The sequence below is a fragment of the Polyodon spathula genome, chromosome 3, assembly GCF_017654505.1.
Source record: "Polyodon spathula isolate WHYD16114869_AA chromosome 3, ASM1765450v1, whole genome shotgun sequence".
Lineage (NCBI taxonomy): Eukaryota > Metazoa > Chordata > Actinopteri > Acipenseriformes > Polyodontidae > Polyodon > Polyodon spathula.
Genome location: NC_054536.1, coordinates 27,847,226 through 27,991,404, shown reverse-complemented (window position 1 = coordinate 27,991,404; position 144,179 = coordinate 27,847,226). Strand labels below are relative to the sequence as shown.

The 144,179-nt window shown below is 37.0% G+C and overlaps 1 protein-coding gene across 5 annotated transcripts; it reads right to left on the bottom strand.

The window, feature by feature from the left end:
- Nucleotides 1–23,859: 23,859 nt before the first annotated feature.
- On the bottom strand, nucleotides 23,860–143,021 carry LOC121312939 (cAMP-regulated phosphoprotein 21-like). Of its 5 annotated transcripts, none has more exons than XM_041244915.1 (22): nucleotides 143,004–143,021; nucleotides 141,549–141,597; nucleotides 73,386–73,559; nucleotides 68,683–68,911; nucleotides 67,543–67,584; nucleotides 66,291–66,380; nucleotides 64,705–64,855; nucleotides 62,272–62,350; nucleotides 61,376–61,435; nucleotides 59,782–59,922; nucleotides 57,450–57,558; nucleotides 55,355–55,456; nucleotides 51,322–51,359; nucleotides 50,509–50,562; nucleotides 49,069–49,292; nucleotides 48,026–48,259; nucleotides 47,167–47,351; nucleotides 45,512–45,616; nucleotides 44,426–44,677; nucleotides 42,449–42,575; nucleotides 25,163–25,311; nucleotides 23,860–24,654 (listed from the first exon to the last, which is right to left on the bottom strand). In XM_041244915.1, exons 4-22 carry the CDS (start codon nucleotides 68,869–68,871, stop codon nucleotides 24,397–24,399), a joined length of 2,589 nt encoding a protein of 862 aa, XP_041100849.1. In that variant the 5' UTR covers nucleotides 68,872–68,911; nucleotides 73,386–73,559; nucleotides 141,549–141,597; nucleotides 143,004–143,021; the 3' UTR covers nucleotides 23,860–24,396. The 5 variants fall into 5 exon arrangements, with proteins under 5 accessions (XP_041100849.1, XP_041100850.1, XP_041100848.1 ...); XM_041244916.1 differs by lacking the exon at nucleotides 143,004–143,021 and adding an exon at nucleotides 142,786–142,837; XM_041244914.1 differs by lacking the exons at nucleotides 141,549–141,597; nucleotides 143,004–143,021 and adding an exon at nucleotides 89,207–89,368.
- Nucleotides 143,022–144,179: the final 1,158 nt, after the last annotated feature.

Sequence of the window (144,179 nt, the reverse complement as noted above, 5' to 3'; positions counted from 1 at the left end):
AGCGTCTCTGTGCACGCGGTGCTCGGTGCACACGCTGCCCGGTGCTTGGTGCGCACTCTGCTTCGGTGCCTCGGCGCACATAGCACCTCAGCGCTCTCGTCCATGGCGGCTTCAACATGTGTGTCTCCCCAGGGGCATGCTGCTATGTACTAGGTGGCTGACTACCTAAGGTAGACATCGCTGCATTAGCTGCCCCCTGGCACTTCTGTGACTTGTTGAGCATAGCACCTCGGTGCTCGGTGTATGCGGTACGGGGCATGTGCCCTTGGTACCATAATGCCCTCTGCCTGTAGATGGTGCTCCACTCCACTGTAGGCTACGAGCTGCCCCGGTTGTGTGACTGTACGCAGTCCAGGCTAGACACCCTTGTCTAGTTATCAAAAACCAAATCAGTTACCCGCATTGCTGTGGTAACTGTTCTTTTTGCCCTCACAGCTTGCTGTTGTGAGTGTGTTTTTCTTTACTGCCTTGCAGTTTAAAAAATAAAAAGAGAAAATAAGCATGATTCGTCCACCAGGATCCAACTCTGCACCCCGCTGTTGAGTTGAATCCACTGGCTTGTTTCAGCCCGCCTACTCGGCATGCTTGGTAATAACAATAATAATACAATTTTACAGACTGTTGTTCTCGCATAGCTCAACTGGTGTGTGTGTGTGTGTGTGTGTGTGAGCCTCTATTTCTTTTTCTATTACAGCTTTTGCAGTTAAATTAAAAAAAAACAGTACACATTTCTTCACAGCATGTCAATAACACCTGCACTTGGTGCCCCGATTCTTCTGTGCACCAGTACTGTATTCTACCTCACTCAGTGTCCTTGGTGCTCCTGTTCCCTTGGTACCTGAGTGCTTCAATACACAGGTCTGCACCCTCCGGTGCTTAAACAATACCCTTAGGGCCATACAGACATCAAGCATGGCTAAATTCCACACTTGCACATCCTGCACAATATCCACTGCTAGCATGGCTGAGCCGTGCACAGCATTGGGAGCCCCTGGCCTGACAGCAGGTTCAATCCCTTGCTTTGGCCCCAGCTCAGCCAATAATGCTGGCCCCAGAGCTGACCCCGCCTGTACCAGTGGTCACCCTGGAAGTTACAGAACCGGATGTCAGCATTACTGAGGAGGACCATGACGCCATTTCGATCGCAGCCTCATGAGAAGTTGGTTCCTTCCTTCAGAAGCAGCCCCTACCTCCCCTGACCATACCTTTGGACCAGCGGTAGAGGAATTGCTGCAGCGCTCTCACTGAGAATGCAAGGCATCTCGGCAGGTAGCCTCAATGCTCCCCTCATGTACTCTGGTGTGGAAAAGAATGAGACGCTGGCCGAATGGTGACTCCGACGGTTCCGATCCCCACTGCCCCGCGTGATGAGGCTTCCGAGGCAGCTAACAGCCGGGCCAACCCACAACGGTGGGAGGAAGTCGGACATGGGATTCCAACACAGCAGCGATCTCAAAGGTAGTCCCAACGCCACCCCAGGCAGCCCCACTCTGGCGCTTGCTACCTTACACAAGAGTCATGCACACCGTCACATTCTCCAGTCTGTCCGGCTAGGTGACTGGTTTACAGCAGTGGACCGAAAGGATGCATATTTTCATGTGCCTATTTGTCAGTCACACAGGAAGTATCTCCGCTTCGTAAAATATTCTGCATTTGTGTTGCTAAAGACATAACAAGAAAAAACCTGCTGTCATATAGTAACCTCTTTTCATTTAAGTGAATTTCACAGTTCATACAGTCTGTTGGTACATTTTTATGCAATCTGGGCAATAGTAATGGGCTTCTGCTTTATAATTTTGTTCTTGGAACACATCCAGGAGTAGCAACATTTAGCAACTCTAACAAGTCTTTTACAGCAGGACCAGATAGGCCGTGTTTCAGGGAATGAGCTATAAGCATAGCCAGCAGTTGCCCTTTGGTGGTGTTTGCTACATTGAACACTGGACTGTCTGCATCAAAGCTGGTTTCATCTAACAGCCTTCCCCCAAGACAGTAAGAAATAAACTCCAGTTGTTACATGTATTTTTAACTAAGATACAATAGCAGAATTATAGGGTTTCAACAGGCTACATAATTTGGGGACACTTTGATACAGGACTGGTTTTTAAAGTTGCCCCTAAACTAAACTAACATGTAAACTAATTTATAAACCTTTGTTAAATTGATATTTCTGCTTAAATACCTATGAGGCAGTGTAACAATACAATATTATTTTATGAAATAATAATTTACAAAAATTGTATCTTGAATATTTCTTAAATTCATTATTTATTTTTATTATCTTGTTGTTTTTTGCAGTTACCCATATTTGCTATAGTCTTCTCTTTATTAATTTAACAGATCTGTAATTTGCACTCTCTCCAGTCAAATCAGTAGCAATATTAGCTGTTCACTCATTCTAATGGAATACTGACCAGCTGATCAGTGTTACTTTTTTGATCAGGGAGAGTCGGTGCTTGTAAGATGCTATTAATAACAGATGACCAATATCAAATTAAATGTATGGGTAGCTGCAAAAAACAAAGAAACAATAAAAAAAGTTTGAATATATGAATATGAATATACAATTTAAAAAGTATGATACTTTTGAATTTCATAAAGGACCACTGCTTTGTCACGATGCCTTGCAGAAATGAAGTAACAATATTAATTTAGCAAATGTTTAACACTCAATTTACTCTTTCAGTTTAGAACCAACTTTAAAACCCTGTCCTGTCTCAGAAAATCCCAGAATTATGAAGCCTGTTGGCAACCATACATAATTATCATTCCATAGTAAGTAACAAAGAATGTCACAAAGTTTTATAATGTCCTAAAAATTACTCGTACTTAAGGTTTTGAGACATAGTGAATAATATTACTACATTAGATGGAAATGACACAATAGCTCACAAATGAGTTTCCTTTGATATGGGACTAATTCCCATATTTTGCAGTTACAGACCTTAATATTCAAAGCAGATCTCCAAGTGCCTTTTTGTACTAAGACTCAGTTGAACCCATGAGTTGTCAAGTCTATTTTACTACATCAATATGAAAACTATTGCTCAGGGATGTATTTAAGATCTGAAATAGCAGGCAACTGAAATAATATAAGGAAGAAATATAGCTACATCTGTTTCCTAAATATAATTTATATAGTCAAAATGACATCCCTCAAGTAGTTTATTGCACCCTGTCAATTCTGTGTGTGTAATGTCTGTTCAATTGAACACTGCTATTCCCAGACTGTACTTCTCCAAATGAGTCCTGATTGAAGATCCTGAGAGATTCACCTAAAGGAGATGGTGACTCAGCCTTGGTTGGAATGAGCACAATCAAAATCACAGCCTGCCATCGCTAGTTCTTCAATAGTCCTAACAACATATACACTGTTCTTTTCCTAGGATCATATTTATAGTTAAATGTATTTATAGTTTAATTTAGTTCAGTTTTATTGCATGCTTGTGTTCATTTGTACTGTTGTGTAATTCCTTTTTATGAATAACTTGTTTAACCTTTTGGACTCAGCAGTGATATTTCAAGACAGAAATACATTAATTTACCAGTTGGGCAAAGCTGTCAACTTGATAGCTCAATTTGATTATACTTTAAAAGACCACTACTGCTGCCTCTGTGCAAAATATACATAGACTTAAAGAATAAGGATTGTTTTAAATATGAAGGCACAATAGAAACTATTAAAAATAAGAGCAATCCAATTAATCTTTTATACAACAATAACCATTTCTCAGTTATTGTATTTAAAGATAATTAAACTGGAAGAAAATCTGAATACTGTGGCATAATAAAGAAAAATAATCTAAATAAATCTAAAACAGTAAAAATAAACCATTTTAAAGTAAATAATAAAATAGAGAATTAAACATGAATAGGACAGAGAATTCAAAACAGAAAGATAGGAGACCCAAAAATTAAAATAATACCAAAGACACTAAAGAAAAGACGGAAAGCATATTTAATTTATGAAGTAAAAAACAGTATTGAGTTAAGGACTTAAGTTTATCTGATTAAAATATACATTGATAAAGATAAACTGGCCATCGAATTAAAGGAGTGGGAGAGACATAGAGCCGTACCTAAGTGTAGGCGAGCGTGGCAACCGCCCAGGCCACAAAGTCGTGGGGGGAAGAAAAATTACTTAAATGCATTGCCACTCGAGTAATAATTTAGTTTTGCGGTTCTCAATGTTTTCACTTGTCAGCTGTCAGCACCCCCCTAACATAGTCTGAAGATCTCATACACCTCTAACTAGAAAAGGGAATGCGTCACTTCCTTAGCAACAGTCTTAACGACCACGGTTAACAAACCTGGTTCTACACAAACCAACAGCATAGCGTCTCCAGTTTGTTGTTATTATGGCATATCTGTGCCGTTTGCTTCCCCAGCGGTGTGCATTATTTATTTATTCGCTCCTGCAGCCTTCAGGAGGAGCACTACTATAAATGTAATGATATTTAAAGGAGGCACGTTTCATAACACATACACAAAAATATAAATGCAGCATGCAACAATTTCAAAGATTTTTGCTGAGTTACAGTTCATATAAGGAAATCAGTCAATTGAAATAAATTCATTAGGCCCTAATCTATGGATTTCACCTGACTGGGAATATAGATATGCATCTGTTGGTCACAGATACCTTAAAAAAAAAAAGGTAGGGTCGTGGATCAGAAAACCAGTCAATATCTGGTGTGACCACCATTTGCCTCATGCAGCGTGACACATCTTCTTCGCATGGAGTTGATCAGGCTGTTGATTGTGGCCTGTGGAATTTTGTCCCACTCCTCTTTAATGGCTGTGCGAACTTGCTGGATATTGGCGGGAACTGGAACACGTCATTCCAGAGCATACCAAACGTGCTCAATGGGTAACATGTCTAGTGAGTATGGAGGTCATGGAAGAACTGGGACATTTTCAGCTTCCAGGAATTGTGTACAGATCCTTGCGACATGGGGCCGTGCATTATCATGCTGAAACATGAGGTGATGGCGGCGGATGAATGACATGACAATGGGCCTCAGGATCTCGTCACGGTATCTCTGTGCATTCAAATTGCCATCGATAAAATGCAATTGTGTTCGTTGTCCGTAGCTTATGCCTGCCCATACCATAACCCCACCGCCACCATGGGGCACTCTGTTCACAACGTTGACATCAGCAAACCGCTCGCCCACATGATGCCATACACGCTGTCTGCCATCTGCCCGGTACAGTTGAAACCAGGATTCATCCGTGAAGAGCACATTTCTAGTTCGATAGCCAGTGGCCATCGTAGGCGAGCATTTGCCCACTGAAGTTGGTTACGATGCCAAACTGCAGTCAGGTCAAGACCCTGGTGAGGACGACGAGCACGCAGTTGAGCTTCCCTGAGACAGTTTCTGACAGTTTGTGCAGAAATTCTTCAGTTGTGCAAACCCACAGTTTCATCAGCTGTCCAAGTGGCTGGTCTCAGACGATCCCGTAGGTGAAGAAGCCAGATGTCGAGGTCCTGGCCTGGAGTGGTTACACGTGGTCTGCGGTTGTGAGGCCGGTTGGACGTACTGCCAAATTTTCTAAAATGACATTGGAGGCAGCTTATGGTAGAGAAATGAACATTCAATTCTCTGGCAACAGCTCTGGTGGACATTCCTGCAGTCAGCATGCCAATTGCACGCTCCTTCAAAACTTGAGACATCTGTGGCATTGTGTTGTGTGACAAAACTGCACATTTTAGAGTGGCCTTTTATTGTCCCCAGCACAAGGTGCACCTGTGTAATGATCATGCTGTTTAATCGGCTTCTTGATATACCACACCTGTCAGGTGGATGGATTATCTTGACAAAGGACATATGCTCACTAACAGGGATGTAAACAAATTTGTGCACAAAATTTGAGAGAAATAAGCTTTTTGTGCGTATGGAAAATTTCTGGGATCTTTTATTTCAGCTCATGAAACATGGGACCAACACTTTACATGTTGCGTTATTTTTGTTCAGTGTAATAAGCACCTTCATAATAAAAACATTACGATAGGATAGACAACAAGTAAAAAATTAATTTATAAGAAAATGCAGATAGATAAACAGTATTTATTGGAATAAAATTAAGAACAAATGACACCCCCCCCCCCTTTTTTTTAAGCACCATTGTAAAACAAGTTTTTTTGATAACTACACAGCTCTTACAAGGCATTAAAATATGTATGTATAAAGAAACACAAAATCTAGTTATTATTTTTAATTACCTTATTTTTTTGTTTAAAATAGCATACAATCCTGCATGACTCTTGCTAAATTCTAAATTGTTTTGGATCTTTAGGGAAACGGAAGAATTCTTTCTGCTAACTATATAGATGGAAATGCAAGTTTATGTCTTTCTGAATATGTTTCAAGCCATTAAGTCATTGCATCCACGTTTGTTCTGATTATTTTCAATCCATGCTTTTTTACAGTACCAATCAATGATTATGAGAAAGCGTCACACAAGAACTTCATTAAAAATTATACAGTGCACTCCATTTATAAGAATCACATCTGTCCCGGATGATTTGATTCTTATAAGCTGTTGATTCTTAAAAGCGGACTGATATGATTACTGTGGTGAATAATCAATGTTAGTATGAGAATGGTAAGAGCTTGTTCCATGTAGTGTAATTGGTTGACCACTAGATGTCACAAGCTCCCACATGTATTCACCCACAAAAAAGCCACAGCTGCTTTTCCTTAACAAATTAATGATAATGGTCAACTGGTTAATTGTTTGTTTGTTAAAGTTAATGGCACCTCGATAAAAAGGACCGACAGCTTTGTGATGGGGGTATAGAAAAGAAAGAAAGAAAGAAAGAAAGAAAGAAAGAAAGAAAGAAAGAAAGAAAGAAAGAAAGAATAAAAAGAAACCTTTGGTTTTACATTCTACTTGATCATAACAAATGAATCGAGGTCGACTCTAGATCCAAATAAAACAAACAACTAGCTGTTCGACACAAAAACGGTAGCTAGTGTAAAAAAAAAACAAAAAAAAAAAAAACAACACCGGTTTAAAACTGTAAATCAAGACTCCAGCCTGATCACGATTACGTTAACTCAAGGCTGCAGAATCCTATTTTACTACAGTATACTTGAGAAGCGATCGTCTTGTGAGGGTGCCTAGTTTAACTGCTGTGCAGTGTTACTTGCAATGGCCTTAAAATTAATTAAAGGAATTAAAATGACATTACAGTACAAATGACATTACCGTGACGTAGATTTTTATTGTCACAACTAACAGTAATTATATGCATCTAACCATGCATGTGAAAATACTTGTTTGTCTGGTAGACCCGAATGAACAACAGACAAAATCTCAGATTTTTCAGTAATTCGCCTCGTTTCGTTTCGAGACGTTCCACCCCCTGTTGATGGGGGGGGGGGGGGGGGGGGGGCAGGGGGGGCAGGGGGGGGTAGGGGAGGAGGATCCTCCTATCAACAGTATTCAAATCTTTTATTTTCTGTGGGAGAGCATTCCAGAGCTTGGTTGCATAGCAACTGAAGACCCTCTCTCCCATAGACCGAAGCCTGGATTTTGACACTGTTAAGAGTCCAGCATCTGCAGATCTCGGGTTTCGCACAGGAGAATATACAGTTAACAAATCAAAGATATAGCTAGGAGCCAAACCATTCAAGGCCTTGTACATTAACAATAGTAATTTAAACTCAATCCTGAACTTAAAAGGAAGCCAATGCAGAGATTACATATAACAATACAACAAATAAAAAAGGTTTTCTTAAAACATTTGGAAGACAAGGCTATGCCTCAGTGTGCACCATTCAGTAGCAGCATCCTGCTCTGCAAATTACCAAGCTATTCTAAGGACACAACACAATTTTTAAAAACACTTGCATCACTAAAGCACAACCTTCCAGAGAATACAATTTTATTTTGCATGGATGTAAAATCCTTGTACCCAAGTGTCTCTCATAAAAAAAAAAAAAATAAATAAATAAATTTAGAAGCTAGAGTACAAGATGAATAGATACATCAATAACAGCAGCAGAAGTGCTGAACATGATCAACTTAGTTTTAGGAAACAGTTATTTTACATTTGTTGATAAGAATTACAAACATAAAGGTGGTACAGCAATACAATCTAAATTAGGAAGGCATTTTGCCATACATGGGGAAATGGGAAGAACAATTACTCAGAAAATTGGAAAGAGAACTTTTAGAATACATTCGGTTTGTAGATTATATTTTTGTGGTTTGGACACATGGAGAAAAATCTAATTTCCAGTTTCAGAAAATGGCAAATTAAAAACACAGTAATATTAAGGTGGACCTTCGATGGACAAGATCCCAAGAGGACCGTAAAATCAGGGAATGGTGGGAAGGGCTGCGCTGTGGGAGCCACTGCCTGCGTCTGAAACAAAGACTAGCGGGGCTCTGCCGGTGTCGCCCAGGGGATCTGCAAAAAGTTTGTAGCACGCCCCATTAATGCCGGCATGGAGCTGGGCAATGGTGGTAAACTAGTCTCTGAGGCAATCTTAGAACTAGGTTCCTCCACAGTTGAGTGCACTGAGTACCATGTGCACCAAATGCACCAAGACGATATGCACTGAGCACCATGCGCACAAAGCACAGAGCACCGTGTGCACCGAATACAACAAGACGATATGCACTGAGCACCATGCGCACAAAGCATAGAGCACCGTGTGCACCGAATACAACAAGGCGATATGCACTGAGCACCATGCGCACAAAGCACAGAGCACCGTGTGCACCGAATACAACAAGATGATATGCACTGAGCATCGTGCGCAGCGAGCACCGTGTGCACTGAATGCACCAAATACACGAGACAATATGCACTGAGCACCGTGCGCACCAAGCGCACTAAGCACCGAGCGCTGTGTGCACTGAATGCACCAAATACACCGAGATGATATGCACTGAGCACCATGCTCACTGAGCACCTTATACACCGAATGCACCGAGATGATATGCACTGAGCACCGTGCACACCGAGTGCACTAAGCACCGAGCACCATGTGCACCAAATGCACCGAATACACCGAGATGATATGCACTGAGCACAGAATGCGCTAAGCACCGAGCACCATGTGCACCGAATGCACTGAATACACCAAGACGATATGCACAAGCACTGTGCGCACCAAGTGCACTAAGCACCGAGCACCATGTGCACTGAATGCACTGAATGCACCAAGACGATATGCACTGAGCACTGTGCGCACCAAATGCACTAAGCATCGAGCACACCAGGTGCATCGAATGCACTGGGGCGCTATGCAGCGAATGCACCGAGCACTTTACGACACCGAGTGCACTAAGCACCGAGCCCACCGGGTGCTTCGGTACTAAAAAATGGCTGAGTTGCTGTTTCTGTCAAGTTTAATTTTTGGAAACAGGCTTCACACTACTATTTTACTGGACTTTCCCATCCTGTACACTTCCAGTTTTCATTGCTACTGAACTAAAGATACTTTCATAATTTAGATTTTACCCCAGCAAAGCCGAATTTTTCATTCATGCCACGCCCCTGCTCTCTCAGCAGCACCAGTAATGCCTTGTCAGCAATAAACACTCATTTAGATGGCATTGCTCCAGCACCATTGCAGTTCCTCCTTCAACCACTCATGTGCCAATCTCCACCCCCTCTTTCATTACATCTTCTGTTTCAGTGGCTCCATTGCTCACCCCAGCCCAGGCAGCTCTGGCTCTGCCCCCATCTATCAGCATTATAAAGTTCAACCTGGTTACAGCATCTGCTTCAGGCTCCCAGTCAGCAGCCACCATCTGATATCATGCCCTCTCCCTGTTGATCCAAAGGCAAGTAATAGAAGAAAGTTCCACACATGAGACACACATACGTTCTGCACCGCCCCGCAGTCACAGAATCACATACGCTCTGCACCGCCCCGCAGTCACAGAATCACATACGTTCTGCACCGCCCCGCAGTCACAGAATCACATACGCTCTGCACCGCCCCGCAGTCACAGAATCACATACGCTCTGCACCGCCCTGCAGTCACAGAATCACATACGCTCTGCACCGCCCTGCAGTCACAGAATCACATACGTTCTGCACCGCCCCGCAGTCACAGAATCACATACGCTCTGCACCGCCCTGCAGTCACAGAATCACATACGCTCTGCACCGCCCTGCAGTCACAGAAACACATACGCTCTGCACCGCCCTGCGGTCACAGATACACATATAGCTCTGCACCGCCCTGCAGTCACAGAATCACATACGCTCTGCACCGCCCTGCGGTCACAGAATCACATACGCTCTGCACCGCCCTGCGGTCATAGACAGACATACGCTCCACACTGCACCTCACTGCCCCGCGGTCACAGACACAATATGCTCTGCACCACCCTGAGATCAAGAAACACATACGTTCTGCACTGCCCTGAGGTCACAGACAGACATACGCTCTGCACCGCACCTCACCGCCCGGCGGTCACAAACACAATATGCTCTGCACTGCCCCGCAGTCACAGAAACACATACGGTCTGCACCGTCGAGAAGGACAAAGAATTATTGGCCGGCTCCTTCCCAGCTCCATTCCCCATCTTCAAGATTAGCCCCATTTGGAATAGTGACCCACAAAATATCAGGGAAAGTGTATAAATCATCGATCTTTCTGCCCCGAGAGGCAATTCCACTCTAGTCTCAATACCCTAATTCCCCATGATCAATTCTCTGTTTGTTACATTACACCTTCCATCGCTATTAAAACCATCAAAGCAGCAGGCCACACTGCATGGCTCGCAAAAGCAGATGATTTAGATGCTTTTAAATCATGCCCATTCATCCCTCCCTCCATCACCAGAGAAGACAACTTTCTCCTTATATCCCCACCTTCGGATCTCCTCGCTCAAGCAATCTTCAATCTGTGATCCCTGTTTTCTTCAGTAGGCATGCCACTTTCAAGATAAACCATTGGTCCAACTAGAATATCTCAGAATCACCTGAGACACTGTCAAATCTGGAGCCAGCCTCCCACTCCACAATCCTAGACCGCATTCATCAGCTCATTAACAACTTCTAAGTATCTCCCTTCGGCTAATTCAATTTCGCAATTCACATTATTTCCAAGGCAGAATATTCACATCATGTCTTCTCACTCTTGCCTCAACTGCAGAAACCTGGATTTTCATGTAAAAATATCTTTCAGAAGCAAGAAACCCTCCTCCAGAGCTTCCAGTACTCAGACCTTGGCAGCCATTTCCGCAATCAAGGCTAACGCTAATCCCCATCTAGTATGTCCGCTCATCCTCTTAAATACTACAAGCATTAATACATGGTGAGAGACCTGGTACAAGACTGGAAATCTGTCTTGATTGTGAGTTAACCCTTTGTGGTCCGGCATTACAATTTTCCCTTTCCAGTCTGATGTCTCTAGTTGTTTTTTCTCTGGAAAAAGCCTAGAAAACCTTTCAATGGCTGAGTGAGACCGATATGAGCTGAATGAAAGTGAAAAAAGGGCGTTTCTCATAGCCCCATGCATTACAGAGATAACACAGACATTACAAAATATGTAGGTAGCTGCTTCTGCATCCAGGGCTCAAAGAATATCATGGACATTTGCAGAGCTTTTTGAGATGTTATAGTAATAAAATAATGACTTGGATAGCATTATTGAGGAGTTTGGTAATAAAACGAGTGATCAGGAGAGGATTTATCAGTATGCATGTCCATAAAGAGGTATGTGAAAAATACAGCGAACAAGGGGTGGGGCTTGAATGCAGCGTGTAGTTAGCACATTCAGTTACTGAACGCCTCGTCTTGAATAGGTAACAACTTTGGGTGTATTGTATCTAAACGGGTACAAGTGTATCAGGTAATGTCTCAACTAGTCCAGTATTTGCAGGTATGCTTGTCTAGTACCCTCAACAGTGTACACGTTCTACGAACGCAAATGGAACTTTAGTTTTTGTTAACCCCAGACTCACAAAGCAACTGATTTACCTTCGAAGTGGCGTCCGGCTGAGCCACTTTTGTGTAACGCTTGGTGACGGGCCTCTGTCATGATAAATGGACGCCTGAAACCGAATCTGACTGTTTGAAATACTAATAACCCTTTGGAATTACTCCAATCACGCACACTAGAGTTAATCGTGGAAACTGTACCTGTACAGTGTGTGATACCTTCCAACTCCTATACTTATTCTATAACAGCAAGTTTGTGTGAAAATTCCAAGATCACTACACCCAAGTGAGTCGGTTATTGGTTCGTACTGGTGTAACTTCAGGACCTGAATTGGTTCTCACATGGCTATCAGTTCGGAGAGTTAGTTTTACTCGGTTGAGTATGTTTCGTCTCCGGAGGTACGAGCATCGTTGGGACTGAGCCGCCTTAGTCAGTGAAGTGTCAAAAGGTTCCTTCTCTGAATAATGTAGATCAGAACTAGATAGCCCGGAGTTGAGTCTTTTCTCCTTAAGCAGAATTAACCTGTAAACAAGTCTACAAACAAGTGGGGCGTACCAAGTCATGAGTGTCCTTACAAGTTCTTAAAAAGTCCGTGCCAGTTTAACGACCTAAGTTACAGTCATTAGGTGTGTTAGCACTTAACCACGTCGGAAAAATTGTTTGAATTCTCAGGGCAGTCACGGATTTTTAGTACAGAATTCCACACCCGGCTCTTCTCTAGTGAAGTGCAGACACGTCGTAGTTGATGGACTAAAATTACGAACTTCCCGCCTTCACAGTCGTAATCTTTGCGCAAGAGCCTCTGAAAAGGATAAGGATAAAACAGTTAGGCTCTAATTACTGAGTGTTTCTGTGTGATTCAATGCCTTCTGAACCCGTTTTACTCTGAAAAAAATATTTTAAACAGCGCGTGTAAAATAAACAGCGTGCATGAAAATAAACTGGACCTGATGTGCCTGACGAGTGCTGAATAAATGGACCGCTATTCCACATCACACACTCCTTTAGAATTGGTGCAGTTCCACTATCAGGAGAATGACTGGAGTTGTGAAACCCAAATCACTAAATGTGAGTTCACCTTTTCCATTCCAGGCATGAGACATGATAGTTCAAACTTACCACCTTCCAAGCATCTACAATAATGCAGCCATCCCAGCAATACATCTGACTGAGGAAATACCAAGAACCCCCTGGATCTCCTTCCAGGCTTCCTATAATTGCTCCAAAAGAATCATTACCAGACATTGGTTCTCTTCTCACCTCACAGCTGTTCTCATCAGAGCAGGTCTTTCTCTTCAATTCCACATCACACACTCCTTTAGAATTGGTGCAGCCTTTTCAGCAGCCTGAGCCCACATCAGCCATCACCTGATCAAGACCATTGGGCATCGGTCCACTTCAGCAGTCAACTCCTACATCCAAGTGGGCGTCCTCTCCACCAGGACCACCAGAGGTTTTCCTCCTAACAGAGGGTTTTTTTTCCTCTCTGGCAAGCTGATGTCCCTTAATCATCTAACTGTTAACCATTTAATTGTTTATTTATTTTGTTTGTCAATGTTTGTCTCGTCTTGCTTTTATGTTATACATTGGCACAGGGTCTTTGTTGGTCTTCTCAGGTGCAGGTTCAGTGAGGAGCCTAGAGTTCCAATAACTCCACAAGTTTTTCGTGCAGTCAGAAGGGACCACTGCCCATATTATTCTTTCACAGCTCATGTGCTTTATCTTGCCTCATGAAATAAGTCTCTGTCTTACTTCCTCCTTTATACTCCTGGGATGTGTCCTTCATGCTCTTAGTGCTTGAGTCCCGGAACTAACAATTATTTCTGTTCTTTCAGATTCTCTTTTCTTCCTTACGTCAAGGCTTTGTATGAGCCATTCTGTCCTCTGAGGGTCAAACTTGGTTGCTAACTGGGACCCAGTCATGAAGCTGAGCCTATAATGACTCTCTGAAAAGTCAGAGGACTCTGTTTTCAGGGGCACTGAAGCCAATAGGGTCAGCCTCAACTCCATAGGGAAGGCTCTCTCGATTGTAGTCCAGTCCGTCCTTTTCTTTCTCTTTATTTCTTTCTCGAGAGGTCTCGAGATCTCCGACTCGGAGCTTAGAATTCAACGTTTTGTGAGGGAAGGAGAGCGTTGGGACCAAGGGCCCTTGAAATAATATATATATATTATATATATATATATATATATATATATATATAAGCGCAAGTTATGTTTAATGACAACTGTCTGTGGAAAACGTTGTCCCATCTATTAAAGGCCTAGTTTATCAATGGTCTGTTGGCCTAATAGCCTATCATGATACATAAAGTACATTTAATTTTAATCTAAATATTGAAAAATATTAATTTGACAGTGTGGGACTGATTTTATGAAGTGTGTATATACATGTGCTTCTGATTTTGAAGTAGTTTTTTTGTTTTATTTAGTTAAACAAACTTATGTGATTTTAATGTTTAGCGATGCTAACTTTTGCAGCGAGAGGCAAAAAAAAAAGGTTGTGAAGAGCTCATCTGACCCTCAAGCCATTTTACAGAAGCTGAAAGAAATAAAGTACAAATAGTACTCATATTAGATTTTTGTCTTTATGCAGATATTTTACAATAAACTAATATTATTCAATATACATGATCAGTTAAAATAGCACGCTAGGATATTGCATGTTTTATTTCCAGTATAGATTCAATATAGCCTTTAAGCCATGCTGCTATATGTTTCTCTCTATGATATGACCCTGTGGGCAGAAAAACCTCCACACTGAGGTCTGGATGCTGCCCTGTTCAGTGGGACACTTTGTGGTCCATGACATTATTTATATATATATATATATATATATATATATACACACACACACACACACACACACACACACACACACACACACACATATATATATATATATATATATATATATATATATAATATATATATATATATATATATATATATATCTATATAAGACGAATGAGCTTACTGCTTAAGCTATTTATTACTTTGCATACAAGGTACATGCTGGTGACAGATGTGAAGACAGTGAGTATAGAGGGTGTCCAGATTGAAAATGGAAAATGAATCTCTACGACAAGCTCTACAAGTTATAAAAGTTACAAATTACAGTAGAGTAGCAAGATATCTGGTCAGTGCAAATCGAAGGCTTATTAGTTTCATTTACAATTTAGCATTCTGTATGCTTGTTTTTGCTAAATCACAGAGGCAATAAATATTTTAAAAGATACAATTTTGAAGATATTTTCATATCCCGTCAGGTATTTCATCATGCCAACAAAAATAGTTTTAATTAATTCTTAGTCAGTTCTTAATTCATTCAGGTTTGTGATGCTGAAATGTATAACTCTGTGTGCTATATACAGCTGTATTCATTGTATAGTTTATGGTTCAATTCCAGTTCTTCCTGAAACTGTGGAATGCATTAAAGAGCTTATTAAGGAGGTCAGGATGTTGCAGAAAACCTGCACATCCCAGCAGTCATCCCCTCCAGCATGTGAAACACCTGTCCAGGGAGTCCAAAGGTCACCTGGCTCATGTTTGGCTCCCCCATCTCCAGCCCATCCACCTACCCAATCTACCAGCACTGCAATTTCATCGGTAGAGACTGAAGATGAAACTAAGAAATTAAGTGTAAGAGTTTTGTCTTTTGTCGAATATTTAAGTCTCATCTGTAAATTTTACCTATTTAAAGTTTATATTACGAGTAATTATTATTTAGTTACTTGGCTGATGCCTTTATCCAAGGCATCTTGCATGTTTTTTCAAACATTAAATTACAGTGTACTATATTCACAACATTAAGCAGTGTAACAACATCACTACAACAAATTCAGCCACACATTACAATGAATCTGCATGGTTATACTTGGCATAAGTAAGATTGTGTCAAGCAAGCAGTGATTTCCATTGCATGAGAATAGAAGTTAAAACTTCATGCGATTACAAACACATTTGGAGAATTGGACTCAGCTCTCGTCAAGATAAGCAACAACAAAGACAGCTTCTTTTACCGTAAACAATGTGATCCATCTGCATTTCCTTCCATCTGATGATGTAGATATCCTAATGCCTGGTGTTGATGGATGAAGTGTAATGCTGGCTCCAGGGATCAGCCTATTGTGCGGTCTCCCTAGCTCATCAGCATGACAACCGTCTTCATTGAGCTAGGTAGGGTACATCTCTGGGGTCTTCAAGTGGGCACATTCTGTCCTCGGTGTTTCATCGACTAACCCAGGACCCCTCAAGAGGGCTTGACAATGATTAAGAACATAAGAAGAACATAAGAAAGTTTACAAACGAGAGGAGGCCATTCGGCCCATCTTGCTCGTTTGGTTGTTAGTAGCTTATTGACCCCAGAATCTCATCAAGCAGCTTCTTGAAGGATCCCAGGGTGTCAGCTTCAACAACATTACTGTGGAGTTGATTCCAGATCCTCACAATTGTTCTGTTCTGAATGCCCCTTTGTCTAATCTCCATTTGTGACCCCTGGTCCTTGTTTCTTTTTTCAGGTGGAAAAAGTCCCTTGGGTCGACACTGTCAATACCTTTTAGAATTTTGAATGCTTGAATTAGGTCGCCACGTAGTCTTCTTTGTTCAAGACTGAACAGATTCAATTCTTTTAGCCTGTCTGCATATGACATGCCTTTTAAGCCCGGAATAATTCTGGTCGCTCTTCTTTGCACTCTTTCTAGAGCAGCAATATCTTTTTTATAGCGAGGTGACCAGAACTGCACACAATATTCAAGATGAGGTCTTACTAGTGCATTGTACAGTTTTAACATTACTTCCCTCGATTTAAATTCAACACTTTTCACAATGTATCCGAGCATCTTGTTAGCCTTTTTTATAGCTCCCCCACATTGTCTAGATGAAGACATTTCTGAGTCAACAAAAACTCCTAGGTCTTTTTCATAGATTCCTTCTCCAATTTCAGTATCTCCCATATGATATTTATAATGTACATTTTTATTTCCTGCGTGCAGTACCTTACACTTTTCTCTATTAAATGTCATTTGCCATGTGTTTGCCCAGTTCTGAATCTTGTCTAGATCATTTTGAATGACCTTTGCTGCTGCGACAGTGTTTGCCACTCCTCCTATTTTTGTGTCGTCTGCAAATTTAACAAGTTTGCTTACTATACCAGAATCTAAATCATTAATGTAGATTAGGAATAGCAGAGGACCTAATACTGATCCCTGTGGTACACCACTGGTTACCACACTCCATTCTGAGGTTTTTCCTCTAATCAGTACTTTCTGTTTTCTACGTGTTAACCACTCCCTAATCCATGTACACGTGTTTCCTTGAATCCCAACTGCGTTCAGTTTGAGAATTAATCTTTTGTGCGGGACTTTGTCAAAAGCTTTCTGGAAATCTAAATAAACCATGTCATATGCTTTGCAATTAACCATTATCGATGTTGCATCCCAAAAAAATCAAGCAAGTTAGTTAGACACAATCTCCCTTTCCTAAAACCATGTTGACTGTCTCCCAGCATCCCAGCATCACCCCCCTCCACCCCCCACTCAACTCAGCCCAGCTTACTTAGCTTCCTTTACATCAACATTGCTTTCTTTCTGTGATGCTCCTGTTGGTCTCACTCGGCCATTAAAAGGTGTTCTCAGCTTTTTCCGGAGAAGAAACAATTAGAGATCCGTGCTTGAAGTCTTTTTGATGATGTCGGACTGAGTCTGACATCGAAACGGAAAGGGAAAATTGTAATGTCGGACCGGGTCCGACATAGGACTGCGAAGGGTTAATACATTTTCTTGGTGGTTGCTCCCCTGGATGGAGGAATGTTGTTCTTCGTGTGTCATATATCGCTGGAATTGGAGGCAACCTGTTGATCATACTGTGCTTGTCTTCCAATGCTAAGGCCAAACATCGCAGCACCTGGTCATGACGCCAAGTAAAGCGTCTGGCTAAGACCCACCTTACATCCCGTCAAAATGTGTCTTAATATAGCTGCCGATGAACACAAAGGACACCACGGCTCCTCTCTTACCGATAGGTCATTGTTCTACTGGTCTAAAAATATTAAGTAGGATCTGTGGCCATTGGCCCAGCTCTGATTTAAGAAACCTAAAAGGCCCATTGGCCTTCTCATTAAAATTAATATAAACAATTTATACAAGTAACATGGAATTATGGTAAATTATTTCAATTTCAGTGTTTCCTGACCAATCTGCTGCCAAAATAAAGGTATTTATGTGGCAGAAACTCAGCAATGCAATGCAAAAATATTGATGCCAGCAAGGGCTGCAGCAACAAACGGCACCAACAGCGAGGCATCCAATGAAGTACTGTAATAAGTGCAATTAAATTACTGTAACAAATGCAATTAAATGCAAATTTAAATGACTTCCTATGCTCATTGCTTCCACTACCAAAACTAAATACAAATTCAAATACTTGATCATGCACTTCCAAATGCATTTCAAATAGTTGTATGTAACCCCTATTCATCAAGTTGAGACCAGCTAATCACACTTCTACCAATTGCAATCCATTCAAGTCAATCAAACTCACCTGTTCATGTCTTCTCAACATCTGAAGGTGACAGTTTTAAAGTACAAAATAATTCAGTGAACAGAGGTCATTTCAATTAAGCAATTGCCATTTATCAGTTGCTTAGTTCTTCTGAGCAAATCACCAGTTGTAACAGTTTACAAGCTTTAGGTAAGTGTTCCTATTAAGACAACCAAATCTGTTTTTCTTATTGTCTTTTTTTGGGGGGGATTTTTTAAAATATTAAACCTATTGTTTTAGTTAGATTTAGATTTTCAAACTAAAATACAGAACAACTTAATAGGTACACATACCATATATAACAAACTGTCTACACTTTCCTTAACTTATACAAGGTGTGAGCACCTTTTTTGAGTGAAAGGTGTATGCTGCAGAGATGGATGGCTCTTTAACAGAAACCGCTTAACGATGGGAGTGAGATGGGAGCCCAGCTAGCAAGATTCAAGTTTTTGCAGGTATCAGGCTTTTAAAGGCTGTCACCCACACCTGTGAGCAGAAACTGACTCACTGAGAGCAGAAACTGACCCAAGACTGTCACAGCTATTGGAAGCATACCTATCTTTAGGATACAAATTGAACATTTGTGAAACTGCAACAAATACTATAATGACTGCAATGTATTTTAAAATAATATAGAGTCAGTAGAAATATGAAACAAATTGTTAAAACACACTATTTAGAATTGTTTTTTAATGTACTCTGTATTAGCCTATGAGAATATTATAGGATTCCATATTCTTGTTTATTGTAGTATAACAGGAGAAAAATATTATCAGTGAATGTGTAATGTCAGGCCGACCTGCTGAAAGTTCCAACTCTCCCTTATCAGGCAAAAGCATCTTCTATAATTAAACTCAGAGCCTTAAAACATTCTGAAACAGAGAGAATCAAACGCTATGGAGCACAGTTAATATGTCAGAAACAATTTAGCTTGTGGTTTTATTATATTACTGTACGATAGTACTATAATAAGTAAGTAAAGTTAAACTGTTATACAACTACAATAATTATTGTTGAAAGAAAATAGGCTTAGTCTTTGGCACATCAAAGCAGGATTCGGTGTTGGCTCTTAAAAGCTGGATTTGTCAACCTTGAATGATAACCAACGTAAGGTGCTTTAAGAAAGACAGGAGAACGTACTTCATTATATAAGAAACTAATGAGAGCTTAGCTATAAAAAAAAAAAAAAAAAAATAGGATGTAAGCTTTTTGCTTATCTGAAAAGATACCGGTTCGAGGTTGTCTTGAATCAGGCCAAAAAATGACTTCATGTAGTAAATTTGGAAAAGCGCTTACAGTAGAGTTTCATATTAATTAAAATGAAGACTATTCTTGGCAGGCAAACAGGGTGTCTGAAACATGCTTGCACACAAGATTTTTAGAAACAGAGAGGTCAGGCTTAGTCCAAGCATGGTACAGTTAATATGAGACTATTATATTTAACATGTTCATTATAGCCTGAATTTAAATGAAAATAACTGAACTGGCCACTTAAATGTAGTGGTTTTATTCAAAGGCTCAGTGATAAACCCCTACAGTCTTTGTCCAATATTTGTTAAAACACATCTATACATGAAGCGAATCTAACCTATTGAGGGAAATTTATTTTAAACCCAGGTTGGAATGATTAAACAGAGTGGGTGTTGTATATTGGAAAACATCTCTCTATATGTATTCTCTATATATTCATAAATATACTTGTATTGTATTTTGGTAGCAAGGACCCTGTGAACTCCAGTTCACCTATTTTTTTAGGGAAAGGAGGGGTGGAAGATAATGAACCATGAGCTCACATTCAATTAATTTTGAAAAGGGGTCAACCGTACTTTTTTAGATATATTATTCACACAAAGAGCTGTCAAAACAGAGCAAATAATTAGATTTAACAGGGTCTTCTGACATATTAAATGAAGAAAAAAGCTATAAAAGCTGAGGTTAAACCCCAGTCAAGTATCACTTAACTTGATCTTACAAGTTGTGTGGTCCATGCTCTGAAGATTGGTTGCTGTTTGGTCATATTCAGACGTCTGCCTTTGAAGACAGCACTGTTTTTATGCTGTATTCTACGACTACACTTCCATATAGTGGAAGGTAAGAACAATTTTGAATTTATATCTCATTTATGTTGATGCTTTGCTATAAGGTATAGGAATTATGTTATAGCTTTCGAGAGTGATATATTGAATGTTTTAGGATTTAGAGGTGGTCGCTTTAGCGGTTTGCATGTCTAGTCTAAGGGCTGGTTATGTGATAATCGTACCTGTATTATTGTGTTGAAGTATTAATGCTGTTAATACATTATCCATTTTTAACCATTTAATAAACAGAAGGAGCATCATTACTGCTCTGATTCGTTAAAACTTCAAATTAAATGAGTCTGTGTGATTTTCATGATTATTAAAAGTTGTCTGGATGCTTTGCAAGCCCTGTGCACGAACAATCCACTACAGGAGTCCAAAACATCTCTGTCCTCCTTAAACATCTCCCCTGAGTTTAAGAGTGTTCACAGAGCAATAAAAGAAGTATGTATGAAATCTGACAGTTGGTTATCTACTCAAAAGGACAAAACATCTAATGGCAATTGAATAACTCAAATGACTTAACTTTGTTAAGTTGTTTGCTGAACTGTCACTAGTTTTGCACTTCAAAGCTGTCACTTTATAGGTTGAGAAAATCATGATCAGGTGAGTTTGATTGAGTTTCATGGATGGCAATTGGTAGAGGTGTGATTAGCAGGTCTACCAAGGTGTGTATTTACAGTATTTAAAATCCATTTGAAATGTAATGAAAATGTAGGCAGTGTGGTCTAGTGGTTAAAGTCCAGGACTTGTAACCAGAAGGTCACCAGTTCTTCCAGTGACTAACTCGTTGTGTGACCCTGAGCAAGTCACTTAACCTCCTTGTACTCCATCCTGCGGATGTTAAAACGATGTCCTATTGTAAGTGACTGTGCATCTAATGCACCGTTCACAGCCTACCCTGTAAAGCACTTTGTGATAGTGGTCCACTATGAAAGAGGCTATATAAAAATAAAGATGTTAGCATTATTGAATATAAATGCAGATTCTTCTAATTTAGAATATTCAAATATCAAGTTGCAATGCAAGTGCAAATACAAATGTATTTGCATGTGACTCCAAGTATGACTGTAATGTAATAACTGCCTGAACTAAATGTTCTTCAATGCACACCAAGTTTGTACAAGAGCTGTTTAATGACGCACTACAATTGCTGATGTATTTTGTAAAGTGTATTTTGTATGTACTTTTATCTTGCAGGTTTTGTTCACCATCTGCTGCAGAACAGGGCATCTGTTAAACATGACTACGTTCTGTGTTTTATACGTGGACTGTTATACATCTATGTCCAAGATATTAAATATAAAAGCAGCTGCAAAAATGCTAACATGCCTTTCTACAAGAGATGCAATACTAGAAATCCACAGTACTAGGATAATACTCTGTTAAGGTACTATGGGTGTTTACCAAAATGTTTTACTTCCTGTCAATTTGTGTCCAGTAGGAAATGTAATGATTAGTAATTGTTGAAGCTGGAGACCGGTGTCCATTCTATATCCATGGAATCCTGTTTAGCAATTCCCGTCCAAGCCCCTCTATGGATTCTCCACTAATCCCCTTTCTTTTTTGTTTGATTAGCGGGTTAAAGGACCAGTAACGGTAATGTATAGTGCAGTACCATATTTTACTGTAGTATTGTATCATGGTAAACGTACTATGGTAGTAATATGGTTTGTTACCATTGCTGTCAAAATACCATGATATGATATGGTAATATGGTAGTAGTGCACTACCATGATAAAAGTATGGTAAAATACTATGGGAAAGCACTATAGTACAGTATGTCAAAAATACTATGGAAACACAGTACCATGGTAAAATACTATGGTAAAACTTATTATGGGAAAGCTCTGGATATGTTTTCAACAGCAAGTATTATTGTTTCCAGTGCCACTTGTGCCATGTGTAGCGTGAAAGATACTTATCAAAAGTATAGGTTCTATTCAGTTTGGCATATGTCATCTGGTGGGTAGCAGCCTTCATCGAAGGTCAAGGAGCGAACGAAAGTCAAGGCCCACTAACACACTGTAGAGCCTTCATCGAGAGGGCACTGTCGCTGTTAGAAAACAATGTATTTACCCTGATGATGATTCGTCGGGTACCCTTCTGCTGAGAAACATTTTCATAAAAAATAACAATATTTTCAATGCATTGTTGAAAAAAAAAAAAAAAAAAAAAAAAAACATTATTAAAAAAATTACCTTTTTCTTGCCAGAGCTGCTTACAGTTTACCTCTACAGTGCCCAATATATGAATGGAGCAATATCACTGAACTGTCCGTGTCTCGGTTTATTGTTGTTGAAAGATGCTGTGTCTGCGCTCCAGTCAAGCTGACAGGTTGTGGTTGGTTGAATCGACAGCATTGGTTGCTTTCGTTAATGCAAAGTATTGATTGGCTGGTTTTGGTGGCTGATAAAATCAATATGGACCAATTGTGTTTTTGTTTAGTATTTACTGTCCAATAGAAAAACTTAAAAATACAGCAAGGCAAAAAGAAAAAGCTTGCACAGATTGATTTTAAATTTGATTCACAGGTGATGCAGTGGTGTTCTAGCAGGCATCAGCTGTGTATTAATGCCCGCTATAGCTGGAAGCTGATTGGTTGATGACACTGAATCACTTTCTAATTAGTTATACTTTTTTGTTTATGAATATAACCTTTGTGAATTGCAATTATTTTATTGTTCATGCAAAACATTTTATAATAGCTATTCATCATAAAGAACTCTTAAAAAATGAGCTATTGCAAACTTTTAGGGTTTCACAACATATGTCAGACACATGCCTGTAAAGGTGTGTGCATTTGTGCAAATTACCTTTTTTTGTCACATAGCTAGTTTTGACATTATTTTCTTTCATTGTATTTCATTTTCTTATCATAATGTGACTCATAATACAAATACCTTGTCAAGTCGATACTTACAGAAATAACCTTTGAATAACCTTGAAAAAAATACACAGATAGATGTAAATGTTTTACACACTTATCATAAAATTACAATACATGAACAATATTATCGCAACATTACGATATACTGTTTTTTTTTTCTACAGCTGCTATCAGTATGCATTCAAAGTCTTATCATACTTAACGTAGTCTTATATCAGAATATATATATATATATATATTATATATATTATATATATATAATATCTATATATATATAGAAAATATATATATATATTATAATGAATTACTGTATTTCTTTTCACACATCTTTAGGGACATTATCAACTTTACCACTTTATCCCCTTATCAACTTGGCCCCACCTGAAGTAAATATAAAACATACAAATTACTAAAGAGAGAGACGACACAGGGGATTAGAAATGTGACCTTTCTCCATGAGGTCAAGTAGTTTATTGTCGTTGAACACTACAATACATCATATATCAATAAAAAAAAACTCTATAGTGTATATAAATTATTCCTTCCATACATCAATTCTTAAATCCATTACAGCTTTGGTACAATGTGATACTTTTATTATATATATTTTATTTTTGTTAAATACTTTTAGCTCCACAAACTCAACACAAAGTACAAAACTAATCAAATTCAGGTTTATTACAATCTACACAGTGGTGATCAGTGATAAGGAAGAAGTCTTAACTCAGTGAATGCATGTCACCTAGCTAAACTACAAAGGCATTCTTAGCAGACATGACTAAAATATGCACCATTTACCAAACATTATTTTATTGATTTATTCATTTATTTATACAGAATACCAACACTTAAGTTTAACACCTTAGTTTTTCAACTGATTTTTTTTTTATTCAGTTGTTTTAAAAGGCCATGATTTATATGTCCAACAATGCATTGAAAATATATTTTCTTCCAGTTTTATTCTGCCAGTGTCAGTATTTTACCTGCCAACCTGTGTTGTTAATACTCGTACAGTTTGTCCTGCAGTTAGCAGAGACGACGGGCACGTTGTTGGAGGGACAGTGAGGGGCGACCAGCCTTAGGTTGCTAGGTGGGGATGGAGGCACGACATTGCAGTAGACAGGAATTCCATTGGCTGGATGTGTCCCTTGACCTGACTGACTGGGCAACATCATTGTTTGTTGGTATGATTGTTGTGGCATTCCTTGAGAACCCTGGGTCATTGGCACCTTTAGGAAAACAAATATAATGTAAAGCACATTTCATAACTACAAATTCATCTTTTAAGTAGAATCAGATTACATTAGTAATATATATATATATATATTATTATAATATATATTATATATATAATATGATAGTATATATATGCTATATATCTGAGTGTGTCTTATTGCTATTTCTTAAATACTATATATATATGATAGCAAACATCATATTAAGGTAAGATATTGTTAATGATTTCTAAAATCTGGTACGAGATCAAAACAATTATTACATCTGTATTAATACTCAGTATGTCCAACAATCAAACTTGTAAAATAAGTAAGCACGATAAGTGGATGAGAACGTCAGAATTATGTCAACAGAATGAAAAACTATATTCACTTCAGCCACGTAAATCAAGCTGATACTTACTTTTAACAAAACAGCATTCTCGCAAAAATGTGTTAAGCTGCATTGACTTGTACTGACCCGTTTAGATTGCCTGCAGAGCGTTAGGTTTAGAGAACCCACCTGATAAGAAGACATGGCTGGGTATTGGACCAGCATGCCTTGCACCTGATTCCCCTGTTGACTGGAAATCACGCTCTGATTCTGTGGAGGTTGCTGCATTCCCATAAGGGCCTGGAATCCTTGCTGATTGGGTAGAACAGTCTGGTAACCTATGAAAGCATCATAAATATTAGTTTTCAATGCCATAAAATATTGTACTTCCATAGCGCATTAAACAATGTAAAAAAAGTGTTTTGAGCTATTCAAAGATAAAGAGGAAGTGAACCAACAGAAAGCCCTTCCACTAACTGCTTGGAGTTAAGGGATTACAAGCAGCCACTGCAATGTGTCCATATGGTGCAGATGCTACAACATTTGGGCAGGTAGGCAGGAACATTGTGATCTAGATTTGCATTTACATTTTCTGTTAATTACATTTTCTGTTAACATATATGACATTTAATGATTAAGAATTTACCCTCCCCATAAAGTAATTAGCATGACTCGTTTAAACCTGGCCTGCAATGGCCTACCGCTGGTCTAGACCATGCAGATATCAGTAAGTTACTAAAAAGACCATAAATGGAATATGATTTAACCTTGAGAATATAAAAATAGGTGAAATAGAAAAATAAAATCAGTTTGGAAGATGTACGAGATCAGGATAGTTAAGAACATAAATATTGTTAAGAACATGCTCCCATTACTTGGTTCAGCCAATCATATAATTGTGAGACAATGGTAATTACAGCATAACAATTTTTTGAAGTGTATGGCAAATATAAAAGCTCCTCAGTTAATTTATCCTTCTTTAATTGACACCAATAACAATTAAAAGAGAATGAATTATGATTCCCTGCCTTAATATTTTTTCCAGTTTGGAGGGATTTTATTAAATGGGTCAGTATAAGGTATTGCCAGTGATTTGTCCAAATTAAAAAAAAAAAGAAAGATAATTGTGAACTATCCTGAGTGAACTTATTCCTCATTCCTCATTGTTGTAGCTCTGAAGTGATTTATTAAGATTTTTCATTAGGGAATTACATCATAAAAATAAGCAGAGTTCAGTTAATCTAAATGAGCCAATCCTCTAAACGCTAAATATAGACAATAAGAATTATGTACAAATGAAAAGGTAAATCACATATCAAACACTGAAGGTATTTTCGCAGTACGTACGACCCAACCCCTTAATGCAGTGGTCTGCAATCCTGGTCAATCCTAAACCTTTAACCGATTAAGCGTACTTGAAGAGCAATCTACAACAGCTTTTCACTGTCCATAGAGAGTACGCATGTATACACAGGCTGGTTTTAGATTCCATCAGATCACTTGAAATATTACTGTGTGCTCCAGGGCCTCTGTCTCAATGTGTATAATTTATGCTCCACTCAATTACTATTTTTTTTTTTTTAAACAAGGCAAACTTGAAAGAAATATATACAGTATCCGTCTGAAGGAATAAGTGCGAGCAGAATATAATAAATGCTTTAGAAAAGTCTGGGTGGTATGGCTCTACTTTCACATTTTTCACGGCTTGGCTGCATAACACAGTACAGATTAAATATTTACAACCATCTCTTCATCTTGTTATTCAGCTTTCTTATATTCCGTTTTTGCATGCTAATTTCATTATTCATGTCACCAAAACAAAGCCGTTTAATAGATGCATTTGAATTTCATTTCAACATCTCAAATATGTAGCACTCCATAACAAGTGGTAATATCACATACGAACAGCAAAGCGATTACCAAAAGAACCCACATGAAGCAGAAATCTATTTTAATAGTTTCAAAAGTGAAGACCACGTGGAGAACAGGCTAAATGTACCATTCTGGAGAATATAACTATTTAAACATCAAGCTGAATAGGTGCAATCCTGGTGACCCCTGGTGGCTCTATATACCCAATGTTAACAGAAGTAGGGGGTTTTTTGTTTGTTTTTTTTGTACCAATTCCTGTACAGTGTACCTCTTCATTGATAGACATCATGGTATGAATTAATCCAATGACTTTTGTTCCTTTTTAAATTCTGGTACATACAATTATAGCGATTGTCATTTGTATATTAACTCAAATATAGTTGAGCTGTATATAGTATAGTTATATACTGTACAGTACATTACTCTCTAACAGCCATTACATAATATCTTTAAATCACAATAAAATACCAACATATGGTAAAGCGATACACACTTAATATAATGTAATGCTTTTCAACACCATTCATTGCTGGTCTACATCAAACCTTTATAGGCTCATCCTCTTCCCCCACAACCCAATTAGTATTTCATGCTGGAATATATACATATTTCATTGCCTTTTGAGTAAATGTATGAGATAGAAATCGATAGAAATTAATCAAGTCATTCTTAATGCTATTCTGGACCATGTGTGGTGTTTCATCAAAGTTCCTTACAAAGTAATGTCTCGCACATCTATAAATCTGCTCTCCCCCCATTTGACATCTTAGAATTGCATCCAAATTATAATTCAGAAACATAGTTCAGCAGTCAATCCAATCAGTTACTGCAGATATACAGCTAAAAGCCCACAGACTGCTCACTGTTCACTCTCATACACTATAGTCTTTGCTTTATGACATGAGTGATACAGACTTTGAGTTTGCTGTGGTCTACAAAGATTATTGCATCAAGGGATTTCTCCGTTAACAATTAAAAGTACAAATTTCCTGATCAATGGTACCAACTAATAAAAAGTACAGAATTTAAAATCATAACCAAAGCATTCAAATACATGTATTACTTTTCTTTCAAGAAATTGACCAGTTGATGAATTAAGTAGAGGCTACAGTGTTTGTTAAGCATGCTGTGACAACATCTAGCAATGAAAAAAAACAGCACTGTTTCCTCTAGCACATCACAAGCCCCCTTATGCAAGAGTATAGAGCAATTCATCTTTTCATGCATACTGCAAAAGGGGCAATTTTGGGATAAAGAATAAGCTAATTATTCCTCCTCGGAGCTCACACTGCATTTAGATGAAAGGCATCTCAATTAATCTTGCAGACAAAGTATCTTTGTGAAGCCCAATGCATGCTTTGCAGCAAAACCTAGACAACAATAACCACCAATTAACATTCGCGTGCTCCCATGAGTTGTGTCTGAATCGCATATTTTTAACCTTCATGCTCCTGGACGGCCAAAAAATAATAGGTGATGCCAGGAAACAATATCCGTACAATGCAAAAGGTGTCATTGTTGCTCTCTTAATATGATTTATCATGTAATTAAAGCAGCAGAGCTACACTTGAAAAGACACAGCACATTTTCCTCTCTATATAAATGATTGCCACTGCTTTTCCAAGTCAGCACACAATCATTTATAGATCCCACTATATCACAGAAAGGGGGGCAATAGTTTCACCGTCAGGCTTTACTTTAATATAGAACGCTGATGTCACACCTGACGCCCCTCCCCAAAAGCAAGGCATACCCTTGAAACATTTCTACCCTTCTAAGGATATACATCACACATTAGAGGTGTCAGTTTCAGAAACAAGTAGGTCACTACATTATGGCCTACATTCTCAGTTTGTACTGGACTAAGAAGTGAATATGGAAGCAGATCCCAGGATAGGTTTGCTGGATGCATTTCTTGATTGTTTCTTGAGCAGCAATCATTTGGTTTTGTTTCAATAACTCAGACCAGGGAGGACTTTGCAGGACTGAGGGTTGGTGTGGTGTCACCAGGAATGTAGGGTAGGAATTTAAACAATGTCTTTCTTTGGCTCGGGTTAAAACAAGGATTTGGGGTGCAAAGGTGGGATTATCACCTTTGCTGATGGCTTTTAAATCTTTTGCGGCGGTGCAATGTGGTAGAAATAAAAAAAGTATTTCTATTGCCTGTGGTTTTTAAAGCACTCTCTAAATCTGACACTATTGGTTAAAGAAGGCACATTATCTTTAAACGTGTTTGAAACAGCAGTTCCTGCTCTCTGCCTACTCAGCAAGTTACATTCAAAAAGTTCAGAACATCTGTAATTGAACACAGACAGCTTATAAAAAAAATAAAATCCCACACTTCAATTTCATACCAATAAACTGCTTGGAACAGCAGAATTTAGACAAATTTAGATGCATGAAGCAAAAGCACATCAGCCATTGCACCTTAGTGAGTGAAAACACCCAAACCTAACCAGAAAAGGTCATGTAATTTGAAAACTCCACGCTAACTGCAACACCTATTGGATCAGCCATTCCCAAATGTAGTTGTCCTTGTGTGTACAATACTGCAAGTAATCCAGTTGCCTGGAATTCTCTGAAGTTCTCCCAAGAACTTATGTAACTGAATTACCTACAAGAAGCATATATACACCTGTTGCCTCCAAGCCTCGACTTAAAAGTGTTATGGAGAAGGTGAAACAAGCTTGCAACATCCAGAAACCTCTAACTTACAGACAGTATTTATGTTGTAGTGTGCAGTGTCCATCTCCTTAGATTGGTGCCAGCAAACATCACAGGATAGTGCGAGCATTCAAAATCTACAGCTGGTATCATGTTATAGAATGACACTCTAGAATTACATCTGTTGCCAGTTCCCAGGTTATGCAATGATCTCAGCTGTTGTACTGATATTAAATGTTGTATATAATCAAATTAAGTTTCGCCTATTTTGCATGTTGCAGCCCCACATTTACACATCTTTATATAAGCTTGTGTGAACTGAAAACACTTTCAAATATTTTTATCTGGGTTTGCCTTTATTATATAATTATTGTACTATCCCTTTTTCTTGTATTAGTAAAATTAATGGATCGATGTGTTGGTCAACAGCCAGAAAAAAAAAAAAATTCTAAATTAAATTAATTAAATTAGTTTTGAATATAAAGCTCCCACTTATCTAATTAGGTATACAAAGGGTTCTGCACTTAACAAAAAGTTAAAAAAGAAAACTATGATGGAAATCTTGTGCATACATGCTAATTAGGTGCATCGCAAGCAACAATTAAAAGGGAATGGGGTAATAGAATTAGAGAAATTTTATGACAGATATTTCATATTTCACAATATTATAAAAGTTTATGAATGCTTCTAGCATAATAACTTACATATAACAAAGATGCAACATGAATATTTTTAAAATAGATGTTTTAAAAAGTAATCTACAAGCCACAAGACCACCTTTTCCTTTGAATTTAGGCATCCACCCCCTCACCCCCTAAATTAAAGAACATAAGAATATAAGAAAGTTTACAAATGAGAGGAGGCCATTCGGCCCGTCTTGCTTGTTTGGTTGTTAGTAGCTTATTGATCCCAGAATCTCATCAAGCAGCTTCTTGAAGGATCCCAGGGTGTCAGCTTCAATAACATTACTTGGGAGTTGATTCCAGACACTCACAATTCTCTGTGTAAAAAAGTGCCTCCTATTTTCTGTTCTGAATGCCCCTTTGTCTAATCTCCATTTGTGACCCCTGGTCCTTGTTTCTTTTTTCAGGTGGAAAAAGTCCCTTGGGTCGACATTGTCAATACCTTTTAGAATTTTGAATGCTTGAATTAGGTCGCCGAGTAGTCTTCTCTGTTCAAGACTTTGTTCAAGACTAAATAGATTCATGCCTTTTAAACCTGGAATAATTCTGGTCGCTCTTCTTTGCACTCTTTCTAGAGCAGCAATATCTTTTTTATAGCGAGGTGACCAGAACTGAACACACTATTCAAGATGAGGTCTTACTAGTGCATTGTACAGTTTTAACATTACTTCCCTTGATTTAAATTCAACACTTTTCACAATGTATCCGAGCATCTTGTTAGCCTTTTTTATAGCTTCCCCACATTGTCTAGATGAAGACATTTCTGAGTCAACAAAAACTCCTAGGTCTTTTTCATAGATTCCTTCTTCAATTTCAGTATCTCCCATATGATATTTATAATGTACATTTTTATTTCTTGCATGCAGTACTTAAATGACATTAAATGTCATTTGTCATGTGTCTGCCCAGTTCTGAATCTTGTCTAGATCATTTTGAATGACCTTTGCTGCTGCAACAGTGTTTGCCACTCCTCCTATTTTTGTGTCGTCTGCGAATTTAACAAGTTTGCTTATTATACCAGAATCTAAATCATTAATGTAGATTAGGAATAGGAGAGGACCTAATATTGACCCCTGTGGTACTATCCTGGTTACCTGGCTCCATTTTGAGGTTTCTCTTCTAATCAGTACTTTCTGTTTTCTACATGTTAACCACGCCCTAATCCATGTTCATGTGTTTCCTTGAATCCCGACTGCGTTCAGTTTGAGAATTAATCTTTTATGCGGGACTTAAGCTTTCTGGAAATCTAAATAAACCATGTCATATGCTTTGCAATTATCCATTATCGATGTTGCATCCTCAAAAAAATCAAGCAGGTTAGTTAGACACGATATTCATTTCCTAAAACCATGTTGACTGTCTCCTAGGTGGTTTCAGGCGATGATGTGCTAAAGCTGTTGATGTCGAAATAACGATCTGATGTCTTATGCAAATATGCTGATACTGAACTGAATAAACAGTAACACATTTCTGAACAACCAAATCGATTTTCCATCCTAAATATTAATCACCCCTCCCCCTGAAGTTACACAAAGCCCCTTTTCATCAGTTTAAAGGCTACTGCTATAAGCAATACAATTAGTTAAATCAGTTGACATACCATACAGAACAGCAGTAAATCACTTCATCGCTCAAGCACAGTAAATAGAAAAGAAATGAATATATACATAAAACTCAACCTTAGTGACAGCTGTGTCTAGTGACTTGTCAAAACAAGTTAATCAAAATATTATGAAGACCATCTCTTATGAATTGATTTTCCCTTTCACGGTGCTTTCTGAGACACAGGGACGGTTGTTGACTTATGATTACAAAACAATTTTGCACCCAATGGTGTTACATTACTGTACATGACTTCTGAAGAGGGCATTGTAGACAGGTACTTAATCAAGTCTGGGTATTGAGCCCTTGTCATTTCATAGTGTCTTCCAATGTACCAATGGCAAAAAAACTTGTGTTTGTCTAACAGCAAATCACACAAATACAATCAACAAACGATTATTCTCATAGATAATACTTTTCAGCGTTTTGTGAGAACTATATTTTATAACACTCTTGTACATTTTCAAATTAATCCAACAGGTAGTTCATAAAAACAAACAACTAGCCAAACAAGGATATGCAACTAGTATGGGGGCTGCAAGCTTGCACACATGATAAAGATTGCAGCAATCTGTTATCAACACAAAGGTCTAAGGCACATTTCAAGACTTCTGCCCTTTTCTGGTATAACCCTTTTAAATCTAAACTAATTTGTTAGCCATCAGAATTTTAAGAGCCTTGTTTCAGAAACTGAATATGCAACCCAAGGAAATGCTAAGAAAGCCATTACAGATGTTACTATTTCAGATATCTTGTGAGAAATCTCTAGTTATTCAAGTTTTTTTTTTATTATTTAAAGCATTTACTAGTCTTTAATGACCTCTTAATTACTATTTTCAAAGGCAAACAATTATACATTAATGTACCAAAATAAGAAACAAACAACTTGAGAGTGCTTAAGAGACCCTGAAATACATAACTCTACTGTTTGGTTCTACTTGTTCCTCCTTTTAAGAAAATAGATGTTAAAGCTTTGAAAATATGCCCCATGGCATGCTATTTACCAAAGCAAAAGGTTCCCTAGCAACACTCAGCACAGACATTTTACATGTCATTTTGTTATGGCTGCTCAGGGATTGTTCACAACTCACTTGTACCCAAGGTAGCCTGTATACAAGTTAGGTACTGTGTACATGGACGTGATGATGTCAGCACTACATCTCTGAGAAGCCACAGGAAAACACCAGTAAACACATAAGGTTTACACAGTTACTCCAGTATGAGCGTGTGTGTGAACCAACCACTGCTCTTACTGGAAAATCTCTGCTGATTTCATTTCAACATCCATTGTCTATTATATCCTCCCTGGGTGGGGAGAATGGCAAATTGGTTGGGACTGGTTATTTGTCTAATGCCGAATGGCAGACCACTTGGAAGCTTTCCACCCTTGTAAGCCACTGTATTCTTTCTCTTTTTTAAACAAGGTTTTTCAATTGAAAATAATAGTAAAGCAAAGTGCTATTTCTAGTCTTTTGGATATTTATATTTAATTAAAATAAATCAGTAATAACCCCATGAATAAAACACAAAGAGACAACTGTAAATGTTAAAATCACAGAAATATAATTTTGTTTGATTTGCATTATAATAGCATCTTTCAGATTATAAATCAATTCAGATTACATAGGTCTGGATTAGTGAGAGTCCTATACTATGAATGCAGTTTGTGTAATATTTATAAACAATGCTCGACGGCTTACATTTATACATTACTGTACATAAAAAAAGCTGTAAAAATCAGGAAGAAATACGATTATATATGTGCTGTGATGGATTCCAGTTAAATGTGGGAGGAAATACACATTTAGAAACATGCTGTGGGAGGCATTCTCTCCTATTTCAGGGTTATATGCCTAGTAATAGCATTTATCGCCCTCCTCTCTGTTCCATTCTAATTCTCCTTGACCTCTCCTCTGCCTTCTCTCTCTGACCTCGGGATCTCAGGCACTGTCTTGCCTGGTTTTCCTTCTCCCTAACCGTTCCTTCTAGGTTTCCTTGCATAGCTATCTCTCTTCCCCTCAACCGCTCTCTACAGGTGTACCTCAAGGATTTGGAAGACCCCTCCTCACTCTACACCCGCTTGCTTCCCCTACCACCTTTATGCTGATGATGATCAGATCTTCCTCTCCTTTCCCTCTTTTCTCCCATATCTCCTCCCACCTCAGAATGCCTCTTGGCTATCCCAGCTTGGATGCATTCTCACCATCTCAAACTCAACCTCTCTAAATCTGACCTCTCTGCGTCTTCTCCCTCCTCTGACCTCTACATTTCAGTATCCTTTGACTGTCACTCTCTCTCTCCATCTCCTACTGCTAAAAACCTAGGTGTTACTCTTGACCCATCCTTCTCCTTCTCTCAACACATCTCTTCCCCTGACACACACTTGCCACTTCTTTCTTAGCAACACCTACCGATTCCATCCTTTTCTCACTATTCATTCCACCCAACTCCTGGTCCAAGCGCTTGTACTCTCTAGATTAGACTTTGTAACTCTCTTCTTACTGGTCTCCCAGCTTCAGCTATCCGACCCACTTCAGCTCAATCCAAATGATGCTGCTTATCTTGTATTCTTCCAACCTCGCTACTGTCAGGCTACCACTCTGCTTCGCACCCTCCACTGGCTACCTATCACTGCTCGCATTCAATTCAACACCATACCTCCTCTTGCCCTCTAAGCTTCTTCTCTACGGTCAGACCGGCCATGCCTTCTCTCCACTCTCCATCCTGCCATGCTTACTCTTCTCTTTCCTAGACCCTCTGTGATGGAACCAGCTACTGGAAAACTTCAGGACTGCTCTGTCTCTCACTGCCTCCTCAAAACCCACCTGTTTAGACTGCACTTGTAGATCTTTTGATCTACCCGTCATACTATGCTCTGGACTTGACTGACCGTTACTGGATCCTCAGCTAATGCACTATCCTTTCGGTATTGCACTACTAAGATGTCATTGTAGATATAACTTGTTGTAGTCCTAACTTGTTGCATCCTATGTGTATTGTATTTTAGTAGTATTATTTCCACTTACTGTAAACTATATTATATTTAAATATGAATCTTGCATTGTAACTCTGTACTATCCTGTAGCACCTGTAAATCGCCTTGGATGAAGGCTTCTGCCAAATAAATAAATAAATACTACTGACATTAATTACATTTACAAAAGTTATTATTTCTGTAAACAACTGTATGTTTTTACTATAACATGCATACGCTTAAAATGAGGTTATTTTCAATTAAAAGAAGATATTGCACCTTTCAGTACTACATCTCACAGCATTATTGCGGCCACATCGTTCATCAACAATTAACAAGCTCCAAAGGCAGAAGGCTGCAATAAACTCAAAATAGCATCCCTGTTTTGAGAACAGACTTATTTACTGCCCTGTTTAGTTGTAATGACAGCTCGTGGTGCACCCTTCTCAGCGATGATAGATTGATTACGCACTATCTCAATCTGATATACGATTTAACAATTCTACATAAGCTGCTGAGACCAAACCTCAGACCCCACAAGAGCAGGGATTTCAGAAACAATTTCAGACTATGTTATTATTATTATTATTATATTATTATTATTATTATTATTATTATTATTATTGTTAATTTATTATATTAATAAGGGTTGAAACCTGTCTGTTTATATGAACAACTGTAAAATAATTAATCGTTATAGTAGAGAGAGATAGTGTTACATTATTTTCTCTCGGGGTCTTAAAATTCATTAGACTAAACACACTTTTTTTTTTTTTTTTTTTCCTTTTAGCACAAAATGTACAAATAATTCAGTGTATGTCTCCTGGGTATTATTTCTATATAAAGATGTGCTAATTAGTCTGAATTAACTTGAGTTTAATCAGGTTAAACTTGACACACATGATATTAAAACTACAACATCTACTTTGAAAAATAGGTTACTTCATCAAAATAACTTTTTTTTCTTTTAATAGATATAGGTCTGCCACTAAATGTATGTGAATGCCATCATGTAAGTGAGGATGCAATGGGCTACTTTGTTGGCAAGCCTTTAACTCTCCGGATATTCTTTTGGTTCATGGAGCAGAAGTCAGTTCTGATAAGTTGCATTGAGCAAAGATTACTGTGCATTAGATCACGTCAATCGGTTCACACAAGGTATATTTTATAAGAATGAACTTCTCATATATTTAGTGAGAGGTGTCATTAACTGTTCCGGAAACAGTTGGCGTTTTTGTAAAGTAACATCCAAAATTATAACCAGAAACTCATTCAGGAATAAACCCAGCCTACAACCATTATCTTTGCCTAAAATGGATGTTAAGCAATACCAGTTTTCATTGCTAGATGATGATAACTGGTACACTAATATAATGGCCTAGGGCAGTCAAACCTATACAAACATAAATATACTACATTGTAGAGGAAAATGATACAATTGCTTTAAGTGACAGCTGTGATTTATTGTTGCAATTCAAAGGCACTTTAAACAGACTCAGTATTAAGTTTGCCTGTACCGCCAGAAGGCAAACACATGCAAGGCATTTGATAGAAGACATGAGTCAAAGAAAGGCGATCATCAAAGAATAAAGACCTTGATTTATTCTTGTACATGTAGGATGCAGGTTTCAAACAGTATGCCTACTTTAAGTTACCCCAAACTAATACAAAGAAAACTGTGACCATTTTAATTTTAGTTGCAAGCAATAATATGGATTTTTTTTTTAATGATGAATGTTAGACAACTGCAATTTAAACTGGGCAAAAAAACAGATCAATATAATACTATCTGGGCTTGTTCTATTCTCCCAGTTGATATTGTACCTCTGAATATCTGTAAGTCTTTATCTAACAATAACATGTATTAAGTTTTCTCTCATCTGTCACTGTCTCCCTCCTCTCAATATTAAACAGCATTTAGCAAAGCTTTGACATCAGTGCATTCTAATTAATGGGACAGGATAATAAATCAAAGACAGAATTAATAAAATCATAGTAAAGCAGCCATATCACAATCAGAAATAATGCAGGTGGCAGAGGACACTATTTTCTTTTATAAGCAAACAAATGAATCATTAACAAATCAACAACACCTTAGTAAATATCACAGAAATCATATAGTCCTGTATAATTGAATATTATTGTGATTTTTCTTCAGTAGCTGGACAACTGTTAACCATTTCCATGTAAACCAAAGAGAGGCACATAGACTTCTCACAACTGTTTAGAACCACAAATGACCTACATAAACTATCTTAGTAGGCTGCCCCTTAGAACTGTCAGATGATTTTACTCGCGTGTTCCCAAATTTTCAAGGGGAATCTTGACAAATCGAGAAAAATTGCCGACGCCATTGAACGTGTTCATATTTTACCCTGCAGCAGCAGTGACGTGATTATCTGTTTGATGGATTGCATAGAGTGGGTGTGGATTATGGAGGCTCTTTGCTAAGCAAAGAGTTCTATTTTAGATTTTATATTCTGTTAGCGTAACAACAGAATGTCTCTGTACGCCAATGGCGTGCACCATAAAAAAAAAAAAAAAGGTTTTGATAACTCAGTCTGACGCAAAGATCGCAGACATAAATCAAACAGGAGGATGTACGTTCTTTTTTTGTGTATTGTATTATTGTGAAAGCCTCCAGCTGCTTTATTTCCAATAAGCTTCATATTGTATACTGCATTCTCAAAGGTAAGATATCCCCATCTTGGGAAATAATTTACAGACACACTTCAATATTATTAGATTCCCTTTAAAAGCCCTGAAGTTAAAATTATTAAGCTGCACATTTTTTTTGCTATGTTCTTGTTTTGCTTTTAACCAGGGTTTATCCTTCATGGCCCGTGCTACACAATCACAACATTTCTAATCAGATCAATCTTATTCCTCCATTGTAGTATATTATATATGAAGTAATTAAGTAGCAACACCTGGTTGCAGAGGGGTATCTTACAGTATCAATCATCCTTGAGTTTCCCTGCATAGAGCAAGGTACATACTGTAATATTTGGCTGGGTTGTGTTTGTGTAGTTGCTGAGTAATAAACAAATGGCGATCAGTGTTCTGATTGGCTGAAATGACATTAAGTATTGTATAAGACACCATGCACAATTTTTGAATTCAGTGCTTTATGAATGTACAAAAACTATGGAAATAACTTCAGGAAAGAGCAAGGTGACAAAACTAATTAGATTTACTGAAATATCCAAGAATGAAAAGCAAAAGGTCTTTCAAAAAAAAAGAAAAATTTACTTTTCTATTCTTTAAAGGAATAGACGATAAAAGCGATGATCTGTTTTTGTGTAGTGAACTCATGTTGTGAATAAATGACAAGGCTTATTAGAATTCAAAATGTTTATTATCTAGTAAAATTAACTATGGCTTAATTGAAATATTAATTATTAGTTTAATTTGATAACTTACAGTCCAAGGTAAAAAATAAACAGAATGTCATTATTGTCCCCATAATCCTTTACACTATGTGCTGTTCTTTTTTTTTTTTTTTTTTTTGCCAAGAAAACACACAGCAGTACAGGATGCTCTATTTTTTTTCATAAGGGAAATCAGTGATGTCACTAATGTGCTGGCCTGCTGCTCCAGCATGCCTTGCACCAGTAATGTATGCACGCATGCAAATGTCCAACCTACAGGTTAGCATTATTATTTATTTTTATTTATTTATTTTTTAGTGCCAGTCACCCACTCTGGGAATAATAGCAAAATCTTTTTTTGCAACATTAATACAGGTTAAAGAAGAATCCAAATCCCTGTGAAGCTGTCAGAATTAGGCTCAGGAGGTTTCACAGACGGTCAGATATTGTCATAATGTGCAACTACTGGACACAACCAAAGTGTCCAATGTTGAAGTTTTCTAGGAACAAAGTCTGCCACAATCATCATAATCAGAATTTACAACAGGGTTTGTTTTACTGCAAATATTGTTGCAATAAGATTATTTACACCAGAGTATCTTTCCAGCTCAAAATGGATCAAATTGCAAAGAAAGGTGTTTACTCCAGTGTACTGTACTTCTGGTACGCCAGGTCTTCTTGTTGGACTATATTACACAAGAACCCTAAAATGTCACTGATTTAAAAGGACCATTGACAAAACACAGCAACTAATGCATCCTCCTGAATTATATCTGAAACTAAAAAGTAGAATGAATTGGTGCATACAACGGCTTCTCAGACGACGAAAAGGAAGCAGCAAGCAGCTGAAAAACACCCTGAATAGTTTTTATCACCTTCAGTGCCAAAATGATTTATCTCTGCTGGGTTCTAATCTAATTTTAGCCAAGCTCATCTTTTTCAGCCCCGGAGCCATTTAACTTTATAAAGTGCATTTCTCCCAATTGTGTACAGATCTGAAGCACTCAAACCCATTAACAATTCCCACATTGACTTTTTTTTTCTTCAGATTTGTGCTGTCAGATTCATCAATGTGCTTTGTGTGTGAGAGAGACCTTCGCCTGCTAAAACAAATGTTGGCATTCCATCTAGCTGCCAGTCTCTGCAGGCATGAGGGTGAAGAACCTGCTATCTTAGACCACCAACAGCCCCTAAGTAATTAACTGTACATTAGGTTTGTCAACTTGGCTCGCTGCAGGGTAAACAATACATATAATCTACCTGGTTCAATTGAGTGATAAGGTAAGGTTGGGAAAAAAAATAATAAGCCGTGAAAAATCCATGCACACCTAGTCTCACTTACAATAATCGAAATAGCAAACATTAGAAGTGCTTTTCCTTTTATGTTGTGAAAAATTACATTGTTCTTGTTTTCAGATATTACATTCATGTTTCAAACAGAAGATATATTGATATATGTTACTGCATTTTTAACCCAATAATGCAGCATGCCAGACACAAAACATTTTTCATTTGGTAACGGATAATTTAGGTTGATCTAGCTTGTGTTACACATGGCAGGCAACAAGAACTGAAGTGAAGCTCCAAAACTCAGGTGAAAAGGCAAGGGGACAGTAATAAATACATAAATACAAATGAAAATTTTATTTTAAGCAATTTACATGCCGCTTTTCAAAGATTTGCTCCTCACTTGCAAAAATGGACTATTTTCAATTGATCCCTACCAGGTTTTGCTCCAGAGGATACAATCAAATATTCATATAGTCATTCCTATGGTAATAAGGACACAGCCTTTTAAATTCTCTTTGCTCAGCCAAACAGGCCCAGGTTTGTTAAGAGAAAACAAAATTTGGCTGTGACACACGTTATTTGCTTTACAAAAGACCACAAAAATGTACAAAATATGACATCGATATCTGTGACGTTTAAAAGTTTAGTGGCCTATTCTGAATGTCTGTATCCAATAATTTAGTTATTTAATTAGAAAATGTCACATGAAATCAGTGGCTGCTGTTGACCAAAATATTCACACCTCAGATGCAGGTGAGGGGGTGGGGTCCAGGGATCTGTTTCATGTTGGAAGCAATACAAAAGTTTGCTCTGTGATGAGTTATCGTGGCAAAGACCAAGAACAGGAAAAAATAAGACCTCAAATGGAATTCACAATTAAGGCCAAAGGAAAAAAAAAACTAGACTAATTAAGAGTGAAGTAGATTTTTTTTTTTTTTTCAGGAACCTGCAGATAATTTATAGAGACCTAATATAAGCTACAAACAAACAGTAAAAAAGTAGTAATTTAAAAACAACTGATGCGGTTATCAACAAGATTAATAAAAATAAAAACATTCTATAAAATTTTATATTTTATATAAATAATATTAAAATATGGCATATTTAAAAACTGATTACCCCATACAGGCAGTTGCCGAACACAGCAAGATATTACTGAGCTTAAGTTAAAGCGCTGCTGAAGTTGAACAAATAAGACAAATAACATTAATTTAAAGTTAGACGAACTTAGACAAAGATAATTAGACTTGTGAATTTTATTTTAATATTTAAACAGCTTAAACGTTTTTTGTCTTTCCACAAAGTAACAGACCATGCAGTACTAAGAAGAGACAAAGTCGTGCTGCTCATATTTGTAGCCTTTGTTGTCTTGGCACATGTGCGTTGATCGCCTGATCGCAACATTCGCTACCCAGCTGCGCTATCAGTATTGATTGTTTCTTATACTAACCGTTATTTGTATTCTTTTTAAAATATTTTTTGCATTGGTGGCGCAGATGCGGGGAGCCGAGGTCCTCTTTTGGGGGCAAGTGACGTCACTTCCCAACGTTAGGCCTAGCCAGCTGGCCATGACCTCCTAGAGGAAGGTTCTCAGAAGAAAATCTTTCTAGGTTGCCCCTGGGGGGTAGCATACATACTCCCCAGCCTTGAAGGCTGATCCGTTCGGTCTCACCTCTGAGATGGCAGTTCTTCCTGAGACAGCGGGAAACCCTGTATTCTTTACTAACAACTTGCTTTTAGCTCTGCCAATGTTCCCCTCTGGCCCCTTTGCATGTTCATGTCCTTCTCTTTCAGAATTCCTGTCACCCTGCGTGGCTCTGTCTCGGATGTCTGGCTGCGTTAGTCAGAATTCTAGTCTTCTCAAATGTATCCTCTATACTTCTATTCATTTTCCCCTTGGGGGAAAGTAACGCTTGCTTCCCAGCCTTGGAGGCCAATCTGTTCTGTTTCACCTTTGTGAGGGCGGCTCTCCATGAGCCAAGGGGAAACTTAAAGTCTCAAGCACGTAGTTCCTTTCAAGTCCCAGGGCTTATTCCTCACAACCCTTCCTCCTGTTCCGTGAACTGCTAATAATATGAAGTCAAGTTTTATCCATGAGGATCCTTTGAGAAAATATTGCTATTGTATAGCCAGCAATCAAATGTGACACTCAATATATCAGTTTGCTATAGTTGCAAAGAAACACACACCTGGAGAGACATATATACAATATTCTGTTTCTCTTCTCTTTTTTTATTTTCAAGAGACAGACTTTAGAAGATTACATGGGAGGGGGTAAAGACAACAAACATTCGTTGTCATATTCAAACACTCAAATCCTAAACAAAATCTAACAGTACCAACACATGAAAAATTGGTGAACCCTTCGATTAAAGGAAACTAACACACACAGCAATTATTGACACAGTTCAAAGCGAACTAATAAAAACACAAACTTACAGTTCCCAATCAAGCTTTTTAAAAAAAAAAAAAAAAAAATTATTAACCACTAAGACATAGAAATCAATTTAAAAGAAGACATGTTTATGACGAATCTCATTTCATACTGCTGTTGATCTTCTTTGGTCCTCCTGAAGAGCAGAAAACAGCAGGGAAAGAGACCGGTTCACTGTGAGACTTGCTAATCAATCTCTTACAGTGCAACGGCCCCCTTTCATGCTGCTAAAGCCAGTGACTGGAACAGGAGAGCTGTGTATGCACATTAAACTGTACCACACCATCCCACATTACATTCACATGTTAGTAAAATAAATTACTGGACTGCAGTTTGGAACTGTTAGTCAAGCTTGCATACTGGATTCCAATACTGAAACTAGACACTGGAGTTTATTTATCTTCTTATGTAAACTGTCAGGTACTCATTTTAGCCAGCTCACACCTTGCATGTTATATTTTAAAAACAATACATATATCAAACCATGTGAAAAACAAAATATATATGAACTTCGCTTTTGTTCCATTTGTTTAAAAAAAAAAAAAAAGGGATTTTGGGTACAATTGTAAGGTAAATTAGCCATACCTGTTTGCTGAGAAGCCTGTGGTATTTGCTGATTTCTCTGTGCATTGTACTGAACAGGGGCGACAGGTCTGTACTGCTGACTTGCTGAGGTAGGATACTGACCAGATGGATAATAATACACTGGCATCTGTGGATGGTAAAATGGGATTGCAAGTGTAACTTGTATTTCACATGAATTTAAATGCAGAATGGAGCCACAAAAGCTGACAATGGAAAATGTCAAAACAGTTAAGAATTTCAGGCAAGTAGGTAGCTGCCACTGCCACTGAAGGCAGGTGTCATCACTGTGAATTACCAATATATAAAAATGCTTCCAAAAATATTTTTGTACATCATTACCAGAAACTATCAATAAAGCCATATTGCACTAGCAGCAGCACTCTTTTCCTTACAAGTCATGAATAACTGAGACATGAGGATGCTTTTTAGCATTTTTTTTCAGCCTGTCCAGTTCAACTGAAAAAAATTCTGTACAGCAATTATAACGGCCTCCATTTTATGCGAGGCATCTCAAAAAACAAACCCTTTTAATGGTATGTGGCAGACTCCAGAGGCACCCTTAGTGCAACCCATCAAAATATAATACGAAAGTAAAACTGGTAGAACTATAATAAGCTTTCCATACCATAGTTCTGCAGCAAATAATGATACATTTAAACTCAATGAAGCCTTGTTTTTAAAAGGCTTTTTATCAGCACTGCACATTGTTACAAATATAGAATACACTTTTATAATTGGCTGTTACCTGCAAATAAAAAGCCTTTTTTTTTGTTTTTTTGTGAAAGCGAAAGCTAATGTCTAAATAAGGCATGCTTCCTATATGGTGACAGCAATCTCATTAAATATTCTGCTTATACGCCCCCCTGAGACTAGAAAGGGAGTTAGCGAGGAACTGGAAGACACAGACTGTGTTCAGAAAGACAGTGAATCACTGATCCGCCATGTCCTACATGTTCAAGTCAATTAAACATGATTAACAGTTACCTATGCAGAGACTACAGTGACTTTACTTTCATGCCCCGGAGAGCTTGTATGATTAGCAACTCGACTACTAACAGCATTTCAATAAATGTAAATTGTAAAGCATAAACAAAACCAAAATAAAAATATGCAGCTACGCAATAACAGAAATAAATACAAAAATAAACATAAAAAATACTGTAGGAATTTTCTGTTGCCCTGATTTAAAAGACAGATTCCAAAAACATGCAAGAGTCATTTCTTAATATTGTTGTTTCCCCAAAGGAATTGTCACAGTATACGTACAGAAAATAAACTACTTTAGGTTTCTTACACTCTGAAAATAACTTATTTTTGTATATGTGTGTAATATAATATATATATATATATATATATATATATATATATATATAGAGAGAGAGAGAGAGAGAGAGAGAGAGAGAGAGAGAGAGAGAGAGAGAGAGAGAGAGAGAGATAGATAGATGGATAGATAGATAGATGGATAGATAGATAGATAGATAGATAGATAGATAGATAGATAGATAGATAGATAGATAGATAGATAGATAGATAGATAGATAGGAGATTTTTGCTCAAAAGAGCCAATTTCTGAGCGTTCGATATGTTTAATATACTTTTGTCAAGGGAAAGTGTTTTTGAAAGCAAACAGTGGGGGTACTTATAGGCTTCTGATGCCACATATATAAGATGACTCTTTTAAACAATAGCACTACTATAGGCCTATATTTACCTATTTTGGTATTTTTGCTTTTAGGTTTCATTTATAATGTTATGCAATGTGACATGTAGTGTTACCTTTTCTGCTATTTCAGTTCTGTTTTGAATTAATGTTTTACATTGAAATGAAAAAAAAAAACAAAACAACTTGGCAATAAATACATTTAAAAAAAAAAACACCACATATCTATTTAACAATGTTACAAAACATTATACTATAAAATTAGCTCTTAGTTTTCATGTTTTGTGAAATGAGATACATGAGCCTCCTATCCGTACCTGGGCTGGTGGCTGCTGTACATATCCCTGTGGTGGCTGCAGCACTTGTTGAGACATGGTGGGACCAGAGCCAGCAAAGCCCCCAGGCGGGATCTGCTGACTGGGGGAGGCCATGATATAGCCTGGCTGCTGAGGGGGCTGGGGCAGGAGGGGAGAAGGGTAGACAGAACCAGAGGGAGGAGGCTCGGGAGCTTCTCCAGATGATTGCCGGCTCAGACTCATCTGGCCAAACTGAGAGGCCATGTCATCTCGCTGCAAAATAAACAGCGACAATAATTATTGGAGAAGAAAGCTGGAGATGGGGATAGATTGAGAAACAAAATCACCATCACTAGCAAAAAAAATACACTACAGTAATTCAGCATCTTCCACAATCACCTGGTGCTTTTGAGAACATCCAGCATAATCAAATCATTTTTTCAAATGTTTTGATCACTGTCTCATAGCAAAATGACAAAACCGTCTCACCCCGAGCAAAATGACATCGCTCATAAGCATAATCCTTTGGCAGAGTGGGGAGAGAGAGAGATAACAGCAACAGACAACGTCATTATTTACTTTTTCAGAGTTAGTAAATTAAATTGAAAAAGTAATAATTCCCATAAACTATATAATAATATAAATATATATATATATATATATATATATATATATATATATATATATATATACACACATACAGTGCTCTCTCAATGTTTCACCATTTTATCATTCACTAATTTGGTTAATTCACTGTTAGATCAAATTGACAGTAAATTGTCTCGTTTTCCTTTATAATAAGGGCCCTTCACTAATCCACTGTTTTCAATATTTCACATTTCTTTGATGTCTGAGTCAGACAGCAAAATAAAGCAGGAGCACTGTATATACATTAACGTATATTATGCATGCACAGCAGAGGTTGAAATATACAATGTCCAATTGAAAACAAAGAAAACATAACTGTATTTGGACTTCAACAGTAGGTCCTACTTTATACCACATATACGATGGTCAGAGAATACTGCTACAAGTATACATGTAAATCACTCAAGCAAGCAGTGCAGAAACAAAGGCTGAAGTTTAAAAGAATTAAAACAGATGTACCACAGGGAACTGCTGTGTTGGTGAGACTGGCAAGAGGTGCTGAGGTGGGTAAGAGATGGGTGGATACTGGACAGACTGGGAAGAAGGCTGCACTGCCTGCACAGACTGAGAAGAGAAGTCATTTGGCATTGTCAGTCACAGGAGGAAAAAGTCATGCATGCCCATGTTAGTAAATGTTGGTGCTGTTTATATAGGAAAAAGACCAGCAAAATAGTAGTAATTTAAATTAGTTTCTATTTACTGGAATTATTTAGTGAGCTACTGTAAATGTTCTTGTTTTGTCTCTTTCTTTGTGCATATGAAAGGAAGCGTAACATTTAGAATTCTGCATAACAATGGGCCCAGGCAAGAGCAGGATTCAACAGTTCAGTGGACACAGAACAGCGTGGAGTACTGCATCTCTGGCATCTAAGTTTCTAATAAGGCTCTATATACACAGCTAACACAGCAGTTCTAATTTCGAGAATGGATGGTGGAGTTGCTTTGCAAATTAAGCTTATAAAAGCAGGTCCCCCATTATCCACTTCACTGTCCAGATATTGTGACCAGGAAATTTTTATCTGCAACAAACAGCTGCAGCTAAAGTGGTTTAAGCAAAGGTTAAATCAGTTTAGTTTTATTTATTTGTTTGCTTGTAGACAGTGGATATAAGAATAGACAGTGGATATAAGAACGAGTCAGATTGACGAGTCACATTGATGCTCAGAGCAGTCTTTTCTCCATCATTATATTTTCTTCTGTTCTTAGGAAAGATCTAGGTGAGTTATACCTTTTGAATTGCTTTTTTAGATGAATAAATAAACGTACCTAGATTATTAAGGCTTTAAGGTGGGTATGCACATACATGTCAATTAAACAAACAAAAAAAAAAAACATTTAAAAAATGCACCAGCTCTGAAGTAAACTTCGTAAAGAAAATTCCTATTTACAAGTTTGAATAAAGACATCAGCTGTGTACAAAATGAGTTATTAATGAATGTTTAAAGACTTGTGCTTAATCTACATCTATTGAATTTGGTCTTAATACTTAAGCTGTGAAATTACAACTATAAACATTGGCTTGACAGCAGAATATAAAATATAAATGTATTATACGTCATTGGCAGGAATTATAATGATTTAGGACAATGTTCAACACAAGAACTACAGCAGGAGACAGGCACATACTGGAGCAAACCAATGTGTTAACTGCTACCCCATCGTCAGAACCTAATTATTGAGCTTTCTTTACTAAATATATGGCTACTTTAGACAGCACCTCTAACTAGGCATTTATGAACCTACCATATCAGAAAAAAACATCACAGTTCTACAGAAAAGCCTGCATCATCCTTAGCTACAATAAATACAAATAGTGTACTGGGGGATTGTTTTGTTATACCTTATAGTATACTATAGTATCCTTTCATATAGGCTACTTAGGAATATGCAGATATAACGAGGATGCCTTCAGGAACAGACAAGAACAGCCACGTGAGGCACATTGCATTAACTCATCAACTATTCAATAAATCTAAGTGGTGTCAAAGTTAAATACAACCACCATTTAAATATTCAGTTAGGAGAACCACACTTGGCATTTTACTTACTTTCAAATATAAAAATGATTCACACACAACAAGTCCCATTATTTTAATTATTTAAATAATGCTTACTTGTGGTACCATGTGACTTCCAATTTGCTGCTGTGATTGCTGTGGCTGCTGTTGCTGTGGTTGTTGCTGGGATGCAGGTGCATTTTGCTGTTGAGACTGTCCTAAAATCTGGCTTCTCATTGACTGATGGACACTGGGAGGGTTGTAGATAGCAGGTGTTCCATCAGGGTTAACAAATGGTTGACCTGCAACAAATCCACACATTCTTCTTTAAAAAAAAAAAAATATATATATATATATATATATATATATATATATATATATATATATAACATTAAAAAGTGTAATGTCTAAACTATATATATTAAGCCTAGTACATGGCTTGAAACTCACACTAGCCCTACCCCCAGTCCTAGCTGTCAGAACTACTTTCAGTTAAGTATATTATTTAAATGATCAGATGCCAGGAGAGGATGGTTAAATAAATTGTTCCTTCCTTGTATCTGCAAGAACAACTCATATTAGTTAACCTACAGTCTCAAGTGTAACTTATTAACATAAACACATAAACATTGGGAAAACATGGTAAACTACAAAATCACTGTGCACTTTTACGATGGTAATCTTTGACAGCTACCAATCACATTGCAATAACTGAGAAATTACCAAGGGTCCCTTAGCAGCATCAATTGCTCACTTCAGTGGGTATCATTAAAAGCACCACAAGATGTTTGATAGCTCCTATACTCTCAATTGTCAAACAACCTGAACCTGTTTTCACCCATGATGGATCAGTAGGACCAAATGGGCATTTGGCCACACACATATCTGTACATTTTACATTTTTAATCACACACAGTAACTTACACATACAGTTGTTTTGACTACACAGTCAGTGGAAATCAATCCAGATACTCACCTGTGTGAGGATTGAGGAGGATGCTACCCGGTGGGATGCCTGTAGCCTCCAAGGGGACCAGTATGTAGCTGGGGCTGTTGGGAGGCACCTGCCCACTGAGCCCAGACCCGTCAGGGTAGGACACACTGCCCGCGGAACTGACCGGAGCTGACATGAGGAGCGATGTGCTCTGCAGTGACTGGTGAACTCTGGACAATGAGCCTGAGGATCCACCACTGCTGGAAGACTCTGAGCCTGTGAAACAAGAGGGTGTTTCAATGAAAACTCTTCCATCCATGAAGCTTCAGACAGGGAACAAAGTATCTCTGTAACACATCACTCAAGCTATTCTCCCCAGCTCACTTAGCACAGAATCAGCATCATACAAAAATGTTCATCTGAATAGAGGGTGGTGTAAATAGTTTAGACTTTAAATTTAAATGTTATACATGTTAAAAGTTAAAACGTTGTCAGAAATGTGCATATGAAATACAGATGTTAACCTTACCTTTACACAATAGTAACTGTATAGTGATTTTTAATATTTAATGGCTTCTGCTAAATACTCTTAAGATTAGGGATGATAGATTCTGTTTAAACATTTAAATTTAAACATAGTTGAAATGTTAATAACCACTTATATAACCTATAACAAGAAGCACTCCGTTACAGATTAAAATACATAGCTACAATACAAATATGAATAAGACCACATGTTTACAACTCTAATACATATATCGAATAGACTATTAATGCTGAATATTGAAGAAATCAATGAGCAGAAAAATATCTCTTAATAGACCAACAAATGAGGTGCAATGCAATTCATCAAGCTGGTCTAACAGTGGTATCTTACTAAATCAATAATATCTGTTGCCAAAGGTTTTTAAATATTTTATGGCTTCGGTCCTTGAAGTGCATTGAAATACTACTTCCAGCCTCTTATTTTGAGATCACATGCTAGTTACCATGGATGAAGGAGCATTTTCATGACCTCTCCCTAGGCTTTAGGCCACTGGTATGAGAACCCAGAGGAGCTTGAGAAGTGATGCATTACTAGCTACCTGTTTTCGAGAGTTTGCCAGTACTCCGACTACTGGCCGAGCTGTCCCCTCTCGTTAGGACTGTTATCCCCCCTATGCTGGCGGTCTTCGTCACGGCGGGTTTCAAGTTGCGGTTGGAGCTGTCTGAGTCTGTACTGCTCCAGGGGCGCTGGTCATTCCACTTGACGTCTGTTTCGGTGCTGCTGTGACGACTGCCAGACTTTCCTGTGCCATCCCGATTGCCCCTGGAGAATTAAGACACAATTCCCACATTAACCCTGTTAGTTATTTCTGTACACAAATCTTTCAAAAACACCCTACATCTGTAAGGAGGCATCAATAAAAAAAAATAAAAAACCCGAACAAGACACGTTGGCTATTAGGCCAAATAACTGCCCTTTTGATTGATTTTCTTTATATCTTCTTTCTTGCTTCCTCCTCATAGCCACTATTCCGTATCTCTCTTTTGAGCCTCAATATACTCATTTTTTTAATGGAAACACATACCATGTTTATTATTCTTTGTAGTTCTCTCTGAATTTCGATTTATGTGTTCACCTGCTTTTGAACTCCTTAACTAACGTTAACCCGATTTCCACTTGGTCTCCTTGAAGTCTGCTCTTTACCAACAGGAATCAGGACATTTCCTTTCCTCATAGTGCAGCACCTTGAGCCAACTAAGTTGTTTTTTCTTCACAGCACCGTCTCAAAGGCAGTTAAAATATTCTCACGGCATGATGAATATCACTGGACACAATGCACTAGTTGAAGTCTAACCAGTGATTTCAATCATTAAAACTTTTAACCTTTGTCCTCTGGGTATTTTCTATTACTATACCTGTATACTTTTACTTGGTAGCCCATGTATTCTAGACAGTCTTTATATTCTACAGCTATGGCCAACAGTTTTGCATCACCTAGAATCTTAGGATTGAGACATAATAAAAAAAAAAAAAAAAAAACAAACAACAAAAACAAAAAACCTATATGCACATAATTTTGATCTTTTATTTAACATCATATAATCAAATAAACTAAAACATGATATTCCAAAAGTCTACCAGAAGCTATGATAGTAGTATAGTATATCATGTTAGATTTCAAAATGTCACATTTTTCAATTGTCAGGTTTTCATTATTTAGATGGAAAACTACAATGCGGTATGTAATTCAACATGTTAATTTAACATTATTCAGCAGGTAAATTAGTTAATTGTATAGGGTGATGCAAAACCTTTGGCCATAGCGGTACATCATAATTTATAGTTATCATGTTAACCTTTTTTTCTGATAAAATATTTATGCTGCAGAATTCTCAATGTAAAAATGATTATGAACAGCCAGTAAAAGAAGACTGCCTAGAAGGCGACTTCCTAAACCTGTGTTGTGGCTTACACATCTAAAAGCAGCACAGCTATGGAGTTTACATGGGGTATAACCTACCGGAAAGAAAATACCTACTTGAATAGCTGCCTTTTCTTCTGAGTATCATTAAATATACAGTCTTCCAAAATCCTGGTGAAACACAAACATTATAGGGCAACAGTTAACACTGTATAAGCCTTTGCATTTACATTAAACTATGTCCTGCAGAAAACGTTTTTTTCTCTTCTTTATTTTTATACAGAAGTAAAAACGTAACATTTGCAAAAAGAAAAGTGAAATTAGGTTTTAGCATATTTGTACCCTTATAGGTAGGCAGAACTCTCCAATCTACTGTACATTGGCTGTTTAATTTTACTCTGTGACATACTTACCATGTGACTGTCAGCTGTTTTTAACCTGTCTTGATTTATTTACCAGTAATAGCCTGCAAAGAATTAGCTGGCACTTACAAAAAGAGGAATATCTATGCCATTCCCTTTTTTAAAATTAAAATATGAGAGTTTAAAAAAGTCTGAAATATTTGTTGTACAATAGCAATAAATAGACAATGTATCTTGTGTACTTGGAGACAACCATCTCCCACGCTTGTATAAAATCCTTCTGGCCCAACGTGTGATGCACTGCCATAACAGGTTCTGATATACTTCTTGTTCAAACGAGCCTGGCTCTTCTGTTCAATGTTTAAGATGCTTGCTTGTGGAGTGCATGGTTGCTGGTGCATGCCCAGCCCACACTGTACCACAAGACAAGACAAATCTGTTTGCCAAGGGTCTAGCTGAAATCATTAATGTGCTCCACTAGATATGAATGAAGAGGAATCCACAAACACCACACACACACATACAGTTTCGGGGACGGAATGGTTAATACATAAAATGTCAAATTTACCTGGTTTCCACATAAAGGTTTTCCTGGGAACAAACTGACTGAAAAATAAAATAAAAACTTTTAACAAGGAGTTGCTTCTTCTTGCTTTATTTGAGAACAAGACTCAATATGAAGTTTGTGAGAATGGATCAGAATTTGTTTTTAAATAATAATTTCTGCCTAAGGCAACAATTTAACTTGTATTACTTAAAACAATTAAAAAAAACAACAGAGACACATTAAGTTAAACATTAAAATGGTTTTATTAATTTCATTAAAAGTGGGAGCAAATTTTAAACTAATTTTAAAACGAGGCCCAATATGTTTGTCTTTTTTTTTTACATTAAGGTCATAGAGCAATGAGCATGAAAATGACAAAGTGAACGGTCTGTGTACATTCCAGCCAATCATTTTTGCATTCTAAATCGTAAATTGGAAAACCAGAAAACGACTATGTTTTTCAATTTTGGTTTTTCATAAAAACAAAAATCAACCCGTTTTTCATTTTCCAATTTCTGATTTTAAAATAGAAAAACTGATTCAGGCTTGTTTTCCCTTTTCACATTGCTTTTTGCAACAAAGTATTCGAAATGGAATAATCTGTAATACAAAAATAAATAATAGACCATTAAAAAAAAAACATTACTGAGTCGTGCTCTACTCGTATCGAATGTGTCCCGGTGTTATGACGTTTTCTGCATCAATACATTGAGATCCATATCTATGTATGCACTCCCCCAAGCGAAACAAATTGGGCACCCTAAGTAAGCACATAAGGACAAATGTGCTATTATAATGTAATCCAGTTAAGTATATAAAGTTAATTTCTAAAGCCGGATATAAATATTAAGAACCCCCCCCCCCCCCCCCCCCCCCCCCCCCTTTGTGTGTGAAGGCTTATTATTTGTAGTACTATTATAATGCACTGTCTGTACCCGAGTGATACAAGGAGCTGCTTGTGTCTGACCTTTATTTATTTATTTATTTTTAAAAGGTCTTGAAGGTGCTAAATAATTTTTAAGATATTAAATATTGTGGAGTGTTTTCATGCTGCATTGGGGGTTCTTTTGTAACAGAATAAGTTTTGCATTGTATCGCAGTTCCTTCTTTTGTAAGAGCTGCAAACTGCAGGGAGAGAGGAAATGTTAGCATCTTACAGAGCTTGCCATAGGATCACTAAAGGCTGCTGGCACGCTTTTATTGGTTGAATAGGTCTGTCCCTCTTCCGATGCATTAGTATATCTATCATTGTATAAGTGTGTACCTTTTAGAGAAGCAGTAACATATTTCCTGTGCAGTGTCTCTCCAGATACCTGCTTCAATAAAGACTACCTTCTTTATCACCAACTCTTGGAGTACATTTTTCGTCCCTACAGTCTATTATTTATTTTTGTATTACAGATTATTCCACTTCGAATGGTTTGTTGCAAAAACCAATATAAAAAATGGGAAAACAAGCCTGAATCTCTTTTTGTATTTTAAACTCAGAAATTAGAAAATGAAAAACGAGTCCTTTTCTGGTTTTCCGATTCTGAATACAAAAACAATTGGCCGGAATGTACACAGACCATGAACATAGAATTACTGGTAATTTAATGTACTGGAATGTATTTTATTTTGATCACTGGGAATGATTTCAATATTGAATTGCTCTATTGGAACCATAAGAACATGCTATGGGCTACACCCTGGGTTAATCGGTAGGCAGTCATGTGGCAGGGGTGCAAAGGGATCTGGGAAAGAACAAGAATATCTGTAAAAGAATCCATGTTTAAAAATACAGGAAAAAAACAAAACATAAAACAGACTTGTAATTTTAAACATGACAAAAAGCCAATGAAGATGGTAAAAACAATGCAATATTCATGCTCCTTGCTCTTGAATACATTTGTTTTCTTCACTACATGTTCATGATTCCAATGTGGGACTCACTGCATCTTTCTTAAAATTACTTTTGATGAATGCAGAGCTTGGTTTCTTAAACCAGGCCAGGGCTTCATAAATGTTTTACAAGTGTTAAATGCCCTGAGGGGCACGCAGATGTATTCTGCATGTGCCATTCAGTATAGTGTACTGCATTGTAAAAACACAATAATTGTGTCATATAGTTAACTACAAATAAAAGCATGAAGCAAAAATTGTAACCAATAAACCTTTTTAAAAAAATTTTTAATATTGTAAAAAAAAAAAAATGTCCCTGTGTTACTGAATTTATTAATATGTGTATATTACATTATATTAAATGTAAGGCTTTAAAATGAATGACAAAACATTATTTGTGTGAAATGAATGCTGGATTTCTCACATGAAATCAACAGCTGTAGATAAAACCTAAAATCAGCAATTCAACAAGAAATAAAATACTGTTACACTGTGTCACTGCGTTAAGAAATACATGCATAATACAGCAAACATCCATGACTCTCACAAAGCCCCCATGCTAAACCTAGCCCTGCCCCCTTTCCCTTCCTCCTCTGTAGCCTATAAATGCATACAATGACAGTTGCAACCATGGATTGTAATTGATTTTTTAAATCTCCCCCTGACACAATGTTTGCAATTATTTTCTGATGCCTCAAGCAGATCTCCACATTGGAATTGAAGAGAAACTCTGCAATTAAGTGGTACCACGGTATGCAAGTATTCACCACAACTCTGCGGTACAAGAGGAAGTGCCCTGCTTTACTTACTCTGGTAATGAATTAGGTTCACAGTGCCAGGTGTTTAAAACATATTCATTTAATTGGTGATGTAGGTTGTCCTTATTCTTCAAAACTGCACTAAAATATGCACTACATCCATCGCCTGTCTGCAAATGTACAATGCAACCCTTTCTCATGTGCTTCTTCATTCCATGCTACTCTGGTGTTACTCCACTTGAATCAGCATTAGGGTTCTTTCTCATCATGGTATGTCACACTGTGTGCCTTGGGTATAAATACTTTTAGTACAAATTGTAAAACTAGTTATTTAGTGGTTATTTCTAGCATTAAGCAACATTAGACAAACACATCTAAAGCAATCAACATAAAGGAAGCTTGCCCACTCTCAACCCTTTCCCACTTTTCTGCTGCTGTTAAAGACTGTGGAAGGCCACTGTGTAACTTTTTACTGTTTAAATCAACTTACATTTGTTGCCACTGCAAAGCAGCCCTCAGCTTCTCATAGAAGCAGGTATCTTTTATAACAGCTGCGCCACTGGGGTGATGTGAAATATGTTATGGCTTTGGGCGGTCTTCGTGGTCATACAGTGGTCAAGAAAATTGATTATTTGGCTGTCTTATTGATTTTGTAAACCTACATTATAAAAATGGAAAGCCTTGTTTTGAAGCAAGTGCAGAAGTACATTTTCTGAGGAATGAATCGGTGGTAATGGTTTAACACTGTCAAGCCTGTGAGAATAGTACTGGGTTGGCAGCAGTGTAATGAAATGGACTGCCAGAGATTTCCCTGAATTTAATTTGGACAGCATAGTTACTTTAGCACCCGTCAGTTTGCAGATAATTTGCTACCCGCAGCTGCTACCATTTGCTTATTATATGCTGACCTGGGAATAGTAATTCATTTTGCAGCAGGAGCTGACCTGTGTTAAATGTCCAACAGGTGGAGCCTCTCCTGTACTAATTAGTCACTAGATGGTGGTATGACATGGGTATACTCAGAACGAACTATAAGTATATACACTAGCACCACCTGCTGTCCGTTCAATACACTGAAGCTCACTGAAACGAAAAGTGTGTCTATTCCAAATTAATGTCAGGTGATTTGTTATTGTTTTTTTGGAAGTCTGGATAGCCAGATACTTCATACTTATGTATTTTTAATGTAGATGATCATAATGCTGGAGATTTTTATAACTTTTCTAAAAACTCTTGGCGCTGTAAAAATCTTTTAATTGTATCTTTTTCTAAGGGAGAAAGGGTTAAGGTTTCCCTTATGGTGTTAGCCTCTAATTAATATCTTTGGGTTTTTTTTTTTTTTTTTTTTAAATCTGGTTAATTGTATTATTTTTTTAAACCCATTATTAGCACAAATAACGTATGTATCCACTTACATCTTGTGCAAAAATTCTCTCCCTCACTTTCTGATACTCCTCTTCCCTCTCTTCTATAGATTTACTCCTTCTGTCATCTCTAAATGGATGAATCCTATTTTGCTGCGTGATCAAAAATGCACATGGGTTATGTAACAATTGATTTAAGCAATAACTAAACAAAGACAAAAGAAAACAAAGCAAAAATACAACTAAAGGGGGTGGATTCAGTCAAAACACACATCACTAATTTACAATTTGTTTGTGTTCAACCAAACTTCCAGGCACGGGAGGACAAACATGATACAGCATAAAGATGTCAAAAACTGAAGTAATCTTTCCTTAAATGATCATTTATAAAACACACATTTACTGTGCTGCTTGAAAGTCTAATTGAGTGTCACCACAGGACAGGGAAATAGCAGGTGGTGTACTTTAGGATTGGATCCACCCCTACCTACCATAAAGCCCTAATGAACCACACAAAAGAAAAGTGGCTAGCAGATGTGACGGGGGCAGCAGCGGCATTGTGAGTAATAATATATTGCAGAGCAAATAAATGTATTCAGGCAAGAGTCTGTGGAGACTCAAGAATTGATTTGTTTCACTATCTCCAATCCCTCCCAACAATGAATAGTAATAGCAGCTTAAGCGGTCTTCTCTATTTGTGCATCTGTTAAAGATCCACTATTTGGCAACTATCAAAAACTCAACGTTTCTATTCTCCTGTGTTTTCAAGCAGGTGAATGTCAGATACTCACACACACAGTGACCTGACTGACCTATTAACCAAGCTTAAAAGCACTAAATTCACACGGCTACTTTAACATGTAAAATAAATCGTTTCCACAATATAGTTACCTTTTTTTATTTGGAATCGGCAATTGTATTTTACCTAATTTTCTCCCCAATTTGAAATGCTCAATTCGTAAGCCTACGTCACCACTAAAACCCTGTGATGACCCGGGAGAGATAAAGACGAACACCCGCGTCCTCCGAAACGAGTGCTGTCAGCCGTCTGCTTCTTTTCACTTTGCGACCCCGTCTTTCAGCAACCTCAGAGTTACAGTGTCGGGGGACAATGCAGCTTTGGGCCACTTGCAGGCAAGCATGCAGGCACCCGGCTGGTCTACAGGGGTCGCTGGTACAAGGTAAACCGAGAACACCCTGGCCGACCTAAGCCTTCCCCTTCCGGGTGGCGCTCGGCTGGGAACTCCCAATGGAATAGCCTGGAACCGGCGACCTCCAGGCGGAGTGCACTACTCGGGAGACCCTACAGTTACGTCTTTTAAGTGTACAAAATATATATTACCTTTAAAGTACTATGCAGTTAATTCAAGCACCTGGAGTATAATTTACTAGGTTATTCTATCATTAACTAATATTGGGCAAGATATTAGGATTAATAGGATTAACCCATCTACAGTAACTAACATACTTACAGGTCAGGTAACTCACAAAAAAGTTAAAAACATGTGTACTTTGGAGAACTATTATCAGTCTACCACAAAGCTAAATTATGTACACTTTTTTTTTTCTTTTGGAATATAATATTTAGCAGTCTAAATATCAGAAACCCTAATACACATTTGTGATTTATGCAGCGAAATACCTTTTTTTTATGGAAAATGGAAGAAAGGATGGCTGGTTTGTTTATTAGATATGATTTTCCTTCTGTTTTGGAAATTGATTCACAGACCATGCATTTTAGATTAATGCCAACAAACAGGTGGCCAAGCTTTAGCTTGCCACACAAGCTAGCTAACACAGAAGTGTCGACTTCAATAAAACACTGAACTGCATTCATCTTGATCGAATAATTTGATGCCCTGCAGCAGGAAAATGTGCTTGGAACTTTTTTGTTGAATATGAATATAACCCAATTTTTACTTTAATAAAAATCATAAATCAGTAGTTTGGTGCAACGCAGACAGCGACTGTTGACTGCAAATCAAACAGAAAAATGTGGCACAAAGTGAGTCAGAGCAGAAATCATGTCATGCATGTCTACAGAATCTTTAACCACATACATTTATAACATATTGGTAGCAAATGCATGTTTACTGGATAGCAGACCACACTTACTACTGGCTACATGCACTGTGAAAAGGAATACCTGATTATCTTCTTTATCAATACTGGAGTTGTCTCGTTTCAAGATAAACCTCTTCTGAGATTCTTCACTCTTATCATCCTTTATGTGCTCACAAAATCTTTCCTCAGGTCTGTTGGCACAGAAGGAGACTGTTACAAAAGCCATTCTGTCAAACTAAGAATATTTTAAAACATGTGTTATTCAAAAAAGAATAAATACATAAATAAATAAATAAATAAATAAATAAATATTCTAAGTTTACATAATAATGTAATATGTTTTAATGATTTAATGAAAATATCAGCATTTATTTTAGATGCCAAGTAATTGTAATAAGTAATTAGGAGCTTTGTTTAATGTGACACGACTGTTAATTTGTGGTTCCAGTGTACTGCATTCTTCTGCAGTTCCATCTTCTATTGTTGTTGTTGAATGTCCTATTTGATTATGTACGCTCTCAAAAGGTTTCCACTGCAGACTCATTCCCACCCATTTTAAAACAGCTTGTCAGTCAGTGAACCAAACAGACACACCCTTGCTACTCTGTCCCAGAGAATTAATTATAGAATTAATTGCCATTGTATTTTTTTTTCATACTGACAAAAAGCAAATAGTTAAATCAGTGCGATAAAAAAATTAAATAAAATAAAAAACAGTGACCTACATTTGGACCAATGTTATTTTTATTCTCTGGAGGACATGCATGGTGACTTGAAACTCAATTGATTGTCTTTTAACATAAAATGGTATTCAGAAGCTTAGTCTATTTTCATATTTATTTTAGGACAAACTGATGTTTCTGCTCAAGCGCGAAACGCGATAAGGCTAGAACTTACCAGATATGCTGGATAAACTTTAGAACTAAAGTACAACATTAAGTTATTTCAATTTTGTAGAATATACAGTACATATGTCTATATGAAAAAAATGAAAGACTGTAAATGTTAAGTAATCCGCTGCTTAAAAAAGGTGCACTGATAAACATAGCAGTCATTACTTAAATGTGTATCTTTCTGCAGGGAGACTATTTTGTTAAGTGGGTGCATCCTTCATTAAACAACCCCATCTCCATAAACCACATGTGCTCTAATAACAGCTATTTAACAGATACACAGAACAGGAACTTACGGTGGACTATTGGAAACAATAGATTCGGTTCACACCTCCAATTGTACCTCATTACAAGATGCAAAGAACCTTGGAAGTACTAACATATATCACTATCACAGCTAGTTTGTGCCCTTTATCCTATCAAACTTACATAAGCTGCATACCAAGTTAGTTACAAACCTCAAACCATATACTGTATAGAAGTGAAACATGAATATGATATCCAAAAGGTGTGATTTTGAGACAGAACAGGAAATTGAAAACTCTGTCTTGTTTGACGATTGAGCTGGCTTAAGTGTTGAAAGACAGCCACTGCAGATTAGTGGTATTCCATTTCCAATAACAGGTAGCAATAAATGTAGCCAAGGTCTTTCCTATCATACAGTACCTTGTATTTAATACACATTTATATATAATGCTAGATGGAGGGAGGGGTCAAGACTGATTATGTGATCAATAGATAATCTGGGTGGATTGGACTGATGTAATAGAAGAGGGTTAATGATGGAAGTTTGGGAATGGGGTACCTTATTTAAATTGGCTAAAATGTGATGATGTAACACTTTAAAATGAATTTATAATTGCACTGTAACATGTAAATCTTCTTACATGAATATATATATATATATATATATATATATATATATATATATATATATATATATATATATATATATATATATTTCAAAAGCCATGTCACGTTTTCTATATTTTGTACAAAGTTCATTTAAACTGTCCATAACACACAAAATTTTTGTAGTGTCACATGAGAACTTAATAATAGCCCTTTCTTAGGCATCGGGAAAGAATGGCACACATTTTGCACAACAGCTTCAGTGTCTAATTTATGAGGGGCCAAAATCACAGAAATAGCAAACCTTGCTTTTCAAGCCATGCTCAACAGTGCAGTTCTTTTATTGTAAAGGATGTAAACACCAAACCTGTTTATTTAAACCAATTGATGGTTTAATACATTTTAAAATGAGACAGTCATTGTCTGAACTGGGACGGAGTGACAGATCCATGTTATAAACACATACAAACACACACACACACACACACACACACACACACACACACACACTATGCTTACGGTATGTCTGGATATGTTATTGAAGAACAGGGAAATAAGGTGCAGTAATTATTCATGACTGATGTCTTATTCACAAAATAGACACAACATCCTTAATAAGAAATGAGGGTAAACGTTTTAGGAAAATTTTAACCAAACATCATTACTTACATTCTTGTATTGCTTGTTTTGTTGATAATAACAGACTTTCCTGTTTGATCGACATTATGATCCATTCCAAAATAAGCTGCTACCCTGTGTACTAACATCCTGTGGTATGAAGACATCTGTGGAAACTTCTTGTAGTGATTGCTGGAAGAGAAAAGACAACGCGCCTTGGTAAAAAACAAACAAACTGGTGCAGTGAATGTAAATACACTACTTAACCACTAGTCATGGAACAGCTCAACATTCTTTAGTCTTCTGATAAAGAAAATATGCTACTCAGGGCACAGATCACACACTTTAAAAATCTGCATAATCTTGAGAGTTCCTCTTAAGTGTTTTTACAGTACATGAGAAGTGCAATGGATTGGCCATTGTTTGATAAAGTATTTAGGATGGCTATTGTTCATGCTCTATTAAATATTCATTCAATTGATGCTCATTGGTGCAATCAGCGCTCCAGATAAGGTTTTTGGTCATTGAGTAATTTACTAATTTACTCTCCAATTTAGACACCATGTGAGTAAAATATATTTGGTGTGAGTAAAATGCAACATTACCTTGCAGTAGTGAGTGGTACTTTCAATAAATACTGTATATACCTTAATGCTAAATTATGGGATCTGCAATCCCATAATATCCAATCACAGAATACTGTATTTAATATATAGATTCAGCTGTCAGACAGGTAAACTGTTAAGAATAGGTTGAGGGGGACTGAGATGGCCCAGAGAAATCCAGCATCCAAAATCCAGTTTCTTATTCTACAGTCACAAACCACCACATTGCAAGTGAGTGGATTCAACTGTGTTGTTGTTTTTTTTTTTTTTTTTTTTTTTAATTTGTGTTTGTTTATTGAAAGCCAGACTTATTGACAATTTCCAGGCAGGCTACAATCAGCTGCCCCAGCATTCTCTAGCTACCACATGCAGTATATTCATAATTGACCATTGAGACGCCAGGAACCAACGAAGTGCAATAAGCTGTATAACAAGCAAACTCAAGCTGTGCAGCAAAATTGTTATGCGTATTCGTTATGCATTAAATTTAAATAACATACATGATGTATTGCTTATCTGGAGAGCTAACTACAATTATACAATATTGTAATGTATCTTTAAGGTGCTACTGTAGCCAATTATAATGTTTAATTTCAAACTTGCATAATTCCCTTTTACTGTATATGGGCACTGTGATGTATTATTAGTAGTATGATTAAGACAAAAAATAAACCGAGAAGGCTTTACTGAATTCAGTACAGTCGTTCAGTTTTATGATTATGGGGTATGGTACAAGACAAAAGATTAAACAAAGTGAGAAAAGTATTAAAATAAGTAAACAAAGATATTACATAATAAATACCAGCCTCACTGGGACATCTGAATATTACCACAAAAAACACTGAATTAAAAACAAAAACCAAAGAAGAAGAAATAAATGCTTGTAAAATATATTTAAATGAATTGGCATACATTGATATATCATTTAAAACAGCTCCATATGTGGGAAGTCTTAACTTTTGGGATGCTGCTACAGAAACAACCAGCTCTATGTGTCGAGCAAACAATAAAATCGAATAAATAAATAATGAGCTTCTTACTTATCGTCTGCAATAAAATCAATGATCTCTTGTTCCATTTTCAACAGCATCATTCTGTCCCTGTGAACAATAATTAAGAGGAATGTGATGGACAATATGGTAACATCATCATACAAGAGTTAACTACTGTACAGCTTAATAAAAGCTACTGGCCAAATAACAGAAGCATTATATTGTGGAAAGTGTTACAATCCACAAATCACCAATAATGTGGGATTTAAGTTTTGCATTAATGAGGAGGGGGGTGAGGTATAATCTTTTCTGTAGACTGCATGTAGTATTTAACTGACTGAAGTATAATTTTATTCTTTTATTGTAATAAACATTGACATTGGCGGTTAAAAACAGCCAGTAAGTGGATAAGGGATAACTGATAGGAGGGAGGGGGTTTTACAGCACTCATTAAATCCAACAGTATTTGCAAAAATCATGAAAAACTTGCTATTAAAGAATTTATAAAAAGAATGAATACAAATCCCTGTGGAGCATTTAGGGTTGTCCTGGGTGTTTGTTGAATGCATCTACTTGTAATAACTTGAATGCTTATGAGGAGTAGATATAATTCTGTTCTGAATTTGCACAATTTTAACAATCTTATCTGTCAAAGCTAGTTTTCTGCAGTGGGCTGCAAAAAATGTATGTTTTTTCATGACAGAAGTAGACAGCGGGATTCATTTCCTGAGCCCAAGAGTGTTGCCCTTAATATAATAAACGATTTCTTCAGGAGGTATGCATCTTGGGAGATAAATGGCCATTTTTCAGTATAAGGTTTTAATGACCGCCTCTAGTTTCCAGGACATTCAGGCTTTGTCTTACTTTTGTTTTAAGTTAAAATGGGGAGGTATTTTTTTTTTTCTCAGACACCAGATACAGAAAAAAAGCTTAATGGATCATACCTGGGGTTATTCTTTAAAGTGTTTACAAGGAATTCGTGTAAGTCGATGCCTGTGGAGTCTGTGTACTCCTGGCTGTGATCTGAAACAAAAAGGTTTTATTACTCACATACACATATTTCAAATATATACATAGTCAATTACTCTATTGTTCAGATTGGTAAATAAATAAATACATACAATTAATTAATATCTGTAGGGGATGGGACTGTGTGCTAAAGCTGTATTTTTAGGTCTTTATTTTAAAGAAAAAACATTTATTATTATTATTATTATTATTATTATTATTATTATTATTATTATTATTATTATTATTATTATTATTATTATTATTATTATTATTTTTAGTATTATTATTAAGACAATCAAACCTGCTTTTTCCTTTGAACAAAGTAACTATACCATATAATACACTAGTAATGATGTTACAAGATTTTTTCCCCCAAAAAACTTTTAACAGCAACCTGTTTACATGTAGGGTTTATATCCTGGTCACTTCCCAAAGCAAAATGCTCTTATTGTCTGATAGAGCATTTATTTTAGCCTTTGTGGTTATGTACAAATCTTTTCCTTTCTGATCCAATTTAATTTGAAACTAAACACCAGAATGTGAACAGATGCTGCATAGCCAGTAATTGCTGATCTTTTTGCTGTAAAACAACGCTAGTGCATGATATAGTCTACTTTGCTGGTTTTGGTGAAAACAATCATTAGTCTTAGGTGAGTGTTATACAAATAGATGTTTGCTACTTTATGTATAATAGAGTATTCCCTTTTAACATTGACTCAACTAATATCATCTGTCACATCAGGTTTAGAATCCGCCAGTTTACACAATGAATATGTAAAATTACAGTGTAAAATTACCATGGTGAACCATGGGTTGAAATTAGAAATTTCAACCCATGAAATTTAAAACTCTTATTAAAAAATATACATTAAAAAGTGAGATATATCCTGGCTGAGGGCATAAGAAATATACTAAACAAAGTTCAGTTGAAGAAGCAGTTGTGAAAAAAAGGTGGTTGAAAATGTGACTAGGTTTTATAAGTAAGGGATAACAGACAACAGGGCGTGTGTTGTGTTGCACTAACATACAGCTGTAGTTAGTTTTTTCCTCAACAGCCAATCAGCATGCAGCATCCAAGAATTCTGTTCTTTTTTTTGTAATAAGCTCTTTCACTTCATGAAATAATGATATTACCATGTTTTCAGATGTTCTGTAATAAATAATAACTTTGTACATTGTATGCTCTATGAAGTACCTATATGCAATTCATGCAGAAGTGGGATTGGCTTTAACAACCCCACTTTGAGCATCCAGCAATGCCAAAACCTTTCCCCTAATAAATATTATATATGTATAATAAATTAGAGGCAACCATATGCTCATGTGCACAATGAACTTAACAAAATATTGTTGGTTAATTTTTTTTTTTATCTGGGGAGTGAGTAAAAGCTGCACCTATACAAAACTGCCCAGACAGGGCAACGGCCAGGTTTTCTGTATTGACTATATATTGCCTATATATTTGCTTTTGACAAAGAACTACAAGGAAACATCATGTCTCATGCAAACATAATACAAAAAAAAAAAAAATGTCAATGTCAAAACTGCTCCAACACTTACTGTGTTTGTTTGCCCCTCAAACTGAATTGAACACAGCTTTATTTAAGAGGTCATAATTACAAAATGTCACAAGTGCTATTACATCGCCCACATAAACAGACACTCAAACTGGAAGCCCACACATATATTCCCCATAAAGTCCTGTTTCCAAGTGCTGTATTATGTCTATATTCATTACAAAGTGGACAACCATACATGTGCATAAATTTGCATGAATATAAACTATACATAAAGGCATTTAGAGGACAAACTGCAATCCTGGAGAAACCAATAGTTTATTGACTAAGGGACTGATTCTGTTTTCTTAAAAAAAAGAAAACAAAAAAAAAAAACTGTTTCATTAATAAAGCATAATGATGTAGAACAACGTACAATAATGCAGAACAACATCTATTTAGACTGAGCTACAGCATGACTGATTCTACCTTGCACAGGGTTATTTTACTTTAAAAAATGCATTCCCCTAGCTATGAAGTTAATTTAATTAGGCTTTTAAATTGAACTCTTTATGAGCAAGCAAATGAGAGTAATGGTTATGGATTTATTAAAGCAGAATATTCTGGATGCAGGGATTAAATGTTAATTTTGCTATCCTTAGTTGGTCTGATACATCCAGAAAAATAATGATATGAATTTACATTTAAACATAAAACAGTAGGATCCCAAAAGTGGGTACAGGTTATTAAAAACTCTTATACAATGAACTATATTTTTATTGAAAGTTAAATCAAAGTCTATCAGATGTTTAACATATAACATGTGAATTGCTACTTTTTTTAAGTAAATAAAATTAATTCACAGCTCACCTTTTGATAGCATTCTGATTTTTGGTTTTTCGGTGGATTTGTCTTTTTCTTTGTTTTTGTCTTTTTCTTGCTCTCTGTCCCCTTCATCTTTACTGGGTTTGTCATCTCCCTGAAAGCTTGCCGAGCTGGTAATTTGCAGTTGAAATGAATCCTGCAATTCCCAAAGAGATGTGAGATTTTGGGTTAAAAATACAGCTATACAACCTACTTGCTGTATGACCCTGGGATTTAGAGTGGCCACTGGCATAGGGCAGGAACAAATATTTGAATATTTGGAAAAACACAGCTTGAAATGTATTTTAAAAAAAAAAAAAAAAAAAAAAAAAAAACGACCAGTTCATATTTGTTCATATAACAGAATTTATAAAAGACTGTATTTCTATCCTTTCCTTATTCTGCATTTCGATGGAGTACCAGGTTTATTCTGCCCCCCCCCCCCCCCCCAGAGATTTTTTTTACTGTAATATGGTATGAATTATACTTTTGTTTTTCAGCTCATTGAAAATTTATGATTTATATTTTTAAAGAATATTTGAACACGAAAAACCCATGTTTACCCAGCAATACATTGACAACCCATCACAATGCATTCAATCTGCAATTATGACTCCTTGGCAACCCAACACAGAGTATTGACTTTCACAGAGGTCTGCACATCTACTTCTTTATGCTTGCACCAAATTCTGAGTGGATATAGGGTTGGGGAGGCAATGTGGTTCAACGGGTAGAGCAAGGGGTACCACGAGCAGGTGGGATTATTATTTTTTTTTGATAAGCTTCTGACTCACTTGATGGTGTAAATACCACTCCACTGAAATTGTCTAATTTATTTCCCTGTCTGCACAAAACAAAAGCAAACAGCTACTAGCTACTACTGTGCCTATGATCTTTATTTGTTAAAGAACCAGGCTTTCTTTGTCATTATGGTTTTGTCTGTCATGGTGTTTTTTTTCAACCCTTTCAACTCATTAGAAGCCTATAAATACCAAAATATAACCTCCCAGTGGTTGTGCTTTTTACATAGTTAAAAGAAGAGATGCAGCAATTTATTGATTGGTGAATGGCGCGGCTTTACCTTCTGAGCTTTAATCAAACATTCAATGATCAATGAATTCTCCTGGTGAACTATCTGAAGCCTCACATTTTAAATAAGCATTATATTACCAACACATGCATGTCATCTCTTGTATTTGAAGGTTTTTGTGAAGGTTTGAATTTTTTTCTTACTACTTGCGCTTTAATGATAAAGTTTTCTCAATGCATATGTTTGTATAATAATATACGCATGCTCATTTTAATTATGCTTTTGAATATTAATCTGTTCAAGTCATTTCTTATTATCCATTTTTACCAATCCATTTGATTAGGAAACTGGTTGCTGATTGCATTCTTGCTAAACAGGTTGATGGCTAAATGGACAGACAGATAAGACAGACAAACAGACATATAGATTGAGAGACACAGATAGAACAGAAGGTTGTAACCCAGGCTTAACCCAGAAAGGTTTTAAGACCTTGTATGCCCTTGAATCATCTTGGCACCAGCTCTATGTGCTGCTGGTGCTGGACAGGGAATGGGGACCTTACCTGATTATCCTCAGAACCATCTGTGGTTGGAGGCAGGGAAGACTCTTCACACACAGCAAGACTCCGCACCAGTTTACCTTTCGCTCCCGACTGCAACAAACAAAAGCAACTATGTAATTTGCTGGAATCGTACAGCATCTTAAACAGCAGCTGTCAGGTTTTGAGGATGAAAAAAAGGTCTTATAAGCCACTCAAAAACATTGTCGTCATGAAACTGTGCTACTGCTACTGCAATGCCAACCACAGGGAAAGCAAGATGCATGGCCTCAATAAAAGAAAGCACTCTCACTAAATTTAGCCAGACTACAGTTGCACTGGGAATATAGGAAATAAAACAGCCAAGGACCAGTCGCAAGCCTGAACAAATAAATCAAAATTCTGCAGTGTGGTGAAGTATTGCTAAATATTTACATTTGTAATGCAACTCTCATTGAAAAGTTTGGCGTAAACCTCTTAGCTGAAGATATAGAAGAATAACAAGTGCAAACAACATCAAGTAAGCAACTGACACAACAACTAAAAGCAGCACAGGACGTGCTCTTTACATGTATAGGGAGGGCATAATGACTGTAGCAGCAAGGAAGGACTACATAGCAGCTGTATTGTCATTTATGCGTCTTGCATCCTGGTGTTTTTTTTGTTTTTTTTTATTTACATTGATACACATTACCAATGTACATTGGCTGAACACACAGTAACTTTTCTCTGACTGTTCTTGTAATGGTTAAGTTTTACTTCTAAACGTCACATAAAATAAAGGTAAATAATGCAGTATGGTATGTGCATTCTAAATAATCCAAAGTAATTTGCCAAAAACTGTAGAACCATAGAGCATTATTTTGGACATCAGAGAAATGCACAAGTTTCAGCTGAATTCTACTGTATGGAGCAATTTGGATTTAAAGTGCTACTATCTGACATAATTTCAAACCCAGTATACTGTGTAGAATGCATATCAAATATGTTCAGGTTCAAGTTTGCCATGAAGAATAACATGTAATAATCAATAAATGCTATTCAACTGTAGTATTCCAGCTTATCCTTTTATAAACCCTTCCCTGCCCTGCTGTAATAAAATGCACAACGTCAACTATCCTACTGAATTTATGAAACAGCTAAAAAAAATCACACACACGCACACAAACACTGCAGTATACTGTAGATGTGCATAACAGTCAAACTTGTGCATTCACATACCTTTCCTCCACTAACCACACTGGCTTAGCATGCACACACTTTAAGTTAACCCTACCTTGGGTCTTTTTTTCTGTTGCCCCTGGTTTACCCCTCGTTTCTGTGACAGCAAACAACAAACAGTGGATGAAAATGACAGCACGTGTATTTACTGTGTTGTAAAGTCTGGAGGTACTGTAAGAATGGACCTAGGCTACAAAGAAGATCCAAATGTATTACATCAGCTTCACCCCTACCAAAAAGAAAGGACTAATAATAATAATAATAATAATAATAATAATAATAATAATAATAATAATAATCTATAAGCTGGCTTTAAACACCTACAATGCAGAGCTGTGTGGCTAATTAATATAACAGAACTCTATTTAGGCAGCTACTGCTAGCAGAATATTTTTTGCCCATGATGTTCTTCTGTGTCTGCCCAATAATAAAAATAAACCCACGTGTTGACCTTGACCCAACCTAACATCCAGAATCAGACACAAAAAAGAACTACAGATGACTCAGTATTTGTGGGAACCTGTCTTAGGAAGCACTAGCAACAAGATAGATGACAGAAGGGTTCCAAAAGACTAATAAAGAGAAAAAATAGAAGAAGAAGAAGAAGTGGCAGTTCGGCTGCCATGAATTGATAATTAATTATATTATTTCACTCGCATCAATATACATAAAAAAAAAGTCATATGCAATGACATTTAAATTCCATATGTCATGTAGGACAGTCTAGAAACTGACCATGACTACTTTATGGATGTTTTAAACAACTAGGATTACCAGACGTCTCAGGAAAACAGTTTTGATCTTAAATTTTTTTTGTAGGGTCAGAAACGATAAAATAGTTAAAAAGTCCCAGTTTGAAAATGTATTTTTTTTTTTTTTTTTTTTTTAATACAAAACTATAGCAGTGTGCTCAGCAAGTTATCAGCTGAGTAATGCATCAGGTTGTGTTAGAACCATTCAGATAAACAATCCTATGGATTAGTTGTTTAATAATTCTGATTATGTGTTTATAAATATTTATTTACTTTAACTTCCTGGACCATGCCTAGTGTTTTGTTTTATCTTGGTAGTGTCACCAGCCCCAATTGTGTCTTAATATTGGAACATGAATAATTACAAAACATTTGTAACAAGACACCACCAGCAGACTCCAAGCCATGGCACACACTCGGTCAATCCCCTCTATCTCTCTCACCTGCTGCAGTTCTGCCTTGTCGCTCTGCACCGTCTCCTCCTTCTGCCTCTCGCTCTCATTCTCTTCCACTTCCAGGCTCCCGGTTTCAATGATAGACTGGTCTGGGGAGTGTTGATAGCCTTCACTCTCCTGTTCACAACTGACAGCTTCTTCCACTGCCTCTTGGTTCAATTTGTCTTGCTCAGACATCCTCACAGAAATAAATTAAATGTCAACAAGACACGCTGACCTGAAAGGTAGATACATATTAAAAAAAAATGTAATAAATAAAAAATAAAAAATAAAGTACAAAGAAATAATTCCCCTGAGCGAATTGTCTCAATTACATTTGCTATCTAACGTTGGCAGAGTGGGGCTGAGAGAGAGAGAGCGCAGCAACAGACAGAGACCCCCAGTGTCTTCTTTTTCTCTTTGTAACCGCGTCATTTAATTGAAAAACTTTTTCATTATTAATGGGTATTTATGTTTATATATATATATATATATATATATATATATATATATATATATATATATATATATATATATATATAGTACTGTGCAAAAGTTTTAGGCAGGTGTGAAAAAATGTTGTAAAGTAAGAATGCTTTCAAAAATAGATATGTTAATAGTTTATATTTATCAATTAACTAAATGCAAAGTGAGTGAACAGAAGAAAAATCTACATCAAATCAATATTTGGTGTGACCACCCTTTGCCTTCAAAACAGCATCAGTTCTTCTAGGTACACTTGCACTCAGTTTTTGAAGGAACTCAGCAGGTAGGTTGGCCCAAACATCTTGGAGAACTAACCACAGTTCTTCTGTTTTGGCAGCCTCGGTTGCTTTTCTCTCAGAAGAGTCAAAGCAAAGCTACCCATATGTGCCCTACATCTCTGGGAATTGCTGCAGAAGAGCTGGGAAGACATGTTGGGTGATTTCCTGCTGAAACTTGTTAACCGAATGCCTTGTGTTTGTGAGGCTGTTATTAAGGCAAAGGGTGGCTATTTTGAGGAATCCAAGATTTAGAGACAATTTTCAATTTTCTTGAACATTGCTTTGATACTCCTTATGTTTTGTTTCGTATACTCTAACGTGTTTTTATTTTCAAGTATTTACAGAAACATATACGACGTAAAACATTGTCAATTATGAAAAAAAACCTAGTTTCCAGCAAGTGTACTCAAACTTTTGACTGTTACTGTGTGTGTGTGTGTGTGTGTATACACACACACACACACACACACACACACACACACACACATACAGTACTGTGCAAAAGTTTTAGGCATGCTTTAAAAAATTATACACGTTAATAGATTATATTTATCAATTAACAAAATGCAAAGTGAGTGAACAGAAGAAAAATCTACATCAAATCAATATTTGGTGTGACCACCCTTTGCCTTCAAAACAGCATCAGTTCTTCTAGGTACACTTGCACACAGTTTTTGAAGGAACTCAGCAGGTAGGTTGGCCCAAACATCTTGGAGAACTAACCACAGTTCTTCTGTGGATTTAGGCAGCCTCAGTTGCTTCTCTCTCTTCATGTAATCCCAGACAGACTTGATGATGTTGAGATCAGGGCTCTGTGGGGGCCACACCATCACTTCCAGGACTCCTTGTTCTTCTTTACGCTGAAGATAGTTCTTAATGACTTTAGCTGTAGGTTTGGGGTCATTGTCAAGCTGCAGAATAAATTTGGGGCCAATCAGATGCCTCCCTGATGGTATTGCATGATGGATAAGTATCTTACTGTACTTCTCAGTATTGAGGAGACCATTAATTCTGACCAAATCCCCAACTCCATTTGCAGAAATGCAGCCCCAAACTTGCAAGGAACCTCCACCATGCTTCACTGTTGCCTTCAAACACTCATTTGTGTACCAGTCTCCAGCCCTTCGGCGAACAAACTGCCTTCTGCTATAGCCAAATATTTCAAATTTTGACTCATCAGTCCAGAGCACCTGCTGCCATTTTTCTGCACCCCAGTTTTTTTTTTTCGTGCATAGTTGAGTCGCTTGGCCTTGTTTCCATGTTGGAGGTAAGGCTTTTTGGCTGCAAGTCTTCCATCAAGGCCACTTCTGATCAGACTTCTCTGGACAGTTGATGGGTGTACCAGGGTGCCACTGATTTCTGCCAATTCTGAGCTGATGGCATTGCTGGACATCTTCCAATTGTGAAGGGAAGTAAGCATGATGTGTCTTTCATCTGCTTCAGTAAGTTTCCTTGGACAACCACTGTGTCTACGGTCCTCAACGTTGCCCGTTTCTTTGTGCTTCTTCAAAAGAGCTTGGACAGTACATCTGGAAACCCCTGTCTGCCTTGAAATTTCTGCCTGGGAGAGACCTTTCTGATGCAGTATAACTATCTTTTGTCTTGTTGCTATGCTCAGTTTTGCAATGGTGTATGACTTTTGAGAGTAAACTGTCTTCAGCAACCTCACCTTGTTAGCTGAGTTTGGCTGTTCCTCACCTAGTTTTATTCCTCCTACACAGCTGTTTCTGTTTCAGTTAATGATTGTGTTTCAACCTACGTATTGAATTGATGATCATTAGCACCTGTTTGGTATAATTGTTTAATCATGCACCTGAATATATGCCTACAAAATCCCTGACTTTGTGCAAGTGTACCTAGAAGAATTGATGCTGTTTTGAAGGCAAAGGGTGGTCACACCAAATATTGATTTGATGTAGATTTTTCTTCTGTTCACTCACTTTGCATTTAGTTAATTGATAAATATAATCTATTAACATGTTTATTTTTGAAAGCATTCTTACTTTACAGCATTTTTTCACACCTGCCTAAAACTTGCGGCGTGTATGATAATATATATAGATATGAATATCGATATATATATAGATATATATATATATATATATATATATATATATATATATAAGGCCGGTCAGTTTGCTGACACTCCAATATTAAAAAGCCAAGCTTGCTCTCTGGTCCCTCATGTCACTATGCCATACTGGGAAAAACTTTAGCAAAATCCTATTGAAGATAGCACAGCACACTAGAGGGATTAGAGTGGCAGAACTAACAAACATCTCTTTGTTTCTCTTTTATTGTTATTATTATTAGATATTTTCAGGAGCTCAACAACAAGCTAAAATGTCACGAACAATTTTTTAGTTCAAGCCAACCGAAAGTCTTCCATTTTCAAAAATGTGCCTCATTAATATGTGATCTCCGGCTTTGCAATATTAAAAACTCATTCATGTGCTTTAATTAGGGTACAGGCTGGCATTTATACCAACTCTCAGGCAGCACAAATTCAATAAAATTTAAATAGCTACATATACAACTTAAGACTCACATTCTGTAAACAAATAACAGCTGACAGAAAACAAGGTACAATGTATTTAATAATAATAATAATAATAATAATAATAATAATAATAATAATAATAAACTGCCTTATGTTGATAAATAACTACAAATCTAATGGCAAGCTACTGTCTATATCTCCAAAAATATCTCCCATAGTGGGAAAAAATAAGGAACTATCCCATACTGCTAATTTCCAGTTTCTTCGTTATAACACGGAGTAAAATGAGCCTGGAGTACTATCAGGGAATCTGTCTTGTTACTCCAAAAACAGTATTTATTATTTACAACAGTAGTTTTTAGGACATTTCTCCTATCTACAGCAATGGCCAAAAGGTTTACATCACCCCAATTTTGATTCTTAAAGTCGAATGAAACCTATTGAATAATGTCACATTAACATATTGAATTAAATACTGCTTTGTAGTTTTCTAACAACTGGCATAAATTAACAAATGGGACATTTTGAAATGTCACATTTTTCCGTAGACGGCAGACTTTGTGATATCATTTTGTAGTTTATTTTCTTACATGATGTTAAATAAAATATCTAAATTATGTTCATATAGTTTGTTTTTTTTTTGTCCTAAAATTTGTGATGTCTTTTTTGGTCAGTCACACTGACAGGCTGGTGAGTGGATAGCGGCCCAGAGACAGACTGCAGTTCAAACAAATATACTTTTATTATAAATAAACATAAAATAAACATGCACAAGGGCAAAATAAAGGGATTTAAACACAAATAAAACAATACAAAAACAAAACTTGCAAAATTAAGGTTTCCAGTCTGGGCAATGCCTTCACTGGATTCACAAATACAAAACCCCACAAACACCAACCTGCTTCCTCAGCTTCCTCCTCCCAAATGAGAAGCAGAGGCCTCCTTTTATGTCAGGTGGCTGGGCGCTGATTGATCGTTAATTAAACCAATCATCTAATCAACTAATCAACCCCAGCCACCTGAACATAATAAACCCGGGCAGGTAGGGAAAATTAACCCCATCCCTGCCAATTTAAAAAGGACAGAGCTTTGCTCTGTCACACACACACACACATGCGCACACACATGTACACCTTCAAATAAATAGGGTTGCATGACACTATTATGTCTTATATATTTGTAACATGTTTACAAATTAATATTCAACTATCATTCTGAGTTTAATAATACTACACACAATGACAAGACATAGACCAAATCCATTTGCAAATTTTAAAAATGGCATGCATTATTAAATCAGAAATGTTCTGCTTTATTACCTTCTGGAGAATTTAATTAGGTTAAACGCACACTGCTTATAGGATGCTTTCCTTGGTTATCCGTAATAGAGAGCCAACTTCATATTACCCAGTAACGGTTGAAAACTATAACAAATATTAAAACAGTACCTTCGGTGTGGATTTTCAGTTTTGGTTCTTGATGCTTTTCTAGATGCTGCTGTAGCTGATGGGTAAAATCCTCACAGGTGGTCAGTGAGTAGGAGAGTCCCATGTCCCTATTAGCAGTCCAGAATGCCAACCTCTATGCTATTCCTATAGCTAGTTTGACAGACCACCTTCATTCTGCATTGAAAAATAAAACAAATAACAACAACTATAAAGGGTGAATAAGAATAAATACTAGCACCCAGGAATAAAGACCTGAAGGAGTTTGGTCTTGATTTTCCACAAACACACTAATGACCAGCTTCAAGCTTCACTTCCACAGCTTGATACAGCACCAGCTTTCTCAAACTGGCCCCTTCTACTTTTCAGTTAATTCAGTTCCAGTTAGAGCAGCTCCTACGCAACAATCTGAAATGAACAGATGCATTGTCCACCGAAGATTACTCACTTCAATTTGAACCTTTTAAGATTTCTTTTAATAGTAAACCTTTATTCTATTATTCTTAGTTTGCACTGTAAGCTAGTTCCCCCCCCAATCTACACCTGCTTTACATTTTGCAAACCCATGTTGAAGATCTTAAAATGCCATTTTTTACAATTCAAGGGACTCTTTAACAGCATGCAGTCATTTCATACAGACACCTCACCTCTGGGTACTCATGGTGTGCTTTTACAGTGTGCTTCCTAAAGGCATGGTGCCAACTGTGACTTTCATCCCCATATTATTTAACGGTCTGTCAACTACTTTTCTCACGTCAATAAAATAAATAACCAACCGTGTATGCTATCGACATATCTGTGACATACTGAAGATGTATTGTTATAAACCTTGAGAAAATGAATCAATAGATCAGGCACTCAAATATAATTATGAGACATTAAAATTGTGAATGGTTGCTACAGGACTGCCCCTTTTTTTTTAAAAAAAAAGAAACAACCAGAGTTGAAAGGTCAGAGCACATAGGCATGCACCTCTACACTGTCTAAGAAACGGGTTTCAGAAATATAGAAGACAGTAAAAAAGACAAATAAAAACAGAGACAGCTCTAGTTTACCTACATATTCCCATTTGAATTTGAATTTTTCTGCTGATATTTGTTTATCGCAATTTAGAACTTGTATGAACTTGCAAGCCTATATTTAGAAATTTATGTAAACAAGTTAGCATCACAATACATTTTATATATTTATATAAAATGTTATATATTTTATATATTAGCCAATAATCATAATTACCGTGATCATTTACAACTGATAAACTATAACAGAACATTACATTATCATCTAGTATCAGGGGAGTTGAAAATCCAGACACTCTCTACGTGTAACAGGAATTCATAACTTTCATTTATTTTTTTCTAGTTCAACTGTTATGTAAGTGGCAGTGTTTTCAACCATGCAAAGTTTAATTGACTGTATCACAAAAATCCCCATTCTTGACCTGTTCAACCTTGCATCCATCTAACTTTACTGCCAGAGGCTAATGCCAGGTCCATGTCACACCAATCACAAACCATGTTTGTCATTTCTTTATGGAATTTGAAAAGAATCAAAAGGAAAGGCGTAATAGCATATGACCATCAAGGGACAGACATGTCAACATGCTTTTTTTATTTTAAAATGTCAATTTCCACACATTTTTATTTAGTAAACCATGTTATTGTACCTATATCCCATATAATCTGCTTCTTAAAAAGCAATATCAATGAATAAAATCTGCTTCTTAAAAAGTACTACCTATTAATAATATATCAGCTTATTTAAAATACCACTTGAACTTAAGCAAAATGCACAATTCAACTGCTGAAGTGCAGTTTTATCTTCCTAAAATCTGCAGAATATTTTCTTGCAGGTCTTTACATTATTTATTAAGCACATACTGTAGTTATAGTCATTGCCAAACATTAGAAGATGAAATAATTAAAATATGAAGAATTAGCATGATTGTATTTCCTAAACTAGCTGAAAACACATTAACTGCATTAATAATAATTAAAAAAAAGACTCTTGTCTGCTTTCCAGATGACTCTCTGGCATCCTCTAGTAATTATTTTAGGTTTTACTTCAGTGAACTGAAATCCAGGGTGTCCCTCTATGTGTGGGTATATATATATATATATATATATATATATATATATATATATATATATATATATATATATATATATATATATATATATTTTTGACATTTTTGCCCTAACCATGTTGATTAATTCCCTTAATAACTGCAGTATTTGAAAATAAAACATGGATTTTTTAAAACTTCCCCCACTCTCCATAGGAACTGTTGCTGCAGCCCCCTGTTTCTAAGACATCTTCTCAGCAGGTAACTTGGTGCCTCCTATAGATTTCTAAACATCCAGTGGTATACGTACTAATATAATACAAAATAATAACCGACTAAAGCACATATTACTGCAATGACAATATTCATCCACAAGGGATAAAGATATTCGTAATGTAATTATGTTTTCCTCTGTATCTGTAAGTGTAACAGGCAGAGGTTGGGCCCGAACTGCTACCTTCATGGCTCCCAAGTGAACTTCCTTGAAACTATTGCCACATTTCCATCTGCCACTGGGACTGACTTGAATGCAGCTTGAAATCAGGCTCCATCAGCAGCAGATTGAGATCAAATCGATTTTAATTGGGATTGTTAGACACAGTTTGGATTGCAGGCTGGCAGAACTCGATCTCTCCAATTCACACTCATGATTAAAAGGTAACAAATAAGCATAAACTGTTTTAAATCTCTGCCTATTACAGAAAAAAATACATAGGCAGAGCATGAGGGCTGTGAATATAATATACTGTCAGGGAAATGTCGGCGCTTGGTGAATCTATTTATACATTTCAAGTATACAAAAATGTGACACATACAAGAAAACCTGTGAAATGTCTGATTTCAAACTGGATTGCAGACTGCAGCTGAAACCGGTAGCAGCCCCTTTGCAATATTGGAACAATTGAGATTTTACAGACTGGTTTTATTGTGCAGATGTAAATGTAGCTTAGATCTTCAGTAAAGCAAAAGCCATTAAATAATACCAGTGAAGGATTGGAAGCTGTGCGCCAAAAAATCATTTCTAATAAGTTTAACTGGGTAATGTTTTGTGTTGAGGACAGAAGGCACAGCTCACGATATCACTTTACCAAAATATTAACACAATGATGTGCTGCTCCTTTTCTACATGAAGTAGTATTCTCTGGGACCCACATGCAGTCACCCAAGACTATTAAAAGAGACACTAGATTAGGCACAGAGATGTATTTTACGTGGCACAAATCAAACACAAGAACCCAAAGTGCAAGAGAACTCTGACAGCTTGTACCTATCAAGCATTGCGGATGACTGGTAGAGTGTAGCAAACAGCAGTCTAATAGATACATAGCTATTTTATTCCCCTCAAGTAGAGAGACCATGCTTTTGAAGCCGAAAGCATTTTCCTTTTACCAGAGAAAATCACTCTGAATACACTTTCACAACTAATTCAATCTAAGGGCACATTTCCTTTTAAGAGGAATGGTGGAATTTGCTTTAATAAAATAATAATACAGCAAACACAATATTTAGTAACCAAGTACAATAGCTGCTTAGACATCACAATATAAGCAGTTAAAACTTAATGAACAACCTGGTATGGGTTAAAATATCACCCAGTGGATGCAAGAAATGCCACCTGTTCTTTGTGGTATTTCTTACTGGTGGCACAGTGTTGCTGGGTGACAGGTTAATGGTTACAATCTGATGTACCATCTGAACCACCTGAGAGCCTTTTAGAGGCTACATAATATACTCAAAGTTGGCTAAGGGTCATTTTTTTGTTAAATTGAACCAAACAAAAATCATCATTGACATTAGGAATTATTTTCTCGATTGATCATGTGTGGAACATGCTGCATAGTGCAATTTCACAGTGTCCAAGCACAGATATTGAGCCTACATAAGCCTGCAGGTTCACTGTGAAGGAATGGTATCGACTGCCTCAAGTCCGGGTCTCAGAGAGCATGAGAATGTCAGACCGATGTTCGTGTGGCAGGTGGACTTGCTATTATGAAGAATTTTTGATTAAAAAACAAACAAACATTAGAGTATGTTCACTTCCATGCAATTGCAGCGCTCTAAAATTTACTGATTTATTCTTCATTTCTTCATTCTTAAATAAAAAACAATGGTTCAATGGGGTGTCTTGTTTGTGTCTTGGGTTATTTTCTTCATACAAACACTATATTTACTGTAAGATCTTAGAAAAGGTTGAATAGAAAATACTCTTAGAGAAATGAGAAAATGTAGTTGTGAAATATATGAAATATAAGTGGTCATGTCACGGCATGTCATCCACTAGAACAACGGTTCTCAAAGTTCGCAGCACTGCGACCCCCTTCTACCGATAAAAATTACTTTGCGACCCCACTGCCTTGTATTACTGCAGAATAGTTAGTATTGTTAAGTAAAACATGCATTACAAGGCAATATCAACACAACTAAAATATAGCCAGCAGTATAAAAAATAATTATAATACATTTTTTAAAAATTACATTACTTGCCTGATAGGAGGGGTGAGCTTGCATGGATGAAAACAAATGCTTGAAACGGGGTTCCGTGTGGCTAAGGGAAAGGTCATCTTCAACAGTGAGGCGGGGTCCTGTACTTGTTTTTAGCAAAGTGAGTGCAGAAAAACCTGATTCACAAAGGTAGGTAGACGGAAAGGGCATGAGCGCTTTTAGAGCTGCAGGCGATAGCTCTCAGTATTCTTGTCACACAGAAATCCAAAAGTTAGCAAGAAGCTGCTGAGAAAATCCGAGCTTCAATAATAAAGGGGTTTCTAATTCACCCCTCTGCTTTCCGATCCTCTTCAGGGAAGTACTCTCAAAGCTGTAGCTGAAGGCTTTCTAGAAGGCTGGCAATGACGATAGCGATTGCAAGTCACTCTTTGGCAAGGCATTCTCATCCAAAAAAATTATCTAATAAATAAAATGCTTCCAGACTGCCACGATTTATGCAATCGTACCACAAGGCCAGCTTCTTGACTCAGCTTCCGATTTTGTCAATGAGTAAGGACAGACGTATCTTATCTTAGGAGTGACATGTTAAGGGTATTCAAGTGATTGAAAATATCTGCCAGGTAAGCTAGCACAGTAAGCCATTTAGCATCTACAAGCATTTGGGCTAGGGGAGAATTGTTGTTGGAAAGAAATATTCTTACTTCCTCTCCGAGCTCAAACAAACGATTGAACACTGTGCCCCGCAACAGCCAGCAAACTCCTGTGTGGTAAAGTAGCTGACGGTGCTCTGCTCCCATTTCATCATACAAAACTCCAAACAAGCGGGCATTTGCTGGACAAGACTTGATAAAGTTGACAATGCCAACAGCTTAATCGAGAACTTGTTTCAAAACAGGTGGCATTTTTATTGGAACAAGGGCTTGCCTGTGTATCATGTAGTGAGTCAAAATGGCTTGAGATGCAAGAGCCTGCACTCTGGTGACAAACCTGCTATTTTTTCCTGTCATGGCATGAGCACCGTCACTGCAATGTTTACACAGCCTGGCCATTCCAGGTCAGCACTGGGGACAAAAACATTCAAAAGAGCAAAGAGTTTTTCTCCTGTTGCATACTGAGGCAATGGTCAGCAGAACAGAAATTTCTCTTTTAGTTTCCCGTCATCTTCAAATCTAATGTAGGTCAGCATCTGAGCAGCACCCGACACATCAGTCATTTCATCCATTTGATTACAAAAAAAATACTTTGCTTTACCTTGACGATCACCTGCTCATACAGGTCAATAGCCATACTGTGAATACGCCTGGCACCAGTGTCATTAGACAGGGGAAGAGCATCAAGCTGGCTGGCAGCACTTTGTCCCATCATAATCGAAACCACCCGCTTGGCGCATGGTAGAAAAAAAAAAGTTTCTGAAATATTGTGGGGTTTACCAGTGTTGGCTATCCAGTGTGACACAGCAAATGATGCATGGAGAGCCTTCTCATTAGTTGTAGCCACCAACTTCAGTATTTTCGTCTGGCCCTTTAGCTCTGTCAACTTTCATTAAAAGAAATCGATAGGTTTCCCTTGAAGAGAACCGTGCTTTGTCTGTAACTGACGCAACATTTTCAATGGTTTTAAGGTCTCCTTAGCCAGCACTTCACCACACCCCACGCAAACCAGAACCAAAACCAGGTAAAACCGTATTCCAAATATTTTTTGATCATACTTTCAGGTTCTTGGTTTTTTGCTGCTAATTGGGTCCTTGTTGTCAGCGCTTCTTTTGCTTGCAGTGTTGCTCGACTCCCTAGTACTGTTTCCAATACTCTTCTTCAGAAAATGGACCATTTTAAAATACTGTTGCAAAATATTATTGCTGGCAAAGAAGGAACACAGACAGATACTAGGTAGGGAGGGGTAGAAAATAAAAGGAAGTATGCACCAAACACACAATAAAATAAAAATGGTAAACAAAACAGACTCGTACCACTACACATTCTTTATCGTTTTACAGTCGGACAGAAGCTCCCAACCAAACTAGCTAATGGAGCACAGGTTTCACCCAATATTTATACTCCATAACTGCAACATTTAATCAGCCCCCGACCAGTCACAATCTCCCATCTCGTAACCCCCACCTCCCACCAGGTGCACCGTGTGCACCCTTCCCACGCAGAACATGCACCCATTATAACTATAGGAAAAACAGATCTGCAGGGCTGTTAGCCCGTGTCCTGTCATGCATCCAGAAATATACTGCTAGTTCTTGTATTAACACAATGTTGCCATTTGCCACTGAGCTTGCAAACAGCTCATGCAGCACTATCCTGTAACAGCAAATGCTGCAATACAGTAAAACTTTTTGAACTCCCTTCACAGCAAATATAGTCAAGTCAACACTACAGAAGTGTATTCCGCTGATTGGCTGACATGCAATACCAGTACAGAAGTTCTGATGACTGGCATACAAGAGTGGAATAAAGCCTTAGTTGGTTGTTAGGTAACCAGTTAGGAACATTCAGGCAGAATGGGAAAACGAGGACTCATTCGGAGTAAAAAGTGCCAATAATAATAAATTAACGTATCTGTTTCTTAAATGAAAATATATATATTTTAATTGCACAAGTATTTGCGACCCCATTAAAAGGCACTAGAATATATAAACTAAGTGAGAATTGTGTCCAGCTATTCAGTCATAAACAGGGGGAAGCAGATGGCTCTCCTTAACTTCACAAGGGTCTTTATAAAGGGTGCTCATGCAACACAGTACATCGTCAGCGCAGTGATTGTATTGGTCAACATGTCAATGAAAACAATCAATGAAAAGCAGAAGAAACAGGTCATGGCAGATCTAGCCCAAATCACAGAAATCTTCAATGCTGGACAAGACACATTGCTTCCAATTGACCAGGAACTACACATTGTGGTCTAATCTCTTTTTTTTGCCAGTCAGTGTTAAGCAGGTGCTATCTGATGATGTTCCTTTATTATATAATGTAGGGAGCTTTAAAGACAGTGCTATTTGTGTTAGATGCAAGGGAAGTGGCATTATGCTGACAGTGGGAGTATTCAGCTCACCAGATAAGCTGCATACTGGGTGTTTTACGCACTGAAAGAACTGGAATTACTCATGACATTTAAATTGAATGCATACAGAATACACACATCAATTTTGCTGCGCAGCTTAAGTTTGAATGTTATCCAGCTTTGTTGGTTCCCATCATCTCAATGGTCAATTGGGCATATACTGCATGCGGTAGTTTGCCTGGTAATTGCCAGAAAAAATTAAGTTCGGGTTTTTGTTTAACAAGCAAAAAAAAAAACATATAGTTGAATCCCTTCACTTGCAATGCATGTTTGTGACTGGTGAATTTCAACTTAGTCCCCTTCAACCTAGCTTACCAATTTACCTATCTGTCAACTGAATTTTTCGAAGGTAAATCTACATAGTAAATACTCCCTGTTTGGAGAGAGTCAGATTATTTACATTGCTATAGCAAAGCAATCAATACAATATAATTGTTTCTTTATTTACATTAGCGCAGTATTGGCAGTTTTGTTTTTTAAATGTTACAAATATATATATATATATATATATATATATATATATATATATATATATATATATATATATATATATATATATATATGTTGTATGTGCATGCAGTTCTTTTGCAAAGTATATTCCATCAGCAGCACTGGAATTGTAATAAATTCCACAGCCATATTTTGTGGTTAATAAAGCAAATAAGAATAATTGTTTGTGGTTTTTTTGTAAGCCCATGTTTTTGTACAGTAGTTCAAAGTAACATTACAGTTAAAATGCAAGCCTGCAGTTAATGCCTTACCCCATCAGTTAGCATTAAAATATCTACTGTATTTATTGAAAGTATTCCAGGTATCCTTGATTTCAAGGTAATGTTACATTTCACTCACCCAAAATACATTTTATTCGCATAGTGTCTAAATTGGAGAGTAAATTACTCAGTGACCCAAAACCTTATCTGGACCGATGAACTTCAGTTGATTGAAGTTGATTGAAGTCAAATGATGCAGCTACTGTCCATAACATTGCTTTATGTTGTGCCTATTTCACTTCCTAATAAAGTAGTTTGGAATGTTCCCAATGGTTTTTACTAGACCGGTAGTTTGATCATGTACAGGACAGCCACTATTAAAAAACAAAATATTTACAGCATTTACATGCAACATTTAATCGTAACTCCCGTATCTGAGGAACTGATTACAAAATGCTCTATAAAATCCTGCATGTAAGCTAGTTCCAAGCTGGGATTGGGTTGGGGGGGTTTAATCACATTCACGTGGATAGGTTATGAAGTGTTTATTCCTCTGAACTCGATTGAGTCACAAATGTAAACTCAGACACCAAATCTAAACCTACATTAAACGGTAAGGCCACCCTTGGAATAATTTTAGAATACCAAGCAGCACAGGTTACCTTTTTATTTTCACCTTATTTCCAAGCAATAACTGCATAGGGAATTAACCATTTGCTCATTCCAGCTGCTTTATACTTGAATAATGTTTTTAGCGATAGATGTGTAATGTTCCCAGTTAGCTACTTGGTACCTTTGGACAGAGCACTGAAGGCATGTATATTCAATTACTGTCTGGTAAGATAAGGGGACTGTAAAGACAGTTTTACTGTATTGCACTGTATTTCTGTGGAAAAAGTGTCAATGGGAAGAAAGGATAGCAGGATGGAACACTTCAGAACCTTTGCAAGGGCGTTCATGCGTAACTTCGGGGAGGACAGCACTTTTAATTCTAAGCACCCTATAAAATATGATGCCTGAGAAAGATTTCTAGTCAAACTGTTCATTAAATAAGTTTCCTTAAGCATTACTACCTATTCTGCTATTGAGTGTTTTATAGTAAGGGAGGGTAGTGATACAAAAAATGAAATAAAACTTAGTCTAGGTTGTAAATGCCAGCTCAAATGAAGTGCAACCATAAGTCCTGATGAGTATGCAGTTGAGGTGTAAAAATGGGTCTAAATCACTGATTGTTGGTTAACATAGCTGTACATACAATAAACATATATTTCAGTATTATATCATACACCTTTTTTTCTTTTCTTTTTTTGTTTGGGAAATCTCCAGCCTGATAGTGATATACAACAGCATACAGCAAAAAAGTAATGGTAGTAAAGTTGCAAGATAGCCTTGGTCTGGGTCAGTAGTGGCGAAAGAATGTACATAAGCAAACTGGGTAATAAGTATCCAGATTAGGAAAGAAAATATCTGACCATGTCAGTTTGAAACACACTAAACAGAAGCATCACATTTATTGTAAACTAAAGCCATTCCAACAAAAGGTAATTAATTAGGCAAAAATTATCTTGTTCTTTGTGTTGATAAATTCATTCCGACATTAAAATATTTGAGTACAGTTCCAGTGAAATGGAGACAATTCTAATCACTGAGAACATGGCCACTTAAATATACAAAATCTATTAAAACAAAAGGATTAGTAAATCAAACTGGTGTCATTAGCATTCATTAAGAATAATGTGAGGGAGGAAATCAACCCATAAAATGCCTTATTGTGGAGAATCAGCAGGAGTAATCCCAGCAGTGTCATTTCTTTGTCCAATCTAAATTTCTGGTAACCAGCCAGTTTAAATGTCAATTCTTTGCTAATAAAAGAGTACATCATTTCATTTACTGTCCATTTTTTAACTGGATGTGTGTGAGGAGGGTGTGTGTGGGCGGCGTGGGTGGTTATGATATTTAGATAAGCACTTTGAAACCATTTTTAATAAGAGAGGAGGTCATTTAAAATGTTGTCTGCAATACCACTCGTACAACAATAGCCCATGTGGTGTGTTTATTAATCTTAACAAGTTCAATTTAAGAAGCACTGAGAGGCTAGGTAGCTCCTTTATTCTTGTTTAAAACATTTTGTGACTTGTGAAGTGAAGGACGGTAGCACTGGCTAGCCATGCATGGGGAGATAGGTGCTTTGTGAACAAACCTGAATATTAATGTGAAGAATCTGGTATAAAAAAGCAATGACTGAAATGTGTTTCACATTCTACTTCGTTAATGGATCTCGCAGATGGTGTTCATTAGTAAAATGTTAATTTTGACATCTCTCATAACATTATCCGCTCTGTGTCAAGTTCATATTTATGGCACGTGTGAGTAGAAGTGAGTAGTTTTTCGAGATTTACGATTATACTGTATTTACAGTATAATCGTAAATCTCGAAAAACTACTCACTTATAAATCTTTTGTAGTCATTTTTGTATTACTTTAGTATAAATACATGTTAATTTGGATTCATGTTTTTTTTTTTTTTACTTTATGTGAACAAAAAGACACACATTTGCCCGTTTTCCCATTGGAAATAGTGATATTTTGAAATGTCACTGTCCTGGTCACAAAAGCAAAGTTTGTGGGGAATAATAGCCATTTTCTATACTTTTGAGGCATAAGCAATTAGGAAATAACACTTACTACCCAGGAACAAAAAAAAAAAAAAAAAATTGTTACACGGTGTTATCAATTCAGTTACCGATGTGCGATTTCCTCTGAGGGCAGCTTATGCTGTTGTATTCAGTAAGGAATGACAAATACAGGTTTTTGGAAACATCCGGCTTAAGAAAAGGGTCCTTTCAATGCATACAGTATGATTGCGATGCAACTGGAAATGTACATTCATGCAGTATGTATTGCGATGCAACCGGCAATGCACATTCATACAATATGCACTGCAATGCACATTCATACAGCATGCACTGCAATGCACATTCATACAGTATGCACTGCAATGCACATTCATACATGTATGCACTGCAATGCACAGTCATACAGTGTGCACTGCGATTCAACCGGCAGCCCTTTACTGCAGTCAGCTGCCAACCAACTAGTCCAAAACCAGCTGCCATAGTTTTTTAATATTCTTGAGCAGCAGTACTAAATATCACAACAATGTCAGGGCAATATGCTGCAGTAGGTGATGGCACCATTTGTCTAAACAAGTAATTACCCTAGTGCAAGCAAGTGTGCTCTGTGCTCTCAAACTAAAGCTGGTTTATTACAACCCATTATCCTAATACTTGTGTTCTACGTCTAATTGACCTGTTCTCTTATGCTATAAGAGTGTTTTCTTGTGAGCTCTCTGTCTGAGCAAGAGGCAGTGAATCGAAGCTGAGCAGTTCTGTCACCCAAAGTGTGAAATGAGAATATGCTCTTATAGTATATAAGTATATATACAAGAGACAGGGTCAGCTGTCCATATCAACCTATTAATCAGTTGATGAGGTTGAATTACACAGCAAAGTCATTATTTCAAACCTAAAGGTTGCCTCTTTAGTTTTTCTGCAATCCAAAAGTTCACACAAGTTTAAAGACTTTGAGAAAGTAACTGTGTGTCATTGTTAATATTAGCTCCACCGTTCTAATTTGGGAGTAAAGCAGTAGGGAATCCGTTCTTTCCAGTTTCTGTACAAGAGCTTGGGGCACTAGGATATCTATTTACTTTTACCAGGTACAATAATTACTTGTGTTAATAGGTCTTTTTGCCCAGCCAATTCAATGTTTTGCTGCTACTGTCCAATGAGGTGTGGGAAAAAATACCTAAAATAGTACATAACATTTCTCATTGAATTTTAGTTTCTTTAAAAATTCCATACATTACTTCCAACAAGAAATAACCTGAACATGAATGGTATCTATATTACAGAAATGGTACTGTAGGGATTACACATCTGCCTCTGAGGACAAACAGCCTCTTTACAAGGCTCTTTTAACAAAATAAAATGCATTGATCAGTCTGTAGAATTCCAGTATGTCATGCAGACTGTTTTCTTCCTCTAAATTAAATCAATATGAGAAAATAAAATTAATGCACTCTGTATTCTTAAACAATTTGGTCCACAGATACATGAATTTGAATCAGGAGATTCACAGTTATAAACAAGTAACACATTAGTCATAAACTCAATAATGATTACATCTTGAAAACAAACAAAATATATACTGTAACAAAACTATTATATTTTCAAAACTACAAAGTAAACATATGCAAAGCAACTTACCTCACTCTGATTCCAGTCTTAAGCTGTTTTTGTTTAAGAATTGTGACTGGTGTTTTTCTCCATGCAGAAAAACAAACGTGCTAATGATAATTTGGAGTAAATAGCTTTGAAAGAGTTTGGACGCTGCAATCTAGCAGACAAAATTATTTATGTCAGAAAAGGTAATTTAATTTTGTTAGTCAAAAATGAATAAAAGCGTTACAAGAAACTGAACGCAAATAACAGCTATGTATTGAATTTACAGAATCTATAAAAGCTAACAAATTATCAAATGAATTGAAGATAGTCTGCCAATATCTCAAACACAAAACAGTGGGTTGTACACTAAATGATATACACCGCTGTACAGTATAAAAGACTTGTCTTTGATAGAATTGGATTGATAGCAATCCATGAACAGGGATCAAATAAGCATGTCAGATCTGCTCTTTAGAAAGCAATTATAACATGCCTCAGCGGTAACAGCTCCAAGTTTGTTGCAGGAATACAACGTATCTTATATACGTACGAAATATTATAATATATATATATATATAATATATATATATATATATATATAATATAGATATATAATATATATAGTAGTATAAGAGGATAGGTTCTGAATGATCCATTACGAAGTGTTGTTTGCTAAGACAATTTTTTTTTTTCTGTTATGGTTCGTTGACCTCACGTCGTGTGGAGTGTTACTTTTACGGTGTCAACAGTCCCATTATTTGGGGTCACACTCTAAAGTCTCGACTTCCAGTTCAGATTTCAGAGCTGAAGGGAGTCGTGTTGAGTGACAACTTTTGTCTAAACAAGCGTTGAGATAACTCTATTGTGTCCTACCATGTACTGACGCGGGGGGAGGGGGGGGGGGGGAGGGGGGGGGGGGGGGAGGGGAGGGGGGGGGGGGGAGGGGAGGGGGGGGGGGGGGGGGGGGGGGACGGACATCAGCAATTCAAGCAGCATATGGTTTCTTCTTTCAGCTGAAATGTGCAAAATCGGTTTTATTTATGTCAACAGAGACTGTCAAATGTTAGGTTGTCACCCTCAGTTATTAAACTAAGACAAAAAAATCAAGCATTTTAAAATGCTGTCTTCCTCACTCACTTTTTGACAAGTTTAGGCAAAAATAATGTTTTAAACAAAAATATGAAGAGTGGTGCAGGTGAAATGTTCCTGTATAAGACATTTTTCTGCAGGACGCCAAGGGATTAAGCGATGTTTTAATGGTCTCATTCCGATTCTAATTTGACAGTGAAAATCTATCCTGTTCTGAAGGGAGTAAACTACGTTTTAATGGTCTCATTCCGATTCTAATTTGACAGTGAAAATCTGTCCTGTACTCTGCTGTACAGTCAAACTTCCCTCTATAAAGACAATTACAGACTTACTGTACATGCACCACGTCCTGTAAATCACATATGTTGTTAGTTTGAGATACATCAGTGCACTGAACCAAAAAGATTTGTCAGGCAGTGAAATATCTTTGTACCACATATTAGTCCTACAATTAAATAAACTCTTCCCTCCTGTCAACTACCTTTGATCCTTGCAGGTAGCAACCTGTAATTTTCTAAATCAACATGTTAACAAAGCCATAAATCTGAACGCCTTATGCTTTTGCCAATAATTTACATTTTTTTTGCTCCTACATTTTTTATTGGAAATATCTACTGCTTTTTAACATGTACCACAATGTATTACTGATTTGAAACCAACTATCTATGTCAGCCTTAAAGTCTGTACTATAGACTTCGCTTACTGAATCATGGTGCATTTCTTACAACAGATTCTCCACCCCCCACCACTGCCACTTGTCTTGCAATCTACATTTCCCCCCTGGAATTTCAAACTGTGCATGTTCCATATTTGGAACCAATATGGAACCTCCTGCTTCTGGATTTCAGAATATTGACAAGCACACAAAGCAGCCTGCAAAGATGTTTCCTGGCTGCAGCTGTTGTTTCTAAAAGGCAAGCCACATTTTAGCTGTTAATTTTTTTAACCCTATATGACAGACGGTTGGAAACCAAAACAGAAACAGAAGGTCAAAAATGCTTAAAAGCTAATATATATCACAAAGGTTTATTAATCTGTCCAGTTGAAACACTAAACAATAGAGTAACAAGCTTTTAAATCCTGGAGTACTGTGCCACACAAAGCTAACATATATAAAAACATTAAAAGTCATACAAGACCAACTTTGTATACTATATAATGTACACACATTGATGTTTCTGTTTCTTACAATTTGTGCCACTAACTTTGTTGACAAAGGAATCAGTTCCCACCCCATCCAGCCTTTTTATTTCTTTTTTTATAACACTCAGTGGCTGTATTTTAAAAGCTCAGCTGGGGTAAATGTGTGTAAATGGCCAAATATCAATCTCTTAGGAAGTTGGCTTAGCATTTTTAACAAAAATAACACGTATCAATAATTTAATTAGTTCCCTGCTCAAGCAAACTGAACCTAAGTAAAATGTATTTAACCCCATGAAAACAGAACTGCATGAATTTTATTAGTAGTGACTAAGAAATTTAAATAGTTATACTACAGTTCTCCAGTAAATGAAAACAAAGCAAGTTATGTTATTTATTTGATTCAGACATTATGATGTCAAGAAGCTTACAGATTACTTAGGACAGCAGATTGACTCACACCGTACAAAAATATCTCTTTCTGCACAGACATCTTGATCTTGATAAAAATCAGTATGCATTTATTTAGGCTACTTCATGACACGACTGTGATGCTTTTCAAAAGCTTAGCCCTTTAAGCACAAGATATCAATCAATCAATCAATCTATTTTACATAGTGCCTTTAAAAGACAATTTAAAATCTGTAGCCTATTTCTAAATGTTCTAGGAGAATTTTTCTTGTAACTGTTCTGTGAGTAATATCACAATGACACTTTTAGAACTTACCGTATATGCTTCATTGCCTTATGATAAAAATGTTTACAAACATCTCAAGACATACAGTATACACAGGTTCAGCCTGTTATTTGAACATACTGCATAGGGAATATACTGTAAAGTGCCCTGAACTGAACAAAAAATTTTACTAAAAAAGGCATATCTAAGTTATATTTACTTGTAAAAATATAACTTAACAAGTTAATTTCTTTCAATTAGCTCAGCTGCTCATATAGATGAAAAATACATCTTGTATATACAGTACAGTGAAAACAAACAAACAAAAAAATAATTGTTCTGTTTTGTTTTTTTCAAGACCTTACTATACAGTAAACTAGTCCTTGGTAATACCAACTTGGGTTCTTTACCTTGATGAAGAGTATTCTTGACCAAGATCCTTTTCCCCGTGTCACAGCTGAGAGGTGCTGCTATGTGCCTGTCTTGTCGAACATGATTTCTCCCTTCTCTCCCCTACTGCTGTGAGGGAACAGAGTGCAAGCTCACTCCACCCACGCACACACACACACACCACACACGCACACACACACACACACACACACACACACACACAGAGCTGCTCAGCCCAGCGACAGAGAGAAGGACAGAGAGAGGAGTGCTATAGGTGCTACCCTGCCTCTTGCTGCCAGAATGCTTGTGGTCATGATGACACGACAGCATTGGAGCAAGTCAGCTGGAGCCCATTGGCTGGGGCAACATTTAAATACCAGCATTATTCTAAAACGAATGGGAGGGTGAGTTCTAGCTATCCATTCACAAACCTTCTATGGCAAAATGGTAAAAACGAAATAATAATAATTACAAATGAGCCCATATAAAAAGAGCTTTGAAAAGAAAAGTTTTATATATATATATATATATATATATAATATATATATATCTATATATATATATATATATATATATATATATATCCAAGGAAATATTTATAAATACTATTGTTTTGTTTTTAACATTTTTTGCCATAGGAGGTTTGAGGAGGTTTGACTTTACAATGGTTCATTTTTGCTAGCTCTTTTGAAAAACCATGAAATTTATCTATTTATTTGGAAACTTTAATAATAATAATAATAATCTGCAACCAAGTCACAAAAGGGGGTGCAGAGATTAAAATTTAAAACAAACAAAAAAAACAACATTTTATTTGCTTTTTATTCATGGATGAGACATTTTGAGATTTTATCAGGTTTTGCCCACTAAAAACTTCCATTGAATTGTAACTTGAAATTGAAATTTAAATAGAAACTTACGCATACAGTTTAATTAATATATATATACACACACACACACACACGAATAGATTGCAATGTGACAGCTAGAAGACTGTGACAGTTAGAATACATGTAAAGATGCCATATCTGTGTTTTGTTACAGTATGTTGCACAGTAAAAATAAATTCTGTTTTTGATTGAGAAATGCAGTGCACAATGAAACTGTATTAAAAAAGACAGGAGACAGCACTACTGCATGTTGTATTTTATATGGCAATCAATGGCATCAATATGAGTACTGTACTGCTACTAGAGTAGAATATATATATATATATATATATATATATATATATATATATATATATATATATATATATATATATATATATATATATGTGTGTGTGTATGTGTGTGTGTGTGTGTGTGTGTGTGTGTGTGTGTGTGTGTGTGTGTGTGTGATGAGAAACACTTTACACCGTGGCGGAGTAATTAAAAAGGAATATGTGCAGTGTCAAAATACATCAAGTCCTTGACAGCATTTTATATCTAATAAGAATTATTATATAGTTTGTGACTCCCAGCCATGGTAGACTTTCCTCCTTTTTGCATTATCACTACCAAATGGGAATACATCTTTGAAAATGTGCTTCATATATTTGCTGTAAACTGTCCCTTTCAACCCACACACATACACAAGCGAGACTACATACCTACCCATCATGGGAGTTTTTAATTTTCAGCTAACGTTATATACTGTAGTTCATGTTAGTCATCAACAGAGTATGTGTTTTTCTGTTCAATCAAAATGGTAAATTGAAGATCCTTTTGTCAATGAGGTTCTAGATAAATAAATTATGCTGTAGTACAAAGGCATACAGAAGTGTTATGATATGAATAGATCCAGCCCAACTCAACCTCTTTTGAACAAGGTTGTACTCTGCTATGCTCTCTGAAAATCACTACAAAGAGTTTAGTAGAACAAAGATTCCTTGCGTAGGCTAATTAATTAACCGAACAAAAGAAGGCGCCTAAGCATGTTTGCATTCATTCAATGAACTCATCTGTGTGGCAACATCACTCGAAATTCATAATTTACTCTGGACTTATACTTTGCTTGTCCAAATACCCTAAACTACTGTTAATGCTTCGGTGTTTGACAATGACTCATGTACCCCTAATGACAGAAGAGTTATCTTTGATGTAGAAGAAGAGTAAATAGTAGACAGTTTTCACAAACAAGTATAAGACATCTAATAAGCTATACCAGCTACATTGATTGATGTATCAATGGATGCATAAAAACCAGGATGCAATAAAAACACCTGAAGCCACTGCTCTTTATATTGCAAGGACTGACAATATCTGCAGCACAATGAAAGCATTTTTGTCACATAGCTAATTACACAGCAGAGTAGTGACTATCCTGTCTTTAGTTTCAATTGTCTGGCAAACATTATGGTCACCTGTGAACAGTGCTGACCAGTATTTACATTGATCTGATAAAATTAAGAACAGTGTGTGTGTGTGTGTGTGTGTGTGTGTGTGTGTGTGTGTGTGTGTGTGTGTGTGTGGTGGTGGTGGTGGGGGGGGTTATTGTCCATGAATTAAAAAACATTTGTTTGTGGTGGAGCTGGTTCCAAAATTAATTTAGTTCATCGTTGTACAGTGTTCCAGAGCATTTCATGTGGATCAATGGAATTAATTATGATTACTAAGACATTCCAACTTAACAAATACAGACAGGTTATAAAAATATGTGAGGACTACAAAGCAATGGGAGATCAATTTGTTTTGCTCTGAAATTTCAGAGGTTTCAATCAATATGATGTTTAATGTGATTTCCATTTGCTTCAATTACACCATGCTGTACTCTTGAGGAAAGCTTATGAGCAGCATTGTTCAGTGCCATTTCTTTAACAAGAAGAAACAAATTGTCTGTTTTCTGAACTGCTTTGGGCAGCATCGAGTTCTCAATTACTGTCGGTGACGGGGTGCCACCCCACCATGATTACGGCTATTTTCATTATGATTTTCATTATAATTATTGTGGTTTTCATTATTGTGATTGCGAGAATGTGGCTGGAGCCTTAATTACCTAATTGTTAATTATTGATTAATTGGGCTCCAGCCACAGTATAAAACCAGGAGTAATCCTTTGTCTGTATCGAGCGGTTTGGAGAGACACAGAGAGCAAGTGTTACCTGTAACAGTGTATATGTAGGTACTCATTTAATTTGATTAACTTGTTCCTGTGTTGTGTTTTGAAACCCTTTTGTTTGGCCCTTTTATTTTGTGTTTTGAAAAGTCTTTATTTTGTGTAATAAAACACTGCACAGCCACACAGTTTTTGCCCCGCATTCCTGCCTTGTGTACTGCTTTCCTAGAAACTGATGTCACACACATCACCACACCCCTCGCATCCTGACACTGTCGATAAGTTCTTAAACCTGCAATTGTATTGCTACTGTTTGGAAAATAAAGGCAACCAAAGCTTATCTGCTCTACCAAGATCAGCAGTTTGTCTGTACTTGATGTGACTGAACTGTAGTAGCACTAAGAGCTACATTTTATCGAGTACAGATACTTGTTAATGCATCTTAAATTAGGGATGCACAGCGCACCCTGTAGTTTTGAAAATGTAAAGAACAAACCTACCAACCAAAATGGCAGTGCTCCATTTCTCCACTCAACAACCAAAATTAATTTCCTCACTCCACTTCAAAAACTGAAAATTCTATATACAATTAAAATCCATCAAAATCTATAGTAATCTTGGCTGGCTTCTAATGGTCAGAGCAGAAATTCACAGTATTTGAATGACCTTAATCACTCTATTAAGGCAGTGTTATTGACTGTGATAACCATAATGCAATACTGCCCTCTTTAAGGATTTGTTTCTAGTAAAAAATAATTAAGAAATTAAAACCTAATACTAGTTCCACATATTAATGCTTATTTATGTAGAAATTATTTTAAAATGTTCATCTAATTGTGACTGATCAGTAAAAGTACTTGATTTCGCAGTATAAATGAGAGCTTATCAGCAGTGTTGTGGTGCAACACTCATAAAGGGTCCCTGTCACAGGCTCTCCTATGCCATTATTAAACAAGAGAGCGATATGACCAGTAAACAATGTCCATAAAGTCCCTTCTCAACAATTCTCTCCTCTCTGGCCTATTTCCCTCTGCCTTCAAACTAGCCTCTTTCACATCCCTCCTCAAAAAACCCTGTCTCCCTCTTACCCGTCCTCTCTAAAACCTTTGCGTGGGCAGTACACCGCTAGCTCTCTCCTTTCTAACCAGTCTCTGCTCGACCCTCTCCAATCTGGTTTCCACTCTGCTCACTCCACTGAAACTGTTCTCCTGTCACTAACTCGTTAAATTCTGCTAAGTGCTTCCTCTCTCTCCGCTGTCCTAATTCTTCTCGATCTCTCTGCTGCCTTTGACACTGTTGATCACTCTATTCTCCTATCCTCTGTTGCTAACCTGGGAATCTTTGGCACTGTTCTGGCCTGGTTCTCCTCCTACCGCTTCGACCGCAACTACCAGGTAACCTGGCACGGCTCAACCACCACAAATTACCCTCTCTCAACAAGAGTCCCCCAAGGATCAGTCTTGGGTCCTCTCCTGTTCTCTCTCTACACCCAATCCCTGTGCCCCCTCATCATATCCTATGGTTTCTCATGCCATTTCTATGCTGATGATGCTCAGATCTTTCTTCCTGAGCAACATACGAAGAATCCAACCCTTTCTCACCAACTACTCCATGCAAATCCTCGTCCAGGCCCTGGTACTCTCCGCCACCCGTCCGCTCCAGCTCATCCAGAACTCCACTGCTCACCTGATGTTCTCTCTGCCTCACTTCTCCTACTCTACTCCACTGGCTCCCAATCACCACTCGCATCCAGTTCAAGACTCTTGTACTCGCCTACTGATGCCTTGACCAGACCGTACCCAGTTACCTCCAGACCCTCATCTCTCTCTATACCCCCCTGAACTCTACGCTACACCTGCACTAGAAGACTGGCTGTACCTCCGCTATGCTCCCCTGCCTCCAGACCCCGCTTCTGCTCCTTCTCCACCCTCTCCCCGCAATGGTGGAACAACCTTTCTACGGATGTCAGGACTGCCCAGTCCCTGACCACCTTCAAGCACCTCAAGACACATCTATTCAGACGGCACCTGTAGAACTCAACGACTGGACAATACAGCACTCTGCCTTTCATGCACTTTAACTTGCTCTTATCTGCTCCCTATTTTACTGTATTTAATCCTGCACTTAACCCAATCTGTAGTACCTTGTATTTCACTTGCACTCGTATCTAACCCTGATGTATCTATCAACACTTATCTGCTCTTGAACTGCCCCGATATCAAATTGTACTGTGTTTTGTATTTGCTCTTATTAGGACTGAAGTCACTTTATTTTGTATCTTGTTCTTAATTCTTCTGTATGTATTTTTGTATACAACTGTAATAATAATAATAATAATAATAATAATAATAATAATGTCAATATTTTCTCATGGGTTTTTACCCTTATAAATTAAACACGCAGTCCATCAATCTTTTAGTGGATAAATAAGTGGATAATACAGCTCTCCGGTGAACAGAAAGCATTATCTGCTATTTTAAAGAATTACAGAGAAGCTTCTGAGATATAGTTTTCTGGTAAAGTCAAACATGGGACTAGCCCCTCCCACCAGAAGCTTGACAAAATACCCTTTCTTAATAAATCCACCTGGGTACTCATTAATTTAATCTCTTGTACAATTAAGTTGTATATGGAAGAAAAAAGGAGAACCGCTGCACTCTAACACTACAGGTAAGATTTATGCTTCACTGAGCCATTAATAATTATAGTTTAAAAGTACTTTTGCATAAAACAAACCTGACTATATTGGACTTTATGCTGGCCAAAATGCAATATGTTCCTAATTAGTTTTACTAGGAGTAAATGCTTCAATGCTGTTTATATTGTGCTAATCCTAGCTCATGAACCTACACATCAGGGGCAATTTACTGTTTAACAGCATCTGAACCCCTCTGCTCCATCTTTTTATACTGTCACTCCCAGGGAACTCTTCTGTGATTAAATAAAAATCTTTACACATTCTGGTACAGAGTACAAAATCAATTTGAACGTTCTATCTTATTTGTTTTGTATTTTCCATCCAGCAAAAATTGATTTGGAGTAAATACATTTGAGACTCTAGCCCATATAGTCTTTAAAATAGTATTTAGTTCTGTGACAAACTCATCACTTTACATTCTTTTTTTAAAGAATAGGTCTGCAGTTCTCCAAAGTGTTTAAACTCGAGGTGGTCTGTACCCACTTAGAGTGTTAGCTCAAAATAGCAGGCTAGACCAGGTTATGTAATATGATTTACATGGGCAATGCTTTGTCTGTCACTACTAATATGACGTATACAACTCAGTGCTTAACTGAAATTCTTGAACAGTACAACACTGCATCAGGCTGTTTTTTCACAGAACTGTGCTGCAGTTTTCCATTCAGAATGCACACATCTCTCATGAGCTCATTGAAAGCACATTGTAGTCTCTAACCTAGACTTTATGTGATGATCTGATAATGCCTCACCATAGAAACTATCACTACATGAGGTATGAGAAACCAGATGTACAGCCAGCCCACAAGAGCTGTGTGCAGAGGCAGTGTCACATGTCAATTTGTTGTGGAGACAACTGCTCCAGGAGCATCTACGCTTCCAGGAGCATTTAGACACAAATGTGAACTTAAATACAAATTTTAGCCCAAACCTTTAAACTTAATCCTAACCTTAAAGTCACCATCATATTTCAAAATTCATATTCATTCCCCCAGCAGGAAGATTTTAATAATATTTTCTATTAAGCAGATGCCATTCAAACTGGATGATCCCAGAGCATTTGGTGTCACAGTCTGTACCTCAATTGCACATTAACAACTATTAATCACATTGAGCTGATAGTCTTTAGACTAAACAGTTTGGATTAACAATATATCAACAGACTCAACAGACATTTTGCCAACTGCAAGTACTGCACTGTAAAGACTATTTTGTATATAAAGTCAAAAAGCAGCGATACAGCCTACACTGAAATGTAATTTTTTAATTTTTAAGTAGAACCTAAAATAACATTGTTTGGTCCTCAATGCATTTAATACGAATTAACAGTGTAAGTACAATATTCAATTTATGCAGACATTCAAAGGTGTAACCACTATTCTTCACACAGAAAGATAAAAACTATTTTAAAAAATCAAGCATGATTTAAGAAAGAAAGAAACTATACTAAAAAAAGCAGCCCAGGCAGACCGGATGCAAATGAAGCAACAGCCACTTTCCCCTGAAGAAGTGCTTAACCAAAGACACTCTGAGTTCAGGGATATTTTTATGGATGATCACCTCTCAACAAGCAAAGACTATTACAGGCCAGTTCTGTAGGCACATGTTAGAACTGCATGAAATTTGTCCTCTACAGCCACTTAATGAAGATAGATTACTGTATCTGTGGAAGCCATGTACAGTCTACAGTTTCTGATCTGGTCTGGACCTGGATAGAACTTTGCAGGGCTGCAGACAGGTCTATCACTCTCTCCTCAATGTCCCTAAGACCCTGTCTGCTTTAAACACATGTTTTCCTAGAAGAGTGGCAGTGTTACTGTTAACTCCCGGTGTCTTGCCAAATTCCATTACAGGTCAACAACATTCTGGCCAGGCTTAATACCCTCCTGCCCAGGACATTTTTCATAGTTACAAACAGATGAATATCAGAAGTAAGAAAAAAAAAAAATATATATATATATATAAAATTCAGTAAAGAAAGTAAGATAAAACATGATTAACAGCTAGGTTTTAATTGGTAGAATTAGACAAAAAAATTATGGTAATATCAACACCAAACTTGGTGTAGACGTACATGGCACTTTTGGGTGCAGGGGAGCACAACATTTAGACTAGTATGTAACATTGAACAGCAAACAACATGTACTCATATTAAAAAAAGGATATCTGGTGCCATATGGTAGCTCTAGATCTCTACTTTGCAGTTAGAGAACTTATTAAATATCTAAGACAATATACTTGACAACATAAGAACTAGCATAGATGCTCAACTATTATCAAACACAGGCGTCTTCATCTTTACGTGTCATTTATCAGTACGTATTGTGCCAGAAGCCTAAACTTGGCTTCTTAGGTAGAAGCACAAGCTGTTCCAATTTATACTAGTAAATCTTATACACACAAGCAAAAATAATGCATTATAGATTACAATGTAAATTCCATCACTAACAGGTGTGAGAATATGCCATAAGACCTAATGTCAATACTATTTCCTATTGTTCATTAAGGGCCAAGACACCATGGCAAATTTGAACACCTGCAGAATACAATTAGTGACCTGAAATGAAGGAAGTTTGTCCTTTCCTCATTTAGCCTGTACCATGTGTTCACAAGACTTCAGCAATGACAATCCCATTTGGGACGCAGCGTCGTGCAACTTTCTACTATAACTAAAGGCAGTACCAAGCAACTCTGTATTATCTGTCATGTGCTGGAAGTAGCCCTGGCAAGCCTCTTTGACTAAATAGAAAAAAATAAGCTTATGTGACACCATTTAATCAACGTTTCAGATTATTGCCATAGCCAGTGTTTTATAGTTATGTTGTTTTATAAGCGTAGTTATGCAAAATAACAAAGCTGCTACAAATAAAATAAATTATCCCTTATAAATAAATAATGAAGCCCTTTGCAAAGCACAAAAATTGTACACTAGCCTTAAGTAGCACCTATATTTGGTACCTGCTAAGGAGAGAAAAAAAAAGTTGCATTTGTACCAAAAATATGTATTAAATTATCAAAGATGTATTATTGCTGCAGGCTATCGACATCACCAGGCTTGAGAGACTACTACTTTTAGAGTTGCAGTAAAATCTCTTAAAATAAATGCATTGAACGCATCAGCTTGCTGCACAAGACTTTCATGATTAAGTTACAGAAAGTCCTGGTGGATTACAACATCTACTCAGAAATGTGTTGAACTTGCATAAAATTCCTATGTACTGGATCCTCCATAACAACAAGAACAACAACATATACGAAACCATTCTGTTGGCGAGAGAGAGTGTTATTATTATTATTTATTATTATTATTATTATTATTATTAGAATAATATGTAGTTGGAAATGCAGGTGAGTAGGGTAGACTATTGTAGATTTACTACCAATATTAAAAAATATATCCTGTACTAAACATTCTGACTGAATCATTTTGATATCTTTAAACCAAAGTGCTGATATTTTAGCTCCATTCATAGACTATGAGGATCAGATTTGCTGAAGCTACAGTTCTGTAGGAAAACTTGAATATATATACAGTGCCTTGCAAAAGTATTCAGACCCGTGACCAATTCTCTCATATTACTGAATTACAAATGGTACATTGAAATTTCGTTCTGTTCGATATTTTATTTTAAAACACTTAAACTCAAAATCAATTATTGTAAGGTGACATTGGTTTTATGTTGGGAAATATTTTTAAGAAAAATAAAAAACTGAAATATCTTGCTTGCATAAGTATTCAACCCCCACAAATTAATATTTGGTAGAGCCACTTTTCACTGCAATAACAGCTTTAAGTCTTTTGGGGTAAGTATGTACCAGCTTTGCACACAGTGTCGGAGTGGTTTTGGCCCATTCTTCTTGTCAGATTTGCTCCAGGTTGTTCAGGTTGGTTGGACAATGCTTGTAGACCACAATTTTCAAATAGTGCCACAGATTCTCAATGGGATTGAGATCAAGACTTTGACTGGGCCACTGTAGGACATTCACCTTTTTGTTCTCCAATATTGCTTGGCCTTGTGCTTGGGATCATTTTCATGCTGAAAGGTGAATTTCCTCCCAAGCTTCAGTTTTTTAGTGGACTGAAGCAGATTCTCTTGCATTATTTTCCTGTATTTTGCTCCATCCATTCTTTCTTCACTTGTAACAAGATGCCCAGTCCCTGCTGATGAGAAGGATCCCCACAGCATGATGCTGCCACCACCGTACTTCACTGTAGGGATGGTGTGTCTTGAGGCATGGGCAGTGTTTGTGCCACACAGAGCGCTTTGAGTTTTGGCCAAAAAGCTCTATCTTGGTCTCATTTGACCACAAAACCTTTTCCCATATCACAGCTGGGTCACTCTCATGCTTTCTGGCAAACTCCAGACATGCTTTCAGGTGGTACTTTTTGAGTAACGGGTTCTTTCTTGCCACCCTTCCATACAGGCCAGTGTTATGCAGAGCTCTTGATATGGTTGATTGGTGCACCATTACTCCACTCCCAGCCACTGAACTCTGTAGCTCCTTCAAAGCGATTGTTGGCCTCTCTGTGGCTTCTCTCACAAGTCTCCTTCTTGTTTGAGTGCTGAGTTTTGAGGGACAGCCTTTTCTTGGCAGTGCCTGGGTGGTGTGATGCAGCTTCCACTTCCTGATTATTGATCCAACTGTGCTCACTGGGATATCCAAACACTTGGATATTATTTTGTACCCTTTCCCTAATCTATGCATTTGTATTACTTTATATCTAACTTCTGTAGAATGCTCTTTGGTCTTCATTTTCCTTCAGATTCACAGCCTTACAAATGATCCTTCAACAGTGGGGTTTTTATCCAGAAAATGTGACAGCAACTTTAAAGGTTCTCAGGTGGAGGCCAATGGTAAGGTAATTGTGTCCTTGTTAGGGCAATTTCTTTCATCTGTGCAAACTGGGAGCTTCCACAGCACAGGGGTTGAATACTTATGCAAGCAAGATATTTCAGTTTTTTATTTTTCTTAAAAATATTTCCCAACATAAAACCAACAGAGAATCGTGAGGGTCTGGAATCAACTCTCCAGTAATGTTGTTGAAGCTGACACCCTGGGATCCTTCAAGAAGCTGCTTGATGAGATTCTGGGATCAATAAGCTACTAACAACCAAACGAGCAAGATGGGCCAAGTGGCCTCCTCTCGATTGTAAACTTTCTTATGTTCTTATGTTCAATGTCACCTTACAATAATTGATTCTGAGTTTCAGTGTTTAAAAATAAAATATCAAACAGAACGAAATTTCAATGTACCATTTGTAATTCGGTAATGTGAGAGAATTGGTTAGGGGTCTGAATACTTTTGCAAGGCACTATGTGTGTGTATATATATATATATATATATATATATATATATATATATATATATATAATATATAATATATATTAAATATATATGCAGTCAAAAATGTTTAGTAAATAACACAAGGGTAGTACACAATGCTTTCTTATGGAATGTTGTTTTATTTACTAATACGACATTTTTTGGTGGCCAAATGAGGCAGGCTGCACTTGTAGTGCTTCAACACAACCTAAAAACTTTGTGGAAACCCAGTTTAAGAAAGCTATATGACAGCATTAGTGGTGCAAGGCCAAATTGGAACAGACAGAAACATTTAATTATACTTTCCCGTATATTAATATTAATTATTTTATTTGCATTTGGAAGGAGAATGTTTCTGGCTAAAAGAAAACTACATGGAAACACACACAACCAATGTTACTGTATATTAAAAAAGTTGTGACTCCAATCACATAAAATTATCTATCATCTGCATTTTCTAATATGTCAAACAGCTCACCTGGCCAAAAGCCTATTATATATGATTTTCTATTGTTTTGGAAGAAGTTATTAAGAATTATATTCTTCTTGAAGAAGAAGAAAAGCCCAGTAATTCAAGGAATATTTATTCATCATAGGTACATAGATCTGTCAATTTGTTTCACCCTGACTCTAATGGCGTAGACATGTGTGAGATTAATGGGTGGTGAAGAATTTATATTATAATACAAAATCTTTTAGAACAATGCAGAATTTCATTAGGGAATGAAAAGGAAGATTCTTTCCTAAGCAGATTCCTTTCTTCAGACCTAGCTGTTGTTGTACATGTGTACCGTTTTGGTAGGAAATAAATATGATGAAATAAGAACATTTGGCAGTCACTTCTAGAGGCAAGCAGAAATTCATATCTGAAATAGTTCAAGGAAATCAAGTACAAAACATAAAATAGCATTAATACCTTGTTTTATTTATTATATTTACTAACCCGGAGATATCAGAGAGGTTGCTTATAAGAAACAATACTTTTTGCACTATAGAATGCTCTGAGCCATTCTTATTTACAACTGTTGTTATATTACAGTATTGCATGTAGCTATATCAATATACAATAACTTTATTCTTTACGCAAGGATTCAGCACTGGTTATTTAGATTACTGCTTATTTTCTTTGTCATATTCTGGAGATGCCACTGTATTTCCCCCTTACATTGAATGATACAAATAACAAAGCACAAGCAGGGTCAAAGAAATTACTACTTTGATATCTGATCTGATGACAGGGGAGGCAATGTGGATGTGGAGACAATAATTAATTAGTCTGTACTGTGGAAAGATTAGTGTGTTGGAAACTGAATGCAGAGTGCAGTGGGGACAGGACATGGCTTGTCCCTGGTGGATGGAATGTGTTCAGATAATCAGATGGCCTATTAGCGTTCACATCAGTCATTACAACTGCTGCACATGTCGTGCCCTGACAACGCAGCACAGTTTCTCAATATCAATAGCCTAATAACATCGCTTGATAACACTGAACAGCACCTATATACTGTATGGTTTCCATACAGTAATAAAACAATTTTTGTTTTATTACGGCGGAAACACAGATATATATGTATATATATGTATATATATATATATATATATATATATATATATATATATATATATATATATATATTAAAATACCTTTTTGCATTTTTTTCATTGGCTTCATCAGTAGTAATATGAGAGTAAATGTGCAGAACCTTAAAGAAAATGAGTCTTTGAACTAAATTAAAGCATAGTGTACCCACTTACACAATCAGCTTACTGCAATGGATCTCCACCGAGCGGTGATAACATCAGGACAAGACATGTACTTACCTCTCGACTACAGGGCTTGCTCTTTGTTTGAATGGTAAGATGTTTATTTTGGAACAGCAAGGCCTGTGGTTTGTTTCCAGTCCTTGCCTTTCCATTGAGATGTAATAGGTTTAGATGCCAATGCCTTATATTACCAGTAAATAAAAAAATTTAATCTGCAGTTAAAATTCAGTCAAGTGTTTTGCAAAAGTAAATTCATAACTTACATTCATACTTTGCTGAGTAAAGTTTACTAACAAATATTTATTGATTCCCTACTGACTATCAATAAATACATTGATAGTCATGATCTGACTAGATCTGACAGCTTGTGTCAATTTGCAGACAGCTTTAGGGCCACCTATTCAGTCATTTCTTTGTCAATCAAGACAGACAGCTTAACTGCTGGAAACTGTGAAAATCATGATGCTGAGACTGATCTTCAAAGCAGGACATTCTAGTTTATAAAGACTACAGCAGGCATAGTGTGTTGAAAATGACAGCTACCTTCTGGAATTCGGGTCTGTGATGTGCATTGCAGCACATCAAGCATTTTACACTCTGTTCCATATCATTATTGTCATGCCCACACTTTCCATTTCAGCAGAGCCTCATTTTCTCCACTAAGTTCGGTTCACCTTCTCATTGATGGGACAGAGGTCTGTATTTAGCATGAAATCTAAAAAGAAACTACAAAATCTGGTTGCTAACTGGGCAAAGGCTGGCAGTAAACAAACAACCATACACACCGCAAGCAAGCGCCTTAACCAATATGTAAGTCTGTCTGCAGGTGTGGCTATTGAGCAACACTGAACATTACAATGGCATGTATTTTATTTTCATTAAAAAAATGGTCTATCCTGCAATTGATGCAGTGGTGAATGCAAGCCATGCAGAGTTTTTATAGTGCTTGGATATGCTGCTCAAATCAAAAGATAAACAGATGAAAGATTGCAATTGAGCAGAAGATTTAATGATGATAATGAATTTGGCTATGACCTTGTTCATGGGTGCTGCCAACTATCCTCAATGTTGGTTGACTAGCGAAAACACAATGACATCATGTAGTCTAGCGAATAGGAAGTGGCTCGTAGGGCCACCTCCACCAAAAAAACAAGGCTGCTGCCAAACTATGACTGGAAAAAAGAAAATGATGAATGGTTAATGCAACAACTGCAGTGGCGCGATGCCACCTACCCCCAAAATAGGAAAAGGATCAATGAAAAGTAATGAAAATGAAAAGCTGAAACACACGCCTGCCCCCCACGTGTGAAATGCACTGAGGGAGAACCGGCCTCTCCGACCTGCCACACACCCTGCAGAAAATAAATACGAACCACTCGGCACTCAGGTAAGGAAAAAACCCTACTTGCTGTTAGGAGGAAACCTTAGGGAATACATGGCTGAGGATAGTCCTTCCTCCAGGCTCTAAAGATGTCCATCTCCCTGTTTGGCCTTGCCGCTTGTGACTGAGAGGCCGAGCAAAAAGAAGTGACATGAATGCAAGCCACACAGAGTTTTTATGGTGTTTAGATATGATGTTTTGATTAGTGGGAGGATTCTCCTTCCAGAAATACAAAGTTTTTCCAAGAAATCCTTGTGAAATAAAATAAAATAAGTACAGTACAATGAACAGAGAAAAAGGACCTTGTGACAGGAAATGGCGTTGCAGAGACTCAGACCAGAAGAAGCACAACAAAAACAAAGGTACGGTGCAGTGGCGCATGCGCCGTTTTATTTAAAGCAAACAAAAAATAAATAAAATATTTGAACAAAAATAAACACTTGCTCACAGAGCAGAAATAAAACAATTAAACTAAAATAAATCTTGAACACAAATAATGAATTAAGGTCCGGCTGGGCAGTAGCCTTCACGGATCCTTATATTCTTTTAAATTTGCGTTCCTCCTCTGAAAACTCACCCCGAGTGCAGAGAGCTGCAGGTATTTATACAGGTGACCATCTCCCAATTAGCAACAAATTAGTCACTTAATTAATTCGGGAGATGGCCACCTTCTGCACGAGTTTCATAATGTGGATGGGGCTTCCCATCCACGCTGCAAAACAATAACAAAACTAAAGTACAGATACGCTGTCATACAAAAAAAAACACACGACGGTTCGCTGCCAACTATAAACACAAATATAAAACAATAAACAAATACAAAATAACAACACAGGGACGGAGGGCGTTCTACAGACCTATATACACTATTAAATACAGGTACATTAAATGTTAACTTCAAAGTGGAGTTTGGGGGCAGGAGCTGGTGTTGCTTTCCTCCTATTTCTTCCTGTAATCAAAGCTATCCGCCTATTTAATCCACGTCACAATCTATGTTCCTTCTCTTGCGTTTTGCTTTTTGCCCGTATAGAGAGAGAGAGAAAGAGAAAGAGAAAGAATATTAAAATAATGATTGTGAATGAAACCTTGCCTGGTTTCATGAACCTGGACCTGTTTGACTACCCGATCCGGATTTGACCTTTTTGTAAGACATAGACTGTACCTGACATCGAACATGGAGTTACCTGCCTTGTCCTCTTCTGAACCTGAAGATTCACTGAACATTTTGATACCACCTGTGCCATATTGCTCCTTTGTTGCAGAGCCAGAGCTTCCCCAACTAAGCCGCTCAAAAAGGAAATGCTGTCAGGACCCCAACCCGAAGCGAATTTTCTTCTAAGACTGGCTGATATCCAAACTACTCAAAGCCCTTTTCGACAAGGGAATCAATATTCCAGGTGCTTCTAGTAGGACTGATCTTTTTCGTTTGCTCTGTGAGTCTCTTTCAGCAAGCCTGTTTTTCCACCTCGCTCTACAGCGCTAGCCCCACCCCAAGCAGCCAGCTCTGCTCACATTATCACTCCAGCTCATCCTGAAGCCTCAGTGTCGGATCATCAGCCATCTGCAGCCAAAGTAGACATGTCAGAAATGTAATCAAAATCTTCCAGGATGTCAAACAATTTATGCAACCTTTTGCAGCTGCTTAGTCAGCCATTAATACCCATCTGGGATGGCATAGATGGTCGTTACGCTTAAGCAGGAACATCAGCTGCCACTGTAGTTTTTTCTGTATCTGCCCCTCCATCTTCCTCAAGCATTTCAGTCTCCACCCTTCCTGCCACATCAACTAAGCCAGCCCCTGCTTCAATTCCAACCATAATCATACCAGAATTCAGCCTTGCATCAGCTTCTTCTCAGTCTGCAGCAGCTACTCGCCGCCACACTCTTTGCCCTCAATTACGCCATCAAATAATTGAAGGTAAGGATGTTAATTTCTTTGCCATTCTTATTGCATCATCAGAATTCACTGATCATTGAGTTGCTGATTGTGGGGATCTATCAGTCACATTAAAATCCTGTGAGAGTTTGTTCTCTCCTTCTGTATCTTCCGGGATGTCCTCTGCTCCATCTATCTTCACCACCATTCTGACCTGGATCATTACCTGTATTATATTTTAGAGGGGGAATCAATATCATAAAGCATTTTCAGCCAAAGCAGCAGCAATTCTCTCTACAGATAACGTTATTCCTGAGACAATGATCTATTTATTCGTATTTTCAGTGGCCTTTGGGCCAATGCATGTGGAGTCTGAAACTTAATTGCTCACTCAACAGCTCTGTGCCCAAAAACAGCAGTTGCCCATTCATCCTCCAGACCTCCAGCTACCCCTCCCAGATTTAGAGACCGCATAACGGCCCCAATTATTTTGCAATAACTTTAATAATAACTTTTGTACTGGCCCTCAATGCAGATTCCTCCACTCATGCAACTACTGTGGGGACACACACTCAAAATCTATTTGCCTGGTCATCCCCAAATGACAATTAAAACTATTGTTAGTTTCCATCTCCATCTGTATCCCAGCTTTTGCCAGCACACTCCAGCACACAATTAGTCTATCTTATCAATGGCCTCAAGAATGGATTTTCTACAGGTTTATACATCACCCCATCTATCTCTCATTCATCAAAAAAAATCTCTGATTAGCTACTTTAGAGCCCCAAGTCGTCTCAACCTTAATCTGAGTCAAAGTGGGCAAAGGTTTCATGGTTGGCCCCTTTTCCACTCCACCCTTTCCTTCCTTTAGAATCAATCCAGTTGGAATTGCCACCTGGAAAATCTCTGGAAAAAAAGGTGTTTAATTATTGACCTCTCAGCCCCAAGAGGCAGCTCTACAAGCAATATCAATGCCCTAATTCATAAAAATAGCAGGTCATGGTGTGTGTCTTGCAAAAGCCGACATATCTGATGCATTCAAAGTTATGCCTATTCACCCCTCTCTTCGTCATCTCTTCGTAATCTGCTGGCAGGACCAATTCTACTTCGTCACTGAGCTCGCCTTTCAGCTGCCACAGCAGCCCACAGATTTTTGATCCTCTCGCCGTAGCGCTCTGCTGGAAACTTCTTAACTCATATTGGGTCCCCTTCCTGCTCCATCCCCTCTATGATTTTCTCCTTATACCTCCCTCCCTCCAGCGCAATATATTTCCAGTCTTCAAATTCTAGTTTCTTCTCTAAGTCCCGCTTTCAGAAGATAAAACCACTGGTCCAGTTTCCCGACTCAAGTTTCTTGGACTCACTTTAATACAATAAAATTTGAAGCCAGCCTTCCTTTTGATAAAATATCTCACATCTGCCATCTCATCAATAAATTTCAAGCAGCAAAATCAACCTTCTATCTCTTCAGGGCCATTTCAATTATACAATCCGTGTTATTCCCGGTGGAGCCTCATTAGCAGCAAAAGCCAATGTTGGTCATCTCCTTCTAAAAACTATGGGTTGCTGGACATCAGCAGCAGTCCACTCCTACATTCATTCTGTTCCTACAGACATCTCAGCAGCTCACCAATCAATTGCTAGTATGCCCGGAGTGGGGGCACCCCTCTCTCCAGGAGATTTCCTCCTAACAAAGGGGGTTTTTCCTCTCCAGCGAGCGGAGGGTCGTGCATAGCCCAACTTACTAACCATCTCTGTTTGTCCTTGTTTGTCCTTCTCTGTTTTTTGTTGCGCATTCGGATGCAGTCTTTTGTTTGTCCTCATAGGTGCGGTTCTTGCGGGTAGCCAGTGGTCCATCCTTTTGGGGGGATACCGAGTCTCACTTACCCAGCCCCAAGTCAGCTGCAGCTACTCATGCCTTCTATAAAGGGGGGGTCCTTGCTGCAGCGAGTCAGAGGGGACCACTGGCCACTGTTCTTTCACAGCTCATGCACTATTTCTTGTCTCACCTAGAGACTCTTGTTTCTCTCTCACTGTACCAGCCCTGGTCATCTACAATTCTTAAAATACTAAAGCCAAATACTAACAAACTCTATCTTTAAGATACCCCTGCGGGCAAACCCCAGTGCCTGGCCTTGGAGGACTTGCCTCATCTCTTTGAGGGTGGCTCCTGGAGACAGGGAATCTCCTTCCTTCTTTCCAGGTTATGAACCTCTCCATCCTCTGAGGGCATGGCCCAGTCCACGAGGTCACGCCTCCAAGGATTCTCCGTAGAGTCAGACGATTTCTATGTTTTCATGGGGTCCCGGGGGCCCATGGGGCCGACCTCCGCAGTACGAGGTTCTTGCAATATAAGGTCCGGACCCAACCCTTTGTGCGCTTATGTCGGACCAGGTTCGACATTACAATTTTCCCTTTCCAGCCCGATGATGGACCCTGTCCAACATCATCAAAAAACATAAAGCACAGGTCTCTAGTCGTTTTTTCTCCCGAAAAAGCTGAGAAAAAATATCAATGACCGAGTGAGACTGATAGGAGCCGAATGAAACCGAAAAAAAGGTTATATCTGACAGCCCCATGCACCACAGAGATAACACGGACATAAACAAAGGAGATAGCTGCTTCTGCATCCAGCGGTCAAAGAATATCACAGACATTAGCTTTTGGAGATGTTATAGTAATAAAATAATGACTTGGATCGCATTATTGAGGAGTTTGGTGATAAAACGAGTGATCAGGAGAGGATTTATCAGTATGCATGTCTATAAAGAGGTATGTGAAAAACACAATGAGCAAGGGGTGGGGCTAGGCTAGAGATGCAGTACTGAGTGTACTTTTGGGATTCAGTTCCTTTTAAACCTGTTTTACTCTGAAAAAAATAACAGCTTGTGTGAAAATAATTTGGACCTGACACACCTGACAAGCGCTGAATAAATGGACCACTAAGGGTTAATATTGGCAAAATAACTGGTAAATACACATTGTTGATGTATCAAGTTCTGTTTTCATAATCATTATATGTGTATATAGTAAACATCAGAAAATGTTAACTACAGTGTAACTAAATGCATTTAATGAACCTCTATAAGTCTGTCTAATGGTTTTAACAAAGGTATATTGTCTGCAAATTTAGAGTAATAAACAGTGTTCTTTAATCGTCTTTTGCTAGCATCTTGGGTGATAGCTCATATGGCAATTTGCAGCTCTCTTTCTCCCACAAAGACAGTGTTATACAAGAGAGATAGGGTTGACTGTGCAGTGAATTTCAAGAAAAAAATTCAGAGAAAAAAATTGAATTAGGCACCTGAGGACATTACCACAAAATCAGTTTAAACAAACAAAATATATATGTATATATTCATTGAAATAGCACAGTGTTTGTATGACAAGAGGCTTCAAGACACACGTAATGGGAACACATGAAAAACCCATTTTTGCACCTCTCAGCCACCATACATGACAGTGATTTTAACTGAAAAAAGCACTGCCTCTCGAGCCACTTCACTTGCTAGCTACTGTTATCGCTTGGGCAGTGCTTAATTTGTAGTAAAAAAAGAGGAGCTGGAGCATAAGCAATGACAATAATACCAACTTTAAGAAGAGCATATTCAAAATCATAACACGTTTATTTGAAAGAGTATTGTACGTACTGGTGTTTGCTGTTTACAATCACATATTCTACATCATATACAAAGTAGTAATACGTGCAGAGAAATTGATTAAAAGCAACAGCAGGACAAATAATTAAAAAAATTAAAAGCCTGTATACATGACTTGTTATGGTTTTCTATTTAAATAGTTTAAAAAAACAAACTTATTTAAAAACTTAATTAAAAAATTAAAAGGCATTCAGAGGACTCCAGAAGGACGACATTGATTACATTTTATTTTTTTTAAATACACACCCCAACACAGTCTGCACTATTATCAGTGATGTGTATGCAACAGAAGCTGCTGGTAGATTACAAAAACAATGAATTAAACTTTGGCTAGGTAGTTGTTATCTTAGCCTGTTTTTAGTCTCTATTAATTCAATTACACCGTGTAACAGTAAATACAGTATAATCGTAAATCTCGAAAAACTACTCACTTCTAAATCTTTTGTAGTCATTTTTGTATTACTTTAGTATAAATACATGTTAATTTGGATTCATATGTTGTTTTTTTCTGACTTTATGTGAACGAAAAGATTGCCCGTTTTCCCATTGGAAATAGTGATATTTTGAAATATCACTGTCCTGGTCCCAAAGCAAAGTTTGTGGGGAATAATAGCCATTTTCTATACTTTTGAGGCATGAGCAATTAGGAAATAACACGTACTACCCAGGAACAAAAATTGTGTTACATACTGTTATATTCATTGAAAAAGGCAAGAGAGAACCATATCGTTATTATATAATATAGCAGGCTAATGTTACTATTAAAAGTAGGCTATAATAATTTTTTTTTCATTAAAAAGTTGTCGTTCTTCTTTGTCAAAATTAATGTTCAGCTTTCATATTTTGTTGTCTCTTACTCATAATCAAACCAAGGAACTCTGTCTCTCTTTAGCGCACACTGAAGAACTTGCAGACTTAGTGCATCTGTGTTGAGAATTTAAAAGAAAGGTGTACCGACACCATGACTGTACGCCCAGAGGTTCCGGGGTTGTGTCCCAGCAAGACCCGGCACAAATTAAGCACTGCTCTTATCTATAAATTATTCTGAGAACTGCAGAATGTAGTGTCTAGTTGCTGCATTTTTTCTCCAAAGTTCTCAGGGAGATATTACTAAGTGCCTTTTTATTAAATTAGAATTTTTTTTTCATTGTTTGTCTTTAATTATTACTGAAAACATTCAATATATTTTTAAATGTTATAGTTCAGCTTGCGTTGAAAAGAAAAACTAAAAAAGCCTACATTTTGATTTTTTTAAAACATTTACAATGTTCCTAATTTGTTTATATTACATAGTGCCACTTTGCATCCTTTTTTTTTCTGAAGGCACTCTGATTAAAACCATTTAGAAAGTTATATTTTTTCATGCATTTCTAGCTTCATCATTGCTGTCAATGTATCAAACACTTGTGATTATAAAAAAAAAAAGAACTAACAAACAACTTACAGAGTTTTAAAACCGAAAAATCCTAAAATTAGGAAAAAATAAATAAATATGAAAATTAAAAATAATAAAACAGATTTCATAGGGCCTTAAATGTGAAGTGTTTTGTAGGTATTTTAAAACAAATTGAGGAGCCCTGGTCCTTTATGGGGAACTTTTTGATTCACCATGTTCTGGCTGCACAATGTAAACAATGCTTCAGGTATGTCTCCATTAAAATGATTTCATAAAACTGTTTTCAAATTATTACAACAGAATATTACAGTAGGCTATTGTGTGATAATGTGCTGCAGGTATTAAACATTTGAATACAATTTTTTTATACTATTTTGTAATTAAAGCTGTTGGGTAAAACTGAAATTAATATACTGCAAACAGTTCAGTAAGTGTATATTTTTACTTTTAAGCAAAAATAATGAAAGAACGTCTTTGAGTTTATTTTTCTCCATTAGAATTATGTTTGCAGTTTATGTTGTATTACTGAAAATTGTTTATTTTGACTCCAGTCAGTTTTGTGCGAAATGCCTGTATAAAACAACAGCATAGAAACAGTGTAGATAATGTTTGGAAGTGTATCCATTTATTGGTAATAGGCTAGAGGGCTTTAATACTGGTTACTATATGAAGACCAATCTCACAGGATCAGAATAGCTAAAAACACATTCTACTTTTAAAGAGTCATAAACCTTTAAAAACAATACCTCCAGCTTATTGCAAGACGTTATAGAGGGTTATTTTTTATAATATATTTTTTTAAAACAAAAACATCTCTTCCAGTCCCATGATAGACCAAAGAGTAGAGCCTGCCTGGAAACACAGTACTGTACTCTTTGTTTTTCTTTATTTTTTGCCTTCCTGATCCCGGTACTCAATACACAAGCGCAGCGATCCGATTAGGCCACTGTCTTAGTTCATTTTATTGTAGCTACCCACACAGCCCTTGGGCTAAAACAACATTTCACATTTTCTCATAAGCATCTTTTACAGATGACCTTAATTTCCTACCCATATAATAGGATGATACTTTAGGGGTGCATGAACTTTGCCAAGCACTTGAAAAGCACTGGAAATGCCAACTCTGTAACACTTGTCAGCGAGAGGTGCTTTGAATTATCATCTCTCTAAGAGATAATGACTAGGACTGGATTTTCAAGACATGGGCAGGAATGCAGGTATCTGCTTCTAACAAATTATCAGTGTTCTCAACATGGTGAAATATATAATGGGGAAATATTTCTGTGTATGGGGGTTCCTGTCTGATGTGGTCAAATAAGACAAACGAAGTGCAACAATTCAAACCAATTGAAGAAAGTTACAACAAAAAAATGTACACAATAGTATGTTATATTGTATATATATATATATATATATATATATATATATATATATATATATATATATATATATATATATATATATACACACACACACACACACATACACACACACACACACACACACACACACAGCATTCCCTCAAGGCTAAAATGTGTGCTTTTTCACTGGCAACAACCTTTGCACTCAGTTTACTAACTTTCGCAAGTTATTATCAGAAATATCTCAATCGAGACTCCAGCCTCTTGTGGTAAACCTATTATTTTGAGACCATTCTTACAAACCATTAACATAAGCACATTTGTGTCTGTCTGATTCTCTGATTTCCCTCTGTAAAAATGCACGTCACAATCTGGTAATACATAGCAGTGAACCTGTTTTATAGCAAAGAGTCAGTCAACACACCTTTATCAGGGTTTCATATTTTATTCTGGTTATTATTATAATGCCAGTAAAACACTAAACTTAATGAGTGGAGTACAGTATACGATTACTCTCACATGACATTGCTAGGCAGTTACTAAACTGTTTCATATGTTTTATTGTTATTGTAAATGAAAGCAATAAGCTAAACAGGTATTTTCAAATTATTTGTAGACTGAACTACTGTGTTAGTGGAAGACTGTAAATATGATTCTCACAACTGTGCTGGACATTTGGTTTTCTGAACTGTTGTAATATAATTCGTAGGTTTTCCTGCTTATTTTAATGCCAGCAATGAGCCAAGTGATGTCTATAAACAATATGACAGGTTTGACTTCAGGTGCTTTACTACAGAAACAAGCATTAATTGTGGTAATGTAACTACCAACATTATATTTATGTTCTAATGCCATATTTAATTGTTAATACATTGATAAAAAGTGGGAACAAATGGAATTGGACATTTTTGAAAAACAGAATTTGGTATTCCCATGAATGGAACAATTAGTAGCCCTAAAGATGGTCACAATTGAAGGCAGTGCAGACGCCAGTGTTTTAGCAGTAGTATAAAGCTAATTTTATGGAGGCCACCAGTTAAGCATGCAGGCTATATCTGTGATAACAACCGACAGGGCTGCATAGGATCAGAGTAGGATTCAAAATCAGAGGCAGAAGTTTTTAGTCTTTTACAGTGTTTTTAAACAAATTATAAATTTTTAACATTTTAAGATACTCCTATGGAACAACCTTTGACAAATTGTAACATAATTACAAAAACATTGTAAAATAATTTTCCCAATTACGCACCGGCTTCCAAAGAGGTACTTTAAATGGGAAAGAGTCAGTTTTGCTGTTCGAAGAGTGATAGATTTTTCGAATCTCCCTGTCGTGTGTTGTGTGACTATATATATCTATATCTATATATAGATATATATATATATATATATATATATATATATAATATATATTTTATTATCTATATATATATGTATTTAATTAACTTTACAGTGAGCAATATTACAGTATTTTCTGAACTTGGTCTATTATATGATAGTCTAAGACAACGACCATATGTAATAGTTGTTTGGCAGCGAATGGAACAATAGTAGATTTCAATTCATACAGTATTTTAATGTAATTGTTCTACTTGAGTACACCAAGTTAGTACAGTAGAAGCTGTCATATCCGATTTAATCAGAGGGAGTTGTCATACTACATTATAGTTGCTTTATTAATGTCGGGGCATCATAAATTAAGGATGTCAGGAACATTAGTGTGTCTAAAACACCAAAGTACAGTACTCCAAGTATACTGTACAAAGAAAATCTGCGACATATTGCAAAACAAAGCACTGTAATACAATATTTTACGAATTTACCAAAGAGGATTCCAAATACACTTGCTGTGCTTTCTTAGTCCATGTCAGAGTTTTTTTTTGTCATGTGTGTTAACCCAAGACAGAAATGGCATTTTAAAACAACAACAACAACAAAAATCTTGTTTCAGCTTTTAAAGGTACAGTAATTAAAATAATGCCTTGCTTTCTTCTGTTCTTTTATTGAACATGGTTAAACTGGACAGTTTGTTTTACATAAAATGACAGCATGTAAAAAGTGAAACTTGTCTTTTCTCTGCTTCTAAATCCATTCTGAGCTGAATTTACTGTTTTAGACCCATAACAAAATGTGCATTGATCAGTTTGCATGTGTACCATTCAGTTGGTAACAGCATGTGTAAATGACACAGAGGTCCATCGCTTAATAATGGGTATCATATCTGACAGGTTCTATTGTATAGTTAGTGAAACCGTTCCAAAAATAGCTAAACATACCAAATGAATATATTTTCTAACCTGCCATACTTATGGCATCATGCGGTTTAAAACATTATAAGGAAATCAGGCATGAGCACAAACCCGGAACCTCAATCCCCAATCCTACCGAATCCAAGGGTTTCCTTTAAGAATAATGGACCACCACCATCTTTATAGAATTGAGGCTTTCTCCTGTTTCTAACATTTACTGCAGAATCCAGCATTAAACTGACTGTGATTACTGTGGTTGATGCACAACATTAATGCCACAAAGCTGCTATTTTCCATGTGAGTCCAATGATTATTCTGGAGAAGTTATCTAAGGCTGACCACAACTTGTCAATGCATCAAACCACCTACTGTGTTCCCAAGTGTTATGAACAAAGTGTTCTATCTACAGTAGATCTTATTTGTAGAGGAGAAAAAAAAAACAGCAAGGAAACATCTCTCTTATGTGAAGGTACAATCCAAAGCTGAAAATATGATGAAAGAGATGCAGTTTGTAAAGATGCTGCCTGGCAGCATTTTAATTCTCAAAACATCAGTTTTATGTAAATAGTGCAGCTCTCAGGCCCAATCCTTATTGTTTTTTGTGCTTATATAACTGTCATAATAACATTGTTGCTATATGCCAAGTGACATCAGGGGATTTAAGCAGAAAAGAACAGAGTACTGGTACTGGAGGGAATACATCTGTATGTTTGCCTATGTGTTTGAGGGTAACACTTGTAATTTATTACACCTCAGATGCTGGGCAATGTTGGCATTCTCCATTATAGCCTTGGCTGGGTAGTTTGACAAAATTAGAAAGTAATTAGCTAGGACTGCAAGAAAAGACAAGGAAACTTGCACAGCCAAGTTTTTTTTTTTAACTGTTGAATATCCAGAAAGAAACACATTCTGGAGCTTCTCTTCAGTTCTGGTTGTCTGCCATAGACATCTGTAACACAGGATAGATCGATGATTTTATGGAATAAAAGCCATCTTGTGATCTGCTGTTTTGAATCCTATTGTTTTGCTGGCAACACACAACTGGTCTTGGTGGTGGTGCTTATCACTATACTGTATAGAAACTTTGGATCATCAAGCCTACATAGAATATGGCTACAACCAGAATTGAAGAACAGAGCCTTAACAAAGTTTATATCAAAACATCAAACAAAAAAACTGTATTTGGTTAACAGCAATAAGAACCACTCATTGAAACCATCATAACAAATATAAGGGAACTGTGATAAATGTACTTCAAAGCTATTTACCCTTTCATTTCTTGGGAAAGCCAAGTACCGGTAATTTATTCAAGCAGCAATTACTATCTAAAAATATCAAAATATATATATATATATATATATATATATATATTATATATATATATATATTATATATATATATATATATATATATATATACTGGGGATGTAAATGTGCATTTGACATTAACAAGACAGAAACAAAATGAAGAAAGGTGTTTGAGTGTGAAGGAAGATAATTAACACTGCTTCCAAACTTGCTATTCATAGGTTCAGCTTGAATCCTTGCGATTCACAACTACCAGAACAATGCTCTTCATGCATCAAAGTTATTTTTCAAAGAGCTTTCTCAAAAGTGGTATTCTCATTATAAATTCAACACCTGACTGGAATTACACTGCTTTCTTTAGTTTTAGAAGCTAGCTGTTTGAATAGGCAAAATGGAACCCTTTAAAAAGGAAAAAGAAACTGCTTTTTTATATAATAGTATTATATATAGAAATCAACCCAACCAATGGAAATTAAAAGGGAGGGGCTTGATTTTTACCTTTTGATCTGTTAAAAAATGTCACAATAAGCGGTTTCAAATGACATCTTCTTATTTGTATTACTATTCTCTTACCTTTTTACGATGTTTTACAAACATTCTATTTTCAGCCCCAAACAGAATCTAACACAGGCAACTAATTCACAGCATGGGAAAGAGCACAAGAAGACGTTATATTTACCAGCGTAAAAACTAAAGAGAAGGTTTTAGAGCTATACACACTGAGGACCCTAAATGTGAACCGATTTAAAACTGAATTTTAATTACCAGAACCGCATTGTTATAGTAGTCCTTTCCCAAATTCACCCACAACTATTCAGCTTCAATCATGGGAAGCAAGAGGCATGATAGTGGGTGTAACCTCAACACAGTGGCTGCATTGACCAATGTTTCTGCTGTCTATTCTCGGAATGATAACTTTGCAGAAAGCCACCACCAGAAAGTACAACTCAGGAAGTAGACAAAATCTGAAGAGGAGAGCCACAGTGGGCCAGGACAGGAGAGCCACAGTGGGCCGGTTCACAGAAACCTTCAACACTGAACTAGACACACCTATTTCCACTTGAAAATGTAAAAGTTTTGTAGGTTTTGGTAGTTTATAATCCTATCACAGGACCAGTCTGTGAAAAAGGATAAATGTCATTTTAAACTGCAAAAGACTTTTATGTAAACTGCGTTATTTAAGGAATTAGATCAAATGTTTATTCAGGCACTATGGAATTCAAATAAGGAACTATTTCAAAACACCTATTCCTGTATGGTGATGTAAACATGGAGTGCTTGGTTTTCATTTGAGTTTTCAGCACCCATGCACATTCTCTGTTTATTTTGACTGAGTGCTGCTTGGTCTTAATCAAAGAAATTAATCTGCCACCTGTACCGTAAACTTCTATGCATGATGTACTTCAGAGCTATAAACTCCCACCAACTAAACATTTATTTAAAATAAATCTGTCTCTCACCCAACACAGTACAGCACAACCAAGGTTGTTCATTAGTCTGAAATGCCCGTAACTCTGAAAATGTATTTTAAATGGTTGTAATAAATGTGGTCACCTGCTATCTATGCCCCCAATCTGAAGAATAATACCAGGACACAGTATGTAATGCAATACTTGTATTGTTATGGCTTTAAGGTCTTTAAAGCGATACTACAAATGGAAAAAGGCTAAGTTGAAGTTACCACTGAAATCTAACTGTAGCAAAAACACAGATTTAAACACCCAAGAAGACCTGGTTAATGTTGTGCTTGTTTTAAACCAATTGCATTCCTGCAGCTTGCTCAGTCGTCATTCAGCCTCCTTTGGCTTGAAAAAAAAACCTGTGCTTTGTTTAATACTAAAATGTTCCTAGTCAAATTGCCCATACTTGCTTTGAAATCTGCCTCACCTTTCAGGATACTTTTGTTGATATAATAATTTTGCCTTTTCCTCTATCAGCATGCCACTTCTCTGTAGGAGCGCCTACCTGGTTGCATTGCACGCATGGTTGAGTGATTGCATACTTCTGGTTGAAAGTGGGGGTTCAGTAGTCTGGTCAGTCATATGTTTGGAGTTCGTAACTCTGGGCTTCCACTGTACTTTCTCAATTGACACACCTCTAAAAAGGTTGGTGTATATCTGGAATATGCTTCAGATATTTATTAACAGGTAGAGCCCATGGCTGCAATAGTTAATTAAAGCAGGCTCCATTATCTCATTTGGACATTTCAATGATATGGACAGAGGTTAAATAAATGTGGAAGTAAAACAGAACCTGACTGAGATAAGAAGCCCACATTAAATTGAAGAATATAGAATATGAAGACTAGTTTAAAGTGTTTCTTTTATTTTTGTCTTTATGATCTGGAAGGCAAAAAGTCACGTGACTGCAATATGGCATCTGTAACAGGTCAAACAAAAGGATACCATTAAATATGAGCTGTTGAAAAAGTGAAGCTTATGAACTCTGAAAGCAAACAGAGTTTGGATGGAGCCATTCACCACACTAGCCATTTGTCTTCCCAAATCACTGCACACTGTGAAGGACACAGCAACTACTGTAATAATGTATGACTGAAATGTTCTTATCTCCAGCGTTGACTTCTGACATATACAACGTAAAATGCAAATACTTTTCAGCCAGTTTCATTGATTAGTTAATCACTAAATTATTGCTATCAAAATTGATTCCAAGATTATTTAATTCAAAGTAAATTGACGTATACAAAAGTAAATACTGTAAGAAAAAATATATCAGAAAACAAAGTCACTCTTGTTGTTGAAGATGTTGGGACAGTAACCACCACTTACATCATTCAGGATTATTGCTGGCAGTCATTTATATTGGACAACTAGCGTTTGTCATTCCCATTGATTTCAATAACAAAGGCATCGTTATACCATGTTAAGCACAACGTATATTTTGGGCACTCGGCAGATTGGATCTCGTTATGTGCCATTCACATATATTTAAATAACAAATGCACTGCTTATATTTAAATTATATATATTTAATATTTAAATTTAATTTATATTTAAATAACAAATGCACTGCTTATGCACTGCTTATACTGTAGTAATCGCTCATACTAATCCACCAATCAGCTGTTTTCACTGTGTTATCTTGCCATTCACATAGTAAAAGCTTGACAGATCGATCAATCAATAAGCTGTTTGCACCTCGTTACTGAGCGATTACCCCTGTACTGTACCTTGGTTATTTTAATCCCTGTACACAGTGTCGGGTTTACAGTTTGAAAAAAAAAACCAGCACCGACAGCAACAGCAAGCATGGCTGGAAAGTGAAACGCGACAAGCATCAGCACAAAAATTCAGTGTGTAAATAAAACATCTCTGGTAGATACTGTGCGCTCGCTAAAGCATCATTGGAACTGCCAGTCAGCAAACAATGCAACATTGCTTCAAAAAGCTGGGGTTTACTTAGTTGAGGAGGAGAGTGCTGATGAAAATACAACCTAAACTGAAACTCTGACAACACCAGCGGGGATGTCAGAGGAAGAATTCTGAGCTGTGTCACCTTAGCTACCAGGACACTCTGCCTGAAACACTGTGGCGTGCTATGGACGAATTAGGATTTTTTCGAAAACGCTGAAAGTTTGCCATCCATACTTGCAAAAAATGATCATCCAGTTTTCAGTAATGCAGCCTGCCTGCTCTGTACATTTCTGCACTTGCATTAATTTTTTGCACTTACTTTTTATTACATTCATAGGTTTAATACATCTTTTTTTATTAGTGTAATGAGGGTCTTAATATTTAACAGCATGCACCCTTGTTTGTCTTGATTACTGTACTGGTGATTGGGGGACAGTTTGAATGTCAGGTTATTGTGTTGAAGTATACCATCCATCGCTTACTGCAGGTGAATCATTTTAACACAAACGTGTCTGTTCTAAGCGGTAGTGACTGTGCTGCACATAAAAGATACACTGTAGAAACCATCAAGAGAAAAACAAGGTCATTGTGGACTGTATTAAAACTTTGTTGTTTCCTTTTTTTCAAAAACAACACAAACATATTTTTAATTATTCTTTGTTTGCAGTTTACTTTGAAGAACAATAGTCATTCAGAATACCACTGTTGATTCACCTTTTTATGCCTACTTAGTTTCCAAAAATTCTGTTTTTCTGGTCATTAAAATTCTGAGTTTTGAACTGAATTTTGCAGGATTTAAAAAAAAAAAAAAAAAAACTTCGTAAAGACCTGGAAGGTATCTACTCAGTTCTATGAAGTGACATACAATTCAAAGGGTTTTGAAAAGATTCCTATTCAAATTCAAATTTGACATATATACTATTCTGCATTGAACAAGCAGTACCTAATTTTTTTTTCCTGTCATGTTTAATTGCAGCTAGACATGTTGAAACGGAGAAAGAAAATGAGCTCACAATGAAGAATATGAACCCTAATTATCAATAACTGTCTCAGGGTAATTACCAGTAAAATTATGGAAGCTTTACAATTCTCTCATGAAAAATAACTAGCTTCTAATTATATACATTGAAACACTACAAAAAAAAAAAAAAAAAAAAAACACCTTTGTCTTAGTGCGGAGCTATACTTATTGTTGTTTTTAAAAAGAAAATAGTACGTAAAGCTTATTTCTTTCAGTATGAAGCTAATTTATTATGGATGGCATTACACCAATACATTTCTTCTACATGACAGAGCTCCTAGTCCCTTTAACACTTCTGCCTCAGTTATACTAAAGTTATTTAAAACTGGACAGGAACTGGATGACATGTGGGGCATGTTGTCAGTATCTTCCCTTGTAAAAACTTGTGAAAAGTAACCATTTAAAAAAATAGCAAATATATTAAATGATTACTTTTCACAAGTTTTTACAAAGGAAGATACGGACAACATGCCCCACATGTCATCCAGTTCCTATCCAGTTTTAAATAACTTTAGCATAACTGAGGCAGAAGTGTTAAAGGGACTAGGAGCTCTTAAAATAAACAAATCCCCTGGGCCGGATGAGATCCTCCCAGTAGTACTCAAAGAAATGAAAGAAGTAATTTACAAACTGCTAACCAAGATCACGCAGCAGTCTTTTGACACAGGGGTGGTACCGACAGACTGGAAAATTGCAAACGTAATACCGATCCACAAAAAAGGAAACAAAACTGAACCAGGTAACTACAGACCAGTAAGCCTGACTTCTATTATATGCAAACTTATGGAAACTATAATAAGATCCAAAATGGAAAATTACCTATATGGTAACAGGGTCCTGGGAGACAGTCAACATGGTTTTAGGAAAGGGAGATCTTGTCTAACTAACTTGCTTGATTTATTTGAGGATGCAACATCGATAATGGATAATTGCAAAGCATATGACATGGTTTATTTAGATTTCCAGAAAGCTTTTGACAAAGTCCCGCACAAAAGATTAATTCTCAAACTGAACGCAGTTGGGATTCAAGGAAACATGTACATGGATTAGGGAGTGGTTAACATGTAGAAAACAGAAAGTACTGATTAGAGGAAAAACCTCAGAATGGAGTGTGGTAACCAGTGGTGTACCACAGGGATCAGTATTAGGTCCTCTGCTATTCCTAATCTACATTAATGATTTAGATTCTGGTATAGTAAGCAAACTTGTTAAATTTGCAGACGACACAAAAGTAGGAGGAGTGGCAAACACTGTTGCAGCAGCAAAGGTCATTCAAAATGATCTAGACAAGATTCAGAACTGGGCAGACACATGGCAAATGACATTTAATAGAGAAAAGTGTAAGGTACTGCACGCAGGAAATAAAAATGTACATTATAAATATCATATGGGAGATACTGAAATTGGAGAAAGAATCTATGAAAAAGACCTAGGAGTTTTTGTTGACTCTAGACAATGTGGGGAAGCTATAAAAAAGGCTAACAAGATGCTCGGATACATTGTGAAAAGAGTTGAATTTAAATCAAGGGAAGTAATGTTAAAACTGTACAATGCACTAGTAAGACCTCATCTTGAATACTGTGTGCAGTTCTGGTCACCTCGCTATAAAAAAGATATTGCTGCTCTAGAAAGAGTGCAAAGAAGAGCTACCAGAATTATTCCAGGCTTAAAAGGCATGTCATATGCAGACAGGCTAAAAGAATTGAATCTGTTCTGAATCTTGAACAAAGAAGACTATGTGGCGACCTAATTCAAGCATTCAAAATTCTAAAAGGTATTGACAGTGTCGACCCAAGGGACTTTTTCAGCCTGAAAAAAGAAACAAGGACCAGGGGTCACAAATGGAGATTAGACAAAGGGGCATTCAGAACAGAAAATAGGAGGCACTTTTTTACACAGAGAATTGTGAGTGTCTGGAATCAACTCCCCAGTAATGTTGTTGAAGCTGACACCCTGGGATCCTTCAAGAAGCTGCTTGATGAGATTTTGGGATCAATAAGCTACTAACAACCAAACGAGCAAGATGGGTCGAATGGCCTCCTCTCGTTTGTAAACTTTCTTATGTTCTTATGTTCTTATATAGTTTGAGGTTCATGTCCAGCCCTTGCCCTTGCCCTTAGCCCATTCAATTCAATGGGCTAAGATACCAATTCATTACACCCTCACACTTATATGTGCCATTAAAATAACACTGACATGGACTGCATTTTGATCTGAATGTTTTCTTTGTCTTATTATCATTTGATTTCTCTCACTGCATTGCGGCATTTATTTATTTTTATATTATTTTTTGCAACATTTTTTCTTATGGAAGTTTGTGGACAAATAGTTCTGGCTATACTCAGAGACAGTGTGGATGGTTGCTAAGCAACAGTTCCCACAAAGCTACAAGATTATTCAGCCTTGAACCACAATCAAGCAGAAAAGGACAGTTCTGTCTAATACCAAATTGTGTAGTGGATATATAGTATATACATTTTACATTACTTATAAGATTTATAAGTAAGCACAATTATATTACAATGCAAATTTTTCTAATGTATTAAATTAGGAGGCAGTGTGGTCCAGTGGTTAAAGTCCAGGGCTTCAAAGTAAGGTTCAATCCCACCTCTGCCACTGACTGACTCACTGTGTGACCCTTAACCTCCTCACTTAACCTCCATGTGCTCCATCCTGCGGATGAGATGTTAAATCACTGTCCTATTGTAAGTGACTCTACATATAATGCACAGTTCACAAACTTCCTCTGTAAAGTGCTTTGCGATGGTGGTCCACTATGAAAGGCGTTTTATAAAAATAATATTATTATTATTATTATTATTATTATTATTATTATTATTATATATCTGAAACAAAAACACATTGGAAATGTGAAAAAATGTCAAGTTATCAAAAGTGTCCAGCCATTTAAAGTGGAGATATCAAAAACACAAGCCAAGTTTCAAGAAACCATTGGTGCAAACTTGTCCAGCACAAAGCAAATAGGCACAACTGTAAAACCGATGGGGGCCAAGGTTACCCCTGTTGTTTCTTCTAACTTGAAATCTTTCGTCTGATTTATCAAACTATCAAAATAAGCTTGATCCGTTCATTTAGCATATTGTAACGTTTTCATGTTTAGAAAGTTGTACTCTGGAAGATGGTGCTGAATTCTCAAAATGTTAGTTTTATTAGAAAAAATACAGAGAATTCCTGTAAGGGGCCGGAATTCCTTGCACCAAAATAATAACGTTTTAGTCTTGGCACTTTCACTGCATATTCTCTCCAGTCACAGCTCACACGTTCACTCAGTCGCACCCACAGTTTTTCATTCAAGTTCTGTCCGGCTCATCAACCAGACCCATCCATGCTCTGCAACCCCTGAAAACAACAACACACATTCTCCCCACTCATTCACTCACTGCCCCTTCCCATGCTAAGTAAAGGCGTGACCCATTCCCCTTACAATACATGTAACATAAAAGACAGACAAGACAAACTGAACAGACTACAAGTCCTGCAACAAAGAAATTGTCCAGGTCGCTACAATATATATTTTTAATTTGAAAGTAAAAATATATGAAAGCATGACGACCTTTATGTACAAAAATCTTCACTATATATAGGTAATTGGGATGTGCAAATTACAGCATTACAATAACCAATCAAATAGCATGAAAGTTGCTGTACTCTGACTTTTAAAAAAACAGGTGAATGTAGAACCCTTATGGTGACTTTCACATGATTTCATTGACTCTTGTAATGCTGCAATTTGCACAATGGACAACCCCAACTGTGCAGCTCAAAATCTGCAGTGAGAGCTCTGGGAAAAGATGTGGCACTCCAGGTTTGTACCTGTGGCTGGACCAAGGTGACAATGGTCAGGAGTCTGAAGAATTATCAAGGGAGAAAGAGATGGGCAGGGGCCTCGCATTGATCAGTACTTTGTACAAAGCCTGTTAAGTGAAAATCAGGGAGAGGATGCACACCACAGTTTGCATAATCAGTTTTAGTGTTCTAATTGCTTTGAAAATATCCTTATATGCTAATTACATTTTCGCACATACTGTGTGGGGGAAAAATTAAGTAAGGATTTAAAACGTGTATGGTGAGGTGTTAATTACATTCTGTTATTTTTGTTCTAAACAGAAACTGGTGTTTCATTTTTAGATATGACTCTAGGACCTACCTAGCTTGCTCTACAGAATTGTTTGCAGATGGTTTGCAGGTCTATTTTCAGATTTAAAAAAAACTGTGCAGAAGATTCATTATGTTGTTGCTGGATCAGATGTATGAACAATTCAATATATTAAAGCCTTTTTTTAAATTTAGAGTGTTCAATTATTTAAATCTCTGTTTTTCTCCCAAATTCTGTTCTCTCACCACTGTAACTTCACACAACAGGTCATCCTATGAACTCACGGCAAAGCCAATTGCCTCTTTATACCCTCTTTAAAAAAAGTTTCTTGGGGTAAATAGAAAAACAAATATCCATTGGTAGTGAATGTGTAACAATCGGTGTATGCCCATTTTTGAAAAGGGGGTGGTTATCAATTTAGGGATATCAAAATAGTGACTTGTATTGAATAAGCAACTCCCCTAGTCATTCCTAGAAAACAATAGACCCACAGTTTGGGGTAACAGTGCCTTTTTGAGGCTTGTTCACTTAAAATAGTTGCACACATTTAGCAGGTGATTATCTATTCAGGGATACCAAGATATTTAGTAAATAAGTGGTTTAAGTTGACAAACTGGGCAACAAATTCACCGGTACTACAAACCAGTGCAGTGTTTTTGGTAGACCAGGGTTTGGTGTTGAAAGGGCTTTTAAAAGAGGATATGTGGAAATTGTTGGGCAGCGATGACGACTTTTATAATGAATCAGGTGCAATCAATGCAAAGTGTTTAGAGATCTTAGCCCCCGCCCTCACCAGGTGCTGGCGCTACAATTTAATGGGCCCCAGCCAAAAAAAAAACAAGCACAGCACAACCTAAAGAAAACCTTTTGAAAATAAATACATCAGCAGCAAAATCTAAATCAAGAAAAGACATTCTACCATTATTTTAAGATGACTGTAAGCAAGATAGTAATCAATCAAGTAACAGTATAGCCAAACATTTTACAAAATCAATTGTGTAATAAGATGAATCAAGTTATTCATCAATCTGATGAATAACTCGATTTAATTAGTATTGAAACATATTAATAGCTTCAAATTAGTCACAAAACCATGTTAATCACAGGCATCAATTGGATTTTTAAATTAATGTTATCAAGTACAGAAGTTAGTATGAAAACCTTGCTATAAAAAAAAAAAACATATGTGCATGTCAAAACCCAGCCCAAGCGAAAACATCATTCTATGAACAAACAAAATTAATATCCCAAAAGCATGTATTTTTTAAAATAAATACTGAATTTTGACCACCCGTTAGTTAAGGCATAATTTTTTGAGGCATACAGACTCCGACATGTTCAGCATGATCGATGTGGAACATGAACAGATTTTAGCACAGAGATTGGGGGATGCTGTTACTTTGCATTGTGGTGATTTTGATTAGACAAAAGGTTCCAAGCAGTACATCTTACATAGGGCCCTGTGAAAATCCTGATTTCACTGGCTGAACGGAAATAGTGAAATTAGCCCAATACTGTGATTTGTACAATATTATTAAGAAATAAAAATCATTTCAGAATTATTTGTATTTCATACTTTGAAGAGAAGTTTTTACAATGTCAGCGTTTCTAACAAACACCACCAGCTTGGACCAATTGGAAATGCTGATCAGACCCTTGTATTTTCCAACATGCCAAGCAATACCATGGTTCACAAATTGGGAGAAAAACAGGTGCGAGTAATCACGACTGGAAATGAGAAGCAGCACATAACTGTAATGCTCTGTGTGATAGCAGACGGATGCAAACTGTCTCCATATGCGTAATTGAGGTTGAGTCTTTGTAAATGCATATTTATTTGATGTTTAATTTTTATCTCAAATTGAGGGTGGGGAATTTGGTCTGCGTCTTAAATTCGAAGGTATCTTACATTTGAAGGAATGACTCAAGACAAATCAATGTGATCCTGGGTGTCTGCTAAGAATGTCAACAGTTTCAATAAAATAAATTAAACTGCCTTGTTCTTATTGTATTTGAATGGATGAGGATCTCATATATCCAATGAAAACGTCCCCACAAATCTGAAAGTATTATGGGGAATAACAGGGTGCTACTATGTTAATCATAGTAAAAACTCTGCATGTCGTATGTGTTTTGTACAGAATATACTAGACATGATAATACAGAGGGTTGGAGGGTTGGAGAACAAGACATACTGCAATGAAATGCACACTCAATTTAAAACTACTCAGTCACGTTATTGTAGTGTTGAGCTGAGGCAACTAAACTCTTAACTTATGCTTGACGACAGACACACACACTCAGGAGATCAAAACTCAGACTTTAAACCATAGCATTCCACTCAAGAGGTCTGTTTTCATATTATAATGCATTAATTAGCCTTACAGCCTAAAGGCCTCTTAAGAGTAGAGAAGTGATTACGGAGTACTGAATTAATGCAAAACACTTACCTACAGACCGACACAGGTTATTACTCACTTTTAGCTATGCATTCTAAACCTTGAATGTAATGGAAATGAAAATTCCCCTTGAATTTAAAAACATAATGCCACCAGTTGATATTTTTTTAATCTAATTTTCTCAGTTTAAATGCCTCCTGAAAACACACATCTGGTAAATTAAGCATGCAGCTGGATTATTTTTGCTACACCAAGATATGATGCTCTGTAATCCATGTGACACATTAGTTTGTCCGAAGGCAAAGATTAGCGTTTTCAGCTTGTTAAGTGTGTCCCATTGACAGTCAAATATCTAGCTAATATTAGCCTTAGGGGACTCAAGATTGCATACTACACAACAACAGCAACAAAAAAAGGATAATTAAAAATGATGGGTAAATCTAACAGCAATGCAAAGACACTGAAACCTCACGCCAACAGACAGTAATAGATCATTTCTGTAGTGTGCCAAGTGCCGTTTAGTTTAAAGCAGTGACAAATGGTAGCTTTTGTCAACAGTCTGACTCACGGCACAACTGTTAGAATTATATGCAGCATAAGACCTCCTTGTAACCGAATACTCAGCTGAGGATACTTCAGCCAATCAGAGCACCAGTTTTGCCTGTTGTATGCCATGACACATGGCAAAGACATGACATCAACAGTACATGACACCATATTGAGTTTATTTTGTGCTGTATTCTCATTATATTCAGAAAGGACACATCCACCTTTAGAATGAAAATTAATGTTTTACATATTGGCAGATCACATCTCCGAACGATTACATAGTATTTGAATTTGGCACACGGCCTTGTCTATTGGAACATGTTAGCTGCCCCTATGCTAGCAAAACTATGACGAATAAAGTAAATTAATTAAATTAAAACTAATGCCAGCGGGCAGGACAAGTGGCACTTGAGGCCACTTTCCCCCTAGACAAGGCATGCTGCAAGGTGGAGGCAGGGGAGGAGGGAAACCAAATGAAAACACAACAAGGGACATAGAAAAGAAGGGGGTATATATCAGGATTAATAACTATGCATTTGATTAGTGGGTAGATTCTCCTATCAGAAAAAGTACTAAGTCTCCAAGGTACAGTTGACATCACCTGCTTAAAAAAAAAAATACCTGAAGCACCGCATAGAATTCCCTTAAGTGTAAAAGCAGTTTGTAACTGTGACATCACAATCAGACACTTAATCTAATTCTCTTTATCAGCCTTTTCTATCTTTTCAATTAAACCATGCGGTGTGTCACGTGACCAACTGAGCTGAATATAAGTCTCAGAGCAGTTACGTGGTTAAGTTATTTGGATCTAAAATGGGTGGAAGCAAACATAATATTATCAGTTTTATTAATTGTAACTAGTACACACATCAATATGCCAGAAGTACAGTAGGTACTAGTTAGGTTGGTAAATGAGAAATGCCTTCTCTTTGAACCCCAAGTTCATGACATGTCAGTACAAGTTTGGAGAAGAACTTCCCCCACATCAACAATACTTTATGGGCAGTTTTGACTAGGCAAATGTTATCTGTATGAATGCATCAAAACCAACAAGCTATATTATACACATCAAAGTCGATCTAGTATTGTGATGCACCACTGTGAATTAGTGTAACCTGAAAACAGGGCTAGTTTTGGTAATCTTTTTTTTAATTAACTTTTTTGTTAGTAAACAAACGTGACGCTTATCCCTGATACACGTTGGCTTCATAAAACAAGTTTGTATACCTTGAGGTCAGTAGCTTCTCTTTATTATTTAACAGTAAAACTTAATGAGCTGACAGATCTACCACATACAATGTTCTCCCATGTATTTGCACAACCATACAATTAAATGGTCAGTATCTTCTACATGTTAGCAGTCGTATTTCATTTTTGGTTATATCTGGCTGTCCTCAATGAAATGTATGTATAAACAAACTGATCCTAACTGTCATTAGAAGTGAGACCATCTAATATATTTGGGGTAATTTAAATGTAACAAAATTGGGACAGTTCGTCAAAAAATATCTTAGTCGTTCAAAAGACTTTTTTTTAAAGCTGTTCAAATTGTTAAGTCTGTTAAAACTAAAACATGGAGATAAGGGAACTGATGTGTTTTAGTGTGTGGTTTAAATTTGCTTTAAAATGCCCTAAAGGCAAATAAATAAAAGCACAATGCAGACTATCCTGTAAGTATTTTTTTCAGGTTTAGGATGAGATTTATCACTCCAGTGCCAACGATCCTTGAGACTCTCCAAAGAGAAGCACATTGAAATGTTTGAGCTTTAGGCAGGGATGCATTCACTTTCAATAAGCCTGTCACTTTTGTATTTAATTCCTTGAAAAAAAAAAATCCTAAGAATTATGGGATTTAAGTAAGAGAATTAGTTTGGAGTTGGTTTGCATACCGAGATTTTCATTGTATTCTATCAAACCATTTTGGAAAGAAGATTAGCAACAGGCAAAGCCTGTTGTACAAAAAGACACATGAACATGATAAGTCTCATGCACAAACATCTTCTTAAGCCATAAAAGTCACAAAACATGGAAGAATTGGTGTTGTTTTTTTCTCAGAAGAATCCAGGCTCTGCTGACAGTGGTATGCATGTTATGTGGACACAGTCACAATAAAATAATTTTAATTCATAGAGGACCTTTAATGACATATTCTCAGTGTTTAATTAATAAGCTCAAAATTAATTTCAGGTTTAAACCTTGTACACAGCTAGACTGGACCTGGCATCATGCTTCCGTTTAAGCCGGGAATGTTAACATTACTGGTAAAATAAGAACATAAGAAATGTTACAGAGATAAAGACATTTGGCCCTCGTCTGGTTCCTAGTCGTTGATTGATCCTAGAACTTCTAATCAGTTCCCAAAGGATCCCAATGATCCAGAATCAACAACACGGCTTGACAACTCATTCTATAGTCTCACCACTCTCTTTACATTAAATAGTATTAACCTAGCAAGAAACTATATAGAAAACAAAATTAACTGCCCCTGCTTTTAATTATTTTATATTGGGCTCATAGAGTTTGTTGTGTTATTTGTTTCTAAAATAAAATATTAGAAAACAGTAAGTATAATCAAAGAATATATGGATAATATAAGTTTACAAAAAAAGCAGGAGGATGTGTTGGTTAGATTGGATAGACTGAGTCTGCAGAATAAACTGTAGTTTACAGATAGATGGTAGCTAAAGGAAGATGAGCAAAGAAGGAGTAACAGTGTTCAATTTGCAAGGAGACAGATGGATGAACCAGTGTCTCAGAATTTAGAAATCAAGTGCTGGTATGCATATCAAGAACACCAGTATTCATGCATACATGTGGCACATTCAAAACACTGGATTTAAGAAAACTGCTGGAGCTCAATTTAATAATATTTAAAATATGATTCTCACAGTAAGATATGAAAGTAATAAATGAAAATACATTATTTTCATTTTTACTTCAAGGACTAAAATTAAACTTAAAAGACGTACAAAAGAAATGGTGCCGAAATGACAATGTGCACCTTGTTTATGTCTTCCATTGCATAAGTTAGTTTTCTTTGCTGCTCCTTCACAGTTTTATGCAGTATGTTGCACAGAATAAAGCCACAAGACAGTGTTGATCTGTCTGTTTGTCCACCCTTATTTCATGCAACACTTCCCACTGTTCAAGTACCACAGGCAGATCACTCAACCATAACAAAACCTTCAGACATGTGTAAACTTTAAGCAAATCATCCTTATGGTTTAAAAGGCTAAAAAATGTAGCCAAGACGATTAATCCAAGAAAGAAAAATCAGACTCGAGATGGGCGCTACTGTAACTGAATAAGGGTGTGCATGAAACTGTAACCGAACTGTGCTGAATTTGAATGGATTGATTGGTGTTTTTAGTGGCAGGGAGGGTAAGCAGTTGTTTTGTGTTCTATACCCCTGTGACAGAAAGATGAGTTCTGGTGATGAATCTTCCTCCCGATCTGTGAGGGCGCTAAAGAACGGGAGGAGAAGTATCTGGAAGGGGTGGCCTGACAGTTCGTTTCCGGGTCAGGGAAGTGGGTCAGCCTGGAGGGAAGCGCGACTCTGTTGTAAGACCGTATTGATTTGAAAGGTAAACGAGAGGCAGCTGCAAGTAATAAGGCAGCTGCAACCGTTTATCTCGATATCATGCGGGATTACATATAGGGGCCAGGGTAACGCTGATCTTCTCCTTCGTTTGGGTTAAACGAGTGGAGAGAGAGAAGGACTGAGAGAGGAGCTCTCAGAGTGGATTGTGTTCGTGTTTTGTATTGTTGTGTCTGTCCGTGTAACTGTCTGTTTTTGTATTCAGCACTAGACAGTTAACGCACGTCTCCGGAGCTGTCGAAAGGAGAGCACTATCCGGAGCACCACTGCACTGAGCACCTGCACGTTTTCGATCACCCAGGACTGGTGACCGTACCGTTGTTTTTGTTCAGGACTGTGCCCTTGTTTTCATTATCCCCGTGCTTTACACATTGTTGTGTATTGCCGGGGATTTATTATTTTTGACGGTCGCCAGACCTGGAAAAGAGCAATAAAGCACTTATTCACTGAATCACTGTTGTCTGTTCATCACTCCTGCACCGCATCACCGCGACATCTGTTCCCCTTACCAACCACTTTGCCACAACCCCTTATTTATGGATGCTGTGATCTAATCGCAAGCAGGCAAAGGCGGGACATCTTATAGTGTGGAGTCCTGAGCAGATTTATGTGAAACCTGATTACTGAAGGATGACAAAGATGTCAAAAGTTTCCTCAAAGTCTTATATAAAAATATAAATAAATTGTAGGCAAAAGCATAACATATAAAACCTCATTATAAGAATATTGCCTGAATCTTGGATATCCCTGCCATACACAATAGCTTCAAAATGTTCCTAAGCAAACTAATTAAACAGTCTTCCCCGTCCCCGTCCCCTAACTCTTATTCATACTTTCACTACACTATTTGATTGATGTTCCTTTGTTTCTGATTGCCCGCTGCCTTCCGTGTAACTACATTAAAGGAAGCCAGGAAATAGCTAAAGGCTTTCATTGTCTGGGAACATATTTAGTGGACACAGAGTAAAGCCTGGAACAGAAAGGAGTGGCGCGGCATCACTGGTCATTTTGATGGTTCGAAACCGCTGGTCCGCACCCGGGCACACATGCAGTGTATGCACTACGTGACTGACTTTCCTTACAATACTGTAAAAAAATGGAATGGTACAGTACAGTAGTGGTCAGTACCACACTGCAGGCTAAGTACTCAAATATAATTTACATATATGGCCAAAAGTTTTGCATCACCTAGAATACTAGGATGGAGACATAATTAAAAAAGAAACTATATGAACATAATTTTGATATTTTATTTACACAATCAAAGAAACTACAAAATGATATTGCAAAAGTCTACCAGACGCTACAATAGTAGTACAGTATTTCATGTTATATTTTTGAATTTTTCAATTTTTGGAAAACTACAAAGTGATATGTAATTCAATATGTTAACGTTTTGTTTGACTTTATGAAGCAAAAATAGTTAATTCTATAGTGTGATGCAAAACTATTGGCCATAGCTTTAATGCCCCCCTGTCACAAAGACGGCTGCAGTGGGTGACGTCAGACCAGAAACAGGAACCAGGAAGTAAACAGAGAGGTGGAGTTGGGTGGAGCTGAGCGATTGGTTTCGCTCAGCATTTAATGAATGAACAGAACAGTAAATAAAAAGGTTGTAACAAACAAAAACACAGGACACTGCACTTTCACCAAATTAAAGAGACAAACACAGTGAGCTGATATTTTAACTATTAACTATTATTGTTATTATTATTATAACCTCCGTCTCCAATCCCATTCTCCACTCACCGAACACACAACCCTGAGTGAGTGAAAACATGCTGCTTTTATGCAGCTGTACCGAGACTCGATTGCTAATCAATCATTCAATTGGAGTCACAGTACAACTGCACGTGAATTAATAAAGTGCAATTTCCCGTGCTCACATATTATTACATTTTACTTGCACGTGAAATGCTGTGCAATCCTCTTGCCTAAATATTAAAATTCAACTTCGGAAAAAAACATATAATGCAGTTCTCTCCTGTGAGCTGTGAATTAAGGGGATCTGCCAGTATCCCTTTGTCAGGTCCAAAGTTGAGATGAGCTTTGCCATCCAGTCTGTCGAGAAGCTGGCAATAGCATTTACATTACAGAAATCAATGCAGAAGTTGGTTTTTCTTGGCAACTATCACAACTGGACTGCACCACTCGCTCCTGGAAGGCTCAATCACCCAAAGTTCGAACATCGGCCGCACCTCTTCGCTAACACCACTTCGTAGACTTTTAAGGAACCGTGTCTCTCAAAACGTGACACCTGGCGGAGTGATAATAGCATGCTCAACAAGGTTAGTTCTGCCGGGCACATCAAAAAAACATCCTTGAACTCTTCAGTTCATTGCGACAATTGGGCTGTCTAATTTCATAATTCACTTTCCCTATAGCCCGATGGTTGTTGAGGCGAGTTTAGCAGGAGCTTCATTGACCAAGACAGCTCAACTTGCTGATGTTTCACGAGGAATGGTGTCTAAGATGATGTCGGCACAGAACTCTGAGGGAAAGACATCATCAGCAAAGGGCAACAGTGGACAGAAGCATATACTTCAGGATCGTGATATTCGTGCATTAATTCGAAGTGCAAGGCAAAACAGACGAGCAACTGCAGATCAATTGACTGCAAATTTCAACCTGGGAGGGAGGAGCCAGTTTCATAAAAAACGATCCACAGAGAACTCCTCAGAGCGGGATACCATAGTCGGGTTGCAGTGCACAAACCGCTCATCACACCTGGCAATGCATGTTTGCGAGTCCAGTGGTGCAAAGAGCACAGGCAATGGACTACTGAGCAGTGGAGAAATGTGATATGATGAATCATCCTTCACCATGTTCTCAACAAATGGATGAGTGCACGTGTGGCGCATTTTCCTGGCATGGTTTGGGTGCACTCATTCCCTTAGAAGGCAAGGTCAATGCTAATCAGTAGATAAGTTGATACTGAGTGATCATCTTCACCCCATGTTGCAGCATTTCTTTCCTGCGGGGTGTGGGTGGGGGGTCCAGGTTGACAAGTCCCCCATCCACAGGGCACGTGTGGTCGCCCAATGGTTTGATGAGCATGACACTGATGTTATCTATATATCATGGCCTATTCAGAGATTCAGCTGTATAACAACTAATTATTACTTAATATGTATAAATTAAATAATAACATGAAAAAACTAATTTCATACTTTGGCAAAAGTATCTAGGCAATCAACATATTTCGTATGAAACATATTTGTTGCTAATTATTGACAATTCCCATGATTGAAAACCAACACCTGATGATAATTATAGAATAAATATACTTAATCATCAAGTGCTGAAAAATAAATTGAAAATTTGTGATAAGAAAAAGCAAAACAAAAAAGGAGAAACTACCAGAAAAAATAGCGGAAAAGTTTATCGAAAAAGCACTGTGTGGGCTATTATTGCCAAACACAGCAGAACAGGAACTACTGCAACTAGCTCCAGGTGTGAAAGACCAGGAAATATTTCTGCAAAATCTGGAAGAATTGTTTGAGCAGCCCAGCAAAATCCTGATTACTGCAAAAGATCTGAAGAATATGGTCAAGAAATTCACGAGCAAACAATTCAATAATACCTTAACATCAATGTCCATGGGTGAAAACCAAGATGCAAACCTTTGTTAAAAACAGTCACAAAAGAAAGCTATTGGTGTTTTCCATTGAATACTTGAAGAAGTCAAGGTATTGGCAATGTCGACCGAAGGGACTTTTTCGACCTGAAAAAAAAAAACAAGGACCAGGGGTCACAAATGGAGATTAGATAAAAGGGCATTCAGAACAGAAAATAGGAGGTACTTCTTTACACAGAGAATTGTGAGAGTCTGGAACCGACTCCCCAGTAATGTTGTTGAAGCTGACACCCTGGGATCCTTCAAGAAGCTGCTTGATGAGATTCTGGGATTAAAAAGCTACTAACAACCAAATGAGCAAGATGGGTCATATGGCCTCCTCCCATTTGTAAACTTTCTTATGTAATTAAGCCTGATGATTTCTTCAACCAAATTTTGTGGTCAGATGAATCCAAAATATAACTTTTTTCACCAAGAAAGCAACAATGTTTGGAAGAAAAGAGAAGAATTTAAAGAAAAGTGCATCATGCCCAGTGTTAAACATGGCGGAGGTTGTGTGATGGTATGGGCTTGTTTTCCTTCCTTAGGCACTGGCAACCTTTGTATTGCAGAAGGACCAAGGAATGCTGCAAAATATCAAGAAATGTTGCAGTCTCATTTGTTACCCAGTGCTAGAAGGCTTATTGGACAGAAGTTTGTATTCCAGCAGGACAATTGACCCTAAGCATACTCCAAAGTCTACAAAGAAATTTCTGGAAAAAAAGATTAGTTATAGATTGGCCATTTCAATCCCTAGACTTGAATCCCATCGAGATATTGTGTATTGACTTGAAGGCTGCTGTCGCAAAAAATAAACCAAAGTCAATTGCAGAAGTCAAAGCTGTATGTGTTGAAGAACGGGCAAAATACCTCTGGAAAGATGCCAGGAACTAGTTTCAAAATACTTTCTTTGTGGGTTCTCTTTTTTTAACTGCCCAATTACCTTTATACATTATTATTATTATGTGGAAGCTTAGCTTAATCATCAATTTTAGGGCAGGCCAGCTGATCATTTAGGTTAAAGCTGCCAACTATATGAAGCCTAAACTCGGGGCATGTACGCAGGGGGCAGGAGTGAAGCGTTATTCTTTTTATTAACCCCATATATAAATAAAAAATCATGATTTATTTATCAAGAAGTTGTGGCTACTGTGTATTAAAGTTGCAGTTTCAGCGCAGTTATAAGTATAAACAGTTTGCATGTATATATACTTGCTTTCAAGATGGATATTTGTTCAGAAACAACAATAACAAAAAAATAAAGAAATAGATAACCACAACATAAGATCTTAAGACTCCCTCTATTTCATTACTTGAAATAAATCATTGTATGCCGTTTCATTACAAGTGAAGAATTACAGCTAACAATAATGATGCATAACACACAGTACTTGCATAGCAGTAAAAGCTCACTCACAAACTTGCAAAACAGCAATAAAATTTAACAGTAAGTAAGTAAGTAGAGTGCTTGCATCACGGCCCACAGTCTTCTTTCCTGTTGCTAACCACAGCAAAAGACATTGAGCGTGACATTTACTTTTCTGTTTCAGTTTATTTTTCAGCGTTATTTTACAACAAAATTTCATATAAATTATAGAAACATTGTAGTCACATTAAAAGTTGCGGCAACTATAAAAGGTTGTGGTTTGTGTTTCTTTTTTTTTTTTTGTTTGCTAAACAGTGTCCGAAAGAAATCTGTCCATATAAAAGTGATGTTACACAGCGAAACTGAGCATCAGTCCAGTTACTGAGATGAGGACAGTACCGTTTGCTCTTCAGTTGCAGTAGAGGAAGTTCCTTTGAAGGGATATTTTTCACAGGAATGTATTTTCATAAACAAATCCTTGTTCTTCAGCAGTTTGTCGTAAAACACAAGCCACTGAAATTCACTTTAAGCATTAACATCAATTTAAGGGTCGACAGATTGATATTTTTCTTCTCTTCTGTCCACAGATTGCTGGCAAGAGAGAAGACCTGCTCTACTGGGGCAATGGTACCAGGTAGGCATAATGCAAACTCAACCACAAGTAAAATGTTTTTATATGAGATTTGCTTTGTCCTTTGTCAGACTCTATGAGAATTAGCATAGGACTTAACACACAATATTTAATCAAATAAAGCATTGTCATCAAAACAGTTTTGTTTGCAAAATGACAAGGGGGAAGCACTACCCCAGATTCCCAGTCCAGGGTTTGCTGCAAAAGGACCCAGGAAAATGTTCCATACACCTTCAGTGAGTCTCATTTCTCCAAATACTTCACACATGTGTCATGAAATACATCCATGTGATTGAGGAATGCTGTGGTGTCCACAACAGCTTCATCAGATAACATCTTCAACATTCCCATTGCCTTGAGCCTGATGAAGTGCTTTCGTCTTCGTTCTTGTAGTTTGTTTCTAAGACTTTGCAACTGGTCGGCTGCTTCAACCTGTACAGTTGTTTTGTTCCAATCTCTTCATAACTGAGTTAGAGTGCCAGCTGACCATGCAGAAACCACAGCCAAATCTCAAAAGCTGGCTCTTCAAAGAACTTTTGCAGGGTTATAGGACTCCTTTAAGACCCTCGTAAATTTACAGGATGCGTTCAACATCTTGAAGCAGCAACAGCCAACACGTGCTGTTATGTCCCAGGACATTCTTATAGCAAACTTCAGTGAACTTGCAAAACCCCTTCAATTCTTGCACTCGGACAGTGTATATGTAAAAGAATTTGTATATTTTCACAACTAATTTCCACATCAATGGGCAACAAGTCAGCAGCTGTTTGCAAAGCATTGTTAGCAGTACAACCAATGCCATGAAACTCTTGTCCTGTGATAGCTTTCATCTTGTACCAAACATTGCTTTTTCCAGCTCAAGCTCAGTGGCAGAGCAATACTAGGTGCAACAGGTGCAGCTGCACTCGATCCCACGCACTCAGAGGGACCCGGAGGGGTTCGAAAGTTTTAATATTAATATCATATTTTTTTTTTTTGGAACAATGATAATATTCTTCGCATTTATATTTGCAGATGTTACACATTTGTATCACTGTAGCTGCCAGTGTACAGTGCCAGTAATTCAGATTGTATCCTCCCTCATTTCAATAGGTATCATTATTGTCTTAATTATCCTAATTTTTTTCCCCTGTAGGCTGGTACAAGGTTTTGTGGTACTATTCAGCACAGACATTTGCAGTTATATTCTGTGTGCGCGATTGATCCTGTAGATTAGACGGAAGCTGCTGGGTGCTGCTGCGAGCACCAAAATAAACTACAGCAAATCAGCATGTCTGTATTTCTGATTTAAAAATAATAATAATAAAAAACAGTTTCCTAGATGAGATAATTTCTGCAAATGTGCAGAATTGTGAATTCAGTAATAATTTCTGTGATAGCAAAATTGGGAATCCTAGCAGGATTGGTGATTAAACCTGTTCGTTTATGATTAAAAAATGGTGAGTAGAAAATATTCTTATTATGTACTGTTTCATACATGCTAACATTCTGATAATTAAATATAGTTCGATATTGAACACTTGATTTATATGATTGATGTTTATAAATAAGGGTTAAATTAACGTTTCGGGAGGGGGGCCCAAAATAAGGTCCTGCAGTGCCGTTCATCTTCCTCAGCCTCTGCCACTTCTCGAGCTGCCCCCCAAAGTTTGCGTTAGTGTTTTCAACACAGAAGGCTATGCACTTGCTGTCAATGTTTTCCTTCTTTAGTGTTGTAACAAGGAAATCCACAAGTGTTTCTGCTTTTTCCCCTGGCAGATCATCAAACTCCAGTAATTTAGTTTGAATGCCATTGACAGGACTGAAGTATCGCACAACAACTGGAACCATTTTAATGTGCTTGTGGTTAGATGTGTCCATGGCAGCATTCAGAAATGTTGTCTCTTCCAACTTAGCTCTGGTTTCTTTCTGACAAAATGGAGCCAGTACGTTAGTAACAATCACTTTGGTTTTAGTAAGGGCTGAACTAAACTTAGGATCAAACATTTTCTTAACAAACTTTGTGGTGCAATTCATCGACTTGAAACTTTGCGAGTGAACAACACAATGATAGGCCCAAGAGCTCTCCTTTGCTGCCAAGATAAGGTCATTGTCACTTGCCTGATGGCTTTTAAATGTATTTAGTGAAAGGCTAGCTCTCTGTGCTATTAGTGCCTTTTGATGCTTAGATGTTTTTGTTTTTACTTATGTCTGTTTTTCTCCATGGGCAACTGAAAATTTCAAGTGGCACTGCTTGCAAAATACTTCCATCTTTGACTTTTTTTTCAAGAAAGGGGTATTCTTTTTGCAAGTCATCATTAAAACTTGACTTCCTTTTCCCCATAGGTACATTTTTGGGTGTTCTTTCTATAAAAATGGTGACAAGTAATTAAGCAGCAGTGGGTATGTGAAATAACTGAGCCTCCCAGTCACAACAGCTTGGTTCCGCTTTAGGATTTACCTCAGTCCATCATGGTGGTGTCTTATTACCATTGAGCCTATGGCCAATCACAGATGTTCATGAAAAATGGGACCACTATCCAAAAGTGGGACAAAACTAAGATTTTACTAAACCTGTGGGGACACCAGGATGTGCTCATTAAAATGGGGACTGTCTCGAAAAAATCAGAATGGTTGGTAACTTTACATTTAGCTTATCTTACTCAGATAGGCCAAGTCTATTGAGGTCATTCTCGGGTTTATATGTCAAACCAATGTTTCTCCTTGGAGAATTCTTGAACAAAGGAAGGCCTGACATTTTATAATGTATGTGAAACATCCAGCTCTTTATCAAACTGACTTCACACAATTCACCCAAAGTCTTTTTTCATCAATTCCCCTGCAGTGAATGAAGTTGCTATGTTTAGTATATATTTTTATACTCAAATTTAAAAAAAAGAACAAAAAAAAAAAACAACTACATATCTGCAGTTTTGACAGGTGCATTGAGGCAATACAAGCCATAGGCAAGCAGCTGGAAAAATCAATTCCCCACAAAACATTTAGAAGTATTAGTCAAAGAATTTTAATCCATTATCACTTATACCAAACAGGACAACTGTTTCCTCGGAAACTAGAATGCATTTATTTTTCTCGCTAGGGCTCAACACGTGAATTTTAAAACGAACACCAAATCTAATAAGTCTAATATCTTAATGTCCAACCCTGGCCTCTTTTTTTTTTCAAGTCTGCTTATAAAACCTAAATGACGTGTGAAAAGCAAAAAGCAAATTAACTAAGGATTGCAAACATAATAAAAATAAAAATAACAGAGTACTTTTCTGAAGACTGCTACCTCTATGTACTCACCCAGATCATTGAAGAAAACTGTTGAACAGTGGAAGATAACATTAAATGTAAGCTTGGTGCTGCATAAATGCAGCAATACTATGAACAAGAGAATTATAAAGGAGATGCACATTTTCTTGTTTACCAACTAAATAAACAAAAGTCATGGTCCTCAGCTGTTTACAGGGTAGCCCAAGTTTCCCTTAATACAGTCACACTTAAAGATATACAGACAAGTATATCTCCAATAACCTTGTGCGTACAGCTGTGCAGAAACAGTACTGAAACAATACAATTAAATGTATCGAGGAAATGCTTTCCATTCTACAAAGGGGAGAGTGGGCAGTTCAACGTTCCACCAGCCAAATCTGTGATAATATATGTTGCCACCATCCCTACATATTAGACAAACACTCTTCAAACACACATCTTTCTGAGTACTTTCTATTAGCTTTTAATGTCTATGTGAGGCATGTCTGCCTGAAAAGCATTAGTTTGCATGATGCATGTAGTAACAGTTGAACTATATAAATTACTTTTTTGGAGACACCATCCTTTTTTTGTGTGAAATATCTGGGGTACAGGTTGCACCTCACGCATAATTAACATTTAGAATTTTCATAAAATACACCCTGCACACATTACACTGTACACTGTTTTTACAAACCAAACAATTGCAAAGGCACTTTGCATCAAATAAAAATCTGTGCATCACAACTTTGCATCACAAATAAAAATCATTATCCAGACACTTGCTTTAGACCTACAGCCAATAATATCTTAGCTACCTGCCACAACATGTCTTAAATTGAGTCAATGGCTGTGTCCTCAAACTTGAAAATACCACTCTGCCTTGACCCTTTCTTCTTCACCTCCACTACACATTTAAGACACACAGCTTATTTAGTCTTTGACTAAATAGTCTAAGACTTTTTTTTATCAAGATTTATTTTAAGACTTTACACAAGACATGTTATCCTGAGGTTATTAAAAATATAAAAGTATGTGGCACAATGTCAGCTGCAGTGCATTTCAGAGCAGCACACTGAATCATTTGGGTTTCTATTTTAGGTTAGGCTTTCTAAGGATCGCTGGCTTTAGATTTTCTTACATAAAAATTGCTTTCAAAATTACAAAGAAGCAGGAATGGAGGTTCCAGAGGCTTCAACCAATTAATAGCTACAGATAAACAATGCCTTTCTACATCAACTCTGCTTACTGGACCTCCCAAGGTCAACCGTCAAGGTAAAACTAAGTCTGATAGAAAGCGAAGAGAACAGACAGCATGCAAAAAATAAAAAAAAAAAAAAAAAGAAAAAAGGCAGATTAGTTTTTTTTGCTTCATACGTGGTGTGTGTCCAGTATTTTCTACTGCAGGATGCTTTTTGTTTTTCACATTAAGAAAATGATCAAAAGGCACAACCATTTTGATTTACCTTCACTATAACATCACTGTCAAACCAACCATTTTAATACTTGTCACCCAGCGGTTATAGAGATGACAGATCACCATAAAGGACTACCAACAGTTGCCTTGTGTTACAGGATGTTGCTTATTTTCATTTTAGCAATTCTTTTTCCCTTTATTGAATCAATCAGAAATACCATCTGCCCTGTGTTACTGTTCAAATTCTGTTTGTACAGAAGGCTCTTGGGAAACTGTACAGAACATCAAGTGTCTCAATCACATTTTGATGACATTGTTCAATATCAAATCACCCCAATTTTTTTAACAATACCATTAATTTGACTTTTGTATTAGTTCTTCACTGTTGTATGCCCCAAGGTCACATGCTCTCAAGCTATTTTTTTAATCAGCTTCTACTAAGAATGTACTTACAACTGTTAACCAAATGAACCATAGAACTGACATTCCTGATTTGCAAAGGCTTGCTTTTTTGATAAATTGATTAAATGCATCTTCTCTGAGATTCTAAAAAGGGCTTTTAAAAAGTACTCACAACACTTACCCTTATGTGTCCTAAAGCAACACAATCTTAACCAGAAAAGCTTGTGCGCACAGCAATTTTCATATTACCAGTAAAACAATTGGAATAAAAAACAATACCAATTATATTAATATCTGGAGGTGTTCATTATAGGTCTGCCTACATTAATTACTGTGCAGAATATTTACATGCATTGCGACGTAATTGACTTTTTAACATTAATATTTTCAATGCAACAGTTTGATTATAACAGAATCAGTTGTTTCATTTTCTTTTAATCTAGGCAGTAATTAGATAATATTATATTGATCAGTTAACAGAAATAGCCAGCTATGAAGCAATATATTCTGCAAAGAATATTTTTGTTTTCACATCCCAACTGATTTAACGAAGCCAAACAGAAGACAACACAAGAAAAAGAGCCTCACCTCTGTCTACATGTCTCCTTTATAGTATGCAATCCAGAATGTGAAGTACCTAAAAAAACAAACAACAAAAAATCTAATTAGATCTTGTTCAGAAGCCTTAAATATGACAGTCAGTCAAATATATATATATATATATATATATATATATATATATATATATATATATATATATATATATATATATATATATATATATATATATAAACATCTATGTGCTGTTGATAATGAGCCCGCCCTGTGCTTGTGTGTGCATTGCCTCGCCTCGCCCTGTGTGATGCTCCTGCCAGAGTTAACTGAGTTCGCTACTGTGGTGTCAGAGTGGGGTGCAGGTACCCCGGCACTCAGGTGAGCAAGTCTGGGGTGGACTTGAGGCTGGCAGGGGAGAGTGTAGCGTGCACAGGGGAAGGCAGCAGCAGGGCTAGTAGGTGACATAATCATACACAGAGACATAAGCCCGATATACGCTCCTTGCAAAGGAGCCAGCTTTTGTGGGTCACCCGCAGGTCCTGTAGCCGACCCAATGCAGGAGTCTAATGCCCACTACTTTTTTTTTTTTTTTTTCCCCACTTGAAAATAAAGTAATGACACACTTATGAAGCCCCTAACTAAACCCCTAACATGCACATGTGAACGTGGACAGTTATGTAACTTCCAAATTTATTAAAGACTCGATAAGAACCAAACAAACTATTTCAATACATACCTACATACATGCATAAATGTCATTATGTTCCTATTGCATATTAACTTTAGAAACAACTACCAGAATTATCAGGCCTATCCAGTTTAATGCAGGTCTTATACAAAACACAATCTATCTATCTATATATATATATATATATATATATATATATATAGAATATATATATATATATATATATATCATATATATATATATATATATATATATATATATATATATATATATATATTACTACACAATTACAATAACAATCAATATAGATCAGTACCTTAATCAGTAGATTAATCAATCAACCAAACATTAACAAAACCAGGTTAAAAATGTATAGTTTCTCTTTCACACTAAGGAGCCTGACCAATAAGACCCTAATACTGCAGAATATAGACAATGTACAGAACATCGACTCTGCTTACAGATTCCATGCAGCCCTAATGCTTACAGAGCATAAGTAAAAGCTTGATTCCATTAAGTCAAAGTCTGGTTATATTTTGAAAGACATGCTTGTTGCCTTATTGAGTTATCTATACCCTTTACCGGTCTGAATGCACAGCAGTAATACCAGTAAACAGAATCCACATCTGCTAATGTTCTCCTCCACCAGTGACACCCAATAGTAAGACACAGCCCTCTGAGGTCAGCTACAATGACAGCCGCAACACAGGGTTCTGCGAAGAACTCAATTTCTCTTGTCAGGCAATGCTTTGAGCCCTTACTGGCCATGCACACATTTCAGCTGAAGTTTTAACACTTACCAGGGCATTGAGATCTTCTACACTGGGGGAAGCAACACAACATGGGCCCCTGCAGATTTAAAAGTGTGGATTAAGTTGCACTTGCGACATCAGGGTGCGCCAGATTCTTGGTGCAATGCTAGACCCACACCTGTTGTGAAATGTACTCACTGACAATCAGCTGTTCCACTCTCTTAGTGAGGGGCCGGCTCTGTACAAAGCCTGCCCGACTGCCTGAGAAACCACAGTTTATGCGCATGGGAAAAAGATTCCCTTGTTATGCTGTATTTTTTGGGAGCAGGCACCCTAAATATTTTCTGTGTCTCTGTAGGCTAAAATGTGCTTTCAGTACATTAAAAAGGGTAAAATGTCAACCCGTAGACATCAAGTGCAGTTGGAGTCCCAATAATCAGAACATTGTTTAAGAGGTAAAGGAACACCATTTTGTCTATATAGATGTATGTGCTTTGACTGCTTCAACATAATCATGTACTGGTACCTATAACAATGGCATTTTTCATTTAAATGTACCTGACATTTTCCTGATCTCTTAATTTGAAAATCTTCCATACCGATTTCCCCTATCCACTGGATATACTACATATGGTGCACAAGCTAACTTCATACATTATGGATATCAGAAGGTGAGCATCTCTGTAGGAGCTATTGACAAGAATTGAATAGAAGGAAGCCCAGTTGTTAAACTGACATCTGAATATATCTGAATATATTGCTTCATAAGGAAAGCCCATGTGGGCAGCTATTGCTTTACATTCAAGAACGAGCCACGACAGCTGCGTCTGCTTCAAAGGCCAGACTCTCATTCGCATTCCCTGCCAGAGCTGTGTCCAACTTCCCCACTAGCAACCATACTGGAGTAATAGGTCATTTCAGGTTTTTACAGTGTGCTGAAAATGTTACAGATCCAGCGCCCCCCCCCCCGGAGTGTTTACAAGAAACACATTACTCTTTGCTGTACCCGGTGATGTCTGTATTGCACCAATATATGTTTCAACCGGATCTTGATTGTTTTGATATTTTTATTCACACATCACAGATCTAAATCTGTTGGGAAATAAAACCAAGACCATTTCTCAACTTTTATTCGTAAGCATGTGTCAGGAGAAAGCAGAGTTGTCCTATGAGCACCATATTGTATCCAGATCATGCTCTATCCCACAAAACCGCTTGCTTTCA

Excerpts from the sequence above, each read along its gene's own strand:
- LOC121312939 (XM_041244915.1), bottom strand. The coding sequence starts at position 68,871 with ATGTCTGAGCAAGACAAATTGAACCAAGAGGCAGTGGAAGAAGCTGTC. Across the intron at positions 67,585-68,682 it reads ACAAGGCAGAACTGCAGCAG|AAACGAGGGGTAAACCAGGG; the intron begins GTGAGAGAGATA and ends TTGCTGTCACAG. Across the intron at positions 42,576-44,425 it reads TACAGCAGCCACCAGCCCAG|ATGCCAGTGTATTATTATCC; the intron begins GTACGGATAGGA and ends TACCATCCACAG.